Here is a 144,179-nt window from a genome sequence, read left to right on the forward strand (position 1 = left end):
TGTTCTGTCCAATATTTACCCAGTGCTGGGTTGCCTAATAGCCCAAGTTGGATTGTTTTTAACCCAGCATTTTTTTTTCAGAGTGTACAAGCATTGCATACATGCATAAATGTGACCCTGGACCACAAAACCAGGTTCATTTTTGCTTTTCATTGACGCATGGTTTGTTAGGATAGGACAATATTTGGCCGAGACACAACTATTTAAAAATCTTGAATCTGAGGGTGCAAAAAAATAAAATAAATAATAATCAAAATACTGAGAAAACTGCCTTTAAAGTTGTCTAAATGAAGTTCTTAGCCATGCATATTACTAATCAAAAAGTAAGTTTTGATATATTTACGGTAGGGAACATGATCTTCACTTAATATCCTAATGATTTTTGCCATTAAAGAAAAATCCATAATTTTGACCCAGTATTTTAAGACTGGTTTTGTGGTCCAGGGTCACAAATATCTGACATTAGATATACATACAACCCAATCACTGGATTTGTCCATATTTCACCCAGTGCTGGGTCGTTTTTAACCCAGCATGCTGTTAAAGTAGTACGATAGTGCGCATCGACGTGACGCATGTCGACGCACAGCGGTGTGATCGCACGCAGGAGGGACCCGAACCTCCCTAACACACACACTCTCACAAACACACTCATTGCCACTCATCAGTGTGTGTGTCTCACCTCAGATATGCAGTTTAAAGCTCGGATCAGCAGTGACCGACGCGTTTGGAGATTTTAAACAGACGCCAATGAACGCGAAAGCGCATCTGCGCTGCAGATAAACAGGATCCGTGCTGGAAAAGGGATTTTTTTCTGAGTCGAAATATTCAGGTGAGTTCTGATCTGTAGCGTTTAATAAGTGTGTGAAATACTAATGGATACATAAGATGGGTGAGTCTCAACGCTTGACGTTTGATGTTTTTAGCGTGGAGAAACTCTGGAAAGGCTCAAAAGAAACAGTGTCCCGAGACACTCCGCTCTATTTCTAAACTCATTATCCAGGTCATTCTTTCAGAAAGGGCTGTTTAGGTGCCAGAAACACTGTGTACAAAAGCATTTCTTGCATGTGTGTCCAAGAGTTTTGACTCAGCTGTGCCTGTCACTTCAGTGACAACTGGTCTGCAACCCTGAAAACTGAGGGTTATCAACCATCTCCAGCTTAACCAGAAGGGGTTTGATGTTAATCTTGGGAGTTTTTCCATTAAATTCCTCAAGGGCTGCACCTCATGCTTTTCACTTAACGTCACTGATCGGTATCGCTGCCTTTTTATAGACGCTTTTAATAATAAAGCTGCTTTACTGGCAGCTGAACAATTTCTGTGAGGAACTTTTGACATCAGTTGAAGCTTTTGTTTGCACAAACGATGCTTTATAATTCTTTAGATGTTTAATTTTCTTCACACCAAGAAAGACATGGATGAAAGGTTCTTTGAGGAACCAAAAAATGGTTCTTCCATGGCTTTTATTGAGTCCGTGAAGAACTTTGAACATTGCACAGAAGGTTCTTTATAGTGGGGAAAAAATTTTTTTTTAGATTCTTTACACCAAGAAAACAACGGAAACTGTTCAGAACTATTCCGTGTTGGGTTCTTTGGGCAACCAAAAATGGTTAATTGGGTCTTGATGACAATGACCATGAAACAAGTCATCCATAAAGCTATACTGTGTGTGAAGAACAGACCAAAATGCATTGTTCATGTGCATTTTCTCAACAGCAGCTCTCAAATCTTTGAGATTCAAAGGTGAATCTGAACTCAAAAGAAGTTTTGAGTGAAGGAAAGTCTTTGTGTGACTTCTGAAGACTACAGTTATACAGCTTTTGTGGAGCTAGATGGCTACTTCACTGGATGTGAATCATTGCTTTTGCATTTGTTTATGAATCTGACTGTAAAAGAACTTAAATTTGTGTCTGTTCCTTGTGTAAATCCATTGTATGACTTCTGAAGACTTCGAATATAGTGCATAAATAAAAAGGACTTCTGTTATGCAACTTTTGTGGTGCATTTGTTATTTTTGGAAACTAGATGAATCATTGCTTTTGCATTTGTTTATGAATCTAAATGCAAAAGAACTTAAATTTTGGTCTGTTTCTCGTGTAAATGCAACTTTTTTAGTGCTTTTATGTCATTTTTAGGAAGTAGATAATCACTTCTTTGGATACAAAGCATTGCTTTTGCATTTGTTCATGAATCCGACTGCAAAAGAATTGAAATTTGGGTCTGTTCCTCATAAAAATCCATTGTATGATTTCTGAAGACTTTGAATATAGTGCATAAATAATATGGATTTCGGTTATGCAACTTATGTAGTGCTTTTATGTTATTTTTAGGAACTAGATGAATCATTGCTTTTGCATTTGCTTATGAATTTGAATGCAAAAGAATTTAAATTTGGGTCTATTCCTCGTGTAAATCCATTGTATGACTTCTGAAGACTTTGAATATAGTGCGTTAATAATGTTGACTTCTGTTATGCAACTTATGTAGTGCTTTTATGTCATTTTTAGGAAGTAGATAGCCACTTCTTTGGATGCAAAGCATTGCTTTTGCATTTGTTCATGAATCTGACTGCAAAAGAACTTAAATTTGTGTCTGTTCCTCATAAAAATCCATCGTTTGTCTTCTGAAGACTTGGAATATAGTGCATATAAATCATATGGATGTCTGTTATGCAACTTATGCAGTGCTTTTATGTAATTTTTAGGAAGTAGATAACCACTTATTTGGATGCAAATCCTGTCTTTTGCATTTGCTTATGAATCTGAATGCAGAAGAACTTAAGTTTGCTTCTGTTCCTCGTGTAAATCCATTGTATGATTTCTGAAGACTTTGAATATAGTGCATTAATAATATGGACTTCTGTTATGCAACTTATGCAGTGCTTTTATGTAATTTTTAAGGAAGCAGATAACCACTTCTTCAGATGCAAATCCTGTCTTTTGCATTTGCTTATGAATCTGAACGCAAAAGAACTTAAATTTGTGTCTGTTCCTCATAAAAATCCATCGTTTGACTTCTGAAGACTTGGAATATAGTGCATATAAATCATATGGATGTCTGTTATGCAACTTATGCAGTTCTTTTATGTAATTTTTAGGAAGCAGATAACCACTTCTTTGGATGCAAATCCTGGCTTTTGCATTTGCTTATGAATCTGAATGCAAAAGAACTTATTTTATGCTCTGTTCCTCATATAAATCCATCATGTGGATTTTTGTGCTGCGTGAAGAATCTAAAATTTCTTCCCTTCTATTTCACTGGAACACAGTTGCCCAGTAGGTTTGCATTGGAAACACTGACCGAAAGTTCATTTTTCCATTAACTATCTGTTTATTCTATCCATATTATTGACGTTTGAGCCAGAAGGGAAGTTGAAATCAGATTTTACCGTGGTACAGTAGGAGTTTATCTTCACTGATATCTATGACAGCAGTCATGAAGCCGTTTGCTCTGGTGCCAGCTGGCAGAGATCGGGCCCCACAGGGGAGCGCAAATGTCAGCAGGACTCCGTTTCCATATGGAGACGTGTTCACCGACACGAGGCATTGAGAGACACATTCTCTCCTCGCCCTGTTGAAATGAGATCGAGATGATGCACCAAAAAGCCTTCAGGAGAAACTGACACATCTGTTGTTGGCATTGATGTGTGCTTGAGATCATTGTTGGTCAATAGGTGATGTTTGATTTGAACTCAGGTTCTTAAAAAGTCTCTAAAGTCCAGTGATTTTAAACTTGAGCAGAGTGAGGTGCAGTAGTTTGAGATGGTGGCGCTCTCTAGTGGTGGTGTGAGACAGCACATGCAGACCTGTAGGGCAACTGAGTGAAGAATGAGTAAGCCGTGATTTTGTGTCTTTAATGTGTTTAAAATCTTTAGTTTTGTTTTAGTGAGGTTTTTGTCTCGGATAATGTCCTTTAAGTTTTTAACCAGGCCCATTAGACTTCCAGTGATTTAACATCAGGATTGGAAATCCTGAATAAATGAGGAAGAATCAATTTAAAAGTGATTTGTAAACCTGAAAATAATTGAAATCAATCATTCATTAATGAAATCCTGTAACTTTTTTTATCATGAATACTAGGGTTTGTACAAAGTGCTTAAAGTGCTTGAAGTACTTGAATTTGACTTGAATTTAAGGCCTGGAAAACCCTTGAAAAAAGCAATATTCCTGAAGAGGTACTTGAAAAGTGTTTGAATTATTGAAAGATGATGTATCTATGAAATAAGTGTTTAATTTTGTCAGTAAGCATAAAACTATTTTGTCATAAAACTAGTGAGCTAAGCCAGTAGTAGTACTAACTGTCGTGTAAACATGGCTGAAGATGTGAAAAGAGGAACAGATGAACCAAATCAATTGAGTCATTTATCCTGGAACCGCTCCGATTGATTCAAACTTGTGACTTCAATCATTCATTTCAAGCGATTCACTAGCACAAACCAAATCAAAATAAAAGAGCATTGATTTTCAAATTTTGACATTAAAATTCAAATTTAGATCATAACCTTGGAGTGGGTTTGCAAATCTTTCGCTTTAGATTGGAACTTTGGAGTGCAGAATGTGAATCGTTCGATTCAGATCTTTTTGTTTTGTGAATCATTTGATTCTGGTCGGGACTTTTGAACTTTTGATCATGACTCATTTGACTTAGATGGAAATGGGTTTGTGAATCATTTAGCAAACTGAATGATTCAAATGAAATGATTTGTGATACACGTTTTGAAGTCCAGATCTAAATCTAATTCAGATCAGGTCTTCAGAGTGTGGATTGCAATTTAATTGATTTAGATTGGAACTTAGTGTATCGCGAATCATTTGACTCAGGTCAAGACTTCGAAGCACGTATCATGACTCATTTGATTTAGATCAGTTCCATTCGCTAAAATGAATGATTCAAATCAAATGATTCGCGATAGGCGATTTACAGTCCCTATCTAAAAAAAAATTCAGATCGGGTCTTCAGAGCATGGGTTGCGAATCATTTGATTTAGATCATAACCTTGGAGTGGGTTTGCGAATCTTTTGCTTTAGATTGGAACTCTGGAGTGCAGAATGCGAATCGTACAATTAAAATCGGAACTTCATGTTTTGCGAATCGTTTGATTCTGGTCGGGATTTTGGAACACGTATCATGGCTCATTTGACTTTTGCTCATTTGGGTTTGTGAATCATTTGCGTATTGAATGATTCAAATCAAATGATTCATGTTACGCGATTTGAAGACCCGATCTAATTCAAATTCAGATTGGAACTTCAGAGTGTGAATTGCGAATCATTTAATTCAGATTGGAACTTCACGTGTCGCAAATCATATGATTTAAGTCGGGACTTCGGAGCTCTTATCGTGAATCATTTGATTTGGTTTGCAACAGGTTTGTGAATTATTTGCAAATTAAATGATCCGAATCAAATGAATGATTTGAATCAAATGATTCACGATACGCGATTTGAAGTCCTGATCTAAATAAAATTCAGATCAGAACTTTGGCGCATGAATTGTGAATCATTTGATTCTGGTCGGGATTTTGGAACGCGTATTGTGACTCATTTTATTTAGATGGGAACGGATTCGTGAATCATTTGAAATGATTTGTGATACGCAATTTAAAGTCCTGATCTAAATAAAATTCAGATCGGAACTCCAAAGTGTGGATCCAAATCATTCTTAAATCTTTTGCTTTAGATTATAACTTCGGTGCACGGATTGCGAATCATTTGATTCAGATCGGAACTTAGCGTATCGCGAATCGTCTGATTGACGTTGGGACATCAGAATGTGTAGCGTGACTCATTTGACTTAGATTGGAACAGGTTTGTGAATCATCTAGCGAACTGAATGATTCAAATCAAATGATTCATGATATGCATAAAATAGATTCAGATCAGAAGTGTGGATTGCGAATTATTTGCAATAAGATCTGGATTTTGGAGTGATTTCCCTACAATTTTTTTCTTAAACAGTAGAAAACATCAAACCGTTAATGCAGTACAAATGATAAAAGAGAAACAAGAAAGTATACACAAATACTAATCCTTAATCCTAATTAAGAGCAGTTTTACTATAGTAAAATACTTTAGTAGTAATACTTTGCATGTGCTTTAGTTTTTGCCATTTTTTTTATATTAGCATATTTTTATGTATTTCTGTTTTTTAGGATTTTAAATTGAAGGCGTTCGATTTCTGAATGAAATGAAAATCAAAAAAGTAGTGTTTGAAAAGTCCAGTTCATTTTACACTATCTGTGTGAACCCTGCAATACAAATTTTTGTAGTTACATCAAGATCTAAAACATTTTATTGGATAGAAATTGTGAGTCAACAAGGGAAAGTCATGTCAGCTCATTTGTTAAATCCTGAATCAGCCTTCAAATAAACGTCGAGAACCACTGCTTTATTTGGTCCATTCAGTCAATCAGTCGGATATCTTTTATTTATAATAAAAGGGCAATAATGTGCATCAACCAGGCTGTTAGGACATTTTAGTACTGCAAATAGTCCAAAAGACAGCTGTGCTGTTTTTTTCATTGCTCATAAATGCTTGGCTTTCTCACCAGTCATGTTTGAGTATGTTGCGTCCTCTGACTTCACCTCTCGTATGATCGTGTTAATGTGCGTGTTTGGCGTGAGATTACAGGGCCGCTCGCGTGTAACAGATGGAGCGTGTGAGTGTATGTGGCAGTCGAGCCAGAGTGTGTTGATTTAACGCCTCGAACACAGAGCGACGCTTGTGTCCGGCTGAACGAATCACAGCTCGGCTTTTATACGACAAACGCGTGGAGCGGCGTCTGAACTCCTCAGAAAGCGAATAACAGCGTCTTTCATGAACGAGTGTGAGGGCCGGACTGCTGATGCGTTTAGATCGTGTCAGAACGACAGGATTTATGAGATGAACAGCAGTGCCAGAGGGAATGTGAGGATTTTTGTAAAGCTGAGGTGTGTCTGTATTGATGGAAACTAATTGGTGTTAATCATAATTATGTTTTCATTGTTAATATTGATTTAGTTTAAGCACATCATGTGTTGCTGAAGAATCACCTGGAAATGTGTTGATGAAAAGAATGATTTCGCTGGATCATCATAAGGGTTGTGCAGGTAGTTTCCCATCGGTCTGTTTATATAGATGTGCAGATTATCTGTATAAAGTGGTTTTGGTTTATGTTTTGTTGTGCTAAAGTTAAACAAGCTTAAAGTGTGTAAACTATTAAAAACTATCTATAAATTTAAAGTCAATGTGACTAAATTACGTGCTGCGGCTTCATGCAAATAACATTTGCTTAAATACATTATTAAGGTTTGACTTTTTTTAATAGATGTTGTTTATAACGAATTCCACCATGTTGATATGATTTCTGTTCTGAAAACTGCCATGGCTCCCCAAAAACCAAAAATGTGCTTACCACCAGGCCATCCAAGATTGGGATGAATTTGTTTGTTCATCAGAAAGAAATGTATCATCACTTGAAGATGTTTTTGAACTGAAAAAACATCAAGTAATCCATGTAATCCACAACACTCCAGTCCATCAGTTCACATCTTGAGAAGACAAAATTTGCATGTTTGTAAGAAACAAATATATCATGAAGATGTTTTTAACTAAAAGTCCATGTAAAGTAACGCTTCCTTCAGAGAAAAGTGGTCTGGTCTGAATCAGAAGAGAAATCTGCACGAATTGCGAATAGTTTAATTCAGATTGGAACTTTGCATTTTGTGATTCATTTGATTCAGGTCAGGACTTCGGAGTGCGTATCGTTAATCATTTGATTTAGATCAGAACGGGTTTGTGAATCATTTAGCCAACTGAATGTTTCAAATCAAATGATTCGCAATGTGTGATTTGAAGTCCCAATCTTAATAAAATTCAGATCTGGACTTCAGAAGGTGGATGATAATTCATTTGGTTTAATTTTGAACTTTGGAGCAGTTTTGTGAATCTTTTGCTTTAGATTGGAACTTCGGAGCACGGTTTGCGAATCATTTGTTTCAGATCAGGATTTTGGAGTGATTTCGTAATTTGTTTTTCCGTTTTTTTTTTTTTTTTTTCTTAAATAGTATAAAACATCAACCCATGAATGCAGTACAGTTATAAAAACAAAAAAAAAGAAAGCAAAAAGTATACACAAATACAAATCCTTTAAGAAAATAAACCGTGGTTTTACTATAGTAAAAGTGTAGTATACTTTGTAATACTTAAGTAGTAATACTTATTTAATGCAATTTAATGCAACTTATTTAATGTGATTATAATAACTTATTTAATAACATTTGCTTTAAATAAATTAATTAGGTTTGGGGTTTTTTTTAAATAAATGATGTTTTATAACGAATTCCATGTTGATATGATTTCTGTTCTTCTGAAAACTGACATGGCTCACCCAAAAATCACCCTCAGGCCATCCAAGATTGGGATGAGTTTGTTTGTTCATCAGATTTGGAGAAATGAGTCATTGCATCACTTGCTCATCAATGGATGTGAATGGGTACCGTCAGAATGAGAGTCCAAACAGCTGATAAAAACATCACAATAATCCACAAGTAATCCACACCACTCCAGTCCATCAGTTCACATCTTGAGAAGACAAAAGCTGAAACAAATCAATCATTAAGACGTTTTTAACTAAAACCTGAGTATATAATCCATAGTAACACTTCCTCCAGTGAAAAAGTCCATCAAAACCAAGCCACATATTTGTTTTTAGAGCTGTTTTGGCTTTTAAACGGTGCTTGATCTGTGCAGATTTCTCTCTTGATTCAGACCAGACCACTTTTTCACCAATGGATGTGAATGGGTGCCGTCAGAATGAGAATCCAAACAGCTGATAAAAACATCACAATAATCCACAAGTAATCCACACCACTGCAGTCCATCAGTTCACATCTTGAGAAGACAAAAGATGCATGTTTGTAAGAAACAAATTTATCATGAAGATGTTTTTAACTAAAATACAAATGCATGTACAATAACGCTTCCTCCAGTCAAAAAGTGGTCTGGTCTGAATCAGGAGAAAAATTAAGCGCCATTTACAAGCCAAAGCAGCTCTAAATAAATATGTGGCTGGATTTTGATGTGAGAGACAACAGGAGGAAGCGCTATCGTGGATTATGAACTCATTCTAAACATCTTAATGATGAATTTGTTGTACTTGTGGATTATTGTGATGTTTTTATCAGCTGTTTGGACTCTCATTCTGACGGCACCCATTCACATCCATTGGTGAGCAAGTGATGCAATGCTGCATTTTTCCAAATCTGATAAAGAAACAAACTCATCCTAATCTTGGATGACCTGAGGCTGAGCGCATTTTTATTTTTGGCTGAACTACTGCTTTAAATGAACTAAAATACATGTTTATAGCGTGATTTAGTTGAGTATCCTGTTTCTCTTGGAAATATGTTAGAATGTAGAAATCAAATGCATTTCTTGTTGACTTTAATCAGCTCTGTGAAATCAAAGTCTGCTGCAGGTCTGCTGTAGTTTCTTATCACTGAGCGAGTGATAAAAGCCTCATTAGCCGTGACTTTCTCAAGGATTAGTTGGCAGCGAAATGTCCGATTTGTGTTCAGGCCTCATTAGCACAAGATCAATCCCAGACTGATTGTATTTGGCCGCGGCGAGCGTACGGGATCCTGCCGTCGCCGACACATGCTATGCATTATTCTGGTTTCTTTTTCGTAGCGTGTGCCGTATGATGCAGCAGATGTGGATATTTTGGCCTCCCTGCCAGCTAGAATTGTGGGAAATAATCAGCGGGCCGCTCTGGTGAGTTGGCTGGTTCATCTGTGTGTGTTCATACTGTATGTGGTTTCCGGTGTACGTGTGTGTTTGATGGAGGATGTGGTGAGGTGAGGTCAAAGGTCACGCTACAGGTGGGTCAATATTGACAGAGTGACACAGTGAGGACAGTGATTCAGAGTGATTCCACAGACACACAGCTCTCTGTGTGTGTGTGTGTGTGTGTGTTCAGACAGACAGACAGACGGAGGTGATCAAAGCGCAGGAGTTTGTTTGGAAGACTCACACTGTCTTCCTGCACAAGGCTGAAAGAAAACATTAGAACAGCAGAAAACCAGATGTGCACAAACACACACAGTGTTGAGCTTTAGGATATTAAATTCAATGCAAAGTGACTCCACACATGCTTGTTCTTTTGACGTGTTTCTGTAAAGTCTCTGAACATGTGACTCATCTTTATTTACTGGATCTTATTTTTGGTTTTGTACAACCAAAAAATATATTTTAACATTCTGTGCAATTTCCTATGCATTTGCAATAACATTTTTTAAATTATGTAGGGGGGAAAAAGTCTTTTTTTTTCTTTCTTTTCTGGACATATATTTATAAGTTTGTTAAAATATATATATTTTTGTCTGTAGGAAAAAAAGTTTTTTCATTGTGCATTCCAATTCACCTCGATCAAAGTTGGGTTATTTTGATTAAATAAAAATAACAAAAAATACAGCTAACACAAAACACAATAAAAACATGATAACATAAAAAAACTAGTTATCTGTTTTTGCAAATAAACTCTTATGCAGTAAAACAAAATAACAACACTCGTCATGTTTTCCACACTGCTTTTTTATTACATAAGCACAAGAAATAATAATATTTTTATTCATATGCATCAGTATAACAGTACATGATAAAAAGTGTTTAAAATGTTCAAAATGGACTCATTTAAGTAAAAAAAAATAGCATTAAAACTTTTGCAGTATTCACATTGTTGCAAAATGATTAGTGTTGTCAAATTGATTAATCGCGTTTAATCACATCCAAAATAAATGTTTGTGTTTAAATAATATGTGTATATTTATGCGTATATATATATATATTAGAAATATTTCTATTTTTTATGTATATTTTGGTTGCAATTTCACAGCCCAAAAAATTATATATTTGTGTTTTTTACAATATTCAACTATGTAATGGAAATAAAAGCAATGTTAAAAAAGCCTGATTTTTTTTTTTTTTTTTTGCTATTATATTTTACAATCCAATTTACATTTTACGTGTATATTTTTACTTTTGCAGTATTCACATTGTTGCATTGTCGCTTTATGGCTAAATCATTAGTGCTGTCAAATCGACTAATTGCAATAAACTGCGTCCAAAATAAATGTTTGTGTTTGCATAATATGTGTGTGTGTGTGTGTTTATATGTATATATAAATAAATACACACACATACATGTGTATATATATTTGAGAAATATTTCTATATATTTTGGATGTGATTACTCATGATTAATCTGCACTAAAAATTATATATTTTTGGTTTTGTTTTTTTTACTCTATTCAACTATGAAATGGAAATAAAATCAATGAAATGGCTAATAGGAGTTTTTTTTTTTTTTTAATACTATTTTACATTCAAATTTACATTTTACATGAATGTTTTTACTTTTGCAGTATTTTTGCGATTAATTGCATCCAAAATAGAAGTTTGTTTACATAATATATGTGTGTGTATATTTATATGTATATATATATATATATATATATATATATATATATATATTATATTTGAGAAATATTTCTATATATATATATTTTTTTTTAGGATGTGATTAATCACGATTAATCGATTTGACAGCACTAAAAATGATATATTTGTGGGGGGGGGGTTTACGCTATTCAACTATGTAATGGAAATAAGAGCAATGAAGTGGCTAATGGGAGTTTGAGGAAAGGCTGTTTTTTACGATTATATTTTACATTCACATTTACATTTAACGTATATTTTTAACAGACACTTAAAGTGACATAAATGGCAACAGTAGAATCTTTTTTTAACAGTAGATATGTTGCCTATTTGTCTGAAATAAGATGATTTAATTATAAAAATGTGTATAAAAATGTGTATTATAGTTTTTATTAATATTTTAAATTAGTTTTTATTTTATACTTTCTGTTTGCATTTTAGTGCAAATAAAATAAATAAATATATAAATAAAAAAGTAAATAAATAATAGGGCTGTCAAATGATTAATCGCAATTCATTTGAGTTTGCCTAATAAATGTGTGTAATTATGTATTAATAAATACAAATGAATGTATATATTTAAGAGACATGTTGTTTATGTACAAAATATTTTTATTTATATATAATGTAAATTTATATAAAAATTAGAATAAATGCATATACTTGTAAATATTTCTTAAATATATACATGATTGTGTTTGCATTTTTATATACATAATTACAAACAGTACACACACACACATTAGGCAAACTCAAATTTTTATTTTGTATGTGATTAATTGTGAATAATCATTTGACAGCCCTAATATATATTTAAATTTAAAAAAATAAAATAAAAATAACAATTTAAATAAAAATGTAAAATAAAACAAAATGCAAAAAGTATTTATACAGCATGGTTGTACTTGTTTTATAAAACATTTTTTTTTGCTTTTAAAAATGACATTTTACATTAATAATGTTAAAAACAATCATTATTACTGTAATGATAATAACCACTGAGAATAAATGCAAATTACAAAAATATGTAAAAGTAAAATATTCAGATGAATCACAGTAATGAGAATTTGGGTGGTTAACTGTCATAAAAATAATGTTTCAGTGCAACTTTTCTTCAAAGCGCACACTCAAACGGTTTCACATGAGTGATATCGGCCACAAACTGAGTAGAGCATCAAAAAAAGGTGAAAAAGACTTTGAGAACGAGTTTCCCCTCGTCCCAGCGTGAGCTCATTAAGATTCCTGGGAGAAGTGCTCCATCACGGCCCTTCATACGCCGTTAATTGAGCACATGCTCGGGCGAACTCATTAAAGCGCGCGCTTCACGCTGCAGTTGAGACGCACTTAATTGGCCACCATTTAAATCATTAAGGGAAGCAGTAAAGTCAAAATCAGAGGCCCTGAATTACAGCCTTGCTCTGAAACCTCCCAAAACCCCTCTCAGATCTCTGATGAGGTTCTTGTTAACTCTCCGATGCAGATGTCGCCCTTGGCTACGGGCTAAACTACCCACAATCCCCCTCAAAACCGCCGTCGGCGTCATTAAACGGGGCTCGTAATGGATTTGACCCGAAGCGGCGACGCGCACGGACTGACCGTGGCAATGGTTTAGAGGTACGGAGGTGTGGCGGCCTGTGACCTCTGACCTCTTGTCCCATAGTGGCCCTTCAGAAGCAGGTTTCATTGCTGCTTACCAGCCCCTTTATGTGCCATTGAGTTATATTTCACTTTACTGACCCTAAAGGTCAGCCGGTCCTAACCTTTTGATCCAGATTCAAGTGTGAATCAGTGGAGAATGAGCTCACACTCCATAAAGACAAACGGCTCCGAGGAGATTTGAGAGAGCAAACATGATGAAACTAATGGCGTCAGTCCATCACCTCACATCTTAGTTTTATAAACACATTTTAACATCCAGAGTAATCCAGCTTTGTCTTTATGCCATCACAAGCTAATATCAGAAGCAAGGATATTATAGTGATGTAAAACTAAAACCATATATTTAGGAATGAATGAATAAATAGTCACGCAAAATATTTAAAAATAAAATAAACATTTTATATCAGCTGTTTTTCTCATTTTTAGTGACTTTAACTTGATGTACTAAAATAACTAAAACTAAAATAAAATATTATATATATATATATATATATATAAAATATTTATTTTTATTTATTAAAAATATATATATAAATAAATAAAAATAAATATTATATACATATGTATACACATACATACATACATACATATATACATACATATATATATATATATAATGTCTATATATGTATATAATATTTATTTTTATTTATTAAAAATATATATATAAATAAATAAAAATAAATATTATATACACATAGATAGATAGATAGATAGATATATATATATAGTATTCATAGTTTAAAAAGGCATAAATTAAAGCTAAAAAATAAAAAATCAATAAAACAAGTATAACCATGCTGTATAAATACTTTTTATGTTGACATATATAATTTATATATAATTTAATATAATTTTTTATTATTATTTATTATTGTATTTTTTTTTTCTTATTTGTTTGCTTTATGGCAAAGAAAATTGGTATAAAAAAGGTAATGAAAAAGGGTAAATGTAAAAAAAATTATAATGGACCTAAAACAGGCTTTATTAAAAATTTTATTTAAAAGCGCTTAAATTGAAAGCAGTAAAATAAGTATGAACATGCTGTAGAAGTACTTTCATTTTTAGTTTCATAGTTTCATTTTTTTTTGTTTATTTTTATTTATATATATATATATATATATATATATATATATGGTATATACCACTACTATATATGTATATAATATTTATTTATATTTAATTTTATTTATTAAAAATATATATATACTAATAAATAAAAAATAAATAAAAATAAATATTATATACATATATATAATGTATATACTGTATGTATGCATATATATGTATAATACTGATTTTATATATATATATATATACAATTTAAAAAACATAAATATTAAAAGCAGTTAAACAAGTATAACCATGCTGTATAAATACGTTTTGGTTAAATATATATTATTAATATACAATTTAACATATATATATTTTTTGCTTTATGGGTATGAAAATTGGTATAAAAAAACATGATAATGGACCTAAAACAGGCTTCATTTTCTATAAACAAAATCGAATAGTTTTTTAGTGAAATATAACCTGCAGTTTTGCTTTAATTGATGAGTGTGACTTTATAAATAGGAGAAACTCTCAGTTTGATGATCTTCTGTTGTTTCAACAGATGAACTGAATGTAGGATTGTGTGTAAGTTACTGTGTTTGTTGTGTGAGTAAACCGTTACACTGTCACTAAACTGTCAGCACAAAACCCCACTCGACCTCGCTGACGTGTGTGTGTGTGTGTGTGTGTGTGCACAGGCCTCATTCAGCCCAAGTGTATGTGTGCAGACGCCACACGGTCATTGTGTGTTTGTAGTGTCCTCTATAAAGCAGCTTCCTGCCCGTAACACCCCGGGGTGCTGCTGCTGCGTCCAGCCTCTTTGTTCACATCAGCTCTGCTCTTAACGACTGTCACAGAGAGTGTCAGCAAACGCCTGAGATATGACGTCTACAGACTCATGCATCCGCTACACTTTTACATCTCTGCAGGACAGTTTGATGCAGCATGTAGTTACTTTGTAGAGATATATATATATATATATGTGTGTATATATATATATCTTTTTGGGGTGTTTTTGGTCTCTGATGAGTTGAATGATAAACCCAGCATTACTGAAGTTTTTAGGACTTTGCAGATCCAAACATCTCTTGAACTCCTAAGTCAAGTTTTATCCCAATTATTACCTGGTTGTTTCAGTTTTGCACATTTTTTGATAATTAATTTGTGAGTCCATTTAGTCAGTGTTATTTCAGGATAACTGAGATGCTATTGTAGTTTTTATTCACATTTTTAATGATTTCTTTAAAAATAGATTTTTAAAAAAATAATGTTAGTAAAAAGTTTGGTATCTTTTTTTTATTATTTTATTGTTTTTTTTTTACTTTTTTTTTATACATCAGTATAGTTTTTGTTTAATCTCCATATCTCCCTTTTTATTTGTTTTTAATGTCTGTATAGTTTTTGTCATTTATTTATTTAGTTTTAAAGTGTGTTTGTATAGTTTTTGTTAACATTTTTAAAGAGATTTTTAATTATATATTTTAATTTTTATAGTCTCGGCTAAAGAAGTAGTACTTTTATTGTGTTCTTGTCATTTTTATGAGTTTTTAAATGTCTGTATAGTTTGTTTTTGATATCTCTTTTTTGAACATTTTATTAGTTTTTAATATTTGTATAGTTTAAGTATGTCAATGTAGTTTTGTTAATATTTTGAATTACATATTTTAATTTTTAGTTTTGGCAAAAAATGAGTACTTTTCTTGTTTTTGTAATTTTTTATTATTTTTACTCATTTGTTTTGTAATGTCTGTATAGTTTTTGTCATTTTTATTAGTTTTTTTTATGTGTATAGTTTTTGTTTGTAATATCTTTTATTTTTAATGTTTTATTAGTTTTTAATATCTGTGTAGTTTTTGACATGTGTTAGTTTTTTTAAAAGTATGTCAACATAGTTTTGTTAATTTTTTTAATTATATATTTCATTTTTTAGTTTTAGCTAAAAAAATTCTACATTTCTTGTGTTTTTGTCTTTTTTAGTTTTTGAATGTCTATATAGTTTGTTTTTAATATCTCTAGTTTATTTTACTTTTTTATATATATCTGTATAGTTTTTTAATATCTCTAGTTTATTTTACTTTTTTATATATATCTGTATAGTTTTTTTGTTCTTACATCTATAATTTTGTAACGTTTTTAGTTTTTAATATCGGTATAGCTTTTGACATTTTTATTAGTCAACATAGTTTTGTTAATATTTGTAATGGGATTTTTAATGATATGTTTTGATTTTTACAGTTTTAGTAAAGTAGTTTCTTCTGTTTTTTTTTTTTTTTTGTTATTTTTATGAGTTTTTGAATATGTCTATAGTTTTTGTTTTTAATATCTCTATTTTTTTTTTTTTACTGTTTTTGATATGTGTATAGTTTTTGATATTTTAATTAGTTTTTTAAAGTATATAAATATAGTTTTTGTTAATATATTTAATTGGGATTTTTAATTAAATGTTACATTTTTAATTTTTTAATTGTTTTAGCAAAAAGTAATACTTATCTTGTGTTTTTGAATGTCTATATAGTTTTTGTTTTTAATATCTATAGTTTTTGTCATTTTATTAGTTTTTTTAAAATATGTTTGTATAGTTTTTGTTAATATTTTTTAAAGAGATTTTTAATTCAATATTTTAATTTTTATAGTTTCAGCAATAGTAGTACTGTTTTAATGTCTATATAGTTTGTTTTTAATATCTCTAGTTTATTTGACTTTTTATTTTGCCTGTATAGTTTGTCATTTTTATTAGTTTTTTTAAATATCTATAGTTCATTTTTAATATCTCTACTTTTTTTTTTTTTATTTTTTATTAGTTTATAATATCTGTAAAGTTGATATTTTTATTAGTTTTTTTTTTTAAGTACATCAATATAGTTTTTGTTAATATATTTAATGGAATTTTTAATTATATGTTTTAATTTTGAAAGTTTTAATAAAACGTAGTACTTGTTTTTGAATGTCTATATAGTTTTTGTTTTTAATATATCTATAGTTTTTGTCATTTTTATTAGTTTTTTTAAAGTATGTTTGTATATTTTTTGTTTTTATTATTAAAGAGATTTTAAATTATATATTTTTATTTTTTGTATAGTTTTAGCAAAAGTAGTACTTTTCTTGTGTTTTTGTAATCTTTGAGTTACGTCTATATAGTTTTTGTTTTTAATATCGCTAGTTTGTTTCTTTGTTTGTTTTTTTTATTCTTATTAGTTTTTTTTTCTTAGTAGTTTAATCAAAGCGTATATATGAAATCAGTCTTAGCGAGGTCAAATGTTAGTGGCCAACACATCAGTCACATGAAGCTGGATGACCAAAGATGCGTTTCGGTGTGGTTTGGTTTCAGTAAAGTGTTTTCAGCGGGCGTCTGACCTGTGTTTGCGAGTGATCATCTCTGTAAGTCAATATCAGGCTGCAGCATTTGACCTCTCGCTATTGTTTAGGGCCGCGGCCATTGCTTTTTACAGTAGGATAACAGCGTTTTATTGTTGTTTATGGCCGTTCCTTTGTTAGGCCTGTGTTCTGATAACGGCCATTGGCAGGTCATTAAAGTCCCAGAACAGCCTCGCTTTTATGATAAGGAGTGGACACAACTGAGGTCTATCTGGAACAATGGCTGCTAACGGTCATAAATAGCAGCCAAACTCAGGGCCATCGCACCAGTCTGACCCTCAAACCCCCCCTCCAAAGCATGCTGGGATATCTAGAGCCAATACACACAGCCTGACCCCAGAGATCCAGAGACAAATTTGAGTAAATCACCGGGTCACTGGTTTTGTGGTCCAGAGTCACATTTATCAATTATGCATAAGTGAAACGGGTCAGATTTCTGTAATAGTGCTAGTTTATAATACATAATAACCAGGTTTATATATTTATCATCAATACATCTAATTTGTTTGGATTTTAATGAACATTTTAATGACTTGAATGCTGGTTGTTCCACATCTAGTCATATTTGAACCAATTCTCATACTTTTTAAATTTAGTAAATTTAGTTGTATTCACAATTAACAGATTTATGCTGGTTCTAAACTGTTTAAATAAATTATTTTCCTATAAAATCATAATAAAAAAAACAAATAGTTAATAGACTATTCCAGTAGTTTTATTTTATTTTATTTTATTTTATTTTATTTTATTTTATTTTATTTTATTTTATTTTATTTTATTTTTAATTTAATTTAATTTAATTTAATTTAATTTAATTTAATTTAATTTAAATTTGATCCATTTCATTTCCTTTCATTTTGATTAACAAATATGCATCCCAGTTGTTTATATTAAAAATAAAATGTTTTTATCTGGTCTGCTGAGTTTAAATAAATGATTTTTCTATAAAATCATAATTAAAAAAAACAAAACAATAGTTAATAGACTATTCCAGTAGTTTTGTTTTATTTAATTTCATTTCATTTTATTTTATTTTACTGAGAGCAGAAATCTGACCTGTTTCATTTAATTATGATTAACAACTATGCATCCCATTGTTTATATTAAAAATAAAATGTTTTTATCTGGTCTATATTGGCTTTTGGTAGAATTTGTCAATTCCGAATGGCATTCACAATTAAAAGATTTATGCTTATTTTAAAGAGTTTAAATAAAATATTTTTCTATAAAATCATAATAAAAAAAACAAATAGTTAATAGACTATTCCAGTAGTTTTGTTTTATTTTGTTTTGTTTTATTTTATTGAGTGCAGAAATCTGACCTGTTTCATTTAATAAAAATTAACAAATGTGCATCCCATTGTTTATATTACAAATAAAATGTCTTTATCTGATCTGTATTTGCTTTTTGGTTGAATTTATGTCAATTTTGAGTGACATGCCATTTCAGTACAAATGTCTAAATATTAGTAATTATTAACCATTTATTAATAATTACCAACAAGTATTTATAATTCATTTCTGCATTTTTTTTTTTTTTTTTTTCATTTAAACATTTTTCTAGTCAAATTTGGACTTTTGGCTAAATTTGTCAGTAATTATGTTAATAATTTACGAATAATTATAAATAAGTATTTATGAATAATTTCTGCATATGTTTTTTTTTTTTTTTCATTTAAACTTTTTTCCCTAGTCTATATTCACTTTTTGGTTCAATTTATGTAAATTCAGAGTGACATGCTATTTCAGAACAAATGTCTAAATATTTATTAATAATTCACAAATAATTATGATTGCGTATTTATGAATAATTTCTGCTTTTTTTTTCCATTTAAACTTTTTTTCCTACTCCGTATTGGCTTTTTGGTTAAATTTGTCAATTCTGAGTGACGTGCCATTTCAGAAATATCTAATTATTATTTATGAATAATGAATATTTTTTTTATTTTATGAATTTGATTAATAAAATTTTAAGTACAAAAACATTTCAGAAAAAATAACTAAATATTTAAATAATTTTCCCTGGACAAAGTCGTTTTCTCACTCGTATTTTTGTCTTTTTTTTCTATTATAAATATTTAAGATCTTAAATCAAGATGCATTAACTTGAGATGCATCCAAATTAATCCAAATTATTTATTTATTTATATTATATTTATTATTTAATTATTGTTATTTTAGAACAAATACCTAAATATGAAATAATTTTCACTAAAGTCATTTTCTCATTCAGTATTTTTGCTGTTTTCTAGTACAAACAACGAACATCTTAAATCAAGATGCATATAGTTGAGATGCAAAATTACAGTTAATGTTAAAACAAAACGGATGTGTGTAATTTGTGTGTGTAAAGTCCAAAAGGCCTTTGCTAATGTTTCTATATCCTTGCTTTATAGGCAGAACCGTATGCACTCAGAGCTGTTTAACGATCTACAACAGGAACACGGTCGTCCATGTGATAATTAGCCCACATTAAGAGTCTGAATTTAGGACGCTGTCAAATATGGGTCAGTCGTTTGGGGCCCGAGTCCTACAAGCTCCCTCGAGATCACGTTAAAGAGGAATGTGACCGTAGCATTGGCCGCTAACGGAGGAGGCTCTTCGGTACGAGCGTGTCCGGACGCGTCGGGTCACGGCGGCCTTTCTGTTTTACGGCCCGGGAGGTTGGAGCCAGGTGTGAGGTGCTGTTTGAATCGCTGTGACCGTGAGGGGCCGGACGGGATGAGATTTACGACCCCTCTTGTGCTTAGAAAGGATCCCGGGTCAGGGATGTGTGACTTGTCCTGTTTTATATTGCACAGGAATCCTTGTTCAACCCTGAACTGTGAAACAAGAGCCAAAGCGCAGCAGCAGCGGAGCGTTAGCCTGATGGATTGGTCTATTTTCATGGCCGTCCTGAAAACTGGGATAGATGGAGTGCTCACGTGAAGGGCTCTTCGAGGGTTTTGGGAAACCTTTGGTATTTTTGGTTTGGGAGTTTGTATAAATGACTTCATTCACATCCGGCGGTGTTTGCAGGGTGCGGCGCTCGCTGACCTGGGATTCGACACACAGCGACTCATTTATCACTTTCTTGCTCAATATTTATTTATTTTAGCAGATTTTTTTTCTAGGCTAGTCTCTTCTGCTCACCAAGCCTACATTTATTTGATTCAAAGTACAGCAAAAACAGTACAAATTTGAAATATTTTTACTGTTTAAAATAACTGCTTTCTGTTTAAAAATATTTTAAAATGTAATTTATTCCTGTGATCAAAGCTGAATTTTCAGCATCATTACTCCAGTCTTCAGTGTCACATGATCATTTTTTTTCAAGATTCTTTGAAAAGATCCAAAGATTTGAAATAAAAAGCTTTTGTAAAGCTTTTGGGAAAAGAAATGATAGAAATAAATAGTTTTATTTATCAAGGATGCTTTAAACTGATTAAAAGTGATGGTGAAGGCATTAATAATGTTAAAAAGATTTATATTTTAGATAAATGCTGTTCTTATGAACTTTATGTTCATTAAAGAAACCTGAAAAAATTCTATTCAGCTGTTTTCATCATCATAATAATAATAATAAATGTTTTTTGAGCAGCAAATCAGCATATTAGAATGATTTCTGAAGGATCATGTAACACTGAAGACTGGAGTAATGATGCTGAAAATTCAGCTTTGATCACAGAAATAAATTACATTTTAAAATATATTTAAAGAAAAAACTGTTATTGTAAGTAGCAAAAATATTTCAAAATTTTACTGTACTTTGGATCAAATAAATACAGGCTTGGTGAGCAGAAGAGACTTATTTAAAAAAAATCTGATAGTGTATATTGGCTTTTTGGGTGAGTTTACAGCAATTTTGGGTGAAAAATGCCATTTTAGAGCAAATGTATAAATATTGCACCATTTATGAACCATTTCACTTGAAAAAGTTTCTCACTTTTTCTTTCAGATTCTGATTCTGATTTTTTCTAAACAGCATTTATCTGAAATAGAAATCTTTTTTAACATTATTAATTTCTTTACCATCACTTTTGATCAGTTTAAAGCATCCTTGCTACATAAAAGTATTAATTTCTATAATTTAATTGCCAAAAGCTTTTTATTTCAAATAAATGCTGATGTTTTGGATCTTTCTATTCAAAGAATCCTGAAAAAAAAAAAAAAGTTTTAAAAGGATCATGTGACACTGAAGACTGGAGTAATGATGCTGAAAATTCAGCTTTGATCACAGAAATAAATTACATTTTTAAATTTATTAAAATATTTTAAATAGTAAAAATATTTCTAAATTGTACTGTTTTTGCTGTTTTACAGTAATTTTGAATAAAAAAATTCCATTTTAGAACAAATGCACAAATATTGCACTATTTATGAACCATTTCACTGAAAATAGTAACTGGTACTCAGTATTTTTCGTCTTTTCCAGTACAAATATCTAAGATGTATTTACCACTGAGCTTCATCAAACTTAATTTTGATCAATTTCTCAGAAAATAAGATGTGTTATTTTGCATATTTATACTGAAAAACAAGTCAAAACGTTTTGAGGTGAATGCAATGCATTGCATGAACCAAAACTGCATTGCAATGTCTATTTGAGGCCTGCATAAAAGACAATGTGGTTAAAATGACTTTTTCCAGTTTCTCAAGCTGTGAATTTGAATAGAAAACCCAAAATGTAGCCGTTAGCTCTTTCAAAGCATCTCTGAAATCCAATAATCATCCATTTGGACCCCAAAGCAATTCCTTTTCCATCTACAGTGTGACCCTGTGGAATTTAAACGTGATGCATGAAAAGCCTCTCGGCGAGTCAGAGGGTTTGTTTATCTTTCGGCGAGCCGCTAATACGAGGGGGTACGAATTCTCTCTTCCTCTTTGTTTCTCTAACACAAAGGGCTGTGCTTTGGCCCGGCTCCTGCTGTGTTTGCACCTCTGTGGCCTTGAACGCAACAATGGCGTTGTCCTCTGAAAAACCTCCGTCCCATTACCAGCCCTTTTATTCGAGGCGGCGCTCGTAAAAAAGCTTAGCGAGCATTCGGGGTCTGTTATAGGCCTGTATTAAAGATGGATTTGAGCTACGGTTGGTGTCGGCCAATTAACCGAGCTGTTGAATCCGACACTTTTTGCAAAGCCCAAGGGAAGTTTCCATTTCGTGAGCACAAAGTTGTTGGTTTGTTCCTCACCGCTTGAGGTACCAACAAAGACCACCCTGTGGAGAAGAGTCTAGTTTCATAACTTCCTCAAGCATCCCTCATTCAGGAAACCATCGGCCTCGTCCTCCCGGACGGAGCGCAAACTTTGGGCTTTGTTTGTTTAAACAACAGGAAGGTCTTCACCTTTAGCACATTCCACAGGAAATTAAGGCAAAATGAGGTAAAGCGTCTCTCTAGACGGGACTCTTGAGGTTTTCGGGGTCAGTACTTGGGCGCTCGTGTAAAGGGAGAATTCGTTTTCGTTCTTTATTCCGTTCGTATGCAGTCGTCATCATTTTGTTGTACTTCTAATATTACTTAATATATCACATGCTCCGAGACGCAGAAGCGGTGTCTGATTCATGAACAAACTGATTCTTTTTAATGAATCTGTTAAATGGATTCGCAAATCACATTAAATGATTCATTCACAAATTGGAATGATCCAAGTTGCTAGCATGTTTCTAGCATGATAAACTAGTTGCTAGCATGTTTCTAGCATGATTAACAAGTTGTTAGCATGTTGCTAGCTTAATTAGCAAGTTGCTAACTTGATTAGCAAGTTGCTAGCTTGATTAGCAAGTTGCTAGCATGTTTCTAGCATGATTAACTAGTTGCTAGCATGTTGCTAGCTTGATTAGTAAGTTGCTAGCATGTTACTAGCACGATTCGCAAATTGCTAGCATGTTGCTAGCTTGATTAGTTGCTAGCATGTTTAGCACGATTAACAAATTGCTAGCATGTTTCTAGCACATTAACAAGTTGCTAGCATGTTTCTAGCATGATTAACAAGTTGTTAGCATGTTTCTAGCTTAATTAACAAGTTGCTAACTTGATTAGCAAGTTGCTAGCATTGATTAACAAGTTGCTTAGCATGTTTCTAGCATGATTAACTAGTTGCTAATGTTTAGCAGCTTGATTAGTAAGTTGCTAGCATGTTACTAGCACGATTCGCAAATTGCTAGCATGTTGCTAGCTTGATTAGCAAGTTGCTAGCATGTTGCTAGCACGATTAGCAAATTGCTAGCATGTTTCTAGCACAATTAACTAGTTGCTAGCATGTTTCTAGCATGATTAACAAGTTGTTAGCATGTTGCTAGCTTAATTAGCAAGTTGCTTAACTTGATTAGTAAGTTGCTAGCTTGATTAGCAAGTTGCTAGCATGTTTCTAGCATGATTAACAAGTTGTTAGCATGTTGCTAGCTTGATTAGTAAGTTGCTAGAATGTTACTAGCACGATTCGCAAATTGCTAGCATGTTGCTAGCTTGATTAGCAAGTTGCTAGCATGTTGCTAGCACGATTAGCAAATTGCTAGCATGTTTCTAGCACAATTAACAAGTTGCTAGCATGTTTTTAACATGATTAATTAGTTGCTAGCATGTTTCTAGCATGATTAACAAGTTGTTAGCATGTTTCTAGCATGATTAACAAGTTGTTAGCATGTTTCTAGCATGATTAACAAGTTGTTAGCATGTTGAATTAGCAAGTTACTAACTTGATTAGCAAGTTGCTAGCTTGATTAGCAAGTTGCTAGCATGTTTCTAGCATGATTAACTAGTTGCTAGCATGTTTCTAGCATGATTAACAAGTTGCTAGCATGTTTCTAGCTTAATTAGCAAGTTGCTAACTTGATTAGCAAGTTGCTAGCTTGATTAGCAAGTTGCTAGCATGTTTCTAGCATGATTAACTAGTTGCTAGCATGTTTCTAGCATGATTAACAAGTTGTTAGCATGTTGCTAGCTTAATTAGCAAGTTGCTAACTTGATTAGCAAGTTGCTAGCTTGATTAGCAAGTTGCTAGCATGTTTCTAGCATGATTAACTAGTTGCTAGCATGTTTCTAGCATGATTAACACGTTGTTAGCATGTTGCTAGCTTAATTAGCAAGTTGCTAACTTGATTAGCAAGTTGCTAGCTTGATTAGCAAGTTGCTAGCTTGATTAACAAGTTGCTAGCATGTTGCTAGCACGGTTAGCAAGTTGCTAGCATGATTAGCTAGACAGATGAGTTTGAATGAGTTTAAATGGATTAGAAATAGTACACAGAAGGGAAGCTTGATTGAGTCTCAAGGGATTCTGGGAGTTTGAATAGTGTTGCTCATTCGAACATTCGTCAATGTAAGTCTATGAGATTTTTTTTAGTTTTAATCGTCATTTTTAGGAAAATTGTAATTCAGATCAGTTAGAAAAGATACAGCAACAATGTAAACAGTGTAAGTTTCAGAGTGAACATTACTACATCAGTCTCATCAACACAGTCCATATCAACAACAACAAAAATATTTGTACTCCATATAGTGGTTATTTTGGGAAAATCCAAGGTATTTCGAGCAGAAGGATTATAAAAAATATGTGCTAATATGTGCGGGTACTATTGTACTTTCACTTGAGTAAAATTGAAAAAGGAGCACTTTTACTCTTACTGTAGTAATATGTACTTCGTCCAGCGCTCTCATTGTTCAGCTGTATGATCACGTCTGAAGGAAAAGCCTTGTTTCTTTGGGTCTTCTTGTGGTTTGGCAACAGTTCTTGCCTTTTTAGTTCAGACTTCAGAAGTAGCCTCCAAAAAGTGTGTATTTCGCCAAACGGCACACATCCTGACAACAAAACATCCGTTCGGAAGTGGATTGGCTCTGATGGGCCTTTTTGATTTGCATTGTAAACGCTTCGTAAGGTTCCATGTGGAGTCTTTCAGGTGCTGTGGTTTGCCAAGTCCGTCGTTTTCCCACATTGTCGCCGCGGGTTGTTTTTCATGTCTGCGGGTTGAAGCCACTCCAATGATGTAATATTTAGCCTCTGGAAAGCTAACTTTAGCGGGGGAACCCAAGCAAAAAAAAACAGGTATTTCACTCCCCAGAACGCCATTGGGTGGGTTTTGTTGTGAAAACCTGGCAACCCTGATCTGGAGCCGCTGAAAACTTTGTTGACTTGAGAAGTGAAAGAGTGACATTTGACTGAAATTTAATTTAATACATGCAGTTACTTCAGTTTATGACCATTCATTTGTGGGTTGTCACTTGGTTTTGCTTAAAGTGACATTTGACAAAAATTAGAAGATATTTTTAGTAGACAATGATTGGATTAGGGTTTTTTGGGGGGTCTGTATTGGCCTTTTTGGTTGAGTTTGTCAATATAAGAACAAATTAATTATTTTTACAGCAAAGTGATTTTCTTTTCAGATTAAAAATCTAAACATTGTTAAACCAGCATTTATTTACTGGAGATGCACAATGACTTAAGATAAAAAGTCTTCAAATTTAATGAATTTGTGATTAAAATAAGATCAGATTTCCTTTTTTTTTTTTTTTTTTTTTTCTCATCAAATTAGTTTTGTTTTTCTGAGCCCATAGGTGGATTTATTATTATTATTATTATTATTATTATTATTATTATTATTATTTTTATTATCTAATTTTCAGCTATTTCTTATGATTAAAACAAGAATCAGCATACATTTACTGGAGATGCAAAATAATATAAGATAAAAAGTCTTGTCTTCTAAGAAATGTTTTAAAATTTAGTGAATTTTAGATAAAAAAATAAGATAAAATATAATGCAGTGGTGTCTTGTTTTTCCATTAATTTAGGTTTGTTTTTCTGACCCCATTGGTGGATTTTTTTTTGTTTGTTTGTTTTTTTTTCTCAACTCAACTAATTTTGACCAAAAAAAAATATATATATATATATTGTTAGTAGGGTCATAAAAATAAACACAATTCAAAGGGATAACAAGTTTATTTTTCACACATCACTGGCAAATATTTTTTTCTATGTTAAGAAGTCTTGTCTTCTAAGAAATGTTTTAAAATTAAGTGAATTTATAATTAAAATAAGATAAAATATAATTCAGTAGTGTCTGGGGGAAAATATATATAAATTATATTTATATTAATTATTTTTACAGCAAAGTGATTTTCTCGCTCAGTATTTCTGTCTTATTTTTTAGTTTAAATATCTAAAAATTCTTGATTCAGCATACATTTACTAGACATGCAAAATAACACACGATAAAGAGTCTTGTATTCTAAGGAATTGTTTAAAATAAAAATAATGTATAATTAAAATAAGATCAAATATAATGCAGTGGTGTCTAAAAAAACAATTGAATTAATTTAAATGAATTAATTCATCATTTAAATGAATTCATTTTTCTGACCCCACAAGTGGATATAATTAAATAAATATATATTTAATAAATCTATTTATTTCTTAATTTTTTTTAACCAAATTTTGACTAATTTCTTATGTTTAGAACAAAACAAAATCTGTCCGTGGGGTCAGAAAAATAAACTTACTCAATTTTTTTTTCTCATCAGATGTTATGTATCTTGATTTAAGAATATTTACAAATTTGTACTGGTAAACAAGACAAAAATATGAAAATGTTAAAGAACGAATATTGGAATTTAATTTATATATTATATTATATTATATTATATTATATTATATTATATTATATTATATTATATTATATTATTTATTTATTTATTATACCAAACAAGAACAAAATCTGTCAGTGGGGTCAGAAAAATAAACTTATTTATTATTATTATTATTATTATTATTATTTATTTATTTATTATTTTTAAATTTTTATGTATCTTGATTTAAGAATGTCTAGAAATTTGTTCTGGGAAACAACAAAAATACTGAGGATGAAAATAAACTAATTAAATTATTTTTACTGCAAAGTAATATATAAAATTTTATTTATTTTTATATATTTATTTTACCAAACAAGAACAAAATCTGTCAGTGGGGTCAGAAAAATAAACTTTTTCTTATTTATTATTATTATTATTATTATTATTATTATTATTTATTTTTCAATTTTTATTTTTTGTATCTTCATTTAGGAATGTCTAGAAATTTGTACTGGGAAACAATGACTGCAAAATGACTTAATATAAAAAGTCTTGTCTTCTAAAAAAAAATGTTTAAAATTTTGTGAATTTAAATAAAATAAAATATAATGGAAAAAAAAAAACCTTGTTTTTCTATTGACTCCCATGGGTGGATTTTTTTTTTTTTTTTTTTTACCTAATTTTTACCAATTCCTTATGTTTAAAACAAGAACAAAATCTGTCAGCGGGGTCAGAAAAATAAACTTATTCAAAGATTTTTTTTTTTCCTCATCTTGATTTAAGAATATTTACAAATTTGTACTGGTAAACAAAAATATTTAGCCCTGAACAACAAATGTTCAGTTTTAACCTCTGTAAGAGCAGACTGTGATAACATTGACATGACATTTGCATGTATAAGAACAAGAGCGAACTGTTGGGTGTTTTCACCCTGAAAGATGAGTTGCTCAAGAAACCTGAGGAAGGGGAGGGTGAAACTGACCACTGCTGTTCTGTGTTTGAAGTGAAGGGGGTTTGGTTTAGAGGGTCCGGAGCCCACGCTGAGGGCCGAGCTGTAGTTTTAGGGGGAGTGGCTCCACAGGACTGCAGTAAATGGAAGAGCCATCTGCTGGAGTCGCTCTCCAAACACTCTACTGTACACGTCCCGCTCCGTCGGCTCGCACACGTGCGTGAGAATTACGCGTCGACGTCTGCTTTGGATTTAGATGGGATGAGGCTCAAACTGAGGACATGTAGTCGAGGAACCACTGGACGTTTGGTTTAATTTGGAAAGCATCGAATAGAAGACGTCGCTGAGCGAGAAGGTGAGGTCAGTGTTGGGTTTTTGCTTTGGAAGTCTTTCCTACAGGGGTTTGGAGTGAATCTTTTAACCTATATTTTGCTATGTCACGTCCTAGTTCTTCTATATTTGGAAGCTATTCAGATCTGGGTCTAACCGTAGGTGCAGATTTAAAAGGTGTCAGAGTTGTCTTCTAGTCATTTGGGCTCCAGCGGGTCAAAACGCAGGTGGTCTTTGCTCTGTTGGGACAAGCCTTGAAGCCATTTGGTCCTGGAATAACACTCAAGGTCTTCAAAGTTTGGCCAAAAGTTTGGGAGGATCACCCAAATGCTCAAAAATGAGTCAACACTGCCGTCCTTCCTGTTTCTAACATAAAACATTCGTTGGATTTTTTTCGTCCTTATGGCATTTTAATGGGAAATACGTTTGTAAATATGTTTTCAGATCACATTTTGAGTAGCTTAAATATTTAAGTGCTTTAATATAATATATATTTTACATGCATCTCATTTGCAATCATTAAATGGCATCGTTTATAACGTATCAGTGTTATTTTGGCTCCACTTTACCTATTTTTGATTTATTGGCCACTGTTTGTTTGCCCATATGAGGGTTTTAGTTTGAGCTTAGAGTTGGTTTATTGTTGAAATTCTAGTTTGGTGTAATTTTTGGATAAAAGTGCTAAGGTTGAAAATGTTAAAGAACAAACATATGAACTATTTTTACAGCAAACTCAGTATTTCTGTCGTATTTTCTAGTTTAAACATCTAAACGTTCTTAAATCTAAGCATACATTTACTGGATGCAAAATGGCTAAAAAGGATAAAAAGTCTTAGAAATTGTTTCAAATTAAGTGAATTGTTTTTCCATTGAATTAGGGTTGTTTTTCTGACCCCATAGATGGATTTTTCTTTTCACTGTTTGTTTGTTTGTTTAATAAACTCACCTAATTTGACCATTTTTTGTTTTAAACAAGAACAAAATCAGTTAATAGGGTCAAAAAAAATAACCTTATTTTAATATTTTTGTTCTGTTGTAACTATTTAAAATAGTTTGTGTATATATATATATATATATATATATATACACACACAAGTCTATAACAAGAATAACAATTTTCAGACACCAATAATATTTTATAGATAAAAAAAAAATCTCTATATAAATCTCTATATAAAAATCTGTATATAACTATACTATATAAATATATAAATTATATATAAATTTACTGGAGATGCAAAATTACTTAAGATAAAAAGTCTTGTCTAAAACTTCTAAAAATGTGAATTTATGATTAAAATATGATTTAAAAAAAAAACAATCCAGTCATGTCTGAAAAATGAACTTTTTTCCCCCCATTGAATTAGGTTTGTTTTTCTGACCTCATAGATGGATTTGATTTTATTTTTTTAACATTTTGACCATTTTTTTGTTTAAAACAAGAACAAAATCTGGTAAGGGGGTCAGAAAAATAAACTTAATTCAAATATTTTATTCTATTATAATAATATTTTATATATATATAAAAAAAATTTACTGGAGATGCAAAATGACTTCAGATAAAAAAAGGAAAAAAGCGTGTTTTCTAAGAAATTATTTTAAATTATTTGATTAAAACAAGATAAAATACAATCCAGTCATGTCTGAAAAAAAGATGTTTTTCATTCGAATTAGGTTTGTTTTTCTGACCCCATAGATGTATTTTTTTTATTTTTATTTTTTTTTTTAAAGTCACCTAATTTTGACCATTTTTAATGTTTAAAACAAGAAGAAAATCTGTCAGTGGGGTCAGAAAAATAAACTTAATTCAAAGGGAAAACAAGTTTATTTTTCAGACACCACTGGCAAATATTTTATTCTATTTTAACGATATATTCTTATGTTATGAATCTTGATTTAACAATGTTTAGAAATTTGTACTGGGACAAAAATGTTAAAGAACAAATATCTAAATTATTTTTACAGCAAAGTAATTTTCTCAGTATTTTTTTATTTTTCCAGATTAAAAATCTAAACAATTAAGCATACATTTAGTGGAGATGCAAAATGACTTAAGATGAAAAGTCTTGTCTTCTAAGAAACTACGTGAATAATATGATGTTTTCAGTGTGAGTTGAGGGTTGGTTTGATTTAGTTGAAGTTAAGGTTAGGGTTTGCTGTAGTTTTGGCCTTGTTTGTTTTAGAAGACTCAGAGATGCTTTTGTATTCAAGTGTTTTTTGGAAGTGACAAACGTCTGTATGTGTTGGATCGAAGTTTTATTACTGGCACAACAGCCGCGGAGAGAAACTCCTCATTTGCGGAGCGCAGGAATCGCTCACATCGTCTGCCAGTTCTGCTGTTCTTAACATTAAATCCATAGACCGAATTCCAGCATTGACTCAGATCTGGACCGGGCCAAATCAAACAGGTCCTGACGGGCCGGACTAATGGAGCGCCATCGGTGCCAGCGGATCTGCCGAACGAGCGGCTGTATGAACGTTTCCACATTTACTGGGCTTAATGGAGGCTTGCTTTCACACACACCCCATTCATAATCATCTATGTATCTATAATGACTGTCATTTTGAGTCAAAATGGGATATTTGTGTCAGGTTATGTTCCCATTTACTATTTCTCAAAACTTCTGTTGGCCTAACTTACAGCAGGTTCATACAGATACTGTAAAATGAAATTCCAGGACCTGCAAGGACTTTTCAAGCACTGCTTTTTTATTTTTAAGGAGTTCAATCAGAGATCTCACTTACTGAACAAAGTCTTCGCAAAAAATTAAGCAAAGCACATGTGTATTACTACTAATGTATTACAGAGTATACAACACTTTTACTATAATAAAACCAATGTTAATTTTCTTAAAGGTTCTTTTTTTGTTTTTATAACTGTACTGCATTAATGGTTTGTTTTCTACTGTTACGTCAGGAAAAAAAAGCCGATCTAAAGCAAAAGGTTCGCTACCGCTCTGAAGTTCTGATCGAAATCAAATGATTCGTGATCCATGCTCTGAAGTCCTGATCTGAATTTTCTTTACTTCAAATCGCGCATCACAAATCATTAGATTTGAATCGTTTAATTCGTAAATGATTCGCGAATCTGTTCCGATCTAAATCAATTGAGTCATGATACGCACTACAAAGTCCTGTCCTGAATCAAATGATTCTCGATATGCGAGATTCTGATTGCGAATCAAATGATTCGCAATCAGCGCTCTGAAGTTCCGATCTAAAGCAAAAGATTTGCTACCGCTCTGAAGTTCTAATCTAAATCAAATGAATTTTATTTAGATCAGGACTTCAAATGGCATATCACAAATCACTTGATTTGAATCGTTTAATTTGAAAATGATTCACAAACCCATTCCGATCTAAATAAATTGAGTCACAATACGCACTCCAAAGTCCTGATCTGAATCAAATGATTCTCGATATGTGAGGTTCCGATCTGAACCAAATGATTCGCAATTAGTGCTCCGAAGTTCCGATCTAAAGCAAAAGATTCGCTACCACCCTGAAGTTCCGATTGAAATCAAATGATTCGTGATCCACGCTCTGAAGTCCCAATCTGAATTTCTGAAATCTGAAATTGCGTATCACGAATCATTAGATTTGAATCGTTTAATTTGCGAATGATTCACAAACCCGTTCTGATCTAAATCAAATGAGTCATGATACACGCTCCCAAGTCTCGACCTGAATCAAATGATTTGCAATACGCGATTCGATTGGAGCGCTTCGAAATAGTGAATTATTTTGCGACGTTTAATTTGCGAATGAATCGTTTAATTTGCGAATGATTCACAAACCCGTTCTGATCTAAATCAAATGAGTCATGATACACGCTCCCAAGTCTCGACCTGAATCAAATGATTTGCAATACGCGATTCGATTGGAGCGCTTCGAAATAGTGAATTATTTTGCGACGCAGTGGTTTAACTGATTCAGAGTTTCGAAAAGCTCATCTACAAGCATCACTATTCGAAATTAATTTTTAATCTTTTAATTTGATCTGGTTTTTGCTAGTGAATCGCTTGAAATGAATGATCAAAATCACGAGTTTGATTCAATCGGAGCGGTTCCAGTGTAAACGACTCAGTTGATTTGATTCATATTTTCCCTTTTACGGCCCTGTCAGTACTACTAATGACATTAACTGAAATGAGCAAAAAAGGTATGATTTTTTTTTTTTAATTGTGTGAATTTTGAGTGAAAAGGTATGTGCTTATTGACAAAATAAAAAGCACTTATTTCACAGATACATTGTCTTTCAATAATTCAAGCACTTTTCAATTACCACTTCAGGAATATTGCTGTTTTCAAGTGTTTTCCAAGCCTTAGATTTCAAAAAGTCCAATTCAAGTAGTTCCAGCACCTTCAAACTGGTTTTAAACATGCTATTTTTGTACTTAACAGTTGTTCTGAAGTTGTGGAAATGACCTATTTAAGATGTAATTAGTTGTGTCTTGACCTGGTGTCCTCAGGACACACATGCGAATGATTCTGTCAGAGCGTTCATTTGCATTGTGTTGTATGATTTTCATTAGCCTTGTGAAGGAATGCATAATTTAAAGTAAAAATAAAGTCTATGCTGAGGGTCCATTACCATATGAGTCGCTGGCAGTTACCCCAATGAGATCACCCGGGGTCCATCCCCTCCCCAGGCGACTCGCCCTCCACCCATCTACCCCCTGTTGAGGGCCATTCAGGCCTCCCGTGGGTGGATCTAAAAGATATGCATCTCAGACCTCCAAAGTCATGTTAACAAGCAGCTCTACAAGAGAGCAGGCTGTTAAACACTCGGGCCTGGAGGGCTTTTTCAGGGCGAGCGGCGCAGACAGGAACTGCCTCGGGTTCCCCGAGGTCCCTGCGATTCACTCAGAGCCACTCAATCGTAAAATGGCTGTTTATTTTCGATGAAACATTACTGCGGTTTCTCTTCACTTCAGTTGTTGATTAGATCTGGAGGCTCAGGAAGTGATGCTGATGCCATCTAAGACAGAAATTAGCATACTTAAGGAGACCGTTTAGCAGAATGGGTGTTGCCACTTTGAGATCCCTTCCTGTATCAGCGACTTCCTCTGAAAAAATATCATATCCTAGTGGATTCTGCACCACCGGAAGGAAGACCTAAACATTTATACCGTGTAAAGGTTGTTCTGAGAAGAGTTTGGGGTATTTAAAAGCCAAAGGAAACAGAAAAAATTGGGAAACAAACACTTTGGTGTTTCCACAGTGTTTCCACAGTCCAACTGAAGTAAATTTCAGGCCATGCTGGGTCATTTGCTCTGAAATCTCATGTTAAAACATCAATTTAACTGCAATGCAATATGCCTACCAAGCATTAATTTATAGTTGAGCCTTCTGATAATCAGGGTTCGTACAAGATGCTTAATGTGAATTTGACTTTTGGAAATTTAGGACCTGGCAAACCCTTGAAAATAGCAATATTCCTGAAGAGGAACTTGAAAAGTGCTTGAATTATTGAAAGACAGTGCATTTATGAAATAAGTGTTTAATTTTTTCAATAACCACATATCTTTTAATTATTTTAGTGTCATAAAACTAGCAAGCTAAGCCAGTATTAGTACTAATAATGTCGTGTAAACATGGCTGAAGATGCAAAAAGAGGAATAGATGAATCGAATCAATTGAGTCATTTATGCTTGAACTGCTCTGAATGATTCAAACTCGTGATTTTGAGCATTCATTTCAAGTGATGCACTTGCAAAAGCCAGATTAATTTAAAGAGCCATGCAATTTCAATTTTGACATTGTAATGATTTTAAAAAGTATGTATTGATGGGTGAAACTGAGCGTTTTGAAACTCTGAATCGGTCGCAAAATGATTCACCGTTTTAAAGTGCTCCAATCAGATTGCACATCACAAATCTTTTTTGTTTTGTTTTCATATCGGGACTATAAATCATGTATCACGAATCAATTGATTCAGATCGGGACTTCGGTGTGTGTAATGATTATTTGATTTAGATCGGAATGGGTTAGTGAATCATTTTGTGATTTGAATGACTCCCAATCTAAATCAAATGATTCACGATCTGTGCTCCGAGTCCTGATCTGAAATGATGGTTCGCGAATCAATTTCACACTGTTTTTTCTCTTAAACGGTAGAAAACATCAAACCATCAAGGCAGTACGGTTATAAAAACAAAAAGAAAAAGTATACACAAACACAAATCCCTGAAGAAAATTAACCGTGGTTTTACTATAGTAAAAGTGTAGTATCCTTTGTAATACTTAAGTAGTGATACTCTGCATGTGCTTTGGTTTTTTTTAATTAGTGTACATTTATTTATCTTTTTTTTTTTTAGAATTTGATAGAGAAGACATTGTTTAATAAGTGAGATCTCTGATTGAAGTCCTAGAAAATCAAAAAAAGAAGTGCTTGAAAAGTCCTTGAAAGGAATTTCACACTGTCTGTATGAATCCTGGATAATGTGTGTTTTTGTGAAACTAAGTAATTTCTTAAGGTTTTAAGATACTTTTGATCTGGTTGAATAGTCGTAATGGAAGATTAATTATTGTAAGTGTGCATGCAGTAATTTAAGCAATGAAGCCTGTTTTTAGGACCATTAAGGTGTTTTCCACATTGAGGCCTTGCTGTCATGAAAAGTAAGCGATATGATCCGACATGTTTTGGCACTTCTTGCAAGATTCGTCCTTTCAGTGTTGATGCGCGTCTGCATTTATCTTCTCAATCCAGTCTAAATTGCCCTACATGAGAAACTAACACCTGTCGACGGGTTGAGTCCATCCATCTCACCTGTTTTCATTCCAAAAGCAGCAGCTCCAGAGATCAAAGCGTCAGATGATACGTCACTCAGCAGGACGTGATATGGTGTGGCAGGTTCTAAAACACCGTCCTCAACAAACAGCACAGGGGCTTGAAGAAAGACATGGTTTTCAAGCATTACCATATGGCTTTGTTATGCTTTGTGTCCTGAATGGACTTCAAAGGAGTGACAGGGAAGAACGCGAGAGATCTCATCTTGAGAAGTTTCAGTCTTCTGTCTGTTTCACATACAGAGTGAAGTAAACAGTGTTGTTGGGAAAAAGTCATATATGGCATGCATTAGTGCTCAACTTAACCAGAAGAGAGTCCCAGTAGAAGGAAATGGAAAATACCAGAAAGCTTCCACAGTGATGATGAGTCAGGAAAATGCATTAAAGTAAATAGACTGTAAAAGAGTTAGGAATGGTTGAAGTTTGAAGGGAATGTCCGACCACATCACGGCAAAACTCGGCACAATAGCAGTAACAATAAAACTGCCATCGTTTTATGAGCAGAATCTATTTAACAGGCCTCCGCCCGGGGTTGGAAGTCACCAGTTACTGTTCTCATCCCAATACAATGTGTCTTACGAGGCATTTTATCATGTGGTTTCGTGATCCCTGACACAGTGTTCCCTCTTTAGGAGGACATTCTGATGAACCTCGACAATTCCGGCGGGTTCCACGGCGCCATCAGGCAGCTGGACATGGAGCCGAAGGTCAACAAGCTCACGTTCGGCTTCCAGCGGAGCTCCACCTCGGATGACGACTCCGGCTGCGCCTTGGAAGAATACGCTTGGGTGCCACCGGGACTTCGCCCAGAGCAGGTAAACCGATCTCTGAGTTTAAGAAAGTCTAGAACTTGCTGGAATCTTGCCTTCGCAACATTTAAAGCATAAAGCCAAATGGCAAGCTCTTTAGAAAATTTAAGTAATTCGACTTTGATCGAGGGGGAAGAACTGCAGTCCAATAACAACTGTGTTGACTGAACAGTAACATGCAGTTCAAGATGCGATGTGCAAGTTTTGCACCAGATGTGATCTTTATTAAAATTCCAAACTGTTGGTCAATCATTCTGTCAGCAGAGCTAGTCATAGTCACAAAGATTTAGAGGACCCGACTGCGTTTTTGCAGGCACAGCTAAACTCTGCGAAGGAAGCACCCCACAGGCATTTGGGAACAGGAAATGCTGCTTTTTATTTACAAACTACTCCATGGAAAGTCTGCAAGTCATTATCTCAAGCTGCCAGACAAAAGGGCTCGAAACGATGAGGAAAAGCGGCTCGCTAACAGCCAAGCTCACAGCCACAACTTTTTTTTTTCCTGGCGCTGGCCGCAAAGGCGGTCCTCTCGTGCCTGGAGGTCGCGCTGATGTGGCGCACTTCCCCCGGCTGCCCTCGAGAGCACCCCTGAATAAAATCCGAAGCGACGGGTGAGGGAAAAGGTTTAAAGCAATTTAGAGACCCCTAAAATCCCAGTGCAGCTTTTGTGTTGAATGCGAGAGTCAACTGTAATGCCTTTATAGCAGCCGTTCTGTGAATTGCCCCGCACGTTATAGGTGATCATTGTGGGGAAAAACGCAAACACTCAGGAATAGTGTTGAGGTCATATCAGCTTGAAATGAGGCTGATTTATGGTGCCGCTGATCAACAGGTCTAAATGGCATTCCAGTCACTCTTTACGCAGCTCAATCCACCTATTTATCTGGGAGCTGTTACGACCAGGGATCCCATAAAGGGATCCCACTCACAAGGCGTAGGTCACAGTGTCAAAGAAGCACAATAGAGTACAGTAAAAAGCCAAAACTGGTGGTTTCATAAAAGGTCAACTTCGTCCTGAGGGTACACATGAACACACTTTCTGATCAGAGCACCTACGGTGGTGTTAGTCCAGTGGGTTTGGACTTGCGGAATGACTGATCAGGGGCCGGTTGCATAAAGGGGTTAGACCAGTCTTAAAAAGTAAGTCAGCCAAATTTTTCTTTATGTCTGGTCCTAATGTTTTATATTCAGTTACAGAAAAATGTAGATTAGTCCAAGCTGAATCCAAAAAATAAGACTGATTACTCTTTGGTTAACTGCTAGTTGATCAGACTAGTACTTAAGACACTGTCTTAACATAGAGGCTAAGTTTATGCAACTGGCCCCTGATGTCTCCATCTCTCACTTCTAGGTCCAGCTCTACTTCTCCTGCCTACCTGAGGACAAAGTCCCTTATGTGAACAGCCCCGGGGAGAAATACCGCATCAAGCAGCTCCTGTACCAGCTCCCTCCCCATGACAATGAGGTGAGTTTATAGAAACAAAGGAAAGTAGGAGCTTCATCAGCAGTCGTGAAAGCCCCTATTGTTTCCCCAGCATCGCCGCAGTCCAGAATGCCCACGCATCACATTTCAGCTTTTTAGCTGCAACGTGGTGTGGGTGTTTTTAGCTTCACGGGTTTTGAGCTTCACCACATCCCCTGCCATCACAGAAAGAGGCTTTGTCGCTTCATATCTCTGTGGGTGCTTGTACAATGAAACTTTTGAGCTGAAGATTGTACGATGCTGAGAATCTTAACATTGCTGTGGTTCCGAAAGCCTTTAGCGTTGCTTTGGGTCACAAAATATGCAGTTTTATTGTTATCTGTGGCACAACAATGAACACATTGCTTGTGTGTTACTTAACTTTGCTCTTTAAATCAATCATAGAAGGTTTGCCAAACTGGCGCACTGTCATGCAAACAAAAGTTGCTGTATTCCCTCACTCCAGAACACAAGATCGAGGGGGTGAGGTTGGATCCACATCTAGGGGGTGGAGATGGGTGAGTTTAGGGACAAGGAGGTGGAGACGGGTAGGTTTAGGATCCAACCTCGCCCCCTGGATCTTGTGTTCTGCATTAAGGACCATCTTAAAAGTTGTGAGAAGACACTCTCAGAGCTAGCTTTTCCATCAGGCAGTCGTGGCCCAATGGTTAGAGAGTCAGACTTGTAACCTGAAGGTTTGGGTTCAAGTCTCAGGTCCGGCAGGGACTGTAGGTGGGGGGAGTAAATAACCAGTGTGTGTGTGTGTGTGTATTCACTAATAACTGCTCTGTGTGTGCACTTCGATGGGCACAAATTCCGAGTATGGGTCACCATACTTGGCCACACCTCTTGTCCGAGGGCTTCCTTCTGAATGGTTTGACAGCAGACGTTTTAAATGTCCCCTCAGGTGCGATACTGCCAGTCTCTCAGTGAAGAAGAGAAGAAGGAGCTCCACATGTTCAGCGTGCAGAGAAAGAAAGAGGCCCTCGGGCGAGGAACTCTGAAACTGCTGCCAAGGACGATGCTTCATGCTTCGTGTGAACACGTAGGTGTTTGAACTGAGTTTTGTGCTGAAGGAAGACTACTTGATGCTGATTGTTTAAACATTTTGCCTCTTCAGTGTGGAGAGAACATCAGTGGTGGGGAGATGGTGGTATTTGCTTCACGGGCAGGACCTAGTCAGTGTTGGCACCCAGCCTGCTTCACGTGTTCCACCTGCAGTGAGCTCTTGGTGGATCTTATTTACTTCTACCAGGACGGGAAGGTCCATTGTGGACGGCATCATGCTGAATTGCTAAAGCCACGCTGCTCTTCTTGCGATGAGGTGAGTTTTGTTTTTCAAAGAAACAAAGTTGGTTGTGTCGCAGACATCCTCGTTCATTAAGTTGGCTTGAGAAAGCCAACTTACTGATCTACTATTTAAGATTATTATTATTCTGAGCCAAATTTCGGTATCTATCTCCTCCTAGCTAGAACCACCAAACTCTGCCCAGACCTTCAGACTGGTCTGACTCGGTGTGCTGTATCTTTTCTAACTGATCCGGCTTACGGTTTTCGCAAACCAGACTATCAAAACCACCAAAAATCCCATAGACTTACATTGACTGAATGTTCAAATGAGCAACACTCTTCAACACTCTTCACCCAGAATCCACTGAGGCTCAATCAAGCTTCCCTTCTATGTACTATTTCTAATCCATTTAGACTCATTTAAGCTTGCACTCTAATATTTCTATTATTTCTAATATTTCTAATCTATTGAGCTATCTAAAACATGCTAGCAACGTGCTAGTAACATGTTAATCATACGGGAAATGTGCTAGTAACTTGCTAATCATGCTAGCATCATGCTGATCATGTTAGAAACATGCTAACAGCATGCTAGTAACATGCTAATCGTGTTAGCAACATGCTAGTAACATGTTAGTAACTTGCTAGTCATGCTAGCAAACGTGCTAGTAACATGCTAATCATGCTAACAGCATGCTAGTAACTTAGTAATCATGCTAGAAACATGTTAACAACAAGCTAATAACATGTTAGCCATGTTAGAAACATTCTAGCAACATGCTAATCATGTGCGAAACATGCTATCAACATGCTAATCAGGCTAGAAACATGCTAGTAACTTGGTAATCATGCTAACAACATTCTAGTAACTTGCAAATCATGCTAACAACATTGTAATCATCCTTTAAAAATACAAGCAACAAGCTAATCATGCTAAAACATGTTAACGTGTTAAATCATGTAAACAATATGTTAAATCATGCTAGCTGCTTTCATACTTTTACAACTGCTTCAAACTTTCAGGCTAGGCTTTTTCAAGCCAACTTAAAGTTTGTTCTCAAACTTTACTCATCTAGTTTGTTGCTGTCGTTGTCCTTTTAGATTATATTTGCGGACGAGTGCACGGAAGCGGAAGGTCGTCACTGGCACATGAAGCACTTTTCCTGCTTTGAGTGCGAGACCATCTTGGGTGGTCAACGGTACATCATGAAGGACGGTCGGCCCTACTGCTGCGGTTGCTTTGAGTCTCTCTACGCGGAATACTGCGAGGCCTGTGGTGAACACATCGGTAAGCCCAAATGTCTCAGTGTCATTTCCCACAAACCACATTCCGCTTTTGCCGACCTTTAACTTCTGTTTATTTTCTTCTAGGAGTGGACCATGCCCAGATGACGTATGATGGCCTCCACTGGCACGCCACAGATGCTTGTTTTAGCTGTGCTCAGTGCAAGAGCTCCTTGCTCGGGTGTCCCTTTCTGCCCAGACAAGGCAGGATCTATTGTTCCAAAGCCTGCAGCCTCGGAGAGGACATCCACGCCTCGGATTCTTCCGACTCGGCCTTCCAGTCCGCAAGATCTCGGGAATCGCGGCGCAGCGTGAAGATGGGCAAAAGCAGCCGCTCCGCAGACCAGTGTCGACAGTCTCTTCTCTTTTCACCCGCAGGCAACTACAAGTTCCCCGGACTCTCAGGGAACGCCGACGACACCTTGTCCAACAAGCTGTCAAAGCTAAGCTTTGCAGACAACCACTTCTGGAGGAACAGGGAGGAGCAGGAAGCACCCGAGGATCATGAGGAATGGGCTGAGCATGAGGACTACATGACGCAGCTCCTCCTCAAGTTTGGTGAACATGGGATGTTCCAGCAGCCGGACGACACCAGGCTGACTGACCTCTGGACGACTGACTCTGAGGTCCAAAAAAAGACTGAGGCAAGAATGCCAGGCAGTGGTGGGAATCTGGCCAGTAAAAAGTACAAGGTAGACATGTACTGGGCACAGTCCCAGGATGGACTAGGTGACTCTGCGTATGGAAGCCACCCTGGACCTGCAAGCAGCAGAAAGCTCCAGGAGCTCGATTTTAAGCATGAAGATAAACAGTGGTATAACGACTCACTGGAGTGCATCACAGACGAACTGAAGCAGGCAGAGCAGAACATCAGAGACTCGATGGACTCCTTGGCGCTCTCCAACATCACAGGTGAGACATCAATGTACAATTGATATTCTTGAGTGCAAACTGAACATGAGAGGCAAATCTGAACTTCTGTGTCCCTTTCAGGTGCTTCAGTTGATGGCGACATTAAAGACAAACCATCGCTCTACTCGTTACAAAAGTTCTCCGAGCTCGAACGCTGCGAGAACACCAGCAACATGGGCACTCTGAACTCGTCAATGCTCCACAGGAGCTCCAACTCCCTGAAGAGCCTCACCTCTGAGCTCGAGCGCGTGGAGGTCATTGAAGAGGAGGAACAGGAGCAAGTAGTTCCGCTCCCAGAGGAGAGGCCCAAACCACCTCATTTACCTGTCTTAAGAAGGTCCAAGTCCCAATCCAAACCACAGCAGGTGAAATTCTCAGATGATGTTGTGGATAATGGACGATATGATGACCTGGAGGTGCGGCAGCCTCCCATGAGCGAACGCACTCGGAGACGAGTGTACCACTTTGACGAGCAAGACCAGCAGCGTCACCGTCATCACCACAGGCGGAGACGGAGTCGTAAGTCTCGTTCAGACAACGCTCTTCACTTGGTCCCCAAAGAAAAGGCACGTATGTGCTTTAAGGAGGACCGCCGACAGCATGGACCAGGACAGGCTTCCTACGCCCATGCCGACACGGAGTACGGTTTGCGCAACCAGGCAGTTGAAAGGTTTTCACGTCTTTACAGGGATGAAGACGACTGGTGCTCTACATGCTCCTCTTCATCATCGGAATCAGAGGAGGAAGGCTTTTTCTTGGGTCAGCCTATTCCACAACCAAGACAACCTCGGTACCAATATTACGCTGAAGAACTTACCTTTGGCACAAGGACAAAGTCCAAACAGAAGAGAGGACGGAAGGGCAAAAACTGTATCATTTCATAGAACTTTCACTTGCTTTGAGCTGTTACTTTGAATTAGAATACAACTTGTTTCACAGGACATATGTGACCCTGGACCACAAAACCAGTCTTAAGTAGCTTTTATACCAAAAATCATTAGGAGATTAAGTACAGATCATGTTACATGAAGATATTTTGTAAATTTACTACTGTAAATATATCACAACTTAATTTTTGATTGGTAATATGCATCGCTAAGAACTTTTTTTTTTTTGCACCCACAGATTAGATTTTCAAATAGTTGTATCTCGGACAAATATTGTCCTAACAAACCATATCTCAATTTCAAAAAATTGACCCTTACGACTGGTTTTGTGGTCCAGGGTCACATATTGCAGTGGTCTTGCCATGCAGTGACGTTGATGGCAGAATCTAAACTGCTACAATAATGCATGTTAGCAGATAAGTGATTATAGTCTTTGAAAGAACCAGAAGAATATAATATTTATGAAGCCGCTTTTAGAGACTCGAGAAGAGAATAATTTAACTTTGCAAAAATGAATGTATATATTGTAAAATGTTGAGTTAAAGCTAATATTTTTATATCCCTGAGTTTCAAAATAATTTTTTTTTTAAGAAGAAGAAAAAAGTACTAAAGGTTTGTTAATCAGGGTTTTAAAAATAAGTATTATGTAACATTGGTCAGCATTGCCGCTTAGTTTGTACTAAAACACTGACTACAAAACGTTATTATCCAAAGCTTGTTCGGGTGTTATTTTATGGATGGGTCACACAGACAGATCACTGTAATCTGTGTAAGTGCAAACTGGAACAATAAGGCTAATAATAAAAATGAGATATATATATATATATAAATATATATATACACATGCACATTTTGTGTCCTCTATGTCTTTACGTCTACTGTGCAGTCGGGTCTGTCAGTCTGGGGTTTTATAAGCCGTGTTCTTGTTTTCCATCTGAAATGTTTTGTTATTGTGGTTCTTGAGATTGACGTCTTGGACTGTTGCATCACATTTTTAGTGTTTCTTGCCACAAGCACAGCTTTTTAAAGGGTCATCGGATGCTAAGTTCACTTTTACATGTTGTTTGAACATTAATGTGTGTTGTCAGTGTATGTACAAATCTACCCTATAATGATAAAAATCCATGCAGTGTTTTTAATGAATCTGTAAAAATAATATCCCCTTTTTCAAATCGAGCCATTCTCAGATGCCTGTCGTTATGCCGTCACACACACTGAGGCCGCTCCCACAATAGTTTGATTGAAATGAGCGTTTTACCTCAGATCAGCTGTAACAGTCCGACCTCTTTGTTTCGATGCCGGAGCAGGGATGTAAGTTATACAAGAATATCTCCGATTGAGCGATTGAGGTGTTGTGTTGCTGGATGTAACAATGAACATAGTGGTCGTCATTTACTCCCGACATCTGAGCCGCTGAAGATGCAGTGGATTACGTTTGTTTGTGAAGGGAATGCGCCTCCCGATCTACATATATCCGTCTATGTTCACGTGAATCATTCATGATCCAGGTTCACTTACAGCAGAAGTGTGTATTTTTTTATGAATCTTTGCGATCGCCTTTCCTAATAATGTGCTAGTTAGCAAGTTTAGCAGCTAAATGTGGCTAAAGTAAACAGGCTCGTCACTCCACAGAGAGAAGAGAGGGGCGGGGCGAGCAGAGCTCATTAACATTTAAAGCAACCTCGACCAGAATAAGATGATTTTTGCTGAGCTGATTTTGACGGTAAAAAGGGTGTTGTTTTTTCACAACCACTGAGAAGTTTTAATCTAAGTATATTAGAGACTTTTCATTAAGACCCTAAAGAATCATATCAACTTGTGGAAAATGGGCATCCGATGACCCCTTTAAAGCATTTCTCTGTACAAAGGTAAGCTAAAGATCAATGGAAATGCCAAACACTTATTTTAATGAACATGCTTTCAAAACAGCAAAAGCACAACATTAGTTATAATAACAGAATACAAGGTGAACAATGAACTGTGGTTCTTGAACTTAATGGTCTCAAGACGGCTGTGCTGAATAATATGACAACAAAATTGGCACAAACGAAACAAACGTTACCGCTAGACAGTAGGAAGTGACGACGCATTTCACGGTCAGTTAGGTTTGGCCGGTTTGGTCTGGTTGGGTTTGACCAACGCGCTCACCTCAGAGATGAATCGGCTGAGGTTTTCCAAATATTTGTCACCGATTTCAACCAGGTTCTTATGCAGTGCAGACAGGAGCGTCGGTCCGAGAGTTGGATCTTTGGATATAAGCATCCTCACCACTATTCCGACGGTCTCGCAGTCCTGTTTGTACAACTGAAAGAGACGAACAGCTGCTGGACTCATCTCAAAGTGAGGTACTTTAAAAAGATAAACTCTCCAGTTACATTTTATGACAAGTCTGAAGTAGTATTCATTTTTGGAAATAATTTTGGAATTTGGAAATGCACAGATCAACAATGTTGATTGTAGGTGAAATTCTGCGCAGGTTTGTTGGCAGGTGACGACGTTCGCTGTAGTTTTTCCTCACCCAAGCATTGCTTTTTAAGAGCTTGACAAAGCAGTTTTGCCGTGTACTAAATGACACTTTGACCTCTGGCGAATACGTCACTTGGCTGTAAACTTAACAGCCTAGAGACTACGGGAAAATGTCCAGCAACAGGTGTGTGACTGTTCGCATGGAGACCTAAAAGCAGGAGCTTGTTAGAACGGCTCAGTTATTTCACACCGGACTTTAAAGGCCAACAAATTCTCTACCAGGTTTAAAGATGTGCAAAAATGGCGCTTAAGAGCTTTATGATGCCTTGCAAATGTCCCAGGTGTGACGTCCAAGACTCCTTCGTTACCTGAATGCAATGGACGAGGTGTGATCTGGCTTTTATATGATGTGGATATTCTCATGAAACTAGTGTGAAGAAATTGCTTACTCGTCTACACGACTAGTAAAAAGTTTTTTAACAGTAAGATTTTAAATGTTTTTTAAAGAAGTCTCTTCTGCTCACCAAGCCTGCATTTATTTGATCCAAAGCACAGCAAAAACAGTGAAATATTTTTACTATTTAAAATAACTGTTTTCTATTTGAGTATATTTTAAATTGTAATTTATTCCTGTGATTCCAAAGCTGAATTTTCAGCATCATTACTCCAGTCTTCAGTGTCACATGATCCTTCAGAAATCATTCTAATATACTGATTTGCTGCTCAAAAACATTTATTATTATTATTATGTTGAAAACAGCTGAGTATAATTTTTTTTTTTCAGATTTCTTTGATGAATAGACAGTTCAGAAGAAGATCATTTATTTGAAATATAAATTTTTTGTAACTTAATAAATGTCTTTATCATCACATTTTAAAATGTATTCAAATAGAAAACAGTTATTTTAAATAGTGTAAATATTTCAACATTTTACTGTACTTTGGATCAAATAAATGCAGGCTTGGTGAGCAGAAGAGACTTCTTTAAAAAAAATCTTACTGTTCAAAAACTTCTGACTGGTAGTGTATTTGTACTGAAAGACAAAAATACTGAGTGACAAAGTCACTTTTTCAGTGAAATGGTTAATAAATAGTGTAATATTTGTTCATTTGCTCTAAAATGCCCTAATTTTTCACTCATAAATGGCGTGAATTCAACCAAAAACTTTCTCACTTAGTATTTTTTGTCTTTCAGTACAAATACACTACCAGTCAAAAGTTTTTGAACAGTAAGATTTTTAATTTTTTTTTTTTTAAAGAAGTCTCTTCTGCTCACCAAGCCTGCATTTATTTAGTACAGAAAAAAATTTGATATATTTTTACAATTTAAAATAACTCTTTTCTATTTGAATATATTTTAATATGTAATTTATTTCTTTGATTTTAAAGCTGAATTTTTAGCATCATTACTTCAGTCACATGATCCTTCAGCAATATTAAGAAAAATGTATTATTATTATGTTGAAAGCAGCTGAGTAGAATTTTTTTTGATGGTTTCTTTGATAAACAGAAAGTTCAGAAGAACAGCATTTATCTGAAATAGAAATCTTTTGTAACATTATAAACGTCTTTATCATCACTTTTGATCAATTTAAAGCATCCTTGATAAATGAAAAAAAAAAAAAAAAAAAAAAAAAGCATATTAGAATGATTTCTAAAGGATCATGTGACACTGAAGACTGGAGTAATGATGCTGAAAATTCAGCATTGAAATAACAGGAATAAATTACATTTTAAAATATATTCAAATAGAAAACAGTTATTTTAAATAGTAAAAATATTTCAGAATTTTACTGTTTTTGCTGTACTTTGAATCAAATAAATACAGGCTTGGTGAGCAGAAGAGACTTCTTTTAAAAAAACATTGAAAGTCTGGTAGTGTATGTAAAGTTATATCTCATATTTCAACTTTAATTAAGCTGGTAAACTAACCCACAACCATCTATGAAATGCTTCACAGTAAACTCCATTCAATGAAATTACTAACACAATCTCATTTTTACTTTATTTTAGTATTTTTGTCATTTTCAAGTAAAAATATCTGAACATACTTGAATTAAGATGCATTTACTTGAAAAAACAGGAAGTCTTGTTTTCTGAAATAGTTTTTACCTAAAGCAAAAACAAATATTTCTGAATTAAGTTCATCTCGCACTTTTAAAACCAAAAACATTCTTCATTTTAATGCATTTTTCAGAAAACTGATGTCATTTTGCATCTTCATCTGTACTGCAAAACAAGTCAAAAATCCTGAGGAAAACCATTTTGCTAAAAGAGCAATTTGAACACTTTACAGCTAAAAATATCAACAGAGAGAAAACGAAGAGCCCTAATTATGTTTTGACATGAGCTGAGCGCGTATTGAATACGAAACATCCTTTAAACGGGAAAAAAGTAAGTATAAGTGCCTCATTGTAAGAGATCATGAGAAAAGCATGAAATTACAAGGTCTGGTGGGTTCATCCTCCAAAAGTCTCTCATTTTTTTTCTTTCTTTGACCAACGTCATAAAGCATGTGCAGATTTGGGGCACATCTCAGAAACAGCTTTATAATCATGGTGACCAATTATTGCACACAATCACCCTGGAGCTCTTCTGAGGTCTGAGCTCACGTTATATTTGATATTCCCTCCGAGAAACTGAGCTGGAATATAAGCCAGACGTATTCGGGAGCATCAGAGGAAGAGCTGGACAGCGTGTGGCTGTTTTTGTTGGACGGAGAGGGTTTTGTGGGTGGTTAGGGTTACGTGGGTGACTCCCGATCGGCGTCTGGCCATCGAGAGTCTCTGGTTAATCCGAGCGTGAGAGGAGAAGCAGAAGCGCCGCAGATTACTGAAGTGGGTTCAACAGGGGAGCGTGGTCTGTTTCCTCTTATCGACAGCGTTTAGTCGCTCAGGTCCAGATTAAAAACGGCAGAGAGATTGGAGGGGTTCTGGGTTCAATCAAAAGGTGAGCCAAGAAGAACAAAACGGCCTGAGAAAGAGAAAACACCAACCAAAACCAAACATACTGAGGGTTTGAGAGCATCCAGGCTCAACTGATATTTTAAGGCGAACTATTTTGATATTTAATATGGTGTTTACACTGCAAAAAATGTTTTTTTCTCATTTTCCAGTACAGTTAAAATAAAGATACATCTAAGCATTGTTTTATAAAACATTTATCATATTGTTTTTGTTTAAAAAAAACAAGAATAAAGATCTGTCAATGGGGTCAGAAAAATAACTTTATTTTATTTTATATATTATATTATATTATATTATATTATATTATATTATATTAATTATATTAATTTAATAAACTTAAAGTTTTAATATTTTTTAATAATATTTTTTGCCCCACTACCAAATATTTGTTTTCATTTCAACACTTATCTTGTCATCTTCAAAATTCATCTTGATTTAAGAAAGTTTAGATATTTACACACACACAAAAAAAACAAAAACAAAAAAAGTATATATGTAAGTACATATATATAAATTAGTACGTTTCTGCTTCAAATATGAGCAAAAAATATTTAAATTAAGATTATTTTTCTGACCCCATATATATATGTATAAATCCTATTGTCTTAGTAACTCTTCTAATCTTTAACTTTGTTTTAGTTTTAAAAATAAAAATCTATTTTTTTTCTAAATAAAAATAAAAATCTAAATCTAAATTTGAGAACAAATATCTGCCAATGGGGTCCGGAAAAAAAGCTGAATCTTAATTTAATAATGAAACTAAATATTCTTAATTTTTATTGCCCCACTGGCAGATATTTGTTCTCATTTTAAACAAAAAACAACAATATTTTGATTATTTTTTTAAATAAAACAACACTTATCTTGTAATTTTCAAGTAAATACATCTTGATGCAAGAAAATTTAGAAATTTACACACACACAAAAAAAAACAAGGCAAGAAATACTGAGCACAAAAATCATTTTTGTAATGTATGCACTGCATAAAAAACTCTTTTACTCATTATTTCTGTCTTTTCATTATGAATGTCTAAACTTTAATTAAAATACATTTGTTTGATAATATATATATAACTTATTGATATATATAATAAGTACATTTCTGCTTCAAATAAAAGCAAAAATTATTTATTTAAATTAAGATTGTTTTTGCATTTACTTGAGAAGCAAAATGTTAAGATAATTTTTTTTTTTTTAATTACAATTTTGTTAGTTTTTGCTTAAAAAAAGAACAAATATCTGCCACTGGGGTCAGAAAAAAAAAGATGAATTTTATAATCTTAATTTAATAATAAAATTAAATAATCTTAATTTTTATTGCCCCGCTTTCAGACATTTGTTCTCCAACAAAATTTTGATTTTTTTTTAATAAAACAACACTTATCTTGTCATTTTCAAGTTGCTTTTCCAAGTAAATGCATCTTGATTCAAGAAAGTTTAGATATTTACACAAAAAAAAGGCAAAAATACAGAGCACAAAAATGATTGAAAAACGAATGAAAAAATAAATGAAAAACTCTTTTACTCATTATTTTTGTCTTGTTTTGTCATTATGAATGTCTAAACTTTCTTTAATCAAAATACATTTGTTTAATAAGCAAAATGACTTAAGATATAAAGTTTTGTTTATATCAAAAAATATATATATATATAAAAAATAGAATACATATAAAATTAAGTAGTATCTTAGTATCTTATCTAAACTTTCTTGAATCAAGATGCATTTACTTGAGAAGCAAAATGACAAGATAAACTTTGTTTTATTAAAAAAAAATCTAAAGTTTTTGCTTTCTGCTAATGGAGTGAGAAAAAAAGCTGAATTTTATAATCTTAATTTAATAATAAAATTAAATATTCTTAATTTTTATTACAAGTAAATTTTGATCAATTTAGCCTTTATCTTGTTATTTTTCCTTCTCAAGTAAATGCATCGTGATTCAAGAAGGTTTAGATATTTACATTAAAAAAACAAGGCAAAAATACTGAGTACAAAAATAATTTTTGTAATGTATGCACTGCATAAAACCTCTTCATAATCAGTATTTGTCTTGTTTTGTCATTATGAATGTCTAAACTTTCTTGAATCAGAATACATTTGTTTGATAAGCAAAATGACTTTATATAAATTTTTTTAAATTAAATTAAGATTATTTTTTCGACCCCAATGGCAGATTTTTGTTCTTGTTTTAAGCAAAAAGATGTACTTAATTTTGATATATTTTATTATATATTATTTTTTTTATATAAACAAAATGTAATATCTTATCTAAACTTTCTTGAATCAAGATGCATTTACTTAAGAAGCAAAATGACAAGATAAGCATTGTTCTATTAAAAAAAAATCAAAATTTTGTTAGTTTTTGCTTAAAACAAGAACGAATATCTGCTAATGGGCTCAGAAAAATAATCTTATTTCAATAACCTTAATAAAAAAATTATCTTAATTTAACAATAATATTAAATTTTCTTCTCATTTTAAGCAAATAAACAGTAAAAATGTCATAAAACAAAGCTTATCTTGTCATTTTTTTCTCAAGTAAATGGATTTTCATTCATTAAGGTTTAGATATTTATACTAAAAAAACAAGGCAAACATACTGAGTACGAAAATCATTTTGCAATGTATGCACTGCAAAAAAAAAAAAAAAAAAAAAAAAAAACTAGTATTTTTGTATTTCCATTATGAATATGTAAACTTTCATCTTTCATCAAGATGCATTTGTTCAATTAGCAACATGACATAAAATATTAAAGTTTTATGAAAAATGTAATTTTTGCTTAATACAAGAACAAATATCTGTATCTAAACTTTTTTCAAAATTAAGATACATTTACTTGAGAAGCAAAATGACAATATAACCACTGTTTTATTGTTTTGTTTTTGCTTTTGTTTTTTTATTGTTTTTGCTTAAAATGACAACAAATTTGCCACTGGGGCAAGAAAAATAATCTTGTTTTTCCTTTGAATTAAGTTTTTTTTTTTTCTGGATTTTATTTTATTTATTTTTCCTAGGTATTCGTTCTTGTTTTAAGCAAAAACAAACAAAAGTTTAATCAATTTTTCCTAAAACAATGCTTAAAGGAGAAGTCCACTTCCAGAACAACAATTTACAAATCATGTACTCACCCCCTTGTCATCCAAGATGTTCATGTCTTTCTTTCTTCAGTTGTAAAGAAATTGTTTTTAAGGAAAACATTCCAGGATTTTTCTCCATATAATGGACTTCATTGGTGCCCGATTTTGAACTTCCAAAATGTAGTTTAAATGCAGCTTCAAAGGCTCTAAATGATCCCAGATGAGAAAGAAGGGTCTTATCTAATGAAACGATCGCTCATTTTTAAAAATAAAAATGTGTATACTTTTTAAGCACAAAAGCCAGTGTAGCACAGGTTCTGGGATGCGCGTCCACGACATACTATTGAATCACATCAAAAGGTCACACTGAACTACAGACCCAGTGTTTACAAAGCGAATGCACAAAGACTAAGAAAGTGCAAGTAAGTCAAACGCTGTTTACAAACCAAAAGGTACAACGATGTTGGACGATTCTGAAGTTGTAGGAGAAAATAAGATGGAGTTTTTCATCACACTCTACCTTTTTGAGCTGGAGTACACAGATGATGAACTTAGACGTGATTCGTAGTAGTGATGGGAAGTTCGGATCATTTTACCGACTCGGACCTTTGAGTCTCGTTCAGCAAAATGAACGAATCTTTATATGAGTCATTTCGTTCATTTTAGCAAAATATAATTAAAATGTTACGTGTCACTTCCCGAACACATCTACTGCTTACACAAACATTGATCACACAACAAACAAGACGAAACTATAATGCTGTAAGAAACAGAAAAGATTCATTCACTGTTTACCTGGGTCTTTAGTCTATGATTCGCTCACCTCACCTCTTATCTGACAAGTTTTTGGGTTTGAGTCGTTCGTTCATCACGTGACAGCCCCATAAGATGAATGAACCACTCGAAAAACCCGAAGACTTGAAACAGGTGAACTAAATCCAGTACAGAATCTAATAGGATGTTGCACATGTGCGACTGAACGAATCATTCCCCGAGACGACTCATTCTTCTGAGTCAAATTAAAGATTCATTCAAAATGACGTGCATCCCAGAGCCTGTGCTACGCCAGCTTTTGTGCTTAAAAAGTATACAAATTTTTATTTTTCGAAACAAATGAGTGATCGTTTCACTAGATAAGACCCTTCTTCCTCGTCTGGGATCATTTAGAGCCTTTGAAGCTGCATTTAAACTACATTTTGGAAGTTCAAAATCAGGCACCAATGAAGTCCATTATATGAAGAAAAATGCTGAAATGTTTTCCTCAAAAAACAATTTCTTTATGACTGAAAGACATGAACATCTTGGATGACAAGAGGGTGAGTAAATTATTTGTAAATTGTTGTTCTGGACATGGACTTCTTTAATTATATTTTGCAAAAATGAACGAAATGACTCAAAAAAGGATTCGTTCATTTTGCTGAACGAGACTCAAAGGTCACAGTTGGTAAAATGATCCGAACTTCAGTTCATCGTCTGTGTACTCCAGCTCAAAAAGGTAGAGTATGGTGAAAAACTTCATCTTATTTTCTCCTACAACTTCAGAATCGTCCGACATCGTTGTATCTTTTTGTTTGTAAACAGCATTTGACTTACTTGCACTTTCTTAGTCTTTGCACGTTCGCTTTGTAAACACTGTCGTTCCACATGACCTTTCAACGTGATTCAATAGATCGTAGCGTCATGAACGCACATCCCAGAGCCTATACTACACAAGCTTTTGTGCTTAAAGTATACAAATTTTTATTTTTAAAAAACATAATTTCTTTACGACTGAGGACAGAAAGACATGAACATCTTGGATGACAAGGGGGTGAGTATATTATTTGTGAATTGTTGTTCTGGAAGTGGAATCTCCTTTAAGGACACCCAAAGGTTTACAACAAGAAAAAGAGATGCAATTAAATCTTAAAACGTATTTGTTGAACCTGTATCTACAATTCACAATTTAGTTGGTTAAAATGATTGTGTTTAGTAACAATAATGAATGTGTAAATCGAGAAACTGATTAAATAAAGACATTTTCTCTAAATTAAAGTGGTCGATAAGAAGTCATTTAGTTGTTTTCCAACTAAGTTAACAGTTTTGTTATCTAAGCAAACATCTCTCCTCTGATCCAGGGGAACTTATAGTTACTTGTCTCAACTTGGTTAAATGCTGGAGATTCCCACAATCATCCCAGAAGGTCGTAATGAGCAGGTTTCCACCCATCTGCCAGTAACGACTCCAGACTCAATTAGAGGACATTTGTTTCGGGGAGCCTTTGGCGACGTCTGAAGAGTTATTACGCTTCCCAGATCCCAGCGAGTTTCAGTGTTCTGGCGGCCGACCGCATTCAGACGCTCCGTGCTTCTCTGTTCTCAGGAGCTTTATAGGAGCGTCGGGCGGTTTGATGTCTCGCTGACAAACACGCCCTTGTAATCCTGCGTGCCAGCATGAGCTCAAATCCTCACGTTGGCCGTAACCATTGTGTGTGTGTAGGAGCGTCTCGGAGCTCGTCGACCGTCACACGTCTTATAATTAGAGGGCAAAACATGAACGTGACACTGACATTTCTGCACATCCTTCACCAGTCAGTGTCTCACCTTAGAAAACGAGGAAATACAAGCGGTGATGGTGCAAAACTGCTGATATGTTAGGGTTTTCTGGGTGGTTACAGTTAAACAAGGGCTACAAACTAAATGCTGACAAGCTGAACGAGGCCCTCAGGCTGATTGATCACTACTTAAAGGAACAGTTTACCCAAAAATGAACATTTGCTGGTAATTTACACACCCTCAGGCCAAGATGTAGGTGACTTTTTTTCTTCAGGAGTACAGTAAAGAAGATTTTTAGCTAAAACGGTGAACCTTGGTGATTCATAAAAATTAAGTCAGCGGCTGGCTCTTTAAGAGTCAAAAAAGAGCATATCAGGCATCGCAAAATGAATATTCAATGCTGATCTTTTGGCTCATTTCTAGTTAGAGTGACCATCAGGCATCTGAAATTTTGAGTTTTGATTGAGTAACCTGTAGATCTGTGCTGCTCGAGTCACAAACTGATTCAGACCAATTCAACAGAACACAAACGAATCATTTTTTTGAATCGGTTCTTTCTGAATCGTCTGAATCAGTTTGTGGCTCGAGCAGCACAGATCTACAAGTTACTCAATTAAAACTCACTTTCGGACGCCTGACAGTCACTGGAGCGATTGTTTCACATCATCAGGAGACATGTATATTAATTTTACAGACAATCGTTTCATATCATTTTGTGTTGCCTGACCTGCTTTTTTGACACTTGAACTGCCAACAGCCATTGACTTTTTTCATTGACCTTTTAGATAAACAATGAGAAACCATAAAAACTTTCATTTCACCCCTTCATTCAGCGGCTCATCGATCTTTGGTCCGAGTCGAACTGTTTCCTCAGTTCAGAGACTGTTGGAGGAACTGGAGCACTGAATGATTCATTCATCATCGAATCATATATGCTGATATTTTGGCTCATTTTGAGTCAGAGTGACTGTCAGGCATCTGAAAGTGAGTTTTGATTGAGTAACTTGTAGATCTGTGTTACTCGAGCCACGAACAGATTCAGACGATTCAGTCAGGTGAACTGGTTCATCCGAATCATTTGAATCAAATTATTCTTTTGAATTGGTTCTTTTTGTTGAACTTTTTGGTTTTTATATGAACCACTTCACCTGACTGAATCGTCTGAATCAGTTTGTGTCTGGAGCAGCACAGATCTACAAGCTACTCTATCAAAACTCACTTTCGGACGCCTGACAGTCACTGGAGCGATTATTTCACATCATCAGGAGACATGTATATTCATTTTGTGTTGTCTGATATGCTTTTTTAACTCTCAAAGTGCTGGAAACCATCAATTTCACACCTTAATTCAGCAGCTCATGTGTCTTCATTTCGGGTCGAACTGTTTCCTCAGTTCAGTGACTGTTGGAGGAACTGGAGCACTGAATGATTCATTCATCATCGAATCATATATGCTGATATTTTGGCTCATTTCCAGTTGGAGTGATTGTCAGGTGTCCGAACGTGATTTTTAATTGAGTAACTTGTAGATCTGTGCTGCTCGAGCCACAAACTGATTCAGACGATTGAGTCAGGTAAACTGGTTCATCCAAAAAGAACCGATTCAAAAGAGTGACTCATTTGTGAACTGGACATCACTCCGGACTGTTTGCCTGAGGCTTTGGGTTACAGGTAATAATGTTCAGTTTTGTGCACAGAACGATTGTTTCACCATGGGTATTCATTTCTTTTGAATCGGTTCTTTTTGGTGAACTGGATGAACCAGTTCACCTGACTGAATCGTCTGAATCAGTTTGTGGCTTGAGCAGCACAGATCTACAAGTTACTCAATCAAAACTCACTTTCGGACACCTGACAGTCACTGGAGCGATTTTGACTGTTGGAGGAACTGGAGCACTGGAGCGCTAAATTAATCATTCATCATCGGATCATATATGCTGACATTTTAGCTCATTTCGAGTCAGAGTGACTGTCAGGTGTCCTTTTTTGATTGAGCAACTTGTAGATCTGTGCTGCTCGAGCCACGAACTGATTCAGACAATGCAGTCAGGTGAATTCATCCAAAAATTCATCCATGGTTCATCCAAAAAGAACCGATTCAAAAGAGTGATTTGTTTGTGAACCGGACATATCTCCAAACCGTTTGCCTGAGACTATGGATTACAGGTAATAACGCCGTGAACAATGTTCAGTTTTGTGCACAGAATGATTGTTTCACATCATCAGGAGTCATTGGTATTCATTTTGTGTTGCCTGATGTGCTTTGTTGACTCTTAAAGTGCCATTGACTTTTTTTCATGGACTTTTTACATGAACAATGAGAAACCATAATCAACTCGTCGGACTGTAGGAGCAACTTAAGTTCTGAATCAGTTCAGTCATTATTGGATCATATAAGCTGATATTTTGGCTCATTTCCAGTCGGAGTGACTTTCAGGTGTCCAAAAGTGAGTTTTGATTGAGTAACCTGTAGATCTGTGCTGCTCTAGACACAAACTGATTCAAATGATTCAGTCAGGTGAACTGGTTCATCCAATTCACCAAAATGAACCGATTTAAAAGAATGAATCATTCGTGAACCGGACATCACTCCGGACCGTTTGCCTGAGGCTATGGATTATAGGTTGTAAATAATGTTCAGTTTTGTGTACAGACAATCGTTGTACATCATTTTATGTTGCCTGATGTGCTTTTTTGACTCTCAAAATGCCGGTAGCCATTAACTTGTATATTATGAATCACCAAGGACCAAAGTTTCCACAGCTCTGTCTCCTCAAATCTATGACATTAATCGCATTTTCTCTCTCATTCAACCATATTCATCCAAGACTCTTCAAAGAAGTTCAAAAATGCTGAATCACCAGAGATAATAAACACTCAGCCTAAATTACAATAATTTCTCCTAACGTTACAGGATCTCAAAAACCACAGAGTAAAGCCACAATAAAACAATGACATAAAAACGAAAACACAAGCGACGTACGGAGGAAGTTCTCCACCCTGGAGAGGATCTGTATTTTTAGTGCTGATATTTACGAGTGAATGTTGGGAAGGTTGAGGAAATGTTTGACCCCGCTGTTCTTTGTTTGCCGTGGCAGCGTTTGCATCATTTCGACCCCCACTTGGAGGGAAAGACAGACGTGATGTGAAGGTGCGATAACCGAGGACCACACAAACAGGGCCGAACTGTACAGTGGGAGGGCAATGGTCTGTAACACATTACAAATAAAACACACGGCTATGGCGTGCTCGAACACACACTCGAACAAATGGCGGTCTGTTGCAATCACAGAACGGGGGCAATTATTTGAGGGCTGGGACACATTAGAGAATATTAGAGGCATTTTATCACTGAGGGTCTAATAGGTCCGGGTGTATTCAGTTGAGGGTGAATGGAGTGATGGATGAAGTCTAGGCAAAATCATTCCCAGCCATTTTCAATTCATGAAACTGGAGCTGAGACTACATGTTACCAGTGCTGGATAGTAACTGATTACATGTAATCTGGATTATGTAATCAGATCCCAAAAATTAAGTACTTCTAATTAAGAGTATGTTACATTTAAAAAAAACTTGAGTACTGTCAGGGCATGGTGACAATGGAAATTCGGGTATCAATCAACTCAACATGCTCCACCAAATCTAAAGAGACCAGTTTTGTGATTTTTGGCCAAAACCATTCAGAAGTTATAAGCAAAAATAGCCATTTTTCATATCTCCTGACCACTAGGTGGCGCTGCACCGAAATACTGTGGAAGTAGCCTCAGGTCATGTTTATTATAACACACACCAGTTTCAGTCTCAATATGCCAAACCATTGCGGAGATGTAGCATCACATCCATTTTTGCGTGCTCTTCGTCAAATTTGTTCATGCGATTTTCGAAGATGATTTAACTAATTAACTTTATTTCCACAACTTTTTTCCAGCATGGTCTGAAGATGATCTGACTCAATTTTGGTGAAAATTGGACCAGCGGTCTAGTAGGAGTTTTTCAAAGTAGGTTTTCATCATAAATCAAAATGGCGAACAGGAAGTTTGGCCGAATATGGCAAAATTGCATTATTGCAAAATTATTACAATAGCCCAGTTTTAAACATTATTAGCATTTTTGAAAATTTCTTTATAACTTTTGGCCACAAGGTGCCACTGCCCCCAAACTTTTTGAGTACTGTCAGGACATGGTGCCGAAGACACATACCGAGTTTGCGTTTGTAAAACATAGCATTTTATGCTAAAATTAAAAATGTCTGACAGTGGAAATTCAGGTATAAATCGACTCAACATGCTCCACCAAATCTAAAGAGACCAGTTTTGTGATTTTTGGCCAAAACATCCAGAAGTTATAAGCAAAAATAGCCATTTTTCATATCTCCTGACCACTAGGTGGCACTGTGCTGAAACTGTGCAGGTAGCCTCAGGTCATGGTCATTATAACACACACCAATTTCAGGCTTAATATGCCAAACCGTTGCGGAGATGTAGCATCACATCCGTTTTTGCATGCTATTCGTCAAATTCGTTCATGCGTTTTTTTAAAAATGATTTAACTAATCAACTTTATTTCCACAACTTTTTTTCCAGCATGGTCTGAAGATGATCTGACACAATTTTGGTGAAAATCGGACCAACGGTCTAGTAGGAGTTGGAAAAATTAGGTTTTCATCATAAATCAAAATGGCGAACAGGAAGTTTAGCCGAATATGGCAAAATTGCATTATTGCAATATTATTACAATAGTCCGATTTATTCAACTGTTGTTAGCATTTTTGAAAATTTCTTTATAACTTCTGCCGCACTGCCCCCCAACTTTTTGAGTACTGTCAGGACATGGTGTCGAAGACATATACCAAGTATTGTAACGATACGCCAATACGTTTGTAAAACATAGCATTTTATGCTAAAATTCAAAATGTCTGACAATGGAAATTTGGGTATCAATCTCGGCATGCTTCTCCAAATCTAAAGAGACCAGTTTTGTGATTTTTGGCCAAATCGTTCAGAAGTTATAAGCAAAAATAGCCATTTTTCATATCTTCTGAACACTAGGTGGTACTGCGCCAAAAGACTGCAGGTAGCCTCAGGTCATGTTTATTATAACACACACCAATTTCAGTCTCAATATGCCAAACCATTGCAGAGATATAGCCTCACATCCATTTTTGTGTGCTCTTTGTCAAATTCGTTCATGCGTTTTTCGAAAACAATTTAACTGATCAACTTTATTTCAATAACTTTTAGCCAGCATGGTCTGAAGATGATCTGAGCCAATTTTGGTGCAAATAAGACAAACCATCTAAGACGAGCTTTAAAAATAGGTTTTACAAACTATTAAACACAGCAAAAAAACTAAATCTTATGATACGAAACTATACGAGAGTTTATGTTAGAGACTCCAAATTTGCTGTGGTTAATGTTGGGACTGTCCTCTATCAGTGTGCCAGATTTCATAACTTTTCCACAAGCGGTTCTATGGGCTGCCATAGACTTCCAGAGCGGAAGAAGAATAAAAAGAAGAACACCAACGGATACAATAGGTGCCATTGCACCATCGGTGCTTGGCTCCTAATAAATTAGTTATTTACAAAGTGAATTATTTAGAGATGCTTTTAATTGTTAAAATTTAATGGAACCATTAAAATGGAATGCAGAAAATTAATGGGAAACAGAATTAGCTAAAAAAACGTATTTCATAGGGCCTTAAAATGTCATTTTTGTTAAACTTTTAATGAAATGCTGCTGAATTGTGTTGCTATAAGTTTCGTCATCTCAATTAATTACACATGCTTTTTGATTAAGAAAATTTAATTTAACCATCAAAACAGAGTCTAGAAAAATTAAAACAGAAAAAAAACAAAATTTGGAAAAAAATAAAACGGATTTCATAGGGCCTCATAATTATGAGTAAATATTATATTTTATGATGTGAATATCAACAAAATCGAATACATTTTATTTCAGTTTTTTTTATATCAATGTGGTACATTTATGTTAACTTTTAAAAAAGTAATCTAAAAGTAATCTAAAAAGTAGTCAGACTACATCACCTACAACGAGTAACCAAAACTACATTGCTAACTACAGTTTTCATTATGTAATCAGTAACAAACTACAATTTGTAAGTAATCTAGGCAGCTCTATGTGTTTTGTTTTCCTGTTCAGAACATCTTCAAACATGAAATGTGCCGGTCGTACCTTTTCAATCTCCAGAACTTTGTTTTTGATGGCTTGAGCATGACGTTCTTCCAGTGTCGGTTCCCCTGGTTCTCCGCCCAAACCTGGAATCTCGTCCAAATCGGAGAAAAATATCTGCAGAAGAGGAGATTTATTCTGTTTTACCTTTAAAGGCACATAAACCGAAGTGTTTATGTTTCAACCGATTTCAAGGAGTTTTTAGTGTTTTTAGTGTTACTTGGACTTTTTGATGACAAATGTTCATGTTCTGTAAAACTTTTCATAAAACAATCTTAAATCACAGTACATTTACTTGAGAAGCAAAATGATTTCTGAAAAAAAATTGAAGTGATTTTATGCTTAAAACAAGAACAAAATATGTGCAAATGGGTTCAGAAAAATACTGTGAGAATATAGAGTCAAAATGTCAAAATGCTTGAAGAATGAAGTCGAAATGTTTCGGGAATAAAGTTGAAATTATGAGAATCGAATTTTGACTTCACTCTTGTAATTTCGACTTTATTCTCATAATTTCAACCTTATTCTTGAAATATTTCGACTTTATTCTCGTAATTTCGACTTTATTCTCAAAAATATTTCAACTTTATTCTCAAAAATATTTCAACTTTATTCTTGTAATTTTGACTTTATTCTCAAAATATTTAGACTTTGTTGTAATTTCGACTTTATTCTCATAATTTCAACTTTTTTCTTGTAATTTTGATTTTATTCTCAAAATATATCGACTTTATTCTCATAATTTCAACTTTATCCTCGTAATTTCACCTTGATTCTCGAAATGTAAACTTTATTATTAAAATATTTCAATTATTTTATTCTCAAAATATTTCGACTTTATTCTCATAATTTCAACTTTATTCTTGAAATATTTAGACTTTATTCTCGTAATTTCAACTTTATTCTCAAAATATTTCAACTTTATTCTCGTAATTTCAATTTTATTCTCATAATTTCAATTTTATTCTCAAAATATTTAGACTTTATTCTCGTAATTTCAACTTTATTCTTGAAATATTTCGACTTTATTCTCATAATTTCGACTTTATTCTCAAAATATTTAGACTTTAATCCCATATAAAGTATATCATGTAAATTTATCTCTAAATATTTTTAAATAATTGAAACATTTTTAGACATTTATACTGGAAAACAAGTCAAAAATACTTTCCTTTTCCAGTCACATCGTCAGTCTTTCTTATTTATTAACCAAAATGTGTGCGTTTTTTTTTTTTTTTTTAATAAATAAATTAATAAATGATATCTTTATTTTGCAAGGTTAAATTCACAGCTAATTGATGTGCACAACTAACTGATTTTAATTATTTAATATATTTATTTGGAAGGGGAAAAAAACATTATAACTAACAATTAACTAACTACTAATTATTAATTACATAACTTTTATTTTGTAAGCCTAAATGCACATTGGTGTGCCTCTACTCTGAAATTTTGAAGAAAATTTTATTTATCTATTTCACTTTTTCTTTTTTCTTTTTTAATTATGAAGACACTTTTACCATCTGATCAATTCATAATGGAGAATTATTGCATTATTGCATTTTCACTAAGAAATCTGTACAGTAACTTACAGAAGTACATGGACTGAAAACAGTGTTTCATGTTGTCAGATGTTTCAGATACTCTCCATCTGAGCATTTACTATTATTTCTGAGCATATAAAGAATCAGTTTTGCTCTGTTAGGGCTCTTCAGATCGATATTTTGCTCTCTAGCTTGTTAAAAGCACCAGCATATAAGGGTTTTCTAAAGAACTAGAGAATATCAAAGGTTTTCCAAACTGTATTTTGGTTGTGTTGCTCAGTGTGTTTGGATTAGAAGTGACGGATACCTTGCTGGCTGATGCAGAAGCATGTGCAGATCTTCCAGAGAGATCACTGGACGGCCTGTGTTTGTCTGCAGAGACGGAGAAGAACTTAAAAACTGGGCAGAATGAAAAAGCAGTCCCTCCAAAACCATCTCAGATCTATCCGTTTAATTCAGTTCTCATCTTGGAAACGTGCTGGTGAAGGAGAATTGTGTTTATGTTCGAGTTCCCGCAGGAGAAATCAGCGACAGCGGCTCTGAGATGTTTCTGTCCACAAACAACAAACACGACGCCGCAAAGAAAGTTCATTCACATTCCAGCGGTTTAGAGTTGCAAGCGAACGGCTCCTAGGTACAATGAACAGCATGATGTTTATTTCTGTTTTGATTCACGCTTTAATTAGATTGAATGGGCAACGAGAGAATTCTTGAGAAAGAAGAAGTGATTGAGGTTTGCTTCTGATTAAACCACTGCTGTTTGTCTGAGCAATGGAGGACGGGGAACCGTACGAGTGTTGGGGAAACCTGTCTGGAAGCAGTTATTATTATTATTTTTAAATCTAACATTTTTAAGTCATGAATTTATTTGTCCACATGGAAAAAGTTGCAACATGCCAAATTAAATCTAGGAAACTCTAGTTTGTAAACTAACAGACATTTATTTAATGCTAAGTGTAATTCAAATCTGTTAACATATTTACTGATATATCACTCGAGACTTACTGATATAAAGATCAAGACAAACTTTAAGTTGGCTTGAGAAAGCCGGACCACAAAGTTTGAAAAGTTTTAAAAAGTTTGATGTTTTTCCAGTTTGAAATTGCTTGAAGCATGATTTCTAGCATGATTAGCAAATCACTAACATGTTGCTAGCAATCCTATTCTATTCTATTCTATATGCAATTCTATAGCAATCTATTTTTATTTAAAAATGTTTATATTTTAAATTTCTATGTATGTGTGTATGTATTTATTTACAGGAAATTAATTGACATTAAAAAAACACTGAATTCAAGTAAATGGTTTATTAATAAAATTAGGTAAATAAAGATCATTTATGAATTTTATTTAATTTTTGTTTTTATTATTTTATTTTATTTGTTTTTATTTATTATATTATATTATGACATATATTATATTATATAATTGTAAATATAATAGATAGATAGATTGATAGATAGATAGATATAGATATACAAAACATAAATATGATAAAATATAAAAATAAAAGCTAAATCAAAATATTAATAAATATTAATTATATTATATTAATTATATTATATTATGACATATATTATATCATATAATTGTAAATATACATAAATATAGATGTACAAAATATAAATATGATAAAATACAAAAATAAAAGCTAATTCAAAATATTGATAATTATTAATTATATTAAATTATATTAATTATATTATATTATGACATATATCATATATATAATTGTAAATATACGATATATATACATACATAGATATATATATAGATAAAATACAAAAATAAAAGCTAATTCAAAATATTAATAAATATTAATTATATTATATTATATAACTGTAAAACATATATAAATATGATAAATATATACAAAATATAAAAATAAAAGCTAATTCAAAATATTAATAAATATTAATTATATTATATTATATTATATTATATTATATTAATTGTATTATGACATATATTATATTATATAATTGTAATATATATAGATAGATAGATAGATAGATAGATAGATAGATATAAAAATATAAATATGTCAACAGGTCTTTTTTTTCTAAATAAAAAATATAAATAAGAAAATCACCTTTAAAGTTGTCCAAATGACGTTCTTAGCAATGCATATTACTAATCAAAAATTAATTTATATTTATGGTTGGAAATTTAAAAAATATCTTCATGGAACATGATCTTTACTTAATATCCTAATGATTTTTGGCATAAAATTAAAATCAATAATTTTGACCCTGTTTTTTGGGCTATTGCTACAAATATACCTGTGCTCCAGGGTCACATATAATAAACAGATGGATAGATAGATAGATATGGATAATATGGAAAATTGTCTAAGAATTGATAATTGTAGCAGTATTTTCATGCTAGCGTGATGTTTTTCTTTATGCGATCAGGTTTGGTTCATTAGCGGCGCAGTCTGACAGAAGAAACGGCTTCTGTTTGCTTCAGCTTTTATCGTGTCTGTAAAAGTGAGGCCGTATGAGCGATGACGGGAACAAAACACAGGCCTGTTGTGAGCCGACCCTCTTAACACCAAATAAATAATGACTTTAAAGTTCACAGGCTGAAAAAAGAGCCTGGAACGGGACGAGTGGACGTGTCCAATTAAACCCGAAGCACTAAAGACGCCTGAATGAAACAGAATAAAAGACATCACCTTTTCTGGCTGCTTTATGTGGTTTAGTTTACTGTTCTGAACTAGGGCTGGGAATCAATTTAAAAAAGAATCGATTCAGAGCCACTGGGAATCTTTAGAATCTGATTCATTGTCATGATCCGCCTCTTTCAGACGGTACGTTTCAGTTAAAAAAAAACAACTGCAGCTTGTTAATAGTGTTGAAAAGCTGAATTCATTTCGTTTTCATGATCTGGTTCTTTCGGACAGTTTATTTCAATGAATCAGTTCAAACATAGTGGCGAGAAGAACTGATTCGTTTCCGTGATTCGATTCTTTTGGATGATTCATTTCAATGAATCGGATTAAAACTGCAACTCATCAATAGTGATGAAAATTTTACAAACTGAAACAATATTTTAGTTTTATTAATATACTATTATAGTTAAACAATAAATAATTTGTCCAATTTTAGTGAAAAGGAAAGTGTTAAGTGTTTCATTAATAAACAATCATAACTTGTTATAAATAATTCATATTCATTTTTAGTTTTAGATTTTCCGTATTCATTTTATTTTAAACTAAACAAATAATTTGTCCAATTTTAGTGAAACTGAAACTTATTACATACTATTGTAGTTATTATTAATAATTCAGATTATTTTTTATTATTTTATTTTAATTTTAAACTAAATAAATAATTTGTCTAATTTTAGTTAAACTGAAATAGCTGTTTTAGTTTCATAAATACACAATTATAGTTGTTATTAATATTTTAAATTATTTTATATATATTATTTTTATATTTTCATTTTAATTTTAAGCTAAATAATCATTAATTTGTTTAATCTTAAACTGATACAATGTTATTTTAATGTATTAATATATTATCATTTAATTTATATATATATATATATATATCAATTATATTTATATATATATATATATATATATATATTAATTATTATTATTATTAACAATCAATAATTTGTCTAATTTTATTTAAACTGAAATAGCTTTTTTAGTTTCATAAATACACAATTATAGTTGTTATTAATATTTTATATTAGTTTTTATTTTTATATTTTCTGTATTAATTTAATTTAATATTTTAAATTATTTTATATATATTATTTTTATATTTTAATTTTAAGCGAAATAATCATTAATTTGTTTAATCTTAAACTGATTATGTGTTATTTTAATGTATTAATATATTATCATTTAATTTATATATATATATATATATCAATTATATTTATATATATATATATATATATATATATATATATATATTTATATATATATATATATATATATATATATATATATATATATTAATTATTATTATTATTATTAATAATCAATAATTTGTCTAATTTTATTTAAACTGAAATAGCTTTTTTAGTTTCATAAATACACAATTATAGTTGTTATTAATATTTTATATTAGTTTTTATTTTTATATTTTCTGTATTCATTTAATTTTAAGCTAAATAATAATTAATTTGTTAATCTTAAATATTATTTTAGCTTTATTATTTTCCATTAAAATTATTACTAATATTTCAGATTATTTTTAATGCTTTATTTTCTGTATTCACTTTAATTTTAAACTTAACTGTAAATTATTGTCACATTTTAGATAAACTGAAACTTATTCATATACCATTAAAGTTATTATTAATATTTGAGATTATTTTTATTGTTATATTTTCTGTATTCATTTTAATTTTAAACTAAATCGTCTAATTTAATTTAAACTGAAATAGCTGTTTTACTTTCATAAATACACAAGTATAGTTGTTATTAATATTTTTTATTATTTTAATTTTTTTGTATTCATTTCAATGTTAAGTTAAATAATAATTAATTTGTTTAATCTTAAACTGAAACCATGTTATTTTAGTTTTATTAATATACTATTATAGTTATTATTAATCACAGATTATTTCTTATATTTTCTCAACACATTTTTATTTTAAACTAAACAATAAAGATGTCCAATTTTAGTTCAACTGAAACTTAATATACTATTAGTTATTATTAATAATTGAGATTATTTTTATTGTTATATTTTCTGTATTCATTTTAATTTTAAACTAAATAAGTAATTAGTCTTATTTTAGTTAATCTGAAATAGCTGTTTTAGTTTTACAAATATACTATTACTATTATAGTTGATATTAATATTTTAAATTTTTTTTATATATATATTCTGTATTCATTTTAATTTGAAGATAAATTTAGTTAAATATTATTTTCATTTTATTAATATAATATTATAGTTATTAATAATAATAATAATTCAGATTATTTGTATTGCTTTATTTTCTGTATTCACTTGAATTTTGAACTAAACAATAAAATAAATAGTCAAATTTTAGTTAAACCGAAACTTAATATACTACTACAGTTAATATTAATATTTAAGATTATTTTTATTGTTATATTTTCTCTGTATTCATTTTAAATGTAAGTACAATAATTAGTCTAATTTTAGTTTAACTGAAATAGCTGTTTTACTTTCATAAATATACTCTACTATAGTTGTTATTAATATTTTACATTAGTTAATTTTTATTTTTATTATTTAGTTTCATCAATTATTTTATTATTTTTTAATTTTCTTCATAAATTTTAATTTTAAGCTAAGTAATAATTAATTTGTCTGATCTTAAACTGAAACAATGTTATTTTAGATTTATTACTATACTATTATAGTCATTTATAATTCTGATATTTTTATTGCTTTATTATCTGTATTCATTTTAATTTTAAACTAAACAATAAATACTTTCTCTAATTTTATTTAAACTGAAATAGTTTTAGTTTCATAAATACACAATTATAGTTGTTATTAATATTTTAAATTAGTTTTTATTTTCATATTTTCTGTATTCATTTAAACAATCATTTGTTAATCTTAAACGTTATTTTAGCTTTATTATTTTCCATAAAAACTATTATTAATAATTCAGATTATTTTTATTGCTTTATTTTCTGTATTCACTTTTTAATAATAATTAAAATTATTTAAAAATAATTTTAAACTAAACAATAAATAATTTGTCAAATTTTAGTTAAACTGAAACTTAATATACTATTAAAGTTATTATTAATATTTGAGATTATTTTTATTGTTATATTTTCTGAATTCATTTTAATTTTAAACTAAATAATAATTAATTTGTCTAATCTTAAACGGAAACAATGTTATTTTAGTTTTATTATCATACTATTATAGTTATTATTGTTATTCATTTTAATTTAAAACTAAATAAATAATTTGTCAAATTTCAGTCAAACTGAATCAGTGTTAGTTTAGTATCATTAATGTACTATTATAGTTGTTATTAATATTTTAAGTGTTTAATTTTAATTTGAAATTTATTACAAAAGTATTATAATTAATACAATATATTTTTAATTAATTCATTTTTTTTTTTTTTTTTTAATTTCCAAACAATACTGATAAGCATGATATGTGTTTGTTAATGTCATTCTGAAGTGTGACTCCTTTTGGGTGATATGAGATGTTGGTGATGGTTTTAACTAACTAACTAACTCACTAACTAACCACTAAACCTGCATGGAAACGCAGTGAGAGAAAGACAGGGTTTGGTCGTTTGACCTCCGTTGGGTTTCGTCAGACGGGCCGCAGCAGATCCGTTCGATTAGACGCGGCCGCTCGAGTTTCTCCTGCCGTAACCGCACCGGTGAACCGCATCCGATCCGATCCGCAGAGTTTCTCCAGAGCAGATGGAGCTACAGATTCACGGCGGAGGACGACAGGAGCATCTGGACGTGTGGAAAAACCATCAACGGAGCGACGCTGGCCTGACGGGAGCTTTTCCAGCCGCGAAACACGACACAGTGAGAAATAAACCCACACCGCAAACTAGAATTACACTAGTGAAGTGAACATTCAGGCCACTGGAGCAATATAACACAGACAAACACTCACACAGCAGCTTTAGTTTCGTTTGGACTACAAAGAAAACATATTTTAAAATTTTAAAAAATATTTAAAAATACTTAATATTTTGATTTGTTTGTCATTTTTATTCTGCACTAATTTTAATTTAACTAAGTAATAATTTAGCACATTTTAGTTCAACTGAAACCGTGTTGTTTTAGTTTCATTAATACACTATTATTATTTTTATAAATATTTTGAATTTTTATATTTTCTGTATTCATTTTATTTAAATATATATATATATATTATTTTGTCTAATTTCATTAATAGTTTCGTTTATATCCTGTCATAGTTTTATTAATATTTTGGATTGTTTTTCATTTTTATTCTGTACTAATTTTAATTAAGTAAATAATAATTTAGCTCATTTTAGTTCAACTGAAATAGTGTTGTTTTAGTTTCATTAATACACTATTATTATTTTGAATTAGTGTTTATTTTTATATTTTCTGTATTCATTTTATTAAAATATATATATATAATTTTGTCTAATTTCATTAATAGTTTCATTTATATCCTGTCAGTTTTATTAATATTTTGGATTGTTTGTAATTTTTAATTTAACTAAATAATAATTTAGCTCATTTTAGTTTAACCGAAACCATGTTGTTTTATTTTCATTAATACACTATTATTATTTTTATTAATATTTAGAATTAGTGTTTATTTTTATATTTTCTGTATTAATTTTATTTTAAACAAAAAAATATTTTGTCTAATTTCATTAATAGTTTCGTTTATATCCTGTCATAGTTTTATTAACATTTTGAATTGTTTTTATTATTATTTTAATTTAACTAAATAATAATTTTGCCCATTTTAGTTCAACTGAAACTGTTTTTTTATTAAATACATTTTGAATTGTTTTTTAATTTTTATTATTCATTTTAAAACAAAAAATTTAATTAGTCTAAATAATAGTTTCATTTATATCTCATTTTTAGTTCAATTTTTATTCTGAAACCCATTTTAGTGTTGTTTTAATTTCATTAATACACTATTATTATTTTTATTAATATTTTGAATTATTTAAATGTTAATTTTAATATTTTTCATTAATAGTTTCATTTATATCCTGTCAGTTTTATTAATATTTTGGATTGTTTGTAATTTTTATAAATAATAATTTAGCTCATTTGTTTTTTTTTTTAAACAAAAAAATACACTATTATTATTTTTATTAATATTTTGAATTAGTGTTAATTTTAATATTTTATGTATTCATTTTATTTTAAACAAAAAAATAATTAATTAGTCTAATTTCATTAATAGTTTCATTTATATCCTGTCATAGTTCTATTAATATTTTGGATTGTTTTTAATTTTTATTCTGTAATAATTTTAATTTTAATTATATAATAAATTAAACCCATTTTAGTTCAACTGAAAGTGTTGTTTTAATTTCATTAATACACTATTATTATTTTTAATAATATTTTGAATTAGTTTGTTTTTATATTTTCTGTACTCATTTTATTTAAATAAAAAAAATATATATTTTGTCTAATTTCTAAATAATAATTATAATAATAATAAACTAAATAATAATTTAGCTAATTTTAGTTTAACTGAAACAGTGTTGTTTTAGTTTCATTAATACCCTATTATTATTTTGAATTAGTGTTTATTTTTATATTTGCTGTATTCATTTTATTTTAAACAAAAAATAATTAATTGGTCTAATTTCATTATACATTATTAATCATTTGAATTGTTTTGGTATTTTCTGTATTTATGTTAAATTTAATACATTTCTCTCATTTTGATGTTTTTGTTATTTTTATTAGTTTTCTAAAAAAAAATCTGTATAGCATTTTTTTCCAAATTAGTTTATTTTATTACTTCAAGTTAGTTTCAGTAATCATGTAATCAGAAATCAACTATCATAGTTTATATTAATATTTAGTTTTTATATTTATATTTTAAACTACACAGTAATGAACTTGTCTAATTTTAGTTAAACAGTATTATTTTGATTTAAGTAATGTTTTTTTAGTTTTTTTTTTTAAATTTGAAACTGTTTTTATTTTCAGATTTTCTGTATTTATTTTAATTAATTATTTTTGATTTTGATACTTTTGTTGTTGTCGTTTTAAGATATACTAAAAATAATTACAAATGATGGCAATTAGCTGATTTTTTTTTTAAATATGTTGTTCATATATTTTATATATATATATATAAATTTATGTATTATTTCAGGTAACATTCGTTTATTTTATTTCAAAAATAAAATACTTTTTAATTAAAAAAAATAATGATAGTTTTATATTTTTATTTTAGTTAGTTTCAGTAATATACTATTATAGTTGCTATTAATATTTGAAATTCGTTTTTATATTTTAAACCACATTATTTTTTATCATTTTGATTTAATGTTATTATAGTTTTTATTAATAATTAGAAATTGTTTTTATTTTCAGATTTTCTGTATTTATTGCAATTATTTTGTAATTTTGATAATTCTGTTGTTTTTGTTGTTGTTGTTTTGTTAATGCCTAAATAGTTTTTTATTAATTTTTGTTTCACTTTTAGATATTTTACTACTAATTAAGATATACTAAAATTAATTAAATTATTGATGGTAATTAGCAGATTTAAAAAAAAAAAATGTTTAAAAAGTTGTTCATATTTTTTACTTCATTTTTAAAATTCATTTATTATTTATTATTTATTTTATTTCAAAAATAATTTTTTAATTAAAACAAATTAATAAAAAATGTTAATGATAATTTTATATTTTTTTATTTTAGTTAGTTTCAGTAATATACTATTATAGTTGCTAGTAATATTTGAAATTCGTTTTTATATATATATTTTAAACTACATAGTAATTATTTTTATTATTTTGATTTCATTAATGTTATTATAGTTTTTATTAATAATTAGAAATTGTTTTTATTTGTTTTTATTTGTTGTTGTTTTAATGTCTAAATAGTTTTTATTAATTTTTGTTTCAATTTTAGTTATTTTATTACTAATTTAGAAATACTAAAAATCATTACGAATGATGGCAATTAGCAGATTTGTTATTTAACATGTTTAAAAAGTTTTTATTAATTTACATTTTGTAATATATATATATATATATATATATATATATATATATATCAGGTAATATTTATTATTTATTTTATTTATTTCAAAAATAATTTTTTTTTTTAAATAAAATATTTTTAGTTATAATATCCCTGAACTGAAGAGGGATTTGATGTGTTTATAAACTTCTCCGGTAGCATAAAGTGCACTGATGTGTAAAAAGTGAAATAAGATGTGAATTACAGTAGTGCTGTGGTTTGTCTGACCTGATTGTTTAGTGCAGTTTCGAGCGTCCGAGAGCGACCCGCCGCTGCTGTTCTGCTTCTGTTTGCACACTCGGGACGGGGCGTATGTGCTCTCAGGTAAACGCTGGCGGACGAAGGGCATCAGAGTCCCGCGTCTGACGTCTTTACCATCAACCCTGATCGCAGAGAGCGTTTCAGTAGCGTCTCTAAACATCACATACTAGTGAACACTTGACCTGCTGCTCACATTTTGTTCAGATTGGCGATGGCCTGCAGGAGCGTGTCCTTTCCTCCTCCGCTGGATGCGGGCCGAAGACGGCCTGACCTTTGACCTCTGACCCCAGACTGGGAGGAAACAGCGCCACCAACCCTGAACAACGAGAAATCACTGGTGAGTGTTTATAGAAAACTCCTCAAAACACGTGTTTCAAAGAGCTCATTTACAGGGAAATCTGTATTTTCTCTACATACAGAGGTTTTAAAAGAAATGAAGCACAAACCGTCTGTTTAATAAGAGTCAGACAGAGACTGGAAAATGATTATGAAACACTACTTTACGACAGTATGTTTTTTGCTGCAGAAATTTTGACTAACATCATAAATGGGAAAAAAATGAAATGCTACAACAGTGTTTGGCTCCAGATCTGTGTTATTTGAGTATTATTTACATTGTGTTATATTTTACTAATATTCTGAATTAGACTTATTTATTTAAGTGTTTTTTTATTTTAATTTTAGGGTGTTTTTGTCATTTTGTTATGTATTTCTTTAACTGTTTGTTTGTTTGTTTTAGTGTTTTTTTTTTTTTTTTAATTTTAGGGTGTTTTTTGTCATTTTGTTATGCATTTGTGTACTTATTTATTGATTGATTGATTGATTTATGTAAGTGTTTATTTTAATTTTGTAAGTATTTATTTTCATTTTTGTAAGTATTTATTTATTTATTTATTTATTTATTTAAGTGTTTATTTATTTTAACTTTATTTTTTGTCATTTTATTATGCATTTCTGTAACTACTTATTTATTTATTTATTTAAGTGTTTATTTTAATTTAAGGCATTTTTGTCATTCTGTTATGCATTTCTGTAACTATTTATTTATTTATTTATTTATTTATAAGTGTTTATTTTCATTTTAGGGCGTTTTTGTCATTTTGTAGTGCATTTATTTATTTTTTATATATTTTATATTTACATATATTTTTATATATTTTACATATTTTATATATTTTATTTATGTGTTTATTTTTTTAATATTTATTTTATTTATTTATTTATTTATTTATTTATAAGTGTTTATTTTCATTTTAGGGCATTTTTGTCATTTTGTAGCACATTTATTTATTTTTTATATATTTTATATTTATAAATATTTTAGATATTTTTTATATATTATTTATATATTTCATATATTTTATTTATGTGTTTATTTATTTTATTTTTATTTATTTATTTATAAATGTTTATTTTCATTTTAGGGCATTTTTGTCATTTTGTAGTGCATTTATTTATTTTTTTTAGATATTTTATATTTACAAATATTTTATATATTTTTGTATATTATTTATATATTTCATATTTTATATATTTTATTTATGTGTTTATTTATTTTATTTATATTTATTTATTTATAAGTGTTTATTTTCATTTTAGGGCATTTTTGTCATTTTGTAGTGCATTTATTTATTTTTTATATATTTTATATTTATATATATTTTATATATTTATATATTTTTTATATATTATTTATATTTTTTATTTATGTGTTTATTTATTTTAATTTTATGGTGTTGTCATTTTGTTATGCATTTCCATAACTATTTATTTATTTATTTAAGTGTTTATTTTCATTTAAAGCATTTTTGTCATTCTGTTACACATTTCTGTAACTATTTATTTATTTATTTTTAAGTGCTTATTTTCATTTTACGGCTTTTTGTCATTTTGTAGTGCATTTCTTTAACTATTTATTTATTTATTTATTTATTTATTTATTTATGTATGTATGTATTTATTTATTTATTTATTTATGCGTTTATTTTCATTTAAGGCTTTTTGTCATTTAATTATGCATTTCTGTAACTAACGATTTATTTATTTATTAAGTTAAGTGTTTATTTATTTCAATTGGAGTTTTTTTCTCATTTTGTTATGCATTTCTTTAACTATTTATTTATTTAACTTTTATTTATTTTAATATATGGGTGTTTTTGTAATTTAGTTATGCATTTCTGTAACTATGTGTTTGTTTGTTTATGTATTCATTTATTTGTTTTGCTATTTAGGTTTCTTTTTTCCCTTTTTCCAGTTTAGTTTTAGATCATTTTTTAGTTTTTATTTATTTCTCATTGGTAATTTTAGTGCTTCAGCTTGCCAGGGCAACATTGATAACTTTTTTTTAAATATAAGTATTATATACATTTATGTTATAATCATATAATTTATATAATATTTAAATATTTTTCTAATAATTGTAGTTACCTGCTGCAGACAGCGTGTTTCCTTCGCAAATGCATCTGTGTCATTCATTACAAGTGTTGTAGCTCTAGTGATAATACTGACAAATCAGTGACTAAGACGCGGCTGAGCTCCTCCTGAGGTGTTCTGTGAAGGAAAACGGTTTCATAAGTGGCTGAACTGTAATGAAGCTGTGCGTCTGCCGGCTAATGCGGGTTAAGTAGGGCCAATGCAGGAGAAATCCCTCAATTTCTCCTTAAGTCTAATTGAATTGTTTGTTTTAGGCCTTTTAAGTGTTCAGTGGAGTCTGTCGGGCTCCGGGACGCCGACACGGGCAGGTGACCTCTGACCTATGACCTCTGACCTCTGTGCGGATTGGAGGGTCTGAGGGCAGACGTGCTGGATGAGACGCAGATGTGGCGTCTCTGGATCAGGTTCTTGGTCTGCATTTGGTCTTGTTCAGAAAACCGTCTCGATCAGAGTTTCTCAAGCGGTTTTGCTTCTGGACGCAGATGCATTTTCTCCCTTTTTGTCTATTAGTTTTTATATTTTGTTTAATTTTTTCCTCCTTTAGCATTAGCATGACGGTTATTATAATGAATTAAAACTAAAACCATAAAACTTTTAACTTAAATAAAATATTAAAAACTAAATTTACTTTATTTTTCATTTTAATTTAGTTTAACTTAACATACTTAAATAACAGAGACTGAAATAGAAAACAAAATAAATATTAAAAATAATTACAAAATGCACAACAAAATAGCTGAAACTTTAATGAAAATTTAAAAGAAAATATTTAAAAAAATCACAAAAACTATTATAGCATCTTAATGATATAAACATAAGAAAATTAATAAGAAAATAAGGCTTTAAATAATTAGAATAAGGTAAAATAATTACATTTTAAATGAACTAATACCAATTAATTATTAATTATTAACCATTATTATTATTATTATTATTATTTAAATCATTATAAGAATATATCATTATTAAATAAAATTAAAACAGAAATAAATAAATTAATAAATAAAATTAAAACAAATAAATAAATTAAATTAAATTAAATTAAAAAATATACAATTATTTTTAAACGTAAATGAGTATTTTTACATAACGGTAATATTTCTTGTATTTCTTAAATAACTGAGACTGAAATAAATAAAACAATAAAAATACTTTTAAAAATGCACAACAAAATAGCTAAATATTAAAATAAAAATTAAAATAAAAAAATAATAAAAATTATTATGGTATTCTAATGATATAAAAATAAGAAAACTAATAAAGGAAATAAAGCTTTAAATAAAGAGAATAAAGCCTTAAATAATTAAAATAAAGTAAAATAAAGTCATTTTAAATGAACATTTTAAATTAATAATTATTATTAATAGTAAAAATAATCATTATTAAATTATAATATGAAATATATACTATAATACTATTGTAGTATCTTAATGATATCAAAATAAAAAAAATAATAATTAAATGTCATTTTAAATGAACTAATACTAATGAATTATTAATAATTATTATTAACAGTAAAATAGCCATTATTAAATTATAACATGAAACATTATATATATATATATATATATATAATAAAGACAAATAAACAAAAACAATTACATGTACAATTGTTTTTAAACTTAAATGAGTATTTTTACATGTTATATTTCTTAAATAACTGAGACTGAATTAAAAAATAAAATAAATATTAAAAATAATTACAAAATGAACAGCAAAATAGCTGAAACTTTAATAATTATTCAAATGAAAACAAAAAAATCATAAAACTATTATAGTATCTTAATGATATCAATAAAGAAAATAAAGCTTTAAATAATTAAAATACAGTAAAATAATTTACTTTTAATTATTAATACTAATTAATTATTAATAGTTACTATTAATAGTAAAAATAATCATTATAAAATTATAATATGAAACATTATGTATATGCATTATATATACAGATACATAATAAAAATGTAAATAAATAAACATTAAATTCAAATTTATACAATATATTTTTAAACTTAAGAATCAATGAGAATAAAATTTATAATATTTTATAATAATATTTTAATATATATATATATATATATATATATATATATATAATGTCTGCCATTAGAATTAAGTATGTAATTAGGTAAAACGAGCATTTTTACTGTGTATTATAAGGTTTCCATTTACAGCATGTATGACACTAGATTTAGTTTAAAAGCAATAAAATACAGGACAGTGTAGATTTATAGCAGCAGGCGAATCTGCATGAAGCAAACGTCACTAGTGTTGATCGATTAGTGAGAATCTGAGCAGTGAAGCAGCATGATTATGGTAAGGGAAGGGGTTTATGGGTTTGGCGTGTGATGTGTGTGATTTGTTGTCGTGTCTGTGCAGACGCAGCTGTTCAGGCTCTGTTCTCTTGCGTTGGGCTCGTTGTTCGCGCGTTTACGGCTTTGGTTATCGGCCGTATACGACCCGCGACCCGCCGCTGAACTCAGACCCACGACACAGCAGCGAGGTCTGAAGGTGATGGAGGGGTTTAATGAGCTTTCTGAGACTCTCCAGACACATTTTCCCATTTGCTGAAGAGTCGCCTTCAGACGCTCACAAGAAACACAACACAAGACAATAACACAGCCAGTTTGGTACATCTTTAGTGACCCAAATATGAATAAATGTCCTCCAACCTGTCAAATCCAGGGCATATTTCATCCCAAAATCAAAGAAAGATGTAACAAATTATAATGTAAAAAATAATGTTAAAATAATTTAAAAAAATAAAACTAAATTTAGGAAATAAATTTATAAAATTAGATGAAAATCTAATTAAATTTGTTTAATTATATTTGGTTTTTGTTCAGTTTATTTAACTTAACATAATTTCTTCATTTTGGGTTGAAATGTGACTTTAATGAACGGCAAACACCTTCCTAATATTTTTACATTTTTTTTACATTACTTTTTTTTTTGCTGTAATGTAAAAAAAATTTCTTGAAATAAAAAAAATCTATTAAATGAGTTTAATTATATTTTGTTTTTGTTCAATCGATTTGTTTAACTTAACATAATCTCCTTATTTGGGGGTGAAATATGACTGTTTTAATGAACAGCAAACACCTTTCTAATTTTAATTATTATTTTTACATTTTTATTTATTTATTTTTTTTTTACATTTTTTACTTTTTTTTTTTACATTACAGTAAAATTTCAATAAATAAATAATTCCTACTGACTCTAAAACAGGCTTAAATTTCTTAATAAAATCATTTTTCTTTTATAACATTTATTCTTTTGTTTATTTTGGGGTAAAATGTGACTTTTGTTTTAATGAACGGGAAACATCTTTCTAATTTAAATTATTATTTTTACATTTTATTACATTACATTTTTACATTACAGTAAAATTTAAATAAATAAAATTACTCTAAAACAGGCTTACATTTCTTAATAAAAATATTATTTTCTTATATAACATCTATTCTTTTGTTTATTTTGGGGTGAAATGTGACTTGTTTTAATGATTAACACACATCTTTCAAATTCTAATTACTGTAATGTCAAAAATAATGTAAAAAATAAAAATAATAAAAATAATTTGGAAAATAAATTTTAAAACTGACATGAAATCAAATTAAATTTGTTTAATTATATTTAGTTTTTGTTCAATTTGTTTAACAACATCATTTCTTCATTCTTCAAGAATGAAATAAAAGTAATGAAATTAATCTGACTGGTTCTAAAACAGACTTGCATTTCTTTATAAATTAATTTATCTTATACAGTTTCTTTTCTTTTAATTTTAAGAAGAATTTTGTTAGATTTTCACAATAAGTAAACATCGTCCAAATGAAAAGACAAATGTACAAATAATAATAAAATTTAAATAATGAAATAAATCTAAAAAATAAATAAAAATAAATCTAATTATAATTTCTATTTGTTAAATTTGTTTAACATATAAATAAAATAAAACAATAATAGCAATTAAATAATAAATAAATATAGATACAACTACTTTGTCAATTTAAGAATAATATAGTTCTAACATATCGTTTCAGCATATTTAGTACAGTTTACTGCATTTTTACATTATTTTCCTGTTAAAATGACTGTCATTTTTCACAGAAATCTCTCATGTTTCTCATCAGAAGCGTCTCTGGTCAGAATGCAGAATGAAGAAGCTTCTTCTCGGACTCAGAAGACAGACAGGTGAGTGTGTGTGTGTGTGTGGATGAATTGGGCGACTTCAAACAGGATCTGAATGCCGTGGATCTGCAGGGAGTCTCACACACACACAGTAAAGCAAACATCAGGCTCTTTACACACAGCAGGACGGACAACTGCTCGGGTCCGAGCGCCGCGGGGAGCCACAAACGCCTCCAAACAGCCAGACGCACAAACACTCACAAACTACACAAACCAGCGTGTGGATCTCATCAAACCTGATGTTCAGCTCATAATTCACCAACAACCGAGAGACAACTACCACAAATTGCATTGTGACTTATTTTTATGATAATTTTTATGATAATCTAATTACATTGTGAAAATTTGTAAATAAAAATAATAAAATTAAAACTATGAAATAAATGATAAAATATAAATATAATGCAATGTCTGCTAAGTTTATTTACATACTTGCATAATTTACAACATTTCTGTAGATCGAAGTTTACAGCATTTTTCCAATATTTGCCAAAATAATGAATGTGAAGAATTTAAGACATAAAATTTATTAAATGTTAAAATAAATACTATAAATGTATATTTTTTTTATTTTAGAGGACTATTTACAATTTAATTTACAGCAGTAATATATTTATACCTTTGTTCTTTTATTTGAGTTAAAACAATAATTTTATAATAAAAAAATAAAATAAACATATATATAATGCAATGTGCGCTAGGTTCACATTATTTACACATTTGCATAATTTACAAAATATCTGTAGATCAAAGTTTACAGCATTTTTCCAATATTTGCCAAAATAATGAATGTGAAGAATTTAAGACATTAAATTTATTAAATGTTAAAATAAATACTATAAATGTATATTTTTTTTATTTTAGAGGATTATTTACAATTTAATTTACAGCAGTAATATATTTATACCTTTGTTCTTTTATTTGAGTTAAAACAATAATTTTATAATAAAAAAATAAAATAAACATATATATAATGCAATGTGCGCTAGGTTCACATTATTTACACATTTGCATAGTTTACAGCATTTTTCAAATAATTGCCAAAATAATGAATGTGAAGAATTTAAGACATTAATAATATATAAATAAACATAAATTAAATATTAAAATAAATATTATAATTATATTTTTTACTGTACAGGGCTATTTACAATTTAATTTACAACTGTAATAGACGTATAACTTTGTTCTTTTATTTGAGTTAGAATAAATAATAAATAAATATAATGCAATGTGCACTAGGTTCACATTATTTACACATTTGCATAATTTACAAAATATCTGTAGATCAAAGTTTACAGCATTTTTCCAATATTTGCCAAAATAATGAATGTGAAGAATTTAAGACATCAAATAAATTAAATATTAAAATAAATATTATAATTGTATTTTTTTTATTCTACAGGACTATTTACATTTTGATTTACAAAAGGAATATATTTATACCTTTATTCTTTTATTGGAGTTAAAACAATAATATAATAATAAATAAATAAATAAATAAACAAATATAATGCAATGTGCACTAGGTTCACATTATTTACACATTTGCATAATTTTTAATATTTTTGTCAAAGTTTACAGCATTTTTCAAATACTTGCCAAAATAATGAATGTGAAGAATTTAAGACATCAAATAAATTAAATATTAAAATAAATATTATAATTATATTTTTTAAGTCTACAGGTCTATTTACAATTTAATTTACAACTATAACATATTTATAACTTTGTTCTTTTATTTGAGTTAAAACAATAATATAATATAATAAATAAATAAATAAAATAAACAAATATAATGCAATCTGCACTAGGTTCACATTATTTACACATTTGCATAATTTTCAACATTTCTGTATCAAAGTTTACGGCATTTTTCAAATACTTGCCAAAATAATGAATGTGAAGAATTTAGGACATTAAATATATTAAATACTAAAAAAATTATATTTTTTATTTTATTTTACAGGACTATTTACAATTTAAGTTACAACAGTAATATATATTTTAAATGCATTATTGTACTTTTTTGTAATTTACCACAGTAATATGTTTATATCTTTGTTCTTTAATTATAGCTAAAACATTAATATAAAATTAAATTTAATAAAAAAGATAAAATTAAACGGTTAAATTTAATATTTTTTACAAGAACTACATTATTCTTGTCTTTAATGTTTTGCTTATTTAAATTAATAATACAGATAAAACGGGCTATAACAGTAACAAGAACTACTGATAAAAGAACGTGTGAAAACGTGCCATGAAAATAATTGCATAATGAAAATCTTCCTAAAAATACAGGCTTTGTTTTCTTCACACAAACCATAATTGCTTATTATTTCCTTTTTTCCTTTTAAATTCAGGGTGAACTGAGACTTGTTTTCGCCTCTTTTCCTCCGTGCAACGATCAAACGCCCGTTCGCAGGCCGCAGTGTTTGTGTGCAGAGGGTGAGGTCACCAAACCATCACAAAACGCTGCTTTTTATTAACCAAACGCACACAAACCATCAGTGCAGTCACGACCGCATCGCACCGGCGCGCGACTGGAAAGACCTGTAATTACCACAATGAGTCAACAGAGTATAAAACATAATTAAGATGAGCACAGGGATTCGAAGTAACCATTATAACCAGCAGGAGCCTTTGTAGCTTCAAAGGACACTGGCGGCCGAATCCTGACAGGACGCCATTCGTCATTTAAGGTCATGTGAATCATTTCACAATATCCTATTGGCAAATGAATCACTCTGAATGATTCACTCAAATCATTCCCAAAGCACTCTGACTCTGAGACCGAATCTGTAAATAAACAGCAGTTGTTCGTCTCTCAGTGTGTGAGGTCTGGATTGAATCCACCACAAACCCCAGAAGATCTGATAAACACACACTAACACACTTATTTATAGATGCACTGAGCGTTTACCACAGTAAACTGACACGTAATACACAGACATGATTATTTTAAACACTTGACTACACTAGATGAAGCAAGATCTTGATGTTGAAGTTGACAAGAAACTTTTTTCTATTTTATAAATGAATGTTTTTTTATCTTATGAAAATCTTCTTAAACCCCAACCATCTCAAGTTCATGGAACGAAGCCCCGCCTTAAACCACGCCCCGTCAAGATCATGCTCACAACAACTCATTAACAATCCACACAAAGAACTATGTCACACAGTAAACCCCACCCCTTTAAGCTCATGCAAATAATTCCCGCCTTAAACTCCGCCCTTTCATGCTCTCACGCTCTTTCAAGCTCATGCTCTTTTGCCTCTACTTTTCATTGCCACGCCCACATCTTAACATCCAAACAACAATGCATAGAGTTAAGTTCCGCCTTAAACCCCACCACTTCAAGCCCATATAACTAGGCTCCGCCTTAAAACTTTTACCCTTTAATGCTTATTTTTGCTTTGAGTGCCAAACCCACATACCAACAACCAATCAATAACCAACGCAAAGAGCTAAGTCAGACCGTAAACTCTGCCCCATCAAGCTCATATAATTAAACCCCACCCTTCAAGTTCACTTTTGAGATCTTAACTTACAATCAACAACCGATGAATAGAGCTAAGTCTCCACCCCTTCAAGTTCATTTAACTAAGTCCCGCCCAAAAATCCGCTCCTCATAGTACATTTCACTCAGATGTATGGTTTCAAATGGCCTTCACATCACATTTAACCCTCTGGGCCTCTTCGTTTAGGAGTCACACTTGGCTCCTTCACAGTCAAAACTGACGAAGCCTTGAAATGTAACTTTTTTTTTTTTTCAGGAAAATCATTGTAAAATATTTTTTTGAATAACATTTTTTGATTATTATTTAGAATTCTGAAGGGATTTTATGACAATATGCAATATTTATACAATTTTAATGAGCTATTTTTCCCCATTAGAATATATATTTATTTATATAATATTTTATAAATTATTCTTCAATAAATGCAACATTTCACATTAAAACAGAGTGAACACTTTTAAAAATCAAATTTTTTAAAGTGAGAATTGTGCCATTTGGTGTCATTAAAAAAAAAAAAAAAACATATTTTTTAAGCTCCTGTATATCTCTCCATATACATATACATACATACAGAAGCTTTTGGATAACCATTGTTTTTTTTTTTTACATATTTTATTAGGTTTTGCTTTTAGATTTACATTTAAACATTCTAAAAGACTACTTTTTGTCAAGGTTTGGATATTTTTGGTTAGATAAATATCAGGTTGCATTATGATTACAATCAAACATTAAAATACAAGAAAATTCCTCTCCTCATCTCACATATTCCCAAAATTTGCTCTGTTGCAGTCTTACCAGTTAATTTCTGAATGTGTGTGTGTTTGTGAGAGGAACTTGTATACTCGTGTATTTTTCCATTTATTAATTTTATTTTACACATTTGTGTGTTCATATAACTAATGCAACAAATGTCACAGAGTATCATCTAATTAAGTATTGTGAAAAGCGCTATACAAATAAATTTGAATTTTAATTCCGATGAAGCTACATTTTAAAAATGTAAAAATGACCGAAGAGGCCCAGAAGGTTAAGCGTTTTTTTTCACTGCATCATGTTCTGAGCCTTGTGAGTTTTTAACAAGCCATTTTAAGTTAAAACAAGGTCACTCTGACCAGTCCTCATGAGCACAGCACAGAAATACAGTAGAGCTCTACTGACACCTGCTGGAGATCATCTGACACAACATCATCACACTGAGCTTTCAGATGGACACTGATAGATACAATTATATATTGAATATAAAAATAAATATAATATACTTATTGTTTTTGAATAATATTATGTGTACAAAAACATGACATTATGACATTAAAATACTTTCAGTTTAATTAAAAATAATATTAACAGTTTCATACCTACCAGGGTGATTATTATTACTTAAAACTTTTTCGTGATTATCATTTTAGTTAACTGAAATAAAATCAACATATTTTACATAACTAAAATAAAATATAAAAAGAAATATTTAGAATTAGAATTATTTTATTTAATTAGTGACAGTTTCAGTTAATTTTGAAGAACTAAAACTAAAACTGAAATAAAAACTAATTAATTCATGTAGACTTACATTTAAAAATTAGTAAAACTTTAACTAAAATTAAACTAAAAAAATATATATATAAATAAAAGTTACAAATATTAATCTAAACTATAAAAGCACATCAATGACACTGCTGTGCAATTAATTTCACTTCATTATTACAGAAATGATCTAAATTAGTTTCTTACACGCTGCTGTATTATTGTGGTGATTCGTTCAGATCAGCTCGCCTCTAAATGACAAGTTCAAGCAAAGCAAATCACTTTACCTGTGAATCTGACAGTCTCTGCCTGTGCGAGTGTACGTTTGTGGTCAGAATAAACACATGCTGATGGTCAGAAATCATGAGAGCCGGTTCATTTCTCACCTGAGATCGGCCTGTGGTCCTGCTGGACGATCCTCTTGTGTGTTATAGGAATACAGCGCCTCCTGCTGGAACAAACCACAGTCACACTCAAACTACAACACCTGAATGAGTGAAATGGGATATTCAGTGTGGAAATAAAGGTAGGGTAGGACTTGAGTTTATCCATTAGCAATTCATTGGATGGTGAAAGTGTCTGTATGTGAATATGGTAGATCATAAGAGGCAGGATTATTTCCTTTAACTTTAACTAACAGCTTTGTTAATTGATATAAAGGTGAAATTAAATTAAATATAAATATTAGATAACAAATAAGAAATATTGCCTTGGCAATTAACTGAAATAAGTTTAAGTAGAAGCACTAAAATGAATAATTAGTAATAAATATAAGCTAAAACTGAGATTTAAAAACAAAAAAAGACTAAACCTAAATAGAGCAAAAACTAATTAAATTGACAAAAACACAAATCAAAATGACAAAGAAAAAATTAACTACAATTACAAATATATAAAAACATAAAAATATATAAAAATAAATATATAAAAACAAAACATAAATATGTAACTACAAAATATAAAAAATATAAAAATGTAAAACTATATAATCAAAAGACAATTCAAAATATGAATAAAACTATAATAGTATATAAAAATAATATATAAGAGTGATTAATGATATCAGTTAAAAGTCATTTTGGAGGTGGAGCAAAATATTACATTATGATAAAAGATAATAAAGACAAACACATCAAAATGTCTAAAAAAATTAACTACAATTAAATTAATATATTTTAAAATAATATAGAAAATATCAAAATAAAATATATAAAAGCATATAAAAATATAATAAAATACATAAAAACAAAACACAAATATATAACTTCAAAATATTAAAAATATAAAAAATGAAAAGACAATTCAAAATATGAATAAAACTATAATAGTATATAAAATACTAAAATAACACTAATAAGAGTGATTTATGATATCAGCTAAAGAAAAGTCATTTTAGAGTTGGTGCAAAATATTACATTATGATAAAAGATAATGAAGACAAACACAAATCAAAATGACTAAAAAAAATGAACTACAATTAAATATATTTTAAAATAATATAGAAAATATAAAACTAAAATATATAAAAGCATACAAAAAATATAACAATAAAATACATAAAAACAAAATATATAAAAATAAATATATAAAAACAAATCATAAATATATAACTACAAAACACAAAAAAGATAAAAATCTAAAAACAGAAACACAAAAACAAAAGCCAATTCAAAATATGAATAAAACTATAATAGTATATAAAAATACAAGAAAGCATATAAAGCATATCAAAAACATATAAAAGCATATAAAAAATATAAGAATAAAATACATTAAAAAATATAAAAATAAATATATAATATATAAATAAATATATAAATCAAAATGACTAAAAAAATAACTCTAATTAAATGAATACATTTTAAAATAATATAAAAAATATAACAATAAAATATATAAAAACACATAAAAAATAAATACAAATAAATATATAAAAACAAAACATAAATATATAACTATAAAATATTAAAAAGATAATTTAAAAACAGAAACACAAAAACAAAAGCCAATTCAAAATATGAATAAAACTATAATAGTATATAAAAATACTAAAATAACACTAATAAGAGTGATTTACGATATCAGCTAAAGAAAAGTCATTTTGGAAGGGGAGCAAAATATTACATTATGATAAAAGATAATGAAGCCAAACCTTTTCTTTAAAATCATCAAATTCTTAGACGAGTTGTGCAGTTGTATTTACTCTTTTGTTTCTAACTTGCCCCTTGATCATTAGATGTGCTGTCACAGATTTGGCTGAACTCTCACCTGCTGCTTGAGCAGTCGCTCTCTGTGTTCCTGCAATTTCTCGCTGTGATGAATTAATCCATGATCTCCTCCATAATAGATCCGTCTGTAGTCGTGCTCCTCTGGCCAGCAGACGGACGGACGTTTGGCCACGATTCGCACCGTCCGATACGGCACCTGATAATGAAACAGTTTGTTGAACCTATAGACAAAATATTGTTTATTGAGTATCATATTTGATGCATCATGCTTTTACGGCTCATATAGTCTGATAAAGTGAGAATATACAGGAAAAAACTTGTGCAATAATCTTACTGGTGTTCTTCGAACGTGTCTGTCATAGAGCCGTCTGATGCTGAGCTCCTTGTACGTCACTGAAACACACATTCGTAATCACACACTCATATTTTCAACCGCATTCATTCATTCAATACTCACTGATGACTGATCTGATTCTTCTTACTGTTAACTGCAGCTTGATCTAGAAGAGAGAAGAACAGATTTGATTCTATTTCATATTTAACATAACCATGAGTTTATTAATTCTGTTGTACAGTTACACGACCAGTCAAAAGTTTTTGAACAGTAAGATTTTAATATTTTTTAAAGACGTCTCTCCAAGCCTGCATTTATTTGATTCAAAGTGCAGTAAAAACTACAAAATTTAAAAATATTTTTACTATTTAAAATAACTGTTTTCTATTTGAATATATTTTAAAATATTTTTTTTTCATGTGATCAAAGCTGAATTTTCAGCATCATTACTCCTTTCAGTGTCACATGATCCTTCAGACATCATTATGATATGCTGATTTGATGTTTAAGAAACATTTCTGATTATTATCAATATTTAAAACAGCCGAGTGCATTTTTTTCAGGATTCTTTGATAATTAGAAAGATCCAAAAATCAGCATTTATCTGAAATAAAAAGCTTTTGTAACATTATACACTATACCATTTAAAAGCTTGGAGTCAGTATAATTTTTGTAATAATTTTAATATATATATATATATTTTTTTTTTTTTGATAGAAATTAACACTTTCACTTAATAACAAAAAAATAAAAAAAATTAACTACAATAAAATGAATATATTTTAAAATAATATAGAAAATATAAAAATAAAATATATAAAAGCATATAAAATTATAACAAGAACATATATAAAAACACAAAATATATAAAATAAATATATAAAAACAAAACATAAATAAATATCTTCAAAAAAAAAAAAATATTAGAAATTAAAAGACAATTCAAAATATGAATAAAACTATAATAGTATATAAATACACTAAAATAACACTAATAAGAGTGATTTATGATATCAGCTAAAGAAAAGCCATTTTGGAGGTGGAGCAAAATATTACATTATGATAAAAGATATTAAAAACAAACACAAATCAAAATGACAAAAAAAAATTAACTACAATTAAATTAATATATTTTAAAATACTATAGAAAATATAAAAATAAAATATATAAAAGCATATAAAAATATAACAATAAAATACATAAAAACATAAAATATATAAAAATAAATATATAAAAACAAAACATAAATATATAACTACAAAACACCAAAAAGATAACACTTTCACTTAGAAAGGATGCTTTAAATTGATCAAAAGTGATAAGTGATAAAGACATTTATAATGTTAAAAAAAGTTATTTATTTTAGATAAATGCTGTTCTTCTGCTATTCGTCACGAAACCTGAAATAATTCTACTCGGATATTTTTAACATAATAATAATAATAAATGTTTTTTGAGCAGCAAATCAGAATATTTTCATGATTTCTGAAGGATCATGTGACACTGAAGTCTGGAGTAATGATGCTGAAAATTCAGCACTGCATTACAAAAATAAATTACATTTTATAATATATTCACATAGAAAACAGTTATTTTAAATAGTAAAAATATTTCAGAATTTTACTGTTTTCGCTGTACTTTGAATCAAATAAATACAGGCTTGGTGAGCAGAAGAGACGTTAAAAAACAATAAAAATCTTACTGTTCAAAAACTTTTGACTTAATGTATGTAAAGTCATATATTTCAACTTTAATTAAGCTGGTTGTATCAGTAAACACAACACAATCTAATAGCAATTAAAAACTATTTTACGTTTTGGTAAGAATTTGTACAATATTACACCGCACTGGTGATAATTTATGGGTGGAGCTTAATTTTTAGTTCATTTTTCTCCGCAAAATGATGTAAAAATGTTTGTTTTTTTAGTATTTTTGTCATTTTCAAGTAAAAATATCTAAACATACTTGAATTAATATGTATTTACGTGAAGAAAAATTACAGAAGTCTTGTTTTCTAAAATATAGTTTTTGCTTAAAACAAGAACAAATATCTAAATTAAGTTAAAGTTCAAAAACATACTTGTATTTTTCAGAAAACAAACTTAATAACTAAGGTTATTTCACTTTTCAAGTAAATGTCTTGATGTTTATATATTTGTACTGCAAAAACAAGTCAAAAAATACTGAGGAAAAACATCAAACTGATCAGCTAATGGCGAGGAGAATACACTAATTAATACAGAGACACCACAGTTTTACTTTATTAACTGTGGTGTGTTGAAAACCATGTTTACGATGGTGAATTTAAGGGTAAACAATGTGTATAATACAACAAAAAAGCTGCGCTGAGGTAAAATGTGCCACGTCATTTTCGATATAAGTAACTTTATACATATCAGTGTTTGTGTATAATCAGAGGTGTAACTGGATTCGTTTTAATATTGATCAATTAATCGTGTGAAACCTGATGATGATGATGATGCTGCTCTTCTTCAGCTGGAAGTGATTAATGTGAATCAGCGAATCGCTGTCGCCCTCTGCAGGATCAGCGCGTTTTAGCATTAAAAACAAACTGGATCAGTGGTTCTCAGATCTGATCTATATATAATCATTATATATCTCTATTATAGATCAGTGGTTCTCAGAACTGCTCTGAGAGTCACTTCATAAGCATTTCACTGTTTCATTTGAGTAAAACAAGCGTCAAATATACACACAGAAATTTACAGGTATTCACGGCAAGTCAGCAACCAGTCAAAATAAAAGTTTGGTTTAACTTTATTATCATTCAGTATAATGTACGTGCCTACTGCTACTACTACTATTAATTAATAAACATTTATACAAATTCCTCACACAATATTTCTTCCATGTTTTAAATTTGAATAGTAAATCCCCTTTATTTGCCAAAAAAAAAATATAATTTTCATTAAAAGATCAATTAAATCAATATTTTATACCATCATTTGATAACCAGAAAAATACACAACAAAGAATTCCATAAGCCTATTGTAAAAAATAAATAAAAATTGTTTTTATGCATTCAAATAAACAGACATGCTAAAACATATTTGGTAACAATAAAAATTTATAGGGTCCTAAACATGTAATTTTTCTTAACTTTTAATAAATTGACAGTAAATTTTATAAGATTCATGGTTTTAATTAATTACACATGATGAAATACATTTTGATAAATAAAATTAAATTTAACCATTAAAAAGAAGACCAGAAAAATGAAAACAGAAAACAGAATTTGAAAAATAAATAAATAAAATTAAATTAAATTAAATTAAACGGAATTTGATTTCCATAAGGCTATTGTAAAAATAAATAAAAGTTGTTTTTATGCATTCAGATAAACAAACATGCTAAAACATATTTGGTAACAATAAAACGTAAAGTGAGAAAAAAAATTAAACGTTTCATGGGGTCCTAAACATGTAATTTTTCTTAACTTTTAATAAATTGACAGTAAATCAGATGAAAAAGATTCATGGTTTTAATTAATTACACATGATTAATTACATTTTGATTAACAAACTTAAATTTAACCACTAAAAAGAAGTCCAGGAAAATGAAAACGGAAAAACAGGAAAATTGGGAAAATTGGGAAAAAAAACAGGGCCCTATTTTTTTGCATGCAACTATATATTTGCTACAAATATGAATACATCTTTAAATTTATTATTTTATTTGTCTAACATCTTTTTGTAAAGTTATAATTTTGTTTTAATACTTTGATATGTTTGCTATTTGCAGTGATTACTATTTACTATTGTTAATAGTGTGACAAGGTCTTTAACCCCCGGTTTAATGCTCCTGGAAATTAGTAAATTAGAAATTACAGTAAATTGTTTTAAAATAAGTGTAATAACATTCATTTACAGAGTTTTTGAGCATGTTGGTGGTTTTCATTGCTACAGCTTCAGTGTTGTTGAGATGCAGATATATCTTGTTGCCCCAAATTTAAAGACTAAATAAAAATGACACAGTGGACATTGTTATTTTGGTGAGTAAATCCCACATTTACACATGCTTTACTTTACTTTATATTTACTACTTTACTATATTTCATAGAATTGGTGAGAATATTTCAAAGTTTACTTTAAAAAAACTAAGTACAACCCTAATTCTGGAAAAGTTGGGACATTTTGTAAAATTATAAAATCTGTGATTTGTTCATTCTATTTATCTTTTATTTCATTGACAAAAGTACAAAAATTTCCTTAGTTTTCACTGATCAACTGTAAATATAAACATATTTATTTATAAAATATGTATTTATTTATTTATTTATTTGAAGTATGCATCCCACTCCAAAAAAGTTGGGACCGGGGCAAAATAAAAGTGAAAAGGTTATAGAATAAACAAATAAACTGCTTTGAAACACAGCAAGCAGGTGAATTGGTAATAGCTGAGGGAATCATGTTTGGGTATAAATGGAGCTTCTCAGTCTTTACAAGCAAAGCTGAATCATCGGTCAAAATGTGTTTATATTAACAAAATAAAACTAAGTTGGCCGGTGAAAACACTGGATTTTTTTCTTTGTACTTAAGTCAATTAAATATAGGTTAAAGAGAAACAAATGACATATTCTGAATTTTATGGCATTTTACAAAATGCCCTAACGTTTAATTGGGGTTGTAGAAAGAAGGGAAACATGTGCTCCTCATTTTCAAAATAGTTACTATTTTAGTGCTGTCCTGATTTATATATTTGTTATAACTAAATTTCAAATCTTATTTTTCTTTTTTTCTTTTTTTGTCAGTGTGTTGTGCCAGCTATAATAATAATAATGTTTCTTAAGCAACAATCAGCATAATTTCTGAAAGATCATGTGAAGCTGTAGTAATGTACTGTAGTTTAACATGAGAAGAAACACATTTTAAAATATATTCAAATAAAAAGTTTTTTTTTTTAATGGTAGATTTACTGTTACTGTAGGCTGTTTTTTTTAAACAAACAAATGCAACTTTTTTATGAACCCATTAACAAATCATACTGACCTTTTTTAATGCTAGTGTTTATTATAGGCTATATTTTATTTATAATATATAGGCCCGTTTTGAAAGCATGTATCTTGACCCTTAAAACAGCTCATACATAATACATATATATATATATATATATATTGTAACAACTGGCTGTTGTTCGTTAGAACGTGGGCTAACGGGAGCTAAGCTGTACTATTAAACTTTCTCTAAGCTAGTTGCCAGCAGGGTGCTAGCACCTACACGCACTTTAACGTTGTTAGTAAAACGCGAGCACTCGTGTCCCATACACCGCACGACTCTGAGTGTCTCTGTAAGCAAGTGCACCGACAGAATAATCCAGCAGAAGGCAGTACTGTCGTCTTACATCTTTTAATTAGAACACACAGTAAGAACTTCCACATGCAAGGCCATATCAACAAGTCCCTCCCCTACACATCTCTCTCCATGATGGTAACAGTTACACTTTTTATATAACAGTGCTGCAAATGAACCAAACCCAACCAAACTGACTTGAACATAAACACACATAACATAACTAATGCCAAAACCTTACTGTCTTGCTTAAATAACGCAAAAATAAGTAAACTCTAAAGAATTACCCATAATGCACCCAGCTGCTAGCACTGACTGCCGGGTCATTACATAACCCCCCCCCCAAGAGGGTTAGCGTCCCCACAACCCTAATCTCCCACAACAAAATCCAGCAAATGTCCTGGCCGGCGACGAACACGCTTCGGCCTTCCTGATGTTCTACCCCCAGCACCAGGCTCAGTCCTGAGTCCGTCATTGTCCGTTTCGGCGCTGGGAGTGGATGGTGGAGAGCCGCTCTGGCTTCCACCAGTCTCTTGTTCTGGGGCTAGTGGGTGGTACGGTGCCAACCGGTCCTTATGAAGCACCACCCGTCTACCCCGTCCAGGCATTCGGACCCGGAAGACCACCTCCGAAATGTGGTCCAGAATCTCTCCAGGTCCCTGCCAATGATGAGTTAGTTTGGGCGACAACCCCCGCTTCCTTTGGGGGCAAAACACCCACACTTTGTCCCCTGGCCCCGGGGTAGGCCCGTGGGCCCGGGTGTCGTACGCCCGCTTCTGGCGGGCTCCAGCTTCCTCTAGGGCCTCCCTGGCCAGTTGATGGACGGTGCTCAGACGCTCTTTCAACCGCCTAAAGTAGTCCAGTTCTGGCCCACCAGCAATCTCCGGCTCGAGGGGCGAGCCGAACACCAAGTCCACCGGTGTGCGGAGCTCCCTCCCAAACATCAGCGCCGCCGGTGTGTACTGACTCGACTCCTGTACTGCTGTTCTATACGCCCACAGGACCAGATGCTGGTCCCAGTCTCTCTGGTGCTGACTGGATAAGATGGCAAGTTGGGTGGCCAGGGTGCAGTTGAAATGTTCAACCAGTCCATCGCTTTGAGGGTGGAGGGGAGTGGTTCTTGTCTTCTTTACCCCCAACCGCTGGCACACCTCACTGAACAACCGACTCTCAAAGTTCCGCCCCTGGTCACTATGAAGTTCGTCCGGCACCCCAAACCGGGTGAACATCTCGTCCACTAGTCGCTGTGCTGACGTGGAAGCACTCTGATCTGGAACCGCATATGCCTCTGGCCACTTTTTAAAATAGTCCATAGCAACCAGGACAAAGCGGTTGCCAGCCTCGGTGACGGGGAAAGGACCCAAGATGTCCACCCTGATCCTTTCCATGGATGCCCCGACTAGGTACTGCTGCAATGGCGCGTGAGAGCGTTGGCTGGGTCCTTTCTGTGCTGTGCAGACATCGCAGCAGTGAACATGCAGCTCTGCGTCCTGCCGACACCCTGGCCAGTAGAACCGCTGCCGCAGCCGCCGCACTGTCTTGGCATTCCCGAAATGGCCAGATCCAGCTGCCCCATGAACCCAACGGAGGACCTCTGACCGCAGAGCGTGCGGAACCAGAAGTTGCAGACGGTCGATCCCCCCCCCGGTGCTTGCCACCGTCTGTAGATCATGCCGTCGTGGAGCTCCAGGCTGCCCCACTGAGAGTGAAGCGACTTGATCTCGGGGCCCTGGGAGGACACGGCTGGCCAGTCCGGACGTGTTTGGGTCTCCAGCCAGCCCCTTACCTTTCCCAGCACTCGATCATTTGCCTGCTGTTGCCTCAGCTGCTCGGTGGTAAATGGCTCCACATCTCCTTCACTGTCACCCGGCCCGACACTCGTCAGCGAGGCATGGACGCCTGGAGAGGGCGTCAGCGTTGGCATGCTGCCGCCCTGGTCGGTGCTGAACCTCGAAGTCATACTCTTGGAGGATCTCCAGCCACCTTGCCACCTGGCCCTCTGGTTGGCGGAAGTTTAACATCCAGGTAAGACTAGCGTGGTCAGTCCGAAGTGTGAACCTGGTGCCCAGGAGGTAGGGTCTGAAGTGACGGACTGCCAGGATCACCGCTAGCAACTCCCGCCGGGTGACACAATAGTTTCTTTCTGGTCGACTGAGGCTGCAGCTATAATAGGCCACCACTCGCTCTCCAGTCTCCCCCCCTTTGGGAGAGTACGGCCCCGACCCCCACATTACTAGCGTCAGTGTCCACAAGGAAAGGTTGGTTGGGGTCAGGGTAGGCCAGCACAGGTGCGTCGATGAGAGCGGCTTTTAGCTGCTGGAAGGCTGCTGCACAGGCCTCAGACCACCCAAACCGCCGGCCCTTATTTGTCAGCTGATGTAAGGGGCTGGCAATGGTTGCAAAGTCTCTGACGAACCTTCTATAATAAGAGGCTAGGCCCAGAAAGCCCACCCCACTCTCGCTAACCACGTGTCCCAGAAACTGTGTCTGGCGGGCGAGCAGGTTACACTTGGCCGGGTTCAACCGCAACCCGGCGCTACGGATGGCTGTCAGGACCTCCAGTAAGTTGTGGACAGCCTGGTCAAAGTCTCTGGCATGGACCAACAAATCGTCCAAGTAGACCACACAGCGGGTGCGGGGAATGTCTTTTAGGACCCGCTCCATCAGCCTCTCAAAGGTGGCTGGGGCGTTACACAGTCCAAAGGGCATCACCTTAAACTGCCACAGTCCTTGCCCTATGGTAAATGCAGTTTTGGGCCGGGCCTCTGACGCCAGTTCTACTTGCCAATACCCGCTGCGCAAGTCCAAAGAGCTGAACCAACAGGATCCAGCTACATAATCCAATGCATCATCAATGCGCGGCAGCGGGTATGAATCCTTACGGGTGACTGCATTTAGTCGGCGGAAATCCACGAAGGGGCGCCACCCCCCCGTTTTCTTCCGCACCATAACCATGGGCGCGGCCCAGGGACTGTCCGAAGGCTCAATAATGCCATTAGCTGCCATATCTCGAATCATTTCTTCGGCAGCTTGACGCTTTGCAAGAGGCAGTCTGTGGGGGCGCAAGCGAATGGGGGCAGCATGGCCAGTGTCAATGTGATGTTGCACTAGAGCTGTCCTGGTACAGTCCTCCTCTCGGGCTGCAAAAATGTCCACAAAGTCTCTCAATAAGCGTTGTAGTTGCTCCTGCTGTGGTGCGCTCAGATGCTCACCACTTCGACGCCCCAATTCCTCAACAGCTGCAACAGTCTCAGGTGATGGGTGGGCGAGTAGAACGTGCGGTGATAGTGGCTGGGATGCGCTGGTCTGTGCTGCAATACTTCCCTGGGACTCCCCCTGAGTCTCTGCAGCTCTCGAGCGGCGGCTGGGGGCCAGTGAGCAGCGGTGTCCAGGAGGCGACTGCGGGGCAGCAGCCTCTCCATGATGGCTCCAATCCGACTGGAGTGGCACAGTCTCATTACCGAGGCAGAGGACGGCCCCCGGCACATCGACACATGCTCCCCAGTGAGCCAACAAGTCCAAGCCAACAATGCACTCATCTCTGATGTCAGCGAGCCAGAACTCGTGGCTCGTCTGGCTCGTCCCCACCACCACAGACAACAGTTTCTTTCCAGGCATTACTGTCCTTTCACCTGTGACAGTGAGCAGTTCGGTATTGGTGGGGGTCCAGTCCTCAGGAAGAGGACCAGCTGTTCCTGGCAACAGTCCTTTTCGTAGCAAGCAAATGGTGGACCCCGTATCCACCAGGGCGCTGCAGGGCTGCCCATCAACAACACAGTCCAAGAACAGTCCTCTGGCAAGCCCGCAGCGCCCCACTGTAGGACAGTCATTGTGGAGGGGTGCCAAAAAACGGGGTGAGGGTCCCCTCACTGCCTCACTCCGAGGTCGTTTCCCGGGGATGATGTCGTACGGGGCAGGGGACTTGGGGCAGGGCAGTCCCTGGCAAAGTGCCCTGGTTCTCCACAGCGGAAGCAGCGGTCTAGTCTTGACCTCCGTTGGGGAGGTAACGCTGGTTGGGCGCGGCTGACCTCCTCCTCCTCAGTTCCTCCTTGTTCGGCTGCTCTCGTCAGCTGGCGCTGGAGTGGAGATCGACCTGTCACTGGCCCAGCCTGTAGCACCTCCTCGGCCCGCTCAGCCTCCCTCAGTGCCTCACTCAGATCTCGGGGTGACAACAGGTGGACATGCTGGCGTAGACGCTCAGGTGTAAGGCCCTGCAGGAAAGCATGGAGGCTTAGCTCCTCCCTTGCTGCTGCCGGGAAGGTAGGGTAGCCTTTCCGGGCATAGACCCTGATGTCAGATGCGAATGCACCCACGCTCTCTCCTTCACGCCGGCGTCGGTTAGTCAGCTCCTCTCTGCTTTGCTCTGCTGAGGTTCTCTGTCCGAAGCGGCGGTTGAGAGCAGCGGTAAGGGCCTGGAGATCACGCCGCTCTTCAGGAGACAGATCAATGAGTACCTGAAGCGCGGGACCCTCCAAGGCAAGGGCCAAGTGTGTTGCGACCTCCTCACAGCTCCATCCGTCGTGGAGGGCAGCCAGGTCTACCTGTGCAAGGTAGGGCTCCAGAGGCGTCAACCCGCTATATCATGGCAGCTTGGCAGGTGATCGTGTGAGGAGGCCCGGCCTTCTGTTGATTTGGAGTGTCGTTGTGGCGGCTGGAGTTTCGCTCTGCCCGTGACCAGAAGAACGGTACACTGGCCGGGGAACACTGGCACCATCAGGCCAGTGCGGAGCCCTGCCCTGCGTTGTCTCACTTGTCAGGCGCTCTAGCATGATGCTGTTCTCTCGGATGGCACGCTCTAATTCGACTATACTTAATGGCGTAAAGTATAGCTCCATAATGGCGTCTTCTAAACAGCCTGGATCCCACTTCTGACACCACTGTAACAACTGGCTGTTATTTGTTAGAACGTGGGGTAACGGGAGCTAAGCCGTACTATTAAACTTTCTCTAAGCTAGTTGCCAGCAGGGTGCTAGCACCTACACGCACTTTAACGTTGTCAGTAAAACGCGAGCACTCATGTCCCATACATCGCACGACTCTGAGTGTGTCTGTAAGCAAGTGCACCGACAGAATAATCCAGCAGAAGGCAGTACTGTCATCTTACATCTTTTAATTAGAACACACAGTAAGAACTTCCACATGCAAGGCCATATCAACAAGTCCCTCCCCTACACATCTCTCTCCATGATGGTAACAGTTACACTTTTTATATAACAGTGCTGCAAATGAACCAAACCCACCCAAACTGACTTGAACATAAACACACATAACATAACTAATGCCAAAACCTAACTGTCTTGCTTAAATAACACAAAAATAAGTAAACTCTAAAGAATTACCCATAATGCACCCAGCTGCTAGCACTGACTGCTGGGTCATTACAATATATATATATATTTAATGTCATTAAATGGCACATGGCATTCATCACATTTTTGATTTATTATTTGAAGTATCATTATCATTAGAAGCAAAAAAGGAGCAAAAAAGCAAAGTGGATATAAATTAGGCTACAACTGTGAGCTTTGAATAAACTCTTTAGAAATGTGGTATTCAAACCAACCGCAGCTAATCAGCAAACAAAAAGTATTAATATTAATTTTTCTAAACAAGAAAAACATCTCTTGCTTCATTGTGTGTAAATGCTCGCTATTGTTTTGACGCAGCAGCGGCGCTACAGAAAGTCAAGCAAACACTGAAGTACTCAAGTCCTTGTTAAGGAAATGATACACACCCCCCCAATGCTGTCCGAACGCCCCCGTTGAGAAACACTATTGTACGTTATACTATTAAATTAGTTTTAATCGTTTAACCACCACAGCGTCTTGTCTGATGATTATTGGCAACACGCACCATTTGTGTGGATTGTAAGTGACCTGCAAGTAGCAGAGAGTGCAGGTGGCGATTGCGAGTGACATTGAAATGTCATTTTTTTTCTGTCTTCACCATCTGGCTACTGTCGTAAAATGTTGAGAGATTCAATTAAAAAAAAATAAAAAAATACCTAAAATAAAGTAAAAATAAAATCGACTGCAAGTGACGTCACTTCCAGAAGTGTAGTCGTCTGAGAGTGCAGGTGCATGTTTGCAGCCGGACCCTTCTCGAAAACCCAGGAGAGATCGCCTTTACGGCTAGAGAATTACAAGGATGCGGCACAAAATACTTCGATTTAAAAAGAGTATAGATTATATTGATTAGATGTCATTTTTTAAAAATTATTCGGATATTACAAGAGCTTGTCACCCAGCAATAAACACTGTTATTCAACGAAACTGGGGTTAGATAGTGGGATAATCTTACAAATCTGAAATAGATATGATGTTTTTTATGGGTGGTTCAAGTGGCAGTCTATGGAGCCATGGAATAAAAGAATAAAAAAGGTACATTTGATTTTATATTTCAAAATCCTTACTTTATTTTCACAATTCTGAGATTATATCCCACAAATCTAGAGGAAAAACAACTCGTCATTCTCTGTTTTTCCCTCGGTTTATATCCCACACTTCTGGCTTTTTTCTTCAAGAATTAACAAACTCATTAGTTTTGTTAAATCGAGTTATAAAGTCTGACTTGGTAAATATAAACTTGCTTTTGTGAGGAAAAAAGTCAGAATTGTGAGATAAAATAATAATAAAAAAAGTTCAGTAAAAGGTTAATAGTAATTAACCTAATACAGTAGTTCCCCTATGAACAGCATATGTGAATATTATGTAGACCTATTGTTTAAATCAAATTTATGCTTTAAAAATAGAGTAATCATAGCAGTTTTCATCCATAGTGTGTCAGTTTAAATGTCTGTGTTTAGCTTCAAATGGCGTCTTTCACTACAGTATTGTATAAAAATTATTTGCATTCAGATTTTGACATCAAAAGGCACAAGAATATTTTTTTCTTTATTCCATGGAGTTTAATTGTTTACTTCCACTTGCTACCAGTGTTTTTCTGCAACCACTATATCACTGTGACGTCACTCGCAGCTGTTCTTTTAATACCAATTGTTCGTTTAAATTGTGAATTCTGTTGATTTAAAAAATAAAATAAAATTAGGCAAACGAATGTGAAAACACTTACCGAAAAAAGAAAATTTGCTGCAAAAAAAAAAAAAAAAAAAAAAAAAAAGTAACGCGCGTCACCTAAAAGAAGGAAAGTGAAACTGAAAACATCGTCGTGTTCATCCGGAGGGTCACAAACTAAATGAAGTTTAAATTGTAAATTCCTTCTGGAACTTCTTGAGTACGTTCAAAATGAGTTACCAGCTCATTATAGTTATGCCGGGTAAAAGGAAGAAACTCGATGTGGCGAATTCAGAGGAGGAATTCAGGAACACCACAGTTGAGGAGCTGAAGAGAAAAATAGCTTCTGAAGATAAATATTGTAAGTCAAACACATAGAGTTCCTTGTCTTTAAGATTTATTGTTTGCTTTATTGCTTTAATTTGTATAAAACCTTTGCCTCAGATCGAATATTGTATTTACCCTTACAAAAATGAACTATTATTTTGCTACATAAGTGAACATTAACCATATTTGTAGTAAAGTCATTGTAATTACATCTTCATGAGGAAAGCCTAATCTTTCCAGCTTAAGTTGATGAATATATTTGCTTGTGTTGTTTTTATTTTTCTTAGATCACGGATTCGAATACAGGCTGATCTACAAAGATCAGCAACTGTACGATCATTATACTCTTGGTGATCTTGGCATTACACAGGGATCTACTCTTTGCTGTGCTATTCGTCTACCTGGTTGAGGTATGTAACAACATCACCAGACAAGGGTCAACTAGGCTATAATGAAAGTTTTAACTATGTTATACTATGTTTGTAGGACAACAACTCAAAGGCCATGTTATCATATTTTTTACTGTATATGTAATTTGTAGAATGTTGATCAAAACATTGGTTTGTTTACATTTTTACTGTTTAATGAGTTTTATGCTTCATAATGATGACAGATCTGTTGATATGTTGTAAGAACATGTCTGCTGTTTGACACATACTCTCTATATTTGTGCAGTGATATTTTTCATGTTAATTTTTGTATAATGAAAAAATTCACAGTCTATACAAAAATGGACAGAAATGAACAGCTAGTCCAGGTCAACTTTATATAATGTAAATAAAAACTTTATTGAGTGTAAAACATTTTCATTACTGATCCTTCATACAATTAGGCATAAAAGTGCAAAAAGATATCATTCAGCTTCTGACAAAGCTTTTGTTGTTCTGTTTCACATCATATCTCTTTTAGGTCCTGGAGGTGAACTTGGAGGAATTCACAGAACTGAATCTATGGAAAAACTAAAATTTAGCATGTAGCCAAAATGCATTAGAGTCGCACTGAATCTGAAGAGAAAGTTTAAAGCAGACAGTATTATAACATGACATTTAAAGAGGGGATTTTTTGTTTTTTCATGTGAATGAAGATGACATTTTTAAAAATTACAATTATCTCACCTAAATGTTTCCTCACTACAATTACATAATTACATTTTATAGAATTATGTGTTGATTTGTATTTATATTGTTTGCACAATAGTTTACACTTGAATTTCAATGGTTCTGAATGCAAATGGATACACTTTTCTGAATTAAACAAGTTCTTAATTGTAAAAAGCATTTAGATGTTTATTAAGATCCATCTATTATCTATATCCACAATGATATTTAAAATATTAGTAAGCTTAATATATATGAAATCATCGTTTAGTGGCTACTTGAAAATGATATTGAACTAATTTTTGTCATTCTCCCCATTGTTGTTGGGAGATAAAAGTATCTTTTGATTTTTTTTTTTTTAAAAAGTGAAGTTCAAAAAATTATTTTATATTTTCTTTGTAAATTATGAAACTTTATATAAAAAATAATTAGTGACCATAGAATTGTCACTATTGAAACCAAAATATATCATCATTGTTTCAGTAGTGACAAAAGGGAACATAATTCTCATATTTGGGGAAAACAAACAAAACTTTTGTACAGTTATGCCTTTTATTTTAGTATTTTAGTATGTTTGTTTTAAAAGTTAAAAGTCTGTAATGTGATGTGGTCACTACCAAAACTTTACTGTGACTACTGAAACATGGGATGTTTTGTCAAAAATAAAGTACACTGATTTATCAACTGAATTAACTGCACAATTACTAGAAATGTGTACCTTGGATATTATACAATTTGCATACAGCCAATTTTTAAAAAAAAAACTTTTTTTTCCCCAAGACGTTTCCAATATATATTTGACCCTGGAGCACAAAAGCAGTCGTAAGTAGCACAGGTATATTTGTAGCAATAGCCAAAAATACATTGTTTGGGTCAAAATGATAGATTTTTCTTTTATGCCAAAAATCATTAGGATATTAAATAAAGATCATGTTCTTTGAAGATATTTTGTAAACGTTCTACCATAAATATATCAAAACTTAATTTTTGATTAGTAATATGCTTTGGTAAGAACTTGATTTCAGGTTTTCAAATAGTTGTATCTTGGCCAAATATGAATATATATATATATATATATATATATATATATATATACACTACTGTTCAAAAGTTTGGGGTCAGTACATTTTTATTGTTTCTTTTTTTTTTTTTTTTTAAGAAATTAATACTTTTATTCACCAAGGATGTATTAAGTTAATAATTAAAAGTTTATTAAAAGTTAATAATAAATAATTTACATTGTTATAAAATATTTATATTTTAATAAACACTGTACTTTTTAAACTTGTTATTCATGAAAGAATCCTGAAAAAAAAAATCACAGGTTCCAAAAAATATTTGTCAGCACAACTGTTGATATTATCCAACATTGATCATTCTAATAATAAATCTGCATATTAGAATGATTTCTGAAGGATCATGTGACACTTAAGACTGGAGTAACAGCTGATAAAAATTCAGCATTTCATCACAGGAATAAATTCTATTTTAAAGTATGTTAAAATAAAAAACATTATTTTATATTGTAAAAACATTTTGCAATATTACTGTTTTTTTTCTTCTATATTTTTAATCAAATAAATGCAGCCTTGATGAGCATAAGAGTGAAATTAGTTTTAATCAAACACAAATAGATGTAAATAAAAAAAAGGATAAATTCAGGCAGTTTGTGCCAATTTGTCACAAGAATTTAAATGCAAATGTATTTATTTACACACACGCACACAAATTTACACAGTAACCTAATTTTATTAAGCCATAATTAAAATAATGAGATCACCACTTGTTTGTACTTAAAGGAGAAGTCCAATTCCAAAACAAAGATTCACAGATAATGTACTCACCCCGTTGTCATTCAAGATGTTCAAGTCTTTCTTTCTTTTCAATTCAATTCAATTCAAATTTATTTGTATAGCGCTTTTCACGATACATATCGTTGCAAAGCAGCTTTATACCAAATTGACATTTTTACAATATATGTAGTAGTAGCTTGATGTACATATGGTAGAAATGTGTGGTAAAGATCAATTAATGACGTAATCAAACAGACAAAGAACACTATAAATTTGTAGCAGAATTCGGTAGTGCTGTATGTTTTCAGGGTTGGCATCATCTGAAGTCCTCTGAAGGGTTGGCATCATCTTTTCTTAAGTGTTCTGGATCCACACTGGAGCTTGTGAATTCCTAGTTACCATGGGATGTCAATCCCACAGCAGAAACAGAGAACAAATAGGAACATAATTAGCGTAGCTGCTGTTCAAACTAAGAAAAGGAAGGTTTGTTAAACCAGAGCTAAAAGATTAAAATGAACATTTGATCAGATATAGCTGCAGAAAAAGTTTATGAGATGCATTATTTGAATGCTTGGCTAAAAAGATGTGTCTTTAATCTAGATTTAAACAGAGAGAGTGTGTCCGAACCCCGAACGTTATCAGGAAGGCTGTTCCAGAGTTTGGGTGCCAAATGTGAAAAAGCTCTACCTCCTTTAGTGGACTTTGCTATCCTAGGTACTACCAACAGTCCAGAGTTTTGTGACCTTAGGGAGCGTGATGGATTGTAGTGTGGTAGAAGACTAGTTAGGTACGCAGGAGCTAAACCGTTAAGTGCCTTATAGGTAAGAAGTGCTATTTTGTAGCTGATGCGGAACCTAATAGGTAGCCAGTGCAGAGACTTTAAAATTGGGGTAATATGATCATATTTTCTTGACCTGGTAAGGACTCTAGCAGCTGCATTTTGGACTATCTGTAGCTTGTTTATTGAAGATGCAGGACAACCACCTAATAGTGCATTACAATAGTCCAGTCTAGAGGTCATGAATGCGTGAACTAGCTTTTCTGCATCAGAAACAGGTAACATGTTTCGCAGCTTGGCAATGTTTCTAAGATGGAAGAATGCTGTTTTTGTAACATGAGAAATATGATTTTCAAAAGACAAGTTGCTGTCTAATATAACACCCAGGCTTTTGACTGTAGTGGAAGTAACAGTACATCCGTCTAGTTGTAAATTGTAAGTCAAAAGATTCTGTGTATTGTTTTTAGGTCCAATAAGTAATATCTCTGTCTTATCTGAATTTAATAGCAGAAAATTGTTGGTCATCCAATCTTTTACATTTTTAACGCACTCTGTTAACTTTGATAATTCAGAAGTTTCATCTGGTCTTGTTGAGATATATAGTTGAGTATCATCAGCATAACAATGGAAACTAATCCCGTGTTTTCTAATAATGTTACCAAGGGGCAGCATGTATATTGAAAATAGTAGAGGACCTAGAGCAGATCCTTGTGGCACTCCATACTTTACTGGTGATAACTGAGATGACTCCCCATTTAAATAAACAAAGTGGTAGCGATCAGACAGGTAGGATCTAAACCATTTTAAAGCCTGCCCTTGGATACCTGCATAATTTTGTAGTCGATCTATTAGTATGTCATGATCTATAGTGTCGAACGCAGCACTAAGATCAAGTAAAACTAGCAGTGAGATGCAGCCTTGGTCTGACGCAAGAAGCAAGTCATTAGTGATTTTAACAAGTGCAGTTTCTGTGCTGTGATGGGGCCTGAAGCCTGACTGAAATTCTTCATAGATATTATTTTTTTGCAAGAATGAGCACAGTTGAGCACATATAACTTTCTCTAAAATTTTAGACATAAATGGAAGATTAGAAATGGGTCTATAATTTGCCAGTTCACTAGGGTCTAGCTGTGGTTTCTTAATAAGAGGCTTAATAACCGCCAGCTTGAATGGTTTAGGGACATGACCTAAAGATAACGATGAGTTGATAATATTGAGAAGCGGTTCTTCTGCCACAGGTAACAATTCTTTTAGTAATTTAGTGGGTACGGGATCTAATAGGCATGTTGTTGGTTTAGACACAGTGATGAGTTTATTTAACTCTTCCTGTCCTATAGCGGTAAAGTACTGCAGTTTTTCTTTGGGTGCGACGAAAGAAGTTGACATATTAGATGCAGTATAATCTACATTGGTTATTGTATTTCTGATGTTATCTATTTTATCAGTGAAGAAATTCATAAAGTCATTGCTATTAAACTGTAAAGGAATATTTAGCTCAGGTGGTGTCTGGTTATTTGTTAATCTAGCCACTGTGCTAAATAAAAACCTAGGATTGTTTTGGTTATTTTCTATGAGTTCGCGGAAATGCTCGCCCCTAGCAGCTTTTAAAGCCTGTCTGTATCTGGACATACAGTTTTTCCATGCAATTCTAAAAACTTCCAAGTTAGTTTTTCTCCATTTGCGCTCAAGATTGCGAGTTTCTTTTTTGAGGGATTGGGTATTACTATTGTACCATGGCGCAATACGTTTTTCTCTAACTTTTTTCAATTTGATGGGGGCAACAGCTTCTAACGTATCGGAGAAGATGGTGCCCATATTGCTAGTCATTTTGTCTAGATCCTGTGTATTAAGGGGTACACAGAGCAGTTGAGATAAATCAGGCAGGTTATTTGTGAATCTATCTTTGGTGGCTGGAACAATAGTTCTGCCAAGACGATAACGCGGAGCCCTACAGTTAATATCAGTGATACGCAGCATGCACGATACAAGGAAATGGTCAGAAACATCATCACTTTGAGGTACGATATCTATATCAGTAAGATCAATTCCATGCGATATAATTAAATCTAGCGTATGATTAAAACGATGAGTGGGCCCAGTGACATTTTGCTTAACTCCAAAAGAGTTTATTAGGTCAGTAAACGCAAGTCCTAACGCATCATTTGTATTATCAACGTGAATGTTAAAATCTCCGACAATTAGCACTTTATCAAAATTAACCAATAGTTCCGAAAGGAATTCTGCAAATTCTTTTAGGAAATCTGTATATGGCCCTGGCGGTCTATACACAGTAGCTAAAACAAGAGATAGGAGAGATTTCTTTTGCATATCTGGCAGAGTAACATTAAGCAAAAGTATTTCAAATGAATTAAACCTGTATCCTGTTTTCTGAGTAACATTGAAAATATCACTATGTATTGTTGCAACACCACCACCACGACCACTCTGACGGGGCTCATGCTTATAGTAGTAGTTTAGTGGAGTAGACTCATTTAGACTAATATAATCATTAGGTTTTAGCCAGGTTTCAGTTAAGCAGAGTACATCAAAACTATTATCTGTGATCATTTCACTTTCTTGTGTTTTTTGAGTTGAAACTTTTAGGAGTTTTTCGACATACCTTAACTGTCATGAACTGAAACAAAAACAGTCCAGGCAGAGTAAGACAAGACGAGCGTTTGGCATTAAAAAGTATATAAATTGTATTATTTTAATGAAATAACTGATTGTTTGCCTAGATATGACCCTTCTTTACAACCGCATTTGTGATTGTTTGAAGCTGCATTTAAACTGCATTTTGGAAGTTCAGAATATCAGTTCATTATATGGAGAAAAATCCTGAAATGTTTTCCTCAAAAAACACTATTTCTTTACAACTGAAGACAGAAAGATATGAACATCTTGGATGACAAGGGGGTGAGTACATCATTTGTAATTCTTTGTTTTAGAAAGTGGACTTCTCCTCTAATGCCACTATCTTATCTGCTTTATGGTTAAAATGATAAAACAAGACTCGTTACTGAACCTGATTAACTCTGAAACTGCTTAACCTGTTTATTACTGTAAAGCCTTTGAAGTAAATGTGTGTTGTATAAAGTGTCATTCAAAATAAACCAAAGTCCACATGTGCTGAAAGCTGTTCAGCAGTGGTTTTGTATAAATGAGGTGTGTCTAATGGCTTTGAGCGGGCAGTGGGCGGTCGCACGTGTTTGCTTAAACAACGACAGTGAAGCTAAACACAGTTTCACGTTCAAGTGCATCAAATCAATTCATTTTAAATTCTACATTCATTTTGGAAAGGTTTAAACACATGCAAAATGACTTTTGAGCTCTGGCTTACAGACTGGATGAAAGCAAACTAGAAAATCAAAGTGTCTGTGGCGAACTCAGAGGAGGAATTCAAGAACACCACAGTTGAAGAGTTAAAAAGAAAAGTCTTGTCTGAAGACGAATGTAAGTCAAAACCTTCAGTGTTCTATGGTTATTCCCCAATGTGTGGCTCTGCATTAATTAAAAATAGACTATTAGCTCATATGTGGTGATATGGGTTAAAATTAATGTAGATTCAGCATTTATTAATTCAGAGGTTTGAGTTTCCAAAGAAATAAAATCTCTGTTTGCTGTTCATCATGTTGTTGTGTTTCCCTCATAGATGAAAACTCCATTCTTGCAAACTATTATTGCAAAACACTGAAGAAAAATCGCACACTTGGTTCCTATGGCATTAAACACGGAGATGTTATTACCAAAGTACCCCGAGGAAGTATGCATCACAAAACTACTGTCAATTATTTATAGTCCCATTATAGATACTTAAACTAACTGACCCTTTATTTCAGCCACTTATACAGTGATATTCGAGCAACAGTCTTCTCACGGGCATAAGAGAGAAGGTGTGTATCTCAAGTTATTTTTCTGTTTCATCAATCTGAATTGATAAAAGTGTAAAATGGCTTTAATTATTGACCTTTGCATGATTAAAGTTAAAGGTACCGATAGACAGATTTACAACAAAATAATATTATTCCTTCCGCTTCTGACAGATGTTTTGTTGTTCTTTTTCACGTCATCTCTCACAGAAACACATTCATTTGAAGATGATGATGATGAAGATGGTAAAGACATTTCCAGGACTCAATCTATGGACAATTTGGCCATAATGCAGAAGATGAAACACAGACCCATATTGTAGATCAGTGCATTTCATGACAATCCACATAAACATATTCATACTGTGGATTATCGTATATTATCTTCTGATGTCAGCCTGTTAACGTAAAATGCTTTCTAAAAGAAATTTATAATGTTTTATAAAGTTAAAAGAGTTTCCTGTATATTATTGTACACTGATATGTAAATATTGTACAAAGTCCTTTCTTTAGCTTACATTTGTGACCCTGGAGCACAAAACCAGGTAAGTAGCACAGGTATATTTGTAGCAATAGCCAAAAATACACTGTATGGGTTAAAATGATCAATTTTTCTATTATGCCAAAAATTCTTAGGATATTAAATAAAGATCATGTTCCATGAAGATATTTTGTAGATTTCCAACCATAAATATATCAAATTTTTGATTAGTAATATGCATTGCTAAGAACTTCATCTGGACAACTTTAAAGGTGATTTTTTCAATATTTTGAACAATGTTTTGTAGTGCAAATTGTGCCAATTGTAAATCATTATTAATATGTTTTGGTAATGTTTTGTAAACTATATTGAATACAACTATACTCTACACATCTCATAACTGATGTTAACAAAAAAATAAGCAAAAATTGTGCCGGGGTAAAATTACATTTTTTTTACTGATTCCAGTAAAATTAATAAATTTAAAACTGAGACAAGTTTCAGAGCATTTCTGCACATCATGCATTGAAAAGACTTTGAAACTGGCTTCTGAAATGCAAGACAAAATTCCTGAGCAAGTTTGCACTTGAAAATACATTATATAGTTTCACAGATTCAACAAGCATTATTTTCCCATGTTCATCTTTCATGTAAGAACTTGTTGGATGGATACATGTTATTTAAAATCTTTAATGACACTTCGTTGGCCTTAAGAAGAATTTGGATTGAGTTTTTCTTCACCTCTTCTTGAAGAACGTATTTTCTTCTTAGCTGACTATCAGGTTTGGTAACACTTTTTTAAAAAAAACTTGTTAGTACAACGTTTCTGAGGTGGTGTTAGAGTACGTTACAAACTGTTAAATCATCGTTTTGAGGGGCGTGGATTTATCACCAATAGATCCTCTGCAGTGAATGGGTGCCGTCAGAATGAGAGTCCAAACAGCTGATAAAAACATCACAATAATCTACAAGTAATCCACACCACTCCAGTCTATCAATTAATGTTGTGTGGAGCCTAAAGCTTGAAACAAATCCATCATTAAGATGTTTTTAATTAAAATGCTAAAATAAGACTATAATGCACAATAACGCCAATTCTTCCAGTGCAAAAAGTGGTTTGGTCTGAATCAGGAGAGAAATCTGCACAGATCAAGCACCGTTTACAAGCCAAAACAGTCCAAAACAGCTCTAAACAAATGTGTACTAGAACATGCTTTTATGCTTGGTGGTCCGAAAAACACATTATTTTTCATAGAATGTACATTATTACAATACATTTCTCTCCAGCCTGGCACAAATGGCTCGATTAGTTCCGGGTTTGATGAAGGCCCGCCTTCCGAAAAATGAAATGTGTTGTGATTGGTTAGCTGTCCCACTGTGTTAAGATTGGCGAACAGCTTAGACGGTGTTTCAGTACTGCCACGCCCCTCTCCTCCGTTATAGTTAAGGGTATCAGACATGTACCCAGGTAGGGCTCAACCTGTGCAGAGCACATGCCCTTTTTTCTCTCACGCTCCAAAGTGCCCTTTTTTTGTTGCTGTTTCTCTTTTCTTCAATAAACCAATGCTATTGACTTAGCCTTCCCCACAAAAAATGCCACTAAATTGGACCAAAAAAATTTCACTTTTGGGTGAGTTATTTCTTATAGGGGTGCTGAAAAAGTGGTTGTAGACTTGGGTTTCTATATGAATTCGTTCACAGAGTTACAGCAAATTTGACAGTTTTCTCCCTTATATATAGACTGTCTCTCTTTTAGGAAGTCATAGGAATGCTACTGTGGATTTTTTCATGCACTATGGAACAAATAGGAATGAAGAAGTATATAGGCTATTTGTCATAGTTTCCAGGTCTATTTTTTTAGACATACTGAAGGGGAATAAAATGGTTTACTGTGGTGAACTCGGAGGAGGAATTCACGAACACCACAGTGGAAGACTTAAAAAGAAAACTCTTTCCTGCAGACGACAATTGTAAGTCAAACATTACAGTTGATAAAATTACTGAATATTTGAGATGAAGGTCGATTCATCTGGGATTCATCCACTCTGCAACACTTGTCTTGTACTTTTTTATTCATGATTAAATTAAAAGTGTTTAATAACTGAAGACTATGCAAAGATGTGGTATTTGGGAGAGACGTGTCAGACAGATTAGATTTAAATTAATTCAATTCAATTAAAATTTATTTGTATAGCGCCTTTCACGATACATATCGTTGCAAAGCAACTTTACAGCAAATTAAAGGTTTTACAATATATTTAGTAGTAGCTTGCTAGTGGTGACCAGTGTTGGGGAAAGTTACTTTTACAAGTAATGCATTACAATGTTGCCTTACTCCCTGAAAAAGTAACTAATTACGTTACTTAGTTACTTTCTATGGAAAGTAATGCGTTACATTACTTTTAAATCTGGGCGGGACTTGCTTCTTTGTTTTTAATATAAAACAATTCTAATGTCTAATGTAAACAATTCTTCAGCTATAAAAAAAAATGAAGCACAAATGTTAGTTTATCTAAAGTCATTTTTGCTTATTAATATGGTTGAATTGCATCATCGAAGGTCAGCACTGGTTAATAAAATGGGATTAAATACATAAAGGATATTTGTTTTGTTTAACATGTTTAATTATTGCAGGGTTGCATCATATTCTGAATTTGCATTTCACTGTTTCTATTCATTTTGAGGAATTCTGAATCTGTTTTTTGTGCGTGAGATGAATTAATGCATGTTCACATTTAGTCTAGAATAAAGTAACATCATGTTTACTCACAACTTCCAGACAGGAGACTTGTCAATCAATAAATGGGGAAAAAAGTAACTGGCGTTACTTATTTGAAAAATAACTTCTTAGAAATTCAAAAGTAGTGCGTTACTTTGTTACTTGAAAAAAGTAATATTATTATGTAACTTGCGTTACTTGTAATGCCTTACCCCCAACACTTGTGGTGACTGTGTCAAGTTGATGTACATATGGCAGACATATGAGATGTGTAGTAAAGATTAATTAATGTCGTAACTGAACAGACAAAGAACACTAAATTAGTAGCAAAATTCGGTAGTGCTGTAGGGGTGGGCAATATGGAAAACATATCATATCGCCATTTTTTTCAGAAATATCACAATTTTATCACAGTTCTTTGTCATGTTGATTTTACTATTTTGCAAGTTGACTGAGCAGTACAGCCAAACTAATTTCCCTTTTTTAAAAACAAAGCCTTTCAAGATAACAAAAAAGAATGGCAGATATTTTGGTCAATAAAAATCTTTGCCATTATTTTATCTTTGTTGTTAGAACATTAGAACAAACATTACAAATAAACATAATACAAATAAAACAAACAGCGCTTTATTATTCAGGTGTATTTAGCAGTAGCTTTCCATAAATGGAATTAACTAATATAAAAAATGAAACACCATATACATATACGCTATACACATCAATTGTACATTGATTCTTATTGAAGCAGCTGTATTAAAGTTCTTCAGTTAAAAGCAGTGAGTGCTTTTTCACTTTTTTTTGTTGTTTTATTAACTTTAAATTCAAAATACCTTGTTTTGCGTTTAGCACAAGATTGAAATTATTACAGGTTTGGGACAACATGAAAGTGAGTAAATAATGACAGAATTATAATTTTTCGGTGAACTATCCCTTTAAGGACAAGTGGCAGCATGTTTGGTAGAATTAGTGTGCTGTCCCTTTAAGAGCTGCACGCATCTAATAAACAGGCACGCATTCGTTCCCTTTCGAGGAACTCGAACTGCGTCCTCTAGAGGTCGCTATTGGGGAACATCTCCTACGTGACCCGTGTCTGAAGCTATATATATAAAAACTACATGGTACTGGCCGGCGACAGCCTATGACGTCATAGCTGGCGCGATGCGTCGCTGCTGGCGCGTCATACCAGCGTGACCGCATTGCATAAAAGGGTGCCGGTTGAACACAACATCCTCTTCTTCGTCTTCATTTTGACCTTTTGTCTTGTGCATTTCTCTCACCAGGACGGCTCATTTGTGACGTAGTGTGGTAAAGAGCAAGCGTTTTCAGCTCTCGAGGGAGTTTATTGCACTCTTTGTTTGTCTCTTGCGAGAGACAAACACGCTTTGATACCCGCAGCTTTCTATTGGAACTACACGAGCTGTGTATGTATGGTGAGGAGTAAGCGAATATCAGTCCCCAGGGAATTGAACGCGATCGTCGCATTCAATGCTTGTTTCTTGCGAGAGACAGGCATGCTCTCATACCCGCTTTCACGAACTTGCGAGCTGTGTGTGTGTGGTTGAGAGCAGCGCGTCCAGCTCTTGAGGGAATTGGATGTGCTCATCGCGATGCATTCGCAAAAGGACGGAGGTGAGTCCTTAACTGTTTACCCGAGTTGTATATCCGAATTTGCATGAGTGCGTTCGCCCAAAAAAAAACAAAAAAAAACAACAACATTAACAACACATTCGCGGTGGCGGCGGCTCCGTTCTCGCCTGGTTCCTGTGGGAATCTAGTGCGTGGGCGGAGCGTGTTTAACTCCCGTGGGAGCTGAATATATGCTGCACGTTGCGGTTGCGGTGTTCATTTTGTGCTAAAATCGGGTTTATGGATACCTACTGAGCATAGCCATCTGAGGTGGTTATAGTTCAGCCATGTTTATGGTAAGATGGACTTACTTCAGAGGCTATCTATGGAAGCATAGCTATCTGAGGGTACCTATGTGCTTACTAAGACCCTTCTTTGGGGTTCTTAATAGCATCTACCTGGAGCACTGCTGAGATGGTGCTGTCTTTCTGCAGGGTTATGTTCTATTATGTTAGAACAGCCTAACTGATGCTTCTTACTTGGTCTTAAGACTAGTCCTGGCCCGTCCCGGTCTGAGGATCGGAGATAGGCTCAGAAGGCTGGTGTTGCGGCCCGTGCCCCTCCTCCACCCGCGGGTGGTTCCAGGAGATGCCGCGGGCCGAGGGGAGGTCGTCAAGATCTGGGAGAAGTGGTCCAGGAGGGGCGTTCCCAATGCTCTTGTCCGGACCAGATTAAAGATAAAAATAACATCTACTCACCTTCCTCTCGGGGTGGTAACATCGGCCCTCACCCCCCCTCTTTAATTCCCCTGCTGCGCCAAAACTGCAGTCTCTTACTGCTGATCCACATGATTAGTTGGGTATTGTTCTTGTTTCGATGCACCATGATTGAGGACCATGATGGGTGAGTACGATCCCTTATTATGTATCTAACCACATGATGTGCTGGGTTTTGTTCTATTTTATATAGAGCTTGGTCCTTAGACCTCTTCTCTACCCTTGTATGTCTCTCTGACATGAGATGAGTAGGCTGTGCTTCCCTGCTATGCAGGGTAGTTTAAGCAGGCCGTCTTTGGGCAGAGCGGGTAGGTCCTTTCCACTATAGTAGGTTAAGTACCTACCCTATAACTGCTGTGCATCCCATCATTGCCACGTTGGATGAGTCGGCCACTTGCTGCCGCCCAACGTGTCTCTGCTTCTGTCACATTGGCATGTACGGAAGCTGTATATGTGTATCCAAGGCTGTCTGGTTTACGATTTCAACGGCACGGGTTACTAAACCTCGTTTCTGCCTTTATATCCCTCCTGTTAGGAGATGAGCATGGCGGTGCCTCCTTCTTTAGGGTCGTCTGAATGCACTGTTCCTAGTAGAACGCACAGGGGTCCTCCCCTCCGTGGGCGAGGTGTCTACCCTGTGGCTGCTGAATGCTTGCCTTGGTTACTAGATTGAGACTTTATCTCATCGGATGAATCGGCCGCTTGCTGCCGCCCGATGTGTTTTGCCTTTTGCCACTTGTGTGTGCGGAAGCTGCTCTGATCAATTAGGGCTTTCTAGAAGCCACGTAGACAGCAGTTTTTCCTGCCCCAGCGATGTCTCCTGACATTACATGAGCTTGACAGATGCCCCCCTCACTGAGGGTCTTTTGTGAGCATGTCACTCTCATTTGGAGCTCATAAGTTCCTCTCTATGCCGAGAGAAGGACCTCCACTCCCAATGGCTCTGGCTTTCCAGGTGGTAGCCCCTGGTGGGATTAAGTAAATCAGCATTCTTTGCTCCTCTCTAGGTTGAGAGTCCTCTGTGAGCATGCTATACTCTGTTGAGCAACCAGGTTTCTCTTCTCTGAGAGTATATCTCCCCTGCTTTGGGGCATCCCATTCAGGTCGCTCATACTGAGCGTTATAGTGCTCCCCTTTTCTGTAGAGGTCGCTTTGAGCACAATTAGGCTCCCTGAGTGCTCAGAACCTCCCTTTCTTGGGATTTGTGTTCTCTGCTTCCCAGAGCCTCCTCTTGAACGGTATTCAGTGTCCAGGCTCGCCGGACACATTCTAAAATCCACGTTGTGGTAAGAACGCACACTAGCTTCCTGTGTTCTTTCTCAAATCCTGTATGGTGGGGATCACGCGCTCAGCTTCGTACCCTTTCTTGAGTTGTTCAGCCCCGGAATCTTGGGCTACACTCGACCTATGTACCGCTTAAAAACAATACTTCTGAATGGGGTGCTCATGACCTGTGCTGCTTTCCCTTCGAGCAGGGTTATACAAGCAATAGGTAAACCCCCTGGTGACAGGCCAAGGTCTAGGCTACTGTCCTAGACTATAGGCTATATCCCTTAAAGGAATCTATTTATGATTCCAAGTCTGAGTTCTGCCCTACAGCCAGGCATCATTAGCCCGGTCCTTACAGGTAAGTTCTTGGGTATGCAGCTCAGGCCTTTGGCCGAAGGGATTAAGTCACTGACAGCCGCCTGGACGTCCTTTGGGGCAGCTCACCTTACTTAGGTGGAGTTGGTACTTAGTGCTCGCCGTTTGTTTCCGGCTTGCACTCCCCTCAGCATGGCAGTGTGGGTATAACCGTTCCCCAGTAGCGACCTGTAGAGGACGCAGTGTCTCGTTCCCTTCTCAGGGAACCAGGGTTACATACGTAACCTGAGACGTTTTTCTCTCAATTGTTTACTTTCACTTTAGACATAAGAAACTCTTTTTATATGTAAACCTTGTGTGCTTTGGCAGTATTAACGCAATCAGACGCGATATAACGTGCACTGGAACAGCAGGCATATGAAATGTTTAACCGGCAATTATATATTTTATTAATTAACTGATGTGCAGCTGGTTCTTTTTCATTATAAACTTTTATTTTCAGGTCATCAGTCATCAGAGCTCAGTAAACACTGGTCACAGACAGAGATGTACCTTTAATTTCCACAAGCTAATTAAAAAACCCACCAATCATATTTTGATTGACAAAGTGTTTATATCTAAGTGTGTGAGTTTTTTTGAGATGCCAACTCCAGCTGTAACTTTACCATTGTCATGTGTCCTTTGTTGTTTTTTTTTGCATCGTGTGAACACAGCTACTCTAAACCAGAGCCATACAGTGCCAAGAAAATCAGTTACTCTGCAGAAAAGCAAAATGGCCGATGTTGAGAAGCCTGAAAGATTCTGGGCTTTTGAAAAATCATTTGGGGCTGAAGTCCCTGAAACCACAAGCACATCTGAGGCCATTTCAGAACATGATTATAATATATAAATACATCTATTATTGAGTATTTTATGTCCACACATAGCCTAATGCTTTCTATATGTGAAAATGGCAGCACAGCAGCACTCATGCTAAAACTCACAATGTGTGTGGTGTTGATTTTTATTTATTAATAACAAATGCTTGTTTTAATGCTTAAAATAATACCTGATGCATGATACTCAGTATGTTATACTAATGTAATTTTTTTATCCAGCTTTTCCTGACAGATTGTGAGTGATGAAAATGAATTCACACATCTGACAGCATTACAATAACATCAGCACACCTGTGTTATGTTTAAGATAAAAAAATTACTGTGAATCAGTTTTTCAGTTTAAGGTTAGTTTAATTTAATTTAATTTAATTTATTAAAAGTGAATATTTTATTCGCTCATTTGATGTTTTCCAGTAACGACAGAGAATCAGAACACAAGCACAGCTATGAGAGAAACGCAAACAAACCATTTTGTTGATGGTTACATTAATGTACGGTTAATATTTAAAACAGAGTAATTAGAGCCATTCCAATGTGTTGAGATCAATGGTTAAAGAGGATATTGTACATTCACAAGTTTCCCAAGAATTGAAGCAGTTTTCGTAGATTTTTTTGGTTTCTGTTTTGAAAAAAAAAAAGCACTAATAGAGAATATGTGCTTAATATGTGTTTAAAGATTTTAATACGGTTGAAAAAAAAAAAAAAGAAATATATATGTCTTTCCCCCTGCCTCCAAAAGCTAAAGAGGTGAGCTTCAAGATTCTAAAGATTTTAGATTTATCCTACTATCAAATTTTTAAGATTGAAATTTAATTTTAATATCAATAATTGTGTTTTTTGTGAAACAAGTATTGAAACATTAGGTCATGTTTTCTTTTTGTGTAATATGGTACAACACTTTTGTAGAGAGTTGAACATCCAGGGATGTGAAGATGGTCAGGTTTGGTATTTTCCTTGAAAACAAAGACTTTTAATTTGTTATTAATTTCCTGTTATGTTTTGGTAATTTTTTTTATTCACAAGTGCAAATGGTTTAAATCTAAACCCAACAGTGGTGGAATGAGGTAAAACTTGTATATAAATCTTTAAAAGTGGTTAAGAACAAGAAAGTCCTTAAATTGACTTCTTACTTGGATCTGTATAATTTATTGACTATATAATTTATTATCACATCTCTAGTATTAGCAAAACTGCATTTTTCCATCTCAAAAATATATCTAAATTACGACCTATGCTCTCAATGTCAAATGCTGAAACATTAATTAATGCGTTTATGACCTCAAGATTAGATTATTGTTTTAATGCTTTATTGGGTGGTTGTTCTGCTCGCTTAATAAACAAACTCCAGCTGGTCCAAAATGCAGCAGCTAGAGTTCTTACTAGAACCAGTGGATCAGCACCTAGAGACGACCTCTACAGCACTGAATGTCAGCGGAGACCACATCGACTAGATGAGCCCCAGAGACGGATCCCCAGTGAACACTTCGTCATGTAGACGGCTGTCGGCACAAGACCACGGGACCTGATGAGTCCTCTGTGTCTGGCCAGAGGAGAACTGGCCCCCCGACTGAGCCTGGTTTCTCCCAAGGTTTTTTTTCTCCATTTGTCACCGATGGAGTTTTGGTTCCTTGCCGCTGTCGCCTCTGGCTTGCTTAGTCGGGGACACTTTATCTTCGCACAATATTGTATTTTATTTTATTGTATTTGATTAACTACCTTTACCTGAAAATTGAGTGTTTACTGTTGCCCTTTGCATTGTTGATGTACTATTTTCTATTTAATACTGTACAGCCGCCTTGTTACAATTCTGTATTGTTAAAGGCGGTATATAAATAAAGGTGATTTGATTGATTTTGATTTATTGTAAAAGCCCACTTAGTTGTATGTCACTTTTGATGTGTTTTGCTTTTTATTTTCTTTTTCCTTTCTCATAGTTTGGTTTATTTTGATGCTTTTTTAAATTCTATTTCTGGCTATGATTAGCTAAGGCTGAACTAGATTGGTTATATTTTGGTATGTGATTATGTACCTTGTTTGGTTGTAACATTTAAGCAATACAAAGAAGAAGAAGAAAATTTTATATTTTATATATATATATATATTATTATAAATATATATTATATTATATTATATTATATTATATTATTATTATATATTACATTATATTCTATTAACATTATTATTTTTTTCTATTAACATTAATATACATTTATATTAAATATATATTGCGCAGTATATCTAATAGGGGTGTGCTCAAAATATCGATTCTTAGATACATACCGATATAATAAAAAAAGATACAGTATCGACATTCTAGCCCTTAGTATCGATACTCCGCCCAGCCATTAGGGGGCGCAGCGGCGCCCGCGAGTTTCAAAAAAGTCATGGAAAATGTCGAAGATTTTAGAAGCGCCGTTGTCCCTAAAGGCAGATGTTTGGACACATTTTGGTTTTAAAGCAAAGGAAGGAAACCAAGGGATCGATAAAACAAATGCAATCTGCAAGCATTGCCAGGCTTCTATACGCTACACCGGTAATACAACTAACCTGCGCTCCCACCTGCAAAGACACCATGCAGACAAGCTAGCTTCGCCGCAGCCCAAAAAAACACGGGACCCCACGCAAACTACTTTGGACAACACAACATCCAAGCTTCCATCTAACTCAGTCCATGCACAGAAGATTACGGAGTCTGTGGTGCATTATATTTGCAAAGGTTTATGTCCCTACAGTGTCGTCGAGAACACAGGCTTGATCAACACGTTAGATCCCCGTTACGTGATCCCTACCCGCAGCTACATGACCGACAAAGCAGTACCGAGAATATATGACAAAGTCAAAGACGATGTTAAGTCAGCCCTGAGTTCTGCCCCACGAGTGGCACTGACTTGTGACGGGTGGACATCGCGAGCCACGGAAGCTTTTGTTACAATCACTTGCCATTACGTTGACGAGGAGTGGGAACTGATGTCGCACGTGTTACAAACGCGAGCCATGCACAAGAGCCATACGGGGTCAAACATTGCAGAGTTACTGAAAGCGGCGCTGGAGGAGTGGGACCTCGTATCCAAAGACCCAGCTATTGTGACTGACAACGCCGCAAATATGAGCGTCGCAGCGGAGCTTGCCGGTATGTTGCATTTCAGGTGCTTCGCTCACACTTTAAACCTGGCCTCGCAGCGTGCACTGAAGCTTCCTGCTGTCGCTCGTTTATTGGGACATGTTAGACGGATATCCACCTTTTTAAAGCGCAGTATCACAGCCAGCCACGTACTTCGACAGAAGCAGAAGTTGCTCGAGTTGCCTGAACATAAACTGATCACTGATGTTGTGACGCGCTGGAATAGCGCGCATGATATGCTTGAGCGCTTTCTTGAGCAGCAACCCGCTGTCTCCGCTGCTCTTCTGTCCAACGAGCTTAGGAAAACCGAGAAAGAAGTTTGCACCCTATGTGAGTCGGACATTACATCTGCGGAGGAGATGGTGGATGCAATGAAGCCCATGAAGATTGCTACTCTTGTAATGTCAAAAGAAAGCTCTCCAACACTGTCAGTTGTGGCCCCTCTTCATGCTCAGCTCATCCAGGATTTCCAAGAGAGCAGAGCAGATAGTGAGATAGTGAAAGAAATCAAAGCGGCTATTTGCCAAGATTTGAGCAAGAGGTACATGGATCAGCAGAAAGAGACCATGTATGTATGTTCAGCACTCGATCCAGGATTCAAAGCTTTGCCCTTCCTTCCTGATGATGAACGAGAGGAAATATACTTGAGAATCACTGCAGAAGCTCGAAGAATTCAAGAACTATTTCAGGTAAGCCCTTTCACTGTGTCATTAACATTAGCATTACATAGTTAAAAAACATAAAAAAACAAACAAACACACTCACACACACACACATATACACTAAGTGTAATAAAACGAAATATTCAGTTCATAATTTCAAATTCATAATAGTATGTTAGAGCTTAAAAAAACTAAATGGTTTCAAACATATACTTCATGTAAAGCACTATACTAGCAAAACAATATATTGTAAAGGTTTGTCAGTTCATCGCATTAAATAAAAGGCAAACTAACTATTAAATGTCTTTGAATATGCTCTTTATAGAATTAACTATGGGTTTATTGATAAAAAATCTGTATTTTGCATAACAGGAAGAGGCTAAAGTGATACCAGGACAGGAGGACAATCATGTGGAAGACAAGGATGACATTCCTGCCAGCCCACCACCCAAGAAGAAAAAGGACTTGTGCTGTTTGGCTGATCTGCTTGGTTCAACTTACAGTGCAGGTCCTGCGGTGAGACACAGAACCACACAGGCCCAGGCAGAAGAGGAGATGTCAAGGTACAAGGAGGCACCACCCCTGTCTCTTGCTGAGGGAAGTCCACTCAGTTGGTGGAAAGAGCACCAGAATGAATATCCACTAATGTCACGCCTTGCCAAAGTGTACCTGTGCATTCCAGGGACTAGTGTCTCCTCGGAGCGCGTTTTCTCTACGGCAGGCGATATCGTAACAGCACAGAGAAGTGTACTAAGCTCAAAGCATGTTGACCAACTTCTGTTTTTGAACAAAAATCTTAAGTCATAGGATAAAGCTAGCATTACCAAGAGTATCCTCAGGTTATTGTTTTGTTGCTGCAGTGATTTTTGTTCAACCTGCCTTTTTGAGGACAAACCTGGTTTAGCCTTAAGATTTTAAAAATCCATCCTGTTATGAGGTAGATTTGTTGTTGTGCCAAATGTTAAAGCAAGATATAGCATTTAAGTGATTTCATAGTGAAATATGTTATGGCAGTACATGGTGTCACAAAAAAGAATTATAAGAAGATTTAATAAGAAGTTAAGAATAAGAAGAAGATTTTGTGCTTGTGTGAGCTCAGACTGTACCCTTGGAAAGTTAAATGTTGACTTGTGGTAATTTCCAGATTAATACAATTTGTGTACAATTAATCAGAGCACTTAAAGCTGCAAATATTTAAGCAAAATGCACTTTGTTATAATGCACTTTTGTCTTCAATAAATTGAGTTCTGTTTGTTGAGTAAATGTGTTCAGCATTAACTAATTGGCTCTGGCCCATGTATTTTTATTGAATCGTATCGAATCGTGTCACATTGTATCAAATCATATCGAGACAGCTCTGTATCGAGGTACGTATCGAATCGTGACCTGTGTATCGAGGTATGTATCGTATCGCCAGGTTCTCCAAGGTATACAGCCCTAATATCTAACAACAGCGGCGTAAGCATTCCTGTAGCGCGGTCACGTGACTTAACGGCCGCGGAGGCGCGCGTGTTCTATTTATTACGTCACAGACGGGAGCGCGGGCTCAGTTGATTCTAGCGATTCCAGAGTAAAGAGCTCCTGCAGTCAATAGCGATTAAAGCGAATGGAAACGAATACAAACACACAAGCTATAGACACAGTAGTCAAATACAGTTTACAAACAAGAGGGAAGATGCAGAAATCGAATATCATGTGTGTAAACTCACCGGAGGAGACGGAGAGCAGCAGCAGAGCTCAACCGTCGAGTGTCGCTGTTGTGTCCGCTGAGAAACACCCGAGCAGCGGCCCAACAGATGCTCCTGAACAACAAAACAGCCCAACAGGTGACTGACAATGTCAATACGCATTAAAACTGGCATATATACAGAAATAAATAGTAGAAAACGATTACTGTGTGACTTCTGTGTAGCACAGCATAAGCAATTTGGCTGAGCCTCTTTCAGAAACATGAACTTCAGTGCAAAACCTGCTACTATCTACAATTTTGGTTTCAGAAACTCGAAATGTGCCCAAATATCTTGCTTTAAAGACGTTAGATTATGTGGAAACATCAGACACTATTAAGTGCTTTCCAAAGGCAGAAGCAGCTTTTGTTTAATAATACAGATACAAGAGTTTATTTACGATAAAACAATACGTTAATATGTTTGACAGGCCTGTTTAATTACATTTATGCAGAATCGTTCATAGACATATATAAATACATATAAATATTTATATATAAATACCACTGCAAACTGAATTATGCTCAGATGAAAAAGGAGATAATTGTCTGAGTAATTATGACTATTATATCTAGCTACTGTTAGCATATGACCTACCTTTGCCATGATCTGAATCGTCTCCTAGGCCTGCCTTAAAATATGCCTTGAGCTTCAGGGAAAAAATGTAACAAATTTAACTGACTTTACACTTTGTTTTGGGCATTTTTATCTCTTTTGGGATCCACTTTCATATTTGAGCCCACACATGCTTTCCAAGTCAAGTGGTAATGTATTATTTTAAAGGAATAGTCAACTCATAAAATGAGGTTACAGTATTTAACCCCTCAGCTCGGGGCTTGTGTATTAAATGCAAGCCTACAAACATAAGGCAGCTCCACATTTACAAGTTCATCATTCAGCTGTAATCTGTGTTAATAATAAAGATGTTTTCATCAATATTTTTTGTTTGCAGAAAAACACACAAAAGGGAGGAAAGGCCGTGCTTGTTTCCAGACAGTGCGGAAGGCTGTAAAACGCCACTTTCAAACCCTCAAAGCCAAAGTGTGTCCTCGTGTGCCTGACCAGGAGCCACCACAGGAGAATCCACAAACATCCATACAAGAACTGACAGTAGATACAGATCCACTTGAGTTCCAGACAGTGTTTGATCGTGCTCAAGTGACACAGAGTAGTGCTGTAGTGTCAGCTGAGAGCAGCAGCGATGTGTTTGAGGACACATTCGAGTACTTACCAGTGGAGACGGAGAGAACCAGAAAACAACCCAACAGACGTGCTGTCTGTGTCCTCTGAGAAACATCCCAGCAGCAACAGATGCACCTGAACAACAAAACAGCCCAACAGGTGACTGACAATGTCAATACAAATCAAAACTGACATATATACATAAATAAATAGTAGGAGACAATTACTGTGTGACTTCTGTGTAGCACAGCATCAGCAATTTGCCTAAGCCTCTTTCAGAAACATGAACTTCAGTGCAAAACCTGCTAATCATTCACATGAACAACATAAAGCAGCTCTACATTAGGACAGTTTTACAAGTTCATCATTCAGCTGTAATCTGTGTTAATAATAAAATGTTTTCCATCAATATTCTTTGTTTTCAGAAAAACACACAAAAGGGAGGAAAGGCCGTGCTTGTTTCCGGACAGTGCGGAAGGCTGTAAAACGCCACTTCAAACCCTTAAAGCCAAAGTGTGTCCTTGTGTACCTGACCAGGAGCCACCGCAGGAGAATCCACAAACATCCATACAAGAACTGACAGTAGATACAGATCCACTTGAGTCCCAGCCAGTGTTTGATCGTGCTCAAGCGATGCAGAGTAGTGCTGTAGTGTCAGCTGAGAGCAGCAGCGACGTGTTTGAGGACGCATTTGAGTACTTACCAACAGACGCGTCTGAACCACAAAACAACCCAACAGACGCGTCTGAACCACAAAACAACCCAACAGACGCGTCTGAACCGCAAAACAACCCAACAGACGCCTGAACCAGCAAAACAACCCAACAGACGCGTCTGAACCGCAAAACAACCAAACAGACGCGTCTGAACCACAAAACAACCAAACAGACGCGTCTGAACCACAAAACAACCCTAGAGGTAACTGCCAGTGTCAATACAAATCAATACTGACATATATGCAGAAATAATAGTAGGAGGCGATTACTGTGTGAGCTCTGTGTGTAGCACAGCATCAGCACTGTGTTTGTAATTTGGATGAGCCTCATGAACCTCATGAACAACATAAAGCAGCTCTACATTAGGACAGTTTTACAAGTTCATCATTCAGCTGTAATCTGTGTTAATACTAAAATGTTTCTCATCAATATTCTTTGTTTGGCAGGAAACTGTAGGAGAAAATGTAGGAGAGCCCGTGCTTGTTTCCGGAGAGTGAGAAAGGCTGTAAAGCGCCGCTTCCAAACCCTTAAAGCCAAAATGTGTCCTTGTGTGCCTGACCGGGAGGAGAGACCACAGGAGAGACCACAGGAGAGACCGCAGGAGAGACCACAGGAGAGACCACAGGAGAGACCACAGGAGAGACCACGAACGTTCAGACCAGATCCGTCAGAAGTCATTTATTGGCGTCCGTCCTATAGGAACGAGATTGACAACTATTTGGATAGCGCGGTTACGCTGCTGCCTAGCTGGGAGTCAGTACAAACACCCAGACCATTTCCGGCATATCTGCTTGAGTTCCGGGATTATAACAATTTTGAGGACATATTTTGGTTCACCCGAATGCGGAGGCCTAACTGGGAGCAAACGCAGGAGCAGACAGAAACATCCGGACAAGAACCGACTGAGCACATGGATCCACTTGAGTACCCAGTTTGTAGTGAGTATCTAGTTATTATTGCTGGGATTCATGTCAGTTCTAGCCTGTGGTTTCTGGTTTTAGCTTCAATCTCTACTCCAACTGGTTCCTCACCTGATCTGCACAGGTCTCATGCTGAATTGCTATTGTGTGTTTTTCAGATGACTTAATGCCTTATTATAGACTGAGACGGGAACTTGTCTCACGATACTTCTACTCTCCGTATGAAGCGAGACTGCAACATGGAGCAGAATACTTTCGCTCTCTTTATGAAGTGGGAGAAAGAGTGAAATTGGCAGGCCATGTCCATGAAGGAATAAGAAGATCGGATGGCCAACAAGTATGTTCTTTTTCTGTATAACTAAAGTTTTTGCCTTGTGTTTTTTCTGTGAACTGTGAGTCCTGACATAGACATCACTGTTTACTACTTCGATCAACACATGTTTAAAAGTGTAAAGATTGTATCATGAATACAAACAAAAAAGCATCAGTTTACTAATGTTTGCAAACATTTTCTTAAATTTTAGGTGCTCATCAAATTTGTGAGGAGGAAATTTCCAGAAAGTACGCTGATATTGGTAAGTTTTCATGAAATTGTCTGTTAAGAATTGTTTTTATTAAATTCTGTATGTGCTGTAGATGTATGGAAAGTCATTCAAAGCCTAAAATCATCATTATATAGTGCATGTGAAGTTGGGAGTCAGCTAACCTTTTGTCATTCTCTTTTCTGTAGCCTGATTTTTTCAGACCTCTGTGTCGCGAGGCGTTTGTAATGTTGGTGCTTCAAAGGCCTCCGACCTGCGACCATGTCATACGATTATATGACTGGTTTATTATGGAGGAAAAAGACGTCTTGATCATGGAATATGCCTGCCCCTGTGTGCATCTGACTAAGTTCATTAGAAAAAACAGAGGTCACTTCAATGAAGAAATCGCAAGACGCATCATGCTTCAGCTCACTGTCACACTGTGTCATTGTGTTGATCGTGGTGTTTGTCCTGCCCCAAGTTTGAGAAATATTGTCATCAGCCCGGACACACTGCGGCTAAAGTTATTAGACTTGAAACGTGCACGCTACGTCCCAAGAGCATGTGAGTTGTCTTTTTCAAAAACAGTTTATTAATGACTAATGGATGATGTTTTACTAAACACTGGAAATCTATTGTTCACAGTATATCTCCCAAGGCTCAAAGTGACATTAGTAATATGGGCAGTTGAAATCTTAATGAAGTTGATGAAAAAGCTTGTCAGAGGAATTCCGGTGGAAGAAAACCTTTCTGAAGGTGAGACCAATAACAACAACAAAATGGAAATTGCATTGCTTGAAAAACATAAAGCTCTGACACAAGAGTCAGTAAATGATTAGTGAAAATTGAGCAAAGTGTAAAACACTGACAAATTACAATGAATGTTTAACATTGATTATTTTCATGGCATTGAGAGAACAGCAACAAATGCATTGTATTTCATCACATTACCGTGAATCTCAAAATGTGTCAGTAAGGACAAATATGACTAATCAGCTCTCTTATGAAAACTCACAGATTGCAGCGATCTTCTTCAGAAACTTAAAATGATGAAAAGAGAAGTATATACGAACAGAAGATTATCGATACCAGACTTCTTTAAGGACATTACAGATCATGCTTGGTTTAAAGAACCTTCCACAACTGAAAAAAGTAAGCCTAAGAAAAGAGATGCTCTTTTCATCAACTCAGGCTTTTTAAATCAGAAAAAGCTCTTTTCAATTCAGAACAGCAGCTTATTGTCATGCTCTCATTGTTACACAGGTGGATGTTCCCCTGTTCGTCAGCAGCTCTCACCCACGCTTCACTCTTCTAACTCGGGACGTCTCCCTTCCAGCCCTGCAGCTGAGTCTCGGGTTAGACGTTAGTACCTCAGCACTTCTCCTTTCTCCTCATCCAGAGCCAAAAGCTGCTCTCATCAGCAGGTTTTTCAGCTATGGGGTTAGAACTGTTCCTTTATTCCAGGGATCCACAAATGAATGTGAAGAGATTCACAAACACAACTTCTTCAACTTATTGTGCATTTGTGCATCACAGTGTGCATTTGTGGATTGAGAAACATTTCTGGTGTCAAGACGTGCACCACAAACAGGTGAACGTGCTACGTGCTCTATTTGATGCTCTACATGCTCTATTTAATGCCCTACTCCATTTAATGCCCTACATGCTCCATTTAATGCCCTACTCCATTTAATGCCCTACATGCTCCATTTAATGCCCTACTGCTCCATTTAATGCCCTACTCCATTTAATGCCCTACGTGCTCCATTTAATGCCCTACACCATTTAATGCCCTACATGCTCCATTTAATGCCCTACTCCATTTAATGCCCTACATGCTCCATTTAATGCCCTACTCCATTTAATGCCCTACATGCTCCATTTAATGCCCTACGTGCTCTATTTAATGCCCTACACCATTTAATGCCCTACATGCTCCATTTAATGCCCTACATGCTCCATTTAATGCCCTACACCATTTAATGCCCTACATGCTCCATTTAATGCCCTACGTGCTCCATTTAATGCCCTACATGCTCCATTTAATGCCCTACATGCTCCATTTAATGCCCTACATTTATTTAATGCTCCATTTAATGCCCTACATGCTCCATTTAATGCCCTACATGCTCCATTTAATGCCCTACATGCTCCATTTAATGCCCTACATGCTCCATTTAATGCCCTACATGCTCCATTTAATGCCCTACATGCTCCATTTAATTTAATGCCCTACATGCTCCATTTAATGCCCTACATTTTTAATGCCCTACATGCTCCATTTAATGCCCTACTCCATGCCCTCCTCCATTTAATGCCCTACATGCTCCATTTAATGCCCTTAATTTAATGCCCTACGTGCTCCATTTAATGCCCTACCCCTACATGCTCCATTTAATGCCCTACATGCATGCTCCATTTAATGCCCTACGTGCTCCATTTAATGCCCTACGTGCTCCATTTAATGCCCTACGTGCTCCATTTAATGCCCTACATTTAATGCCCTACCATTTAATGCCCTACGTGCTCCATTTAATGCCCTACGTGCTCCATTTAATGCCCTACATTTAATGCCCTACATGCTCCATTTAATGCCCTACGTGCTCCATTTAATGCCCTACATGCTCCATTTAATGCCCTACATGCTTAATGCCATTTAAATGCCCTACGTGCTCCATTTAATGCCCTACATGCTCCATTTAATGCCCTACGTGCTCCATTTAATGCCCTACGTGCTCCATTTAATGCCCTACATGCTCCATTTAATGCCCTACAATGCCCATTTAATGCCCTACATGCTCCATTTAATGCCCTACATGCTCCATTTAATGCCCTACATGCTCCATTTAATGCCCTACACCATTTAATGCCCTACATGCTCCATTTAATGCCCTACGTGCTCTATTTAATGCCCTACGTGCTCCATTTAATGCCCTACGTGCTCTATTTAATGCCCTACACCATTTAATGCCCTACATGCTCCATTTAATGCCCTACGTGCTCTATTTAATGCCCTACATGCTCCATTTAATGCCCTACGTGCTCCATTTAATGCCCTACATGCTCCATTTAATGCCCTACATGCTCCATTTAATGCCCTACATACACCATTTAATGCCCTACGTGCTCCATTTAAATGCCCTACGTGCTCCATTTAATGCCCTACGTGCTCCATTTAATGCCCTACATGCTCCATTTAATGCCCTACATGCTCCATTTAATGCCCTACGTGCTCCATTTAATGCCCTACATGCTCCATTTAATGCCCTACATGCTCCATTTAATGCCCTACATGCTCCATTTAATGCCCTACGTGCTCCATTTAATGCCCTACGTGCTCCATTTAATGCCCTACATGCTCCATTTAATGCCCTACATGCTCCATTTAATGCCCTACATGCTCCATTTAATGCCCTACGTGCTCCATTTAATGCCCTACGTGCTCCATTTAATGCCCTACATGCTCCATTTAATGCCCTACATTTAATGCCCTACGTGCTCCATTTAATGCCCTACGTGCTCTATTTAATGCCCTACATGCTCCATTTAATGCCCTACATGCTCCATTTAATGCCCTACGTGCTCCATTTAATGCCCTACGTGCTCCATTTAATGCCCTACATGCCCATTTAATGCCCTACGTTTAATGCCCTCCATTTAATGCCCTACGTTTAATGCCCTACCCATTTAATGCCCTACATGCTCCATTTAATGCCCTACATGCTCCATTTAATGCCCTACATTTAATGCCCATTTAATGCCCTACGTGCTCCATTTAATGCCCTACCCTATTTTAATGCCCTACCCTACTCCATTTAATGCCCTACGTGCTCCATTTAATGCCCTACATTTACCCTACATGCTTTTAATGCCCTACGTGCTCCATTTAATGCCCTACGTGCTCCATTTAATGCCCTACATGCTCCATTTAATGCCCTACATGCCCTACATCCATTTAATGCCCTACCCATTTAATGCCCTACCATTTAATGCCCTACGTGCTCCATTTAATGCCCTACATGCTCCATTTAATGCCCTACGTGCTCCATTTAATGCCCTACATGCTCCATTTAATGCCCTACTCCCATTTAATGCCCTACGTGCTCCATTTAATGCCCTACATTTAATGCCCTATTTTAATGCCCTACATGCTCCATTTAATGCCCTACTATTTTATGCCCTATTTAAATGCCCTACGTGCTCCATTTAATGCCCTACTGCCCATTTAATGCCCTACATGCTCCATTTAATGCCCTACCATTTAATGCTCCATTTAATGCCCTACATGCTCCATTTAATGCCCTACATGCTCCATTTAATGCCCTACATGCTCCATTTAATGCCCTACATTTTAATGCCCTACTCCATTTAATGCCCTACATTTAATTTAATGCCCTACATGCATTTAATGCCCTACATTTAATGCCCTACCATTTAATGCCCTACATGCCCATTTAATGCCCTACTCCATTTAATGCCCTACATGCTCCATTTAATGCCCTGCCCTACATAATGCCCTACTCCATTTAATGCCCTACGTGCTCCATTTAATGCCCTACTGCATTTAATGCCCTACATGCTCCATTTAATGCCCTACATGCTCCATTTAATGCCCTACTCCATTTAATGCCCTACATGCTCCATTTAATGCCCTACTCCATTTAATGCCCTACATGCATTTAATGCCCTACATGCTCCATTTAATGCCCTACTGCTCCATTTAATGCCCTACATGCTCCATTTAATGCCCTACGTGCTCCATTTAATGCCCTACATGCCCATTTAATGCCCTACTGCTCCATTTAATGCCCTACATGCTCCATTTAATGCCCTACATGCTCCATTTAATGCCCTACTAATGCCCTACTCCATTTAATGCCCTACCATTTAATGCCCTACATGCTCCATTTAATGCCCTACATGCACCATTTAATGCCCTACGTATTTAATGCCCTACGTGCTCTATTTAATGCCCTACGTGCTCCATTTAATGCCCTACTCCATTTAATGCCCTACGTGCTCTATTTAATGCCCTACGTGCTCCATTTAATGCCCTACATGCTCCATTTAATGCCCTACTACATTTAATGCCCTCCATTTAATGCCCTACATGCTCCATTTAATGCCCTACATTTTAATGCCCTACTCCATTTAATGCCCATTTAATGCCCTACATGCTCCATTTAATGCCCTACGTGCTCCATTTAATGCCCTACATGCTCCATTTAATGCCCTACGTGCTCCATTTAATGCCCTACGTGCTCCATTTAATGCCCTACATGCTCCATTTAATGCCCTACATGCTCCATTTAATGCCCTACATGCCCATTTAATGCCCTACCCCATTTAATGCCCTACATGCTCCATTTAATGCCCTACGTGCTCCATTTAATGCCCTACATGCTCCATTTAATGCCCTACATGCTCCATTTAATGCCCTACATGCCCTACATACCCATTTAATGCCCTACATGCCCATTTAATGCCCTACATGCTCCATTTAATGCCCTATAATGCCCTCCATTTAATGCCCTACTCCATTTAATGCCCTACGTGCTCCATTTAATGCCCTACTGCCCATTTAATGCCCTACATTTTAATGCCCTACTCCATTTAATGCCCTACATGCTCCATTTAATGCCCTACATTTAATGCCCCATTTAATGCCCCTACATGCTCCATTTAATGCCCTACGTGCTCCATTTAATGCCCTACATGCTCCATTTAATGCCCTACTGCTCCATTTAATGCCCTACTCCATTTAATGCCCTACATGCTCCATTTAATGCCCTACTCCATTTAATGCCCTACATGCTCCATTTAATGCCCTACTCCATTTAATGCCCTACTCCATTTAATGCCCTACGTGCTCCATTTAATGCCCTACTCCATTTAATGCCCTACTCCATTTAATGCCCTACATGCTCCATTTAATGCCCTATGCTCCATTTAATGCCCTACATGCTCCATTTAATGCCCTACATGCCCATTTAATGCCCTACATGCTCCATTTAATGCCCTACTCCATTTAATGCCCTACATGCTCCATTTAATGCCCTACATGCTCCATTTAATGCCCTACGTGCTCCATTTAATGCCCTACTCCATTTAATGCCCTACTCCATTTAATGCCCTACATGCTCCATTTAATGCCCTACTCCATTTAATGCCCTACGTGCTCCATTTAATGCCCTACGTGCTCCATTTAATGCCCTACGTGCTCCATTTAATGCCCTACATGCTCCATTTAATGCCCTACGTGCTCCATTTAATGCCCTACGTGCTCCATTTAATGCCCTACATGCTCCATTTAATGCCCTACGTGCTCCATTTAATGCCCTACGTGCTCCATTTAATGCCCTACGTGCTCCATTTAATGCCCTACGTGCTCCATTTAATGCCCTACCCTGCTCCATTTAATGCCCTACGTGCTCCATTTAATGCCCTCCATTTAATGCCCTACATTTAATGCCCTACATTTAATGCCCTATTTATTTAATGCCCTACGTGCTCCATTTAATTTAATGCCTACATGCTCCATTTAATGCCCTACGTGCTCCATTTAATGCCCTACATGCCCTACGTGCTCCATTTAATGCCCTACGTGCTCCATTTAAATGCCCTACATACACCATTTAATGCCCTACGTGCTCCATTTAATGCCCTACATACACCATTTAATGCCCTACGTGCTCCATTTAATGCCCTACGTGCTCCATTTAATGCCCTACATACACCATTTAATGCCCTACGTGCTCCATTTAATGCCCTACGTGCTCCATTTAATGCCCTACGTGCTCCATTTAATGCCCTACGTGCTCCATTTAATGCCCTACGTGCACCATTTAATGCCCTACGTGCTCCATTTAATGCCCTACATACCATTTAATGCCCTACATTTAATGCCCTACATACACCATTTAATGCCCTACATGCTCCATTTAATGCCCTACGTGCTCCATTTAATGCCCTACGTTAATGCTCCATTTAAATGCCCTACGTGCTCCATTTAATGCCCTACATACACCATTTAATGCCCTACGTGCTCCATTTAATGCCCTACATACACCATTTAATGCCCTACGTGCTCCATTTAATGCCCTACATGCTCCATTTAATGCCCTACATACACCATTTAATGCCCTACGTGCTCCATTTAATGCCCTAGGTGCTCCATTTAATGCCCTACATACACCATTTAATGCCCTACGTGCTCCATTTAATGCCCTACGTGCTCCATTTAATGCCCTACGTGCTCCATTTAATGCCCTACATACACCATTTAATGCCCTACGTGCTCCATTTAATGCCCTAAGTGCTCCATTTAATGCCCTACGTGCTCCATTTAATGCCCTACGTGCTCCATTTAATGCCCTACGTGCTCCATTTAATGCCCTATATTTAATGCCCTACGTGCTCCATTTAATGCCCTACATACACCATTTAATGCCCTACGTGCTCCATTTAATGCCCTACATACACTATTTAATTCCCTGCGTGCTTTATTTAATGCTCTGTGTGCTCTATTTAATGGCCTGTTTAATATTTAATCAACGTTTTGTGCTAATAATCATATTGGTATATTTTGCATACTAATGATAGGAATCTATCTTTGACATGAAAAAAGGGGCTGTTTCAAACTGTATTTCTGGGACAGCCTTTGGGAAACTACAGTTTTAAGGAGAAAATACTCAGTGTTGATTAATGGACTGGCACATGGTTTGTCTAAAAGCATATTAAAAACACCACACAGACAAATAAACAACATAAAAATCTTTATTTTCACTACAGGGGGACTTTAAAGCAAAAAATATATTGCGAACAATAGATCTAATGTACAGATATTGAGAAAGATAATGGTGTATTCCGCTGTGTATGCGTAGGTTTATAAATGATTTTACCTTAAAAATATGATGAAATGATGCACATCGGGTTCCCAGATTAATGTTATTATAAATCCAAAATCATAGAAATGGAGTTTGAGATGCTCTGTAAATGATAATAGTTCCCTACACGCATGTAAAATAAGTAAAGTGCATATATTTAATTGAATATTAGCATTTGTGATTTCACAATAGCATTATGCTTTATTGTGATTTTTAGGATCTAATTTATCACGCAGCTTTAGAAAACATTCTAATAATATGTTTCATGGATTCTTGCGTTTGGAATTTGCCACTTCCTGTATTTCGCCATTAACTCGAACTGGGCAAAATGTAATCAAGGATTTTTTTTCAAATCGAGCACTCGCATAAAATCGAGGAATTGTGACAGCCCTAGTGGACTCCACCCACCGTCTACTGCTGGCCAATCATAGCATGTTCTCACTATAACCAATAACATTTGGCTATAAATCAGCAGGTTATTATATAAAATATTTTTGATTATAAAATTGTTAAAGCCATATGTTATAAATAAGTTTATAAGATTTTTAAAATGGCTTTCACAGGATGAATTTTGAGTTTTCGACTGATATCTAATTTACAATAATTACTAAAATAAGTGACAGGGAAAAACGGCACCTGTGGGACGGTGACAGTTTAACAAAACAAAGAGCCCATAGAAAATTCTCTTCAGGAATGCAAAATGAATCTGTTTCCATCCTGACTGTAAAGCGAAAGACTTGACTTGGCATGAACGGACTCACCGACAGCAGGGTTCATTTCTTCGGTCGTGTATTCTGTAACGAATGATCCACTAAAGGTGAGTAGGGAGCCATGGCAGAGCAGGAACATCGACAAACCACTTGACCATGACAGACCAGGCAGTGAGTTCATGAATGGCCTCCTTGGCCGTAACAGAAGAGGCAGTGAGTTCCTGGATGGGTGCCACCCCCTTGGAAGATTCTGCAGCCAAAGCTGCCACCTCTCGGGGATCTGCAGTGGACGCCGCATCCTCAGGAGGTTCTGCAGCAGGAGCTGCCACCTCTGGAGACACTGGCGCGAATCCGTGGACAAGAGAGGCATCTGGGACAAACTCGTGGACAGGAGGGGCCTCTGGAGTAGACTCATGGACAGACGAGGCCTCTGGAGTGCAGTGTTCAGATCACACATTCAAAATGGCAATGACCATCATGGGCAGTGCAGTAGACAAAGGGATGTCCTCTGGGCTTGAGATCACAGGGATCCCAGCCGCACGCGTTCACATCAGTGGTGGGTCTATCACACTGGCAGTCATGACATGACATGGCTCTGGAAGATCAGAGCCAGCCACACGGCGTGGCTCCACACCGTGGGAGACGCCATGTCTCGTCTGATCTCCCACAGCCAGACATGCCTCATCTGATCTCCCAGAGCCACGCCTTGCCTCGTCTGATCTCCCACAGCCACGCCGTGTCTCGTCTGATCTCCCAGAGCCACGCCGTGTCTCGTCTGATCTCCCAGAGCCATGTCATGTCATGACTGCCAGTGTGATGGACCCATCACTGATGTCAGCATGTGCGGCTGGGATCCCTATGATCTCAAGCCCAGAGGACATCCCTCTGTCTACTGCACTGCCCGTGATGGCCATTACCATTTTGAGTGTATGGGCTGCACACTGCACTCCAGAGGCCTCGTCTGTCCACAAGTTTGTCCCAGAGGCCTCTCCTATCCACAAGTTTTTCCCAGAAGTCTCTCCTGCCCACGGATTCACACCAGTGTCTCCAGGGGTGCGACTCCTGCTGCAGAACCTCCTGAGGATGCGGCGTCCATTGCAGAACCCCTAGAGGTGCCAGCCTTGGCTGCAGAATCTTCCAAGGGGGTGGCACCCATCCAGGAACTCACTGCCTCTCCTGTCACGGCCATGGAGGCCATTCATGAACTCACTGCCCGCTCTGTCACAGTCAAGTGGTCTGTCCATGTCCCTGCTCTGCCTGCTCCGCCATGGCTCCCTACTCACCTTCAGTGGATCATTCGTTACATCAACACAACTCTTTAATTGCGCCTATTTACAGGAGTTCAGGGTGTGATGCCACACTTCTGCAAACAAATGTCATAAATATATCCATGTGTATTTTTCTTGGGGAAATGTATTATTAATATAAAGTCATATTTAAAAGCTTTAGACTGAATGGCAAATGCAATTTGATAATAACACAGTAATATTGTACTGTAATGTAATATTAGATGTATTTTTTATCTTAAGCATGATATCGACTCTTGCTCACTTTATACCACATACAAATCACACCTGGGACTCAAACCCTCGTCCCACAGCATTTATTTTAGTCAAACTTGCAGTACTGATAAAATGTTTTATTTCACTTTGTTTTTCAGTAATTGTTTTGGGAAAATGATTTTGATCAATTGCTTTCGTTTTTGTTGACCTTGGTCCACCGGTCTGTGGATTTGCTTGCACGTCTTGACACTAGAAATGTTTTGCAGTCCACAGATGTGCGCTGTGATTCACAAATGCACAGAAAGAGTAACGTAAATGAAGGCCAGGCAGAGTTGTGTAACATTTATTTGTGGATCATAATGTATTTATCTGGAACAAAGAAGTGATTATAAGCCTACACTGAAACCTTCATCCAGCATCCTCGCACTCAGCAGTAAGATCCTCCAACTTCAGCTCCCTCCTTCCACAGTCTAGACGCCACTGGAGCACATCACTGTATCAGGATGCAGACTTGTGCTCCTCACGTTCTCATCTGAGAGCTCCAGCATGTGCCGTTTGTCTCCCAAGACGTCTGATGTAGTCAAAAGGAACCATTAGACACAAAGCACATAGTAGCAGAGAAGCACATTACACGTGCTCGTGTTTCTCTGTCATCACTACATCAAATAAAGCATGTGAACATTTCTAATAAAATATTCACTTTGAATGATTTTTTTGTGTATAAAAACACTGCAGAGTAAATTAAACAATCTTTTTTATCTTTGTCAGACAAAGCTGGATAAAAAAATGCATTAGTAGATACTGAGTGTCATACTCTGGGTATTATTTTTAACAATAAAACAAGCACATGTTACTATACTGAATATAAATCAACACCACATACATTGTGAGTTTTAGCATGAGTGCTGCTGTGCTGCCATTTTCACATATAGAAAGCATTAGGCTATGTGTGGACATAAAATACTCAATAATAGTTTTATTTATATTTTATAATCATGTTCTGAAGTGGCTCAAATGTGGTTTTTGGGACTCGAGCCCCAAATGCTTTTTCAAAAGCCCAGAATCTTTCAGGCTTCTCAACAGTGTTGTCAGAAATATCTATTTTGTTTTTCCGCAGTGTATCTGAGTTTTCTTAGGACTCTGTGGCTCTGGTTTAGTTCGGGTTACAGTCTTTTGTTAAACACTATCAGTCAAAAGTTTTTGAACAGTAAGATTGTTCATGTTTGTTAAAGACGTCTCTTCCAAAGTACAGCAAAACCGTAATGTTTCGAAATACTTTTACCATTTAAAATGTTTTATATTTCTGTTAAAAATCATTCTAATATTCTGATTTGCTGCTAAAAAATAAACATTGAAAACAGCTCAGCAGAATTGTTTCAGGTTTCTTCAGAAGAACTGCATTTATCTGAAATAGAAATCATTTGTAACATGGTATAGTGTATAATGTTACAAAAGCTTTACAAAAATAACAAAATGTGCATTAGTAAAGCAAAGGACATTAGTTGATTATTTTATATAGATCCCGAAACTGTCATTAGGATATGTCCCCAAAACCTTCAAACTGGCTGCTATTAAGCCTCTCATTAAAAAACCACAACTGGACCCCAACGAATTAATTAATTACAGACCAATCTCGAATCTCCCTTTTCTGTCAAAGATACTAGAAAAGGTGGTATCTTCACAATTATGTTCCTTTCATTCAGGTTTTAGACCGTACCATACTGAGACTGCTCTTATTAGAGTTACAAATGATCTGCTCTTGTCATCTGATCGTGGTTGTATCTCTCTGTTAGTGCTACTGGATCTTAGTGCTGCGTTTGATATTGTTGACCACAACATTCTCTTGAACAGACTTGAAAATTATGCTGGCATTAGTGGTAGTGCATTGGCATGGTTCAAATCGTACTTATCTGACCGCTATCAATTTGTGGCAGTAAATGAAGAGGTATCATATCGATCACAAGTGCAGTATGGAGTACCGCAAGGCTCAGTACTAGGACCATTACTCTTTTTGCTTTACATGTTACCCTTGGGTGATATCATCAGGAAATATGGTGTTAGCTTTCACTGTTATACTGATGATACTCAGCTCTATATTTCTTCATCATCAGTTAGGAACCTAGGTGTGCTATTTAATAGTAATCTTTCCTTCTAAAACCACATCTCTAGCATTTGCAAAACTGCATTTTTCCATCTCAAAAATATATCTAAACTACGACATATGCTCTTAATGTCAAATGCTGAAACATTAATTCATGCGTTTATGACCTCACGGTTAGATTATTGTAATGCTTTATTGGGTGGTTGTTCTGCTCACTTAATAAACAAACTCCAGCTGGTCCAAAATGCAGCAGCTAGAGTTCTTACTAGAACCAGAAAGTATGATCATATTAGCCCGGTTCTGTCAACACTGCACTGGCTCCCTATTAAACATAGTGTAGATTTTAAATCTTGCTAATTACTTATAAAGCCCTGAATGGTTTAGCTCCTCAGTACCTGAGCGAGCTCTTATCACATTATAGTCCCTCACGTCCGCTGCGTTCTCAAGACTCTGGCAATTTGATAATACCGAGAATATCAAAATCAACCGCGGGCGGCAGATCATTTTCTTATCTAGCGCCCAAACTCTGGAACAATCTACCCAACACTGTTCGGGACGCAGACACACTCTGTCAGTTTAAATCTAGATTAAAGACCCATCTCTTTAACCTTGCTTACACGTAACACATCAACATATTCCTATAATTCAAATCCGTTAAAGGATTGTTAGGCGGCATTAATTAGGTCAACCGGAACCGGGAACACTTCCCATAACACCCGATGTACTCAGTGCATGGTCAGAAGAATGGCATCTACGCTAATATTAGTCTGTTTCTTTTTTATCTTATTCCAAGTCACCTTAACCACCAGATCCAGTCCGTACCCAGCCCAAACGGTGGATCAGCACCTAGAAACGACCTCTACAGCCCTGAATGTCAGCGGAGACCACATCGACTAGATGAGCCCCAGAGACGGATCCTCAGTGAAGACCTGATGACATTATTGAATCCAATGATGAACTGCCTTTAACTGAAAATTGAGTGTTTACTGTTTCCCTTTTGCATTATTGATGCACTATTTCCTATTCAATACCGTACAGTTGCTTTGTCACAGTTCTGTACTGTTAAAAGCGTTATATCCACCTTATTTTTCCCATAAGAGTGCGTTCAGAGTGGGGTTTTTTGTGTCTGGTTTCCGGTCTCATCCACTTCCAGCTATTTTTAGCTGCACGAAAAGCTCATTTTGCTGCTTGATATTGCAAACTGGTGTGTCTTACCATATTATTTTATTGTATTATCTTAATTATGAACACACTGGTTTGTAGTGCAAACTGTTTTACCGTTTACTGCACTTCGATATTCTTATCGATATTCTTATAGTTATTTCCCTATGGTGGATTATGAACCGGACGTCTAACACATTACCAGAAAACAGCTTACTTCTGCATTGAAAAATAAGCTGGATAATGAAAGTAAAAAAACATATAGCCCAGGTAATAATATTAAGGTCGCATATTCATATATTATGATTTCTCTTGACTGTATAACTGTAACCTGTGTAATGCTTGACTTATTTTATTTTTTCTTCCTTTTACATTCTCAGATATTATTGTACATAGTGTTATTTATTGGTTTTATACCATTAGTGTAGCATTTGTCTTCTTTGTCTTTTGAGTATTGACTTCCATTGCAAAGTTTAGCTCCAGCCCCAATCATGTGCAGCTGAACCAGCCGATCACAGTCTTCAGGATTACCACAAACTTCCAAGCAGGCGTGTGGACGGGTTGGAGCTGAACTGTTGGTCCTTCAGGACACCACTGTTGTAAGTGATCACCCTAACAGTCCTGCATCTGTTCTCAAAGGTGATTAGTCAAAACAAAAATACTTTTTCATTTTTATTGGTATATACAATATTTCATGTTCAATGTTATCTTTGTTTTATTCATTTATTTTTGTGTCTAAGAATAAATATGTTTTATGTAGATGTTCAAAGCCAGAGACAGGATAGATTCATTCTTTTTTTGATTGATATGAGTTATTTGTAGAAAATAAATGTTTCTGTTGTCTCCTGCCTGTTTACTTCACATTTTGATGCAACAACAGTATGATGACTTGTTCACATTTTAGTTAAACCACTGATGTCTGTGTTTTTCAGTGCAGTAAACCAACTTGTGAGACTTGTGGAGGTGATCTGCTCAGCTTTTTCAGAAGAGAGGGAAAGACGGTTTAAGGCAAGTGATGCGAGTTATTTTTAGAAAATAAATGTTACCGTTGTCTGCTATTGTAGTATTCTGTGGTAGACAAAGACAATACACAACCACACAATATGGTTGAAATGATAAAACAGTCTAGTTACCCATCCTTACAGAATTGGATGCACCTCTGTTTGAAAATGGTTACATTTTAACTAAATGTTTTCTTTTTTAAATGTTTTTCTGTTTTAGGCCACTGATGAAGAGCAGGTGGTGACTGGGATGGATGCGGGACAAACAGGAGAAATGATCTTTCCCTCAAACTGATGCAACAGTGGTTTTAAAGGAGGAGGCCGCCCTGGATAATGTCAAAGATGTCGCACGCCTTTGCTGAGCTGATGGGTCTTCATGACTACATCAATTATCTTAAAGACATAAAGAAAACTGGCAGTGATGCATGTTCTGTATGTGATCATGGACTATGAAACAAACTGTAAGTGTATAGTCTGTAAAAACAAAATGTCAAATGCTTGTTCTGTGTTTTTTAGTAGAAATGGAGTTCACACTCATTCATACACATGCTCACAATACTTTACACATTTGCTTGTGTTACATGTTATAATTGCAGTGTTAATGTTGTGGTTTATTAGTGCTAGTTATGCCAGAATAGTTTGTGTAAAAAAACAAACAAACTATTAAACTAATTGTACAACTATTGTAAAATAGTGTTTAGTAGTTTTATACAATATACAAAATTTACCAAAAAAGTCAAATTTGGTCTTAACTGTTATAGTCAGCAAATGTTCAGTGCTTCATTTATAAACTCTGTACCTGCTAATGCCATACTTTTTCTGTATTTCTTTTCACATGCATGCAAATATTCAACCCAACTTGCTGGGTCAAAACAACCCATCGTTCGGTTTATCCCTTTTTGACCCAGTGCTGGGTTGCCAAAATAAGCCAAATTGGGTTGTTTTTAACCCAGCTTTTTCTAGAGTGTAGCACGTTATAAGGAAAGGTGATTGCAGAGATTCATTAAAAACGTTTATACTCACTTCTGCTGTAAGTGAAGCTGGATCACGAATGATTCGTGTGAACATAGACGGATATATGTAGATCGGGAGGCGCATTCCCTTCACAAACAAACATAATCCACTGCATCTTCAGCGGCTCAGATGTCGGGAGTAAATGACGACCACTATGTTCATTATTACATCCAGCAACACAACACCTCAATCGCTCAATCGGAGATATTCTTGTCTAACTTACATCCCTGCTCCGACATCCAAACAATGGAGGTCGGACTGTTACAGCTGATCTGAGGTAAGAGCTCATGTCAGTCAAGGCATCTGAGATCGGCTCGATTTGAAAAAGGGGATATTATTTTTACAGATTAATTAAAAACCACTGCATGGATTTTTATCATTACAGTGTAGATGGGTACATACACTGACAACCAGTGCTGGGAGTAACGCATTACAAAAGTAATACATTACTAATCAAATTTGGGTAATAATATTACTCGTTACAATGTAACCCAAGTTACAACGACATATTTTAACTCAAATTAAGTAGTGAATTTAGCAACACTGCAAAACAGCACCAGAGAAAAAAATCCGCGTGTAAAATAGTTTGTCTATTTCCTGTTGCTGGAATTCGATGGTTAAGATGACTGCCGAGACTGATTCTACATGTGTGAGATGGACACACTCACGTTTTTTCATTTAATCAGAGAAAATAATAAGTATGCATAATCAGGTGTAATCTATGTGCGACACCAAACTCTCAACAAGGAGAAATAGCACAAATAACTCCTGGAAACACCTGGACTGGTGCCACTAACACGGAGAGAGAGAGAGAGACAGAGGTTTAACAATACATTTATTTATACAATTTACTTCACAATTCTAAACAATATAACCTTTTCTATTAAACCAATTTCCAAAAACCTTCAAAAATTAAAAACAAGCTGATCATCATACAATATACATAACACTTCATTTACACACCATGTTTCACAAAAACCCCACAAATTATTTGTCAACCTATAATAGGCAAATTCAATCTTTAACCTCCCTGCTATTAGCCACTTCAACATTTCTTCAGGATCTATATTAGCTAGTTGTAAACCTTTATTTTTCTGTGTTTTCCACACTGCCAGTTTAGCTGTTCCAATCAGGTAATTTAATAAACACATTTTTTTTCCTTCTTGAAAATTTATATTTTACTCCTCCAATGAAAACTTTGTTAGAAAACGATTCCTCAAATTTGCTAAACCAGCTCTTAAGCAAATTAAAAATACCTTTTAATCTCACACACTTTAAAAACAAATGCTCCAAATTAGGGCTGCACGATATTGGAAAAAAATTACATTGCGATATTTTTTTCCAAACGATATATATTGCGATATTGAGAGCCATCAATCCAAGCTAAAGTCAATAATTACCAATAATTGCATATTAATAATTTCACTAATAAGCAAGCTTCATTACAAGTGACAAAAAGGTCACTTAATATTTTATTCCAAAATTAGAACATTTCTGTAAACACAAAAGCAGAACACATTTTTAAATAAAACAGCAGCTTTACACCAACCCCCCTGGTTGGTTTACAACAATATAACTTAAATATATTTTTTTATAAAACAACTTATAAGCATTTTGGTTCACAATCTTTTAAGTCAACTTTTCTAAGCCAAAGTAAAACAGTGTTGGTGTTGGTCATCATAATCATGGCTAAATATATGAAACAAACAAAATGAAATAAAACTTTAATATATTTTGTATTAAATCTTATAAACAGATTAGAGAAAATATTCCTGTAAACAGAAAAGCTGAACACATTTAAACAGCAGCTTTACAACACCAACCCCCCTGATTGGTTCATAACATAACTTAAATATATTTTTTTTTATAAAACAACTTATAAGCATTTTGGTTCACAATCTTTTGTTTTTAAGTCAACTTTTCTTAGCAAAAGTGCCAAAGTAAAACAGTGTTGGTCATCATGGTAATCATGGCTAAACAAAATGAAATAAAACTTGAAACTTAAACTAAACTGAGTATTCTTTAGCATGATCATGATCATGCATGCTTATGTATGCTGTATGCTTTGCTTACTCAAGGTTTTTAGCTAAGAACACAAGTCTATCAACCTTTGCAGGCTTGAGACAAGTGACAAGTGGCAAGTGACGATGTTGCCACTAGTACTAAAAAGTCTCTCTGACGGCGAGCTTGTCGCAGGAATACACAGGTATTTGCGGGCAAGTCTGGCGAGATGAGGAAAGCTTAGTTTGTGTACTTTCCACCATGCAAGTGGATCCTCCTCTTTGTCTATTGGAGGTGTTAGCAGGTAAGTGTTTAACTCTGCTTCCAAAGCATCCTTTAGGGTCAGAGAGGAATCACCCTTTGCTTCAGTTTCTCTCTGTTTAAAGAAGCTTCCCAGTGACTTCTTTGCTTTCTTTGCCTGGGTTGCACTGGTAACGTTGGGCTCCACATCAGTGCTGCAGCTTGATTTCTCCTGGCATTCCATCATCTGTGATGCCACTGTGGCCTTAACTTGGGTCTTCTTGTCTGCACTGATGAAGTCCATCTTGAACCGGGGGTCCAAAAAAGATGCCATATCTAGCAGCTTCTGAGTATCATCATCTTCGTATTTCTCATTGAGGTAGTCCAGCATCTTCTTTTTTATGTTCTTGGTCAGGTCTGTGTCTTCTTCTCGCATTTCCAGTAGTGAAGTGTTGAAGAGCTGAAGAACTGGCTTTACAAAGGAGACACTGACGTATTCATCCCCTGAAAGTGCATCAGTGAAATCCAGCATTGGGCCCAGTGACTTGCTTACAGATTCCAGCACATCTATATCTTGCCAGGTTGGAATTAGATGCCGCAGCTTCTTGTCTGCAGACAGGACCTGAGTTAAAGCCTGCTGCTGCTCTAATATCCTGCTGATCATCATCTGTCTGGAACCCCATCTTGTTTGGCATTCTGAGATGAGACAATGTGATGGTAGACTGAGTTCCTTCTGGACTTTTGCTAGGGCGTCGCTGGCCTTCCAGCTGTGAGAGAAGTGGCTCACCAGCTTCTTGCAGACTCCTATAGCACGATCAATGCGGCCATCCTTTTTCACTGCATTTTCTAAGCGGAGAAAACAAACAAAATATGTAAAATATTGCAATGAGACATTTTAATTGTTTATTAATAACTGCGAACATGAAAAATAAAAGACAAAAGTCTTTTAAAAAAAGACAACCATCAATTTTTGGGAAAAATGGATGGAATTATAGCATTTTGAAAAGAAAAATAAATTTGAATTTATCAACAACAATATAGTTCGTTTGATTTAATAATCATTAATCAACATGTTCAGACTAAGCAAAAACATTTTAACAGGATAAATTGAATTCACAACATGGTCTAGGTAAAAAAAAAAAAATTTTCCCTGAAAACTATTGTAATGGAGTTATCGCGTTTTGGAAAAGAGCTCCTCAAATGTGCTCATAAAACTATTTTTTTGCCACTGATTCAATAATAAGTTGTTTAAAATTAAATGTTTAGTGTCTGTTTTTTCCTTACGTTTTAAAGCTCTACGTACACACATGCAACAAATTCATTTTACAATTTTTGTCAGGTTCAGGACAGGTTATTAAGTAAAACAGCTGAGTAAAAAAATTATATTTATTTTGGATAAAGATCATGGACATTACTCACCAATTGCAAGATGCAGTCTGTGGCCGAAGCACTGTAGCCTGGTCCACTTGTTCAGATCGGCAGCTTTGACCATGTTCGCTGCATTATCTGTTGTTATACAGACTTGACGTGTCTCATCTAAACCCCAAGCGGACACCGCTTCTCTCAGGGCCTCTGCAATATTCTCGGCTGTATGACTTTCCGGGAAAAATGCCGTCTGCAAACAGCGACTTTTTAGCTCGAAGTCCTCTGTGATGAAATGGACCGTCAGACTCATGTAGGGCTCCGTTGTCCTGCTGGACCACAAGTCTGTTGTAGTTGCATAGTATTCCACGTGCGACAGTTCTGCTTCAATCTTAGATTTGCATTTTTCATACAGCTCTTTTATCGCAACTTGGGAAAAATATGTGCGGGATGGTATAACATACCGCCTGTCAAGCGTTCGGATCATTTTCTTAAATCCCTCTTTGGCGACGGTATTTAATGGCAACATATCTTTAGCGATATGAAAAGTTATTGCGTCTGTTATTTCTTTTTGTCGTTGAGAACCTTTCTGGTAAGGTGTCACACTGGCAAATGCATCACAAATATTTGTTTGTTTTGGTTGACATCCAGATTTGGCTTTGTATTCGTCGTAAAGAGCTTTGTGGTGCCGTTTTAAGTGATCAGACAAATTGGTTGTGTTTCCATGTTTTGTGGCCACAACTTTATGACACTCCATACAAAGTACCTCATTTTGGTCAACATCCTCCTTTTTGTAGCCGAAATAGTCCCAAATAGATGATTTCGACTTTCTTTTTGGTACGAAATCACTTTTTTTGCGGCGGATCCTCTTCGTCGCGCATTTTTAGCAGTGAATGTTGGCTGTGAGCGGTGAGCAGCGGCACAGCGAACCAATCACTGTGCCGGCACGCGGAACGTGCGTGTCACCCCAGCAACAAGCTATACAACAAACTCGTGTTTACTTTGTGCTACCGTTCTCTTAATACACCATGGGCTTCTACCCTTCACATCGTATGTTCCGGCGATGTGACTATCGCTCACGCGCACATTGCGATGTCGATGTGAAAAGAGAATATCGTTCAGCCCTACTCCAAATCCTCTTTTTCCCCACAAAATCTACATTCCCCCTTCACAGATGTATTCATGTGCGCTACGTGCACATCTGTGGCTATTGCCCCATAAATAATCCTCCATTGTAAATCACCAGTGCGCTTCTCTACCGGCGGTTTATATAAGGTCCTCCACCGGTCTCTTATTAGGAATTCTGGGTTCAACAAATCTGGCCACTTTGAAACTTGCTGTTTTCTCAATGAGTCTTGATGCATTGCTTTTATGGTAATATTATACATTTCTTTTTTTGCCCACATTTTTAAACGAACAAAAATCAGAAGTCTGAACGAATAAAATAGCATCAACCACTTGTAACGAAGGCGCTGAGGCGGCGTTAGAATCCATATGCAGAGGTTTATTGTACAAAGCAGCAAACATACACGTAAAACCAGGCAATGGGTCGTTAACCAGAAAGCAGTCCACTCTTTCGACAGTCCAAGGGTAATCCGTAAATCGTAGTGAGAAAGCCAGGCAATAGGGTCAAACCTTGATATCAGTCCACACAGTTCAACAATCCAGAAAGGGTAATCCAAGAAATCGGTAGTCAGAAAACGAGGCAGAATCATACACGTGCAAACAAATCAGAGTAATCAGAAAACGCTTGGTAAGGCAGGTAAACTGGCAATACTTCACAATGTGTGAGCACATGGTGAGTCCTTAAATACTGCCAAACAGGAAGTAGCAGTAGAAGCAGCAGAGGGAGCGCGCAGTCAGTATTCGGGTGATGGCTCCCTCTGCTGGCTTGGCATTACACCACTTCATCTTCCTTTATTGCAGGAGAAATGAGCAGTGCAATAAATGTCCTGTATCCGCTTGGTAACGCATTGTGAAGTTCTTCCTTTAATTTTGACACAAGACGTAATGATCTCAAGCCTGTTACTTCTTTAAGTTCTTCAAGGGACTTCCACCCTTCTTTATTCAATAAATGGCCCAACTTCACAATTCCATTCCTCAATAAACAATTCCGTACAGTCACAGAAGACAGCAGCCTTGTTTGAATCAATGGATTAAAAAAGAGTGGTTCCTCCAGTGCCCATTGTTCTAGACTAACCACATCCCGTTCTTTTCTTATAACGCTATTCCATGTTTGTAACATCGATCTATAAAAGACTGTAAGTTCAGATAAGTTCATCTCTTCAAGATTCATTAAAAATAGTTGCTTATCCAATCCAAAGTCACCGACTCTCCTCATGATCGCACTTGCAGTTTTCCCCCATATCACATCGTTATCATATAGAAATCTCTGTACAGCTTCTATCCTGAAAGCACGAATTCTATTTCGCACATCCACCAGTCCTTGGCCACCTTCCTGTACTGGCAAGTACAAAACTGCAGCACGAGTCCAGTGCTGTCCATCCCAAAAAAAGTTGACTATTGTCCTTTGTATGTTAGAAATCAACTCTTCCGGTGGCTCCATGACAATAGTCCTATGCCACAAAATAGAAGCAGCCAGATTGTTTACTACCAGAACTCTTCCTCGATACGATAATTGTGGTAACAGCCAGTGCATTTTCTTCTACCAATTCCTTGACTTCTTGAACCTCGTTATCTACCACATCTACCAACTGCACATTTTAAACATCATTCACAGCAACCTCCTCATTATGTCTACCATCTTCCTCAACAGCTTGAACTTTATGTGGGCATGCTAATCGCTTATGCCCAATATCACCGCACTCAAAGCATTTAATGTTTCCAGTATTTGCATACACCATGTACGCTCTTCCTTCATGCCAAACTCTAAAAGACACATCTAGCTCCTGTTCATTTAAGAACATAAAGACCTGTCTTCTAAACGACATTACGTGTTTAAGCGCTTCATGTTTACATCCTAGTGGAACGGTTTTAATTGCGCTAGCAAACTTCCCATATCGCAAAAGCTCTCTTTCTATCTCCTGATTTTGAATGAACAGAGGCACATTTGAAACAGTTACTTTAATAGTTGGAGCGACCAGCGGCGAAACTGTAATAAAGTCTCCACTCACCACTATTCCGCTGCTTATAAGACGATTGACTTGATTCTCTTCTTTTACAAACACAACTACCGCCGTGTTCATACGCGAAGCTGATGAATGTTTTGATATTCAATTTCTTCTCCTACGGCCAGCAAAACTTCCTCCACATTCACCCCATTCGGCGTCACACACCTGACTCCATGGCGAAGGGAAACAGGTAGCGTAAGTGACGCCATCCTCAAAAACGTTTAACTATCACTAACAAAAA

The 144,179-nt window shown here is 34.6% G+C and overlaps 5 protein-coding genes and 1 long non-coding RNA gene across 8 annotated transcripts; 4 read left to right on the plus strand and 2 right to left on the minus strand.

The window, feature by feature from the left end:
- Nucleotides 1-601: 601 nt before the first annotated feature.
- Nucleotides 602-41,869, plus strand: prickle1a (prickle homolog 1a). Of its 3 annotated transcripts, none has more exons than XM_051099739.1 (8): nucleotides 602-832; nucleotides 35,811-35,993; nucleotides 37,339-37,452; nucleotides 38,357-38,494; nucleotides 38,570-38,773; nucleotides 39,841-40,027; nucleotides 40,111-40,935; nucleotides 41,017-41,869. In XM_051099739.1, exons 2-8 carry the CDS (start codon nucleotides 35,823-35,825, stop codon nucleotides 41,817-41,819), a joined length of 2,442 nt encoding a protein of 813 aa, XP_050955696.1. In that variant the 5' UTR covers nucleotides 602-832; nucleotides 35,811-35,822; the 3' UTR covers nucleotides 41,820-41,869. The 3 variants fall into 3 exon arrangements, with proteins under 3 accessions (XP_050955696.1, XP_050955698.1, XP_050955697.1); XM_051099741.1 differs by lacking the exon at nucleotides 602-832 and adding an exon at nucleotides 28,236-28,416; XM_051099740.1 differs by lacking the exon at nucleotides 602-832 and adding an exon at nucleotides 28,236-28,411.
- Nucleotides 41,870-43,779: 1,910 nt separating this feature from the next.
- On the minus strand, nucleotides 43,780-87,262 carry LOC127156720 (uncharacterized). The gene is made up of 10 exons (XM_051099751.1): nucleotides 87,252-87,262; nucleotides 84,910-84,952; nucleotides 84,787-84,845; nucleotides 84,493-84,648; nucleotides 82,611-82,672; nucleotides 70,748-70,870; nucleotides 70,522-70,676; nucleotides 60,907-60,971; nucleotides 59,059-59,172; nucleotides 43,780-44,126 (listed from the first exon to the last, which is right to left on the minus strand). Coding segments are annotated over exons 2-10 (942 nt in total). The 5' UTR covers nucleotides 84,911-84,952; nucleotides 87,252-87,262; the 3' UTR covers nucleotides 43,780-43,919.
- Nucleotides 87,263-97,255: 9,993 nt separating this feature from the next.
- On the plus strand, nucleotides 97,256-99,213 carry LOC127156727 (uncharacterized). The gene is made up of 3 exons (XR_007825779.1): nucleotides 97,256-97,470; nucleotides 97,724-97,846; nucleotides 98,346-99,213. It is a non-coding gene; the product is annotated as an uncharacterized LOC127156727 (long non-coding RNA).
- Nucleotides 99,214-115,368: 16,155 nt separating this feature from the next.
- On the plus strand, nucleotides 115,369-117,567 carry LOC127156510 (E3 SUMO-protein ligase ZBED1). The gene is made up of 2 exons (XM_051099394.1): nucleotides 115,369-116,787; nucleotides 117,133-117,567. The coding sequence occupies exons 1-2, from the start codon at nucleotides 115,369-115,371 to the stop codon at nucleotides 117,565-117,567; spliced, it is 1,854 nt and encodes a 617-aa protein (XP_050955351.1).
- Nucleotides 117,568-121,226: 3,659 nt separating this feature from the next.
- On the plus strand, nucleotides 121,227-123,196 carry LOC127156511 (uncharacterized). Its single transcript, XM_051099396.1, has 7 exons — nucleotides 121,227-121,323; nucleotides 121,464-121,642; nucleotides 121,830-121,880; nucleotides 122,036-122,393; nucleotides 122,475-122,585; nucleotides 122,847-122,981; nucleotides 123,093-123,196. Exons 1-7 carry the CDS (start codon nucleotides 121,227-121,229, stop codon nucleotides 123,194-123,196), a joined length of 1,035 nt encoding a protein of 344 aa, XP_050955353.1.
- A 16,094-nt stretch (nucleotides 123,197-139,290) lies between these two features.
- On the minus strand, nucleotides 139,291-141,638 carry LOC127156512 (E3 SUMO-protein ligase ZBED1-like). Its single transcript, XM_051099397.1, has 2 exons — nucleotides 140,865-141,638; nucleotides 139,291-140,291 (listed from the first exon to the last, which is right to left on the minus strand). Exons 1-2 carry the CDS (start codon nucleotides 141,562-141,564, stop codon nucleotides 139,291-139,293), a joined length of 1,701 nt encoding a protein of 566 aa, XP_050955354.1. The 5' UTR covers nucleotides 141,565-141,638.
- Between the last annotated feature and the right edge of the window lie 2,541 nt (nucleotides 141,639-144,179).

The sequence above is a fragment of the Labeo rohita genome, chromosome 25, assembly GCF_022985175.1.
Source record: "Labeo rohita strain BAU-BD-2019 chromosome 25, IGBB_LRoh.1.0, whole genome shotgun sequence".
Taxonomy (NCBI): domain Eukaryota; kingdom Metazoa; phylum Chordata; class Actinopteri; order Cypriniformes; family Cyprinidae; genus Labeo; species Labeo rohita.

Excerpts from the sequence above, each read along its gene's own strand:
- LOC127156512 (XM_051099397.1), bottom strand. The coding sequence starts at position 141,564 with ATGGAGTGTCATAAAGTTGTGGCCACAAAACATGGAAACACAACCAAT. Across the intron at positions 140,292-140,864 it reads CAGACTGCATCTTGCAATTG|AAAATGCAGTGAAAAAGGAT; the intron begins GTGAGTAATGTC and ends TTCTCCGCTTAG.
- LOC127156510 (XM_051099394.1), top strand. The coding sequence starts at position 115,369 with ATGTCGAAGATTTTAGAAGCGCCGTTGTCCCTAAAGGCAGATGTTTGG. Across the intron at positions 116,788-117,132 it reads GAATTCAAGAACTATTTCAG|GAAGAGGCTAAAGTGATACC; the intron begins GTAAGCCCTTTC and ends TTTGCATAACAG.
- LOC127156720 (XM_051099751.1), bottom strand. Across the intron at positions 82,673-84,492 it reads AGCGACTGCTCAAGCAGCAG|GAGGCGCTGTATTCCTATAA; the intron begins GTGAGAGTTCAG and ends TTGTTCCAGCAG. Across the intron at positions 70,871-82,610 it reads GGACCACAGGCCGATCTCAG|GGTTGGTGGCGCTGTTTCCT; the intron begins GTGAGAAATGAA and ends CTCGTTGTTCAG.
- LOC127156511 (XM_051099396.1), top strand. The coding sequence starts at position 121,227 with ATGCGGAGGCCTAACTGGGAGCAAACGCAGGAGCAGACAGAAACATCC. Across the intron at positions 121,643-121,829 it reads GAAGATCGGATGGCCAACAA|GTGCTCATCAAATTTGTGAG; the intron begins GTATGTTCTTTT and ends CTTAAATTTTAG. Across the intron at positions 122,586-122,846 it reads GGAAGAAAACCTTTCTGAAG|ATTGCAGCGATCTTCTTCAG; the intron begins GTGAGACCAATA and ends GAAAACTCACAG.
- prickle1a (XM_051099739.1), top strand. The coding sequence starts at position 35,823 with ATGAACCTCGACAATTCCGGCGGGTTCCACGGCGCCATCAGGCAGCTG. Across the intron at positions 37,453-38,356 it reads TCCCTCCCCATGACAATGAG|GTGCGATACTGCCAGTCTCT; the intron begins GTGAGTTTATAG and ends ATGTCCCCTCAG. Across the intron at positions 38,774-39,840 it reads GCTGCTCTTCTTGCGATGAG|ATTATATTTGCGGACGAGTG; the intron begins GTGAGTTTTGTT and ends TTGTCCTTTTAG.